Below are 121,896 nucleotides of genomic sequence, written 5' to 3'. Positions count from 1 at the left end.
CAGGTGGACATGAAGACGACAAGGACACTTTCTACAGTAGCGCTGCCAGGAATAAGGAAGATGTAGTGGTGCTGTTAATGGATGTAAACTGGAACTGAATTGAAATTGAGCCTGGTTTTAAATGGGAAGTTTCTTTCACAGCATGGGTGTGAGTTAAAAAAAAAAAAAACCTGATTCTAGATGGTAGCTTTTCGTCGCTAGATTTCGAATAAAATAATTTTTTTTCTTCTGAGAAACTGACCTACACTGAAAGTCGGTTTGCACCAACTAACACGTGGCAATGATGCCAAACAAAGGACCAGTGTGTATGTGTGACCAATGGTACCGCGACGTCAGAGTGTCGGCCGGCAGTCACGTCACCCTGTGACGGCGGCAGCAGCCGCAGCGCACGGCGTCCGAGCAGCAGCGAGCCGCTCTCTCTCCCCGAACAACAGCGGTGTGACAGCGTCTCGTAGAGGGGTCACCAACCGGCTCAGGTAAACCCACGCTTCGCTCTTTGCGTACGGTCTTTTTGATCACACTAGCAGCTTCTTAAAACAGTGTATATATACACGTATAATAATGGCAAGTATTGACGCTTTCTACTGTAGCTATAAACTGTGTTGCTATGGTAGTGCCAGGCAACATCCCACCTGCTGCTGCCTGCGTTTCTCCTGTCAGCAAAACACATCAATATGTGTTTAACAGAGTAATAAAACTGTGCCTTTTATTTAAAAAAGAAACCTACTTTTAAATATGTATCATTGTTTGTGAAGAAATATGTTTTACTTGAATAACAGTTTGAAAACGAGCCCTTGAATGACCAACTCTTGTTGCTCTCATTCCTTGTGCCTGTTGGCTGGGAATGGCTCTCGAGTGTTTTTCCACTCTGCTGCCCATTTTTTCCTGCCTCTTGGGGGAAAATATTGTACCAGTTTCCACCAAAATGTTGGATATCCCAGAATGCACTCTTTCAAGCAGCTTTCTGTCTTTTCTATTTTTAACAGAGTCTATGTAGGACCCAGGGAGCTCCAGGAAAAGCTGGTGATCACCAGCGTGGCATCCCTCAGAAGCTCCTCGTCTGCTGTGGGTGCAGAGAAGGTGCCCAGTCACTGCTGTGTTTTACTGCTTACTGTGGCTTTGTCAGTGGCTGCTGTGGTCAGGAGTCAGTGTATGCCGGCACTGGGCTCCGTAGTTCAACCAACTCCATCATCCATCCCTGGCTGCTGTTACAGAAAGGAGGGAATCACCCTGCTATGCTGTCACAAGGCACAAATAGGAGAAGCATCATTATGAGTCAGAAAACTGTCACTCAAATCTGCTTGTATGTGTAGGAAAGAGCCCAGTGTTTATTTTAGGAGCAGCACCAGATCTCCCTCTTGCTGTTCAGCTGGCATCTCAATCCTGAGAACTTTTGGCACCTTTGTCCCCCATAAATTATTTAAAAAACTAACCACAAAAAAAACCTTTATAGAGGGTTTTCACGGCGCGTCATCAACTGCATCATCAACCCGGCAGTCGCCATTTTGGAGATAAGCAGCAGGTTTACAAACAGCACACAAATGAGCAAATCCAGAATTTTGAGAGGAAATGGTGAACTATTGCTGTGTTTTTGGCTGTACTAAACGGTCAGACTGTGAAAAACGTGGAGTTTTATCGACTGACAAAAGTTATAACAAATCAGGGAGAACAATATCTGCATTTTGACGTCAGTAGTTCTACATCAGGAGAGTAGTGGCATGAGACGAGCTCACCGTTGTTGCACCAGTTGTTAATGATGTATATGCAAACACCGTCACCCTCATCTCCTGTCTTGCATTTAAATCCAGCTTCAGGTAGTCCAGTTTGTTCTCCAGGAAGTGGACATTAGAACGCAGGATGGAAGGAAGCGGCGTTCTCTGAGGATTAGCTTTTAGCTTGGTTGCTAGACCCTCTCCTGCTTCCAATCACACCGCTTATGTCTCCTCCGCTGGCGGACACCGCTGGTACAAGGCTCCGCTGCTCCACAGGTCGCTGGATGTAGCCGGCGTAGCAATCTGAGGCTCTAGGTCCAGAGTAGTTGCATCTAACGGACTGTAACTGTTTGACTTGCCTAAATCTAAGATTGCCTGGCGGTCGTATACTCTTTTAGAGTAACTACGCTGCAGGTTCACTGTGAAATTATTAGAACTGACTGAGTTATCTGCCGATATACTGTATAATATCCGTTGCTAACGCGAGCCTCTGCAGCCACAGCCAACCTCCAAACTTCTATAAGATTTAAGATCTGTATGGGCTTGGTGAACACATAATAGACGGAAGACTGTCGAGGTCGTCATTGATCCAAGCCAAGAGAGCGCATCTGCACCATCAATAAACTGTATTTTCTTCAAATATCGTACCTTTTCCTGCAGACCAAGTCCTTTCCTATATGCCTTTGCATCTATCATGTATTTTGAGGAGCTTTTCTGTGATTTATCCATCACAGAGTACACCTTTGTGAGACTCCAACATGTAGTGTCAACAACCGCTTACCTCCAGCATGGCCGCACATTTGGGTTCCTGCCCAGAAAGTGACGTCGGTGAAGAACCTTTATACCTTAACTGTGATGTCTACATGAATCTTAAGGATTAAAGTTAAGTCTCTGAGTGAGAGAAAAGCGCAGTCGGGTGCATCTACATAAGTCAAGCTCTGTTCATTGTATTGTAGTTGACGCACCTTTTTTTTTATCTCAGCATGACAAGAGAGAGGATTCTCCATAAACTCACCCATGCTGTAGAGATAGTGATGGGAAAGCAGGGGCGGGAGGAGTGAGGAGAACAGAGGATGACAGAAAGGGAGTAGAGTGCTTAACCCAGCCACTGTGTGACTCTTGTTTCCAAGGATGAAGGTAGCAACACAACCCAACGCCACTCTTCGCCCACGGACCGCTGTGAAGAAATGAGGTGGACACACAGGCACTCAGCAGCTCTCACATAAGCTCGACAACCAGCTCGCTCGTCTTCACAGGCCCCCTAAGGTTCAGCTCATTTCTCTGGAGAGCCAAGGCTGAAAACACGACCACAGCAAGAGGGAAATGCACACAAAGATGGACTGATTTTGCTTGAATGGGAATTTTCCTGACTTTTTTTTTTGGTCTTTTTTGGCTCTAGGGAAAAACAAAAAAGTGAGTTTTTGATTTTGCTCATGTCACTACAACTAAACTGGCCCATGTTTCTTGCATGTTTTCAGCAGAGGTGAAGACTCATGAGGGGATAGTACCTGGAGCTGTATTTTAGTGTGGACCAGAGCTGAAGATCATGGGCAAATCAAACAGCAAGCTCAAGCCAGATGTGGTGGAGGAGTTGACCAGAAAAACCTACTGTGAGTAACATCAGCTTTATGTAAAACCATTTATTTTTTTTTTGCTAACCTTTATTGGAATTTACAACAATAATACTACTCAATAGGTGGCTATGCTGCTGCCGTTTTTCATTTGGCTCCCACTGTGCACCACACATGTCTTACACTAAATAGTTCTGCCTCAGAGCGTGTATCAGGATTCAGCATTTTTCAGAGCATCAACCGAACACCACTCTCTAAAATGCCAGCTGAGAACAAGCCCTCTATTTCATTTTAATTTACATTTAAATGTTGCATTCCCAACTGTGATCGCTTCAGGTGAGTCAGAAAGTGGTAATCAGCTCTCTGACTGCATGCTGAGCATAAAACTGAGGTAGCTGAGTTTCTGAGGATGGGGGTTTTCCATTGTGGATTCAAATGTCTTTATCGAACAATAATTTTCCCATGAATGTGGGAATTCTACTTGAATTTGTTCAGTGTTTGAAAAAGAATAACACATACATATATCACTTAAAGGAGGCAGTGTAATAATCAATTATGAATAAAAAATGAAGCATGGTTAGGAAACGAGGAGAGATTGGTGTTATGTTCAGTTCTCCCTTTTTATGTAATTTGTGGTTGAATTGTTTTATGCTTGTACAGTTTCAATGCTTGTTTTTGAAAGGAGCTTATAAATAAAACGTGTTAGATATTATTATTAAAAGTTCCTCTTTCACCTTTTTTTGTGTGTTTTTATCCAGATTTCCTACTTGATAGAATGTGATCCTCCAATCCTGGATTACAATGTATTTTTACCACCTGTGGTGTTAACTCAGGACACATGATTCATTTGTATGTTATTTCTGGAGCTTCGTTTCATGATTAGCCTTTGAACAGGGCAGGTGTTGGTGGGGGTAGACACATCCACTGGCTGCTTAATGACAGCGTTGTGTATGTGTGTGTGTGTGTGTGTGTGTGTGTCTGCATGCGTGCATGTGTCATGCTCTCAAGTACATAACCGAGGAAGGCTATTGCAACAGGAAATTGCTGTGCAGGAGGATGAGGCATCACGCTGGGCTGGACTGCTTCCCACTGGCCTTTACTCATTCTCTTCCCCCCTCTCGTTGTGTGTTACCCTTTCACCCTGGATCTCAAGCTTTATCCCCCTAATTGCCCTCTTTGAGCACGGAGTGGAATAGTATAATTAGGATCTTATCTGGTTACCATCGCTGAGAGGTGCAAAAGGCCTTCTCCCCCTGTGTGATCCTCCTCTTTACTCGGTGTTGCTTTCATTCAGATTCTTTTCTTTGATTTGCTCTGTCACTCTCTTTCTCTCCATCTCAAGAGAGATGCTGCCATTTTAGTTGCCATTGAAAGCTTTCTTTTGGTTTTCACAGACGGCAAATTCAGTCAACATGTCTGGGTCTTTTTGCGTAACCGGTCGAAGAGAGAGGATGTGGTTTTCACTAAATAATGGCCTGTGTGTTGAAAGACGAGCAACACAGCTCGCGTAATTAGACAGTATTGGTTTAGTGAAAGGCGGGATTATGTGTCCTGTTGGATTCATCAGCGCAACATCATTTCAATCCAAACACAACAATAATCTTCATGTTGACTGGGAACTTTCAATTTGCATTTCTAGTTTTAGAAACTTTAACAAATGTAATTCAACACACAGATACTTATTTTTTTGTGATCAACTTTTTTTTATTCATGTTTGGTTAGTAATTACAGTCTAATTTGTAGTTACAAATAGTTATATTATGTACACTTTCCGCCCCCCCCCTCCCCTTTTATCCTGCAAGTCCATTCTCCTTGCGATTGGAATATTGATATATTTACACAAATTACTTAAATACACTTAGGGGCGGATTCATTAAAGGTTTAGGGGTATTAAAACATGTGTGCAAACGTCACTTCATGTGCTAATAAGTGGTACAAACCCCAGGGAATCAGGACTGTGCGTCTTCAGCGCAACACAATGTGCCCACAATCCATTTTAGCGCACTTCCCTCTGATGAATATATCAAGTAGGTGGATCTCATAAGGGGCGAAAAAAATGGGAGGAGGAAATGCAAATGAATGAATGCAGTGGGTGTAATGTCATTCATCAAACCTGGAGCTGTTTGCGGTGATTGTTTTAGCACCGAAAAATAGTACGACTGACAAGCAGGTGCAAACACACACACAGAGATCAACTGCAGTAAATGTTGAAACAAAACACAGCGGAAATAGAAAAAAAGACTCCAGTTGACCTTTCTAGTATAAGAAAATAATTTAAATAAAACAATAGTCAATATTAACATCCACTGAATAAGAAAATGCAGAGTAAAGTGTGTGTGTGTGAGAGAGAAAAAGCTGGACACCCCAGCGGCGCGTGTGGAGTCCAGTGGCTGCGGTACAGAGAGGATGCAGTGCTTGGAGATCCATGGATGTCACTCTGGATGCACAGCTCCAGGGAGCTCTTGTGTCTTTCTCTCCATGTCTTGACCGTACAACTCTTGTGTCGCATTGATGGCAGGAGCATCAGGCCAGAATCAGCTGATCAGCTCCATAATTTACGCAGTGATGGCACAATTTTGTTCACAAATGAGAGTGTGCGTGACAAGCGTTGCTGTGGAGCTCAGACCTGCTGGATGATGGTCAGTAGATCATCTTCAAATGGTGCTGATGGAATGACTGACAGACTCTGTTGCTGCATTAACTCAGATTAACTCATTCAGTTCCAGCCATTGTCAGAATTTCTGCCCCCCTCAGTGCCAGCCGTTTTTTGAGCATTTTGACTGATTTTTAAAGACCCACAGAATACTTTGTATTATCACAATCCAAATTCTGACACCAGATTCTGTTTGTGACAAAAAACTGAGAAAAACGGCTTTTTCTGAAAAAAAAATATTTTTTTGCTGTAGAGACACTTCAACATTGGTTTCCTTCTATAAAACTACAAAAACAACACTGAGACCGGGCTTTTGATGGCAAAATTATTTTTATTTTGCTATCTGGGTCAGAGTTGAATGGTTTTCTTACATTCTCCACACCACATCTTCCTCTTCCTCCCAGACATGCCTCACTGCTTGCCCCGTTTTTTGATTGTTTTATCTCACCATCGTCACACTGTCAATAGTCCACTTAGGTTCCACACATCCTCTGGTCGAGTGTGCGCTGCTGTGAGCTGGTGGGAACTTCAGCATCAACTCTCGTAGCGCCATTTTCTGTCTCGTAAACTCCTTTCCTCTTCCTCTGAGCTCTGCCCATCACGGGTGATCTCTCATCCAAAGGTGCTCTGAATGTCAAATGAATTTCTGTGAATGCGACCATGTCGGAAATGAACTGAATAAATAAATAAAATAAATACATGTCACCTAATATTTTGCTATCTGGCTCACAGTTAAATGTTTTGCTTACTGTATTTTGTATCTGCCGCCCCCTCCGTCATTCACACAGACGTAACTTCCTCTTCCTCCCGGCACGCAGAGGTGACCCGTTTGGCTCAGTCAGTTGATGGTTTTATCTCACGGTCGCAACATTATCGATAATCCACTCAGGTCCACACATGTTCTGTGTTAGTGTGTGGTGCTGTGAGCTGCTGGATACTTCACAATATCGCTTCATAGCGCCATAATCTCACTCTTTCCTGCTTCTCCCTCCTTAGCTAATGGTAGCATCAGTGGCTAATCTATCATCTAAAGGTGTGTTGCAGCCACCTTCAGGGCACCAGTTGGTCGCTACATCACACTACAGCTTAGATATTGATGAGGGACATCCGCCAAGGTGTCTTTTAGTAATCTTTGTGAAAAAACCAATTGACGTAATATTACGTCAATGGCACTGAGCGTATGGATTCCACAAAAAAACTTTGGTAAAAAAATTAATTATTCATAAACATCATTAATAACAGTTCTTTCATTTCACTGGGTTCTTCTGAACATGAACTGCCCTGAACATGAATGCAACATGAACATTTCTTCTGAACATGGCTTCTCTTGCTACTTCCTGCTGCCAGAGACCTGGCAGCGCTTCCTCTCACATAGCTGAGCTACGTTTGGCTTGAGGAAATAAATTGTCTGTGCTCATCGCCAACCGTTCTCTTCACTGTAGGCTTTGAACGTGACATGATGTCGGTTAATTACTGTCGCTCTTCCAATAAAGTTTTTTTTTTTACTATCCGTCGGGACAGTGGGACATTTGCCGATCATAGCCGATATAAACCATGGGACGCAGCCACAAAGGCGTTATTCCCTGGCTTTTATTTTCTATAATAACCCAATGGAATCAGCTGCACGTTCCAGCCAACACCAATGTTTTGTTGACTATAATCGAGGCGGGTAGGTCCCCTATGAGCCCCCAGCCTCGGAAGCAGGACGGCGGGTGCAAGCTGGCTGGGTGGGTGGCTCCATCGAAGGTGTGCTTCCCTTGGTGATATTGTCAACGCACAATGCTGTAAAGTGCTTTTCATATTACAACAGACTGGGTCCTATGTTACTGAGTTATGTTCCACATGTAGTTTATTCAATGTTTAACAGGTGTTGTGGTTTCCCATAGCATTTGAAGCATCGTTGTTACGTGCAGCTTTCTCTGCCAATGTTCGTCTTTGTTTTCATGTGTTCTGCGTGTTGATTGGTTGGAAAGCTGGGGAAGGGCGGGCGTAAGTGGAGAATGAGGTCTTTCTGCTGGCCTGGCAGCATCTGCGGGCCCAGGGCAGTTCCTGGGCTTGCAGTAGCGGGTTTTTTTTGCACATATACTGGTATACGATGCACTGGCACGCCTTGGGATGTGGGATAAAACTCATACTGGGCTTAACCTTAGACACGTTAATCCCAAATACCTGCTTTAGGTACTACCATTCACTCATTCCCCCTGTTCACAGCCACCACCATTATAGCTAAGCTTCACACTTGTCACCATACTGGCTTGATGACACAACATAATAAGCACAATATATTCTACAACCTCACATCTCACCCTCACTGCAAAACAGTCTATTCTTCCCCACCTTTTCTATTTCCTGCCTTGAGTCTCTCCTCCCTGCTCCCTTTCCCCTCCCCTTCCCCCTCCCCCTCCACTTAGGTGTAACACTGCTCTCCCTTTTTATATCCTCCCTATAATAAAAGATTTCTTACCCTTCCTTAGGGAGGGCTGGTGATGGTCACAATTAAGCAATAAAATAAATCAATGTATTTTATTGCAATAACAAAATATGCATTGCTGTCTCATAATGATTGCACTTCCTGTGGTGTTGACCTTTGACAGCATGTGCAGACAAAAAAAATAAAAATAAAAATAATGTTGTAACGACTTCCATTAAAGACTGATAAACCTTTGATAACGGCTCGAGTCACGTCATTTCAATACAGTATAAAACACATAAAACATAAAATTTTCACATTGTCCTGCGGTCCACAAATTATCGTCGCACGGGCCGCGAGAATGAAACCTCTGTCGTACAGTAATAAGTACAGTACAAAGCAGGTGCTGATTTCCTCCATCAATGACATCCACAGAAATAGCAATACATGCACATTAGCTATGTACAGTACAAAGGTATTAACAAGGTACATGGTATGTAATGAACTTTATACATTTTTCTTACAGTTTATGGGTAAATAATATCAGGTGTTACACTGTGATGTAAATCACAGTGTAATCACATACAATTTTAGTTAATAAATTAGACCAGCAAGAGATATTTTCAGTCTTTACTCCATTAATTCAGGTGGCAGAGAGCTCGAGCTGATACTTTTTTGAATCATTGCACAGGCCTTACATGGAGATATTGGTTATCCTATTAACAACTGCCTAGCAGGATACAGGCTAGCCCCGTGCATTATTAGCAGGATGATTTTGTAAGTTGTCAAAAAGACGATGACACTCATAGTGACAGAGTCACAAGCAGGATGTGTTATCTCAGACCCCTCAGGGGCCGACAGGCTGGTTAGGCTCTGTACTTTCCTACAGTTGGAGGATTGCATTATTGCCTTTTGCACTTGATCCACTCATGTCATTCGTTTTGATATGTATTAAATTGCCTCAGTTTTGGACAGTGTTGACTTTTGAGGGTGATTTAATGGTTGCACGGTTGACAGTCATGAGATTGAACCTGACAATTATGGCCTGAGAATGGGTCACATGATGAGATTCTCAGTGCAATCTATAAGAGAGTAAATTCACAAGCAGATTTCACAAGTGAATTTTATATTCTTTTTATTTGCCCATTTATGTAATAATTCTTCACAGTTAAAAACTACAATTAATGTAATTAGGTATAATAACCACCTGTTGTGTTTGTAAGCCTTTAGCTTTGTACCAGTCACAAGGGTACTGGTAGAAGACACCGTCTACTCTTGAATTTGAGCCATAAATGCAAAATTAATTTAGAATGTGTGTCTCAATGGACTACCTATTTAAAGTAATGTTATTGATTCCCAGACCCTGTTTTCATCAGGAACCCCAAGGACCAGAGAGGCTGAAAATTGCTTTGGTTACTTTAGAGAATGTAAAGAGTGAAGATAGAGGAGTCCTTATGGGATTTGTTGATTAGATACTGGTGGATGACAGTGCTAGTGTGTGCTGCTCTATGCATTGTTCTCCTTTCTTTAGATTTACTGCTGACCTGAATTCGTTGAGTCGTGTGTGTTTCTTTGTAGCTTCGTAGGCTTTCCTTCGTCATGTTTGCTACAAATCTGTCTAAAGAACTTTTCTTTTGCTCCTAGCTGATCAATCTCATCTAGATATTGTTGTTTATTTTTAGAGAACATTAATTCATAAACATAACCCGGGTGCCTCTGTTGTATCGTGTGCTTTGGACAACCGCTGTTTTCATCTAGATGCTAATACGTCTCTTTATTTCTCTTGCAGTTACAGAGAAGGAAGTACAGCAATGGTAAGTGTGTTCAATTATTTTTTAATGAGAATTGTTGCTCTTGTCTTTTAATGGAGCTGACAGATGCAATGCTACAAAGTGTTTACCCAGTGACGTATTTAGTGTTGCTGCCTCTCTGTATGGGTTCCAGCTCTGCTGCTCCGTATACAGGGTTTGAATGTCCATACGTGGATTTACTCTGGTTTCTGCCTTTGAATCGTCATTATGTCCTGGATTTATCACATCATGATTATCATTATTATGATAATTAATTATGATTATTTACTTATCAACAATTATAAACATTAATAGAGTTTAAAATAAACAAGATAAAATCCCAGTGTAGCTATGCCTCATACATCAAAGAATTGAGCATTATTTAAAAAGGTTGAAATTGTAGTTCGAAACACTCAGCTTGTTGACATTTTCATGCATTGCATTGTGGGATCTGGAGTCACGTAAACGAATGCATCAAAGTGTTTTCACTTCATTCTGACTGTGATTCATTTATAAATTTTTTCATCACCGTACAAGAACAACACCATGTTTGTTCTAGTATTACCTGTGATATCTGAATGAAGTAAAAACAGGCCTATGCTCCCGTTTCCACGACTCCACATCCCACAATGTAATGCGCAAACATTTCAACGAACGGAGCGTTTATGGTGGAGATTAAATGCAAACTTTCAATCGGGAATTTAAATCTTTTTCCATATTTTTTAGAGTAAATAATAATGAAGTCCTTGATCTATGAGGCATAGTAACACTTATTTGATCTGATAACAACATTATAGTACATAGTAGCTGGCGAGGACCCTGTTACATAATATAGGCTATATAAAATGATGTCTACCTTATGATGTAGGCTTTATGGGCTGTATAGTGAATGTATGGTGTCCCTTTGTTTCAGTAGAGCCATCAGAGCAAACTTTGCACTCTCATTCCCAAAAGTGAAAGTGTGTAGGGAAATGAAGGCATACTACTTGACTAGAAACATCATATTGTATAAACTCGTGATTTTGCACATTGACCGTCTGTATTTCTCTGCCTGCATTCCTTCCTTCCTGCTTTTGCTGCAGCAACAGTGTTGATTTAGGCCTGGATTGTGGATTTTAATTCTTGATATTTTCGAAAAATAATTGTCTGTTCCTTCCTGGGGCGTGGGCTACTCTGCTAGGTTTCTCCGTGTTTGTGATTGATCAGACGCTGCTAACTCCTCCCCTTTTATGTTAGCGTGCAGTCAGGCAGGATGGAATCACCTGGCTTAAAGCGGCTATCTGGAGTTTCTGAGAGAACGTCTCGATGCCTCTGCCAATTTACCAGAAGTTACGCCTCTATGTTTGTGCACGCGCATTGCAATACATAACTACAAAAACTACACGTTGTTAGAGTGCCATAACTTTTGATTAAAACATGTTTATTACCTGTCCATGAGAAATGTCACCAAACCCTGATCTGTTTGCGATCCTTTTAAAAGCAGCAAGTCCCTCTACCTTTGAAAAGCAGCTCCAAGATAAATTCTGTTGCGGTCACAAAGATGTTTATCCACAAGCTTTGTACCCGAACTTTTTTACTTTTTGGCAATGATGCAATGGGTAACTGGAGTTTCGGAGCGCTCCTCCTATGCTGCTCAGTGATACCTGTTTGCTGTTGATGGTGCACTCGCATGCACTTTATTGACAGTGGCCCGCTCCAGGAAGTCGAAGCCTATTGGCTGGGCGAAGTCGGCGCTTTCTTGCATTTGTATAGGGGTCTATAGGACAAAGGCGGGACTTTTATTCTTTAATGTATATGAATGACAACCGGCTGTAGACCATAGTAAAAGACGAGTTAGGTATTTTTTCGTTTTTTCAAAGGAATTATACATAACAATAAATTACTCAGAAATTTTGGATATCAGCTTTAATTTAACTTGTTGATAACCAGCTTCGTAGTACTGCTGCTCTGTAACTGTGAATGTTTGGTTAGGTGAAAACTGCTAACAGAGAGATATCCCGGATGTATTTATTGTGCTTTGTAGTTCAGGCCTCTTATGAAAACTTATATCGACAAAGACATTTGTGAAGTAGACTTAGATAGAAGTCTTTGTGCTGTGATAGACTAGCATCCTGTTTAAATGTTGTTGGTACGAAGGACACATGCATAAAGGAAATAAGTAATATACAAAGTTGGTTAAATATTATCACGGTGATCCATTTTGAAATGATAAATATGATCATGAATAATTGGAAATTATTAAGGTTTGTTAAGATACCTCCCACATGTCATCAGAAAATGTCATCAGAAAAGTGGTAGTACCTTGACCAAACTAAATAATGAAATCCTCTTTTCTATTGTCATGAAACTGAAGTTATGTAAAGTCAAGGTTCTCGTCTGCATGTTTTGAGGATGGAGTGAGAGTGAAGAGAAAGAGACAGCAAATATTCTCAAAGGTGATCATTACAGTCAACATTTTATATCCATACAGTTTAAGTGCGCAGTGGTAGAGGAGCTGATGTTGTTGACCTATGGAGCTTCATTAGAAGTCGTCTCCCTGACACTTTATAAAGACAACCAAGTTCTGAAAATAGAATCGTTTCTCAAGCTCTGCTGTGACCAACTGACTTTTAAGGCTGATAATACTGATACAAACATGACCATGATGCACTGCTCTCCAACCTATTTGGCACTGTTTTCAAAAAAGAATGTCCAATATCAGAAGAATGGCTGGAGCATGAGGATGTTTCCCTTCTAGGCGCAATGGCTTTATTACATAAAAGGTTACAGATTAATATCCTCATAATATAGTTAGATTAAGCATTTGTAGTCAGCCTTGGTTGCATCAATAATCGTTGTGCAATCAGCAATTATATTTTTAATATGTAGATGTAATATGAATGTAAAAAAAATTACTAACTTCAACCTGGAGAAATCTTGGACTGAGGTGGGAGTGATCAATATTCTAAACTGCAGTTTGTTGTTGTTCCTTAAAGGGGCAGTATTATGAAAATTTTACTTTACAATAGTTTTGGTACAGTCAGAGCTTAATTTGGGCCAGATGCTGCCGGAACAGGATTCGGCACCTCCCAGATTTTTGCTTTTAGGTGTTTAATTAAATTTTGAAGTACAGCTGTGTCTTTTTTTAGTTGAAACCACTGGAAATTTTATTGTAAACACAAAATTTAAAGTAGACAAAACAAATGAGTAAGAGAGTGGAAAGTCAAGCCACGCCTCCACGATACATTTAAAGCAGCGGTCCCCAGCCTTTTTTGTCCCACGGACCGGTTTAATGCCGGACAATATTTTCTCGGACTGGCCTTTAAGATGTGGCCCAAAAAAAAAAAAAAAAACTGTAATTTTCTAAATATAATAATAAACATGAATCCTCTGAGTAAACAACTTTATTAGCAGCGTCAAGGTTAAACATGCCTTCAACATAAGATATGCCACAAAAACAAATATAAAGTTTATGAAATATACAACTCACCATTGCTTCTTTCCGTCTTGTTCATACTTTTTTTTCGTTCAAAATACTTCAAAGGCTTGTATTTTAATGCAGAATGCTTGGTCTCCATGTGGCAAAACCTTTTTGAAGGCTTCACTGCCTCATTAGAAAGCCAGTCGCCGTGTATTATGCATAGCAGGCTTGGTGCGTGGGAACTACCTGTCGCAATAAATCCATATTTCATTTAGGACTCCTAGTATTGTCTGTTATGCAGCTTTCTTTTTCTTTGAAGTCATCTTCTTCTGTCTCCTGACTGGCTCTTTTCCTCTGCACAAAGACACTTGTTTTTTGTTAATTTTGCTATCTTGGAGGTTTCACTTTAGCGGTTATTTCCCAGATGGAGCATCCCCTTGAAGATGTGCTTAAAGGGGATGCTCCAGCCGGTGACCGAAGGCAGGCATAGACATTGTATACGTAGACACCGCATCGACTGTGGAGGCGGTGGAGGCAGTGGTGCATGGACATTATGACAGAAAGAAGAAAGAGGTATTTCTCAATCTCTAAGTAGAATTATTCGTTCAATTTTGAACTAATTTCCAAACTGTTTAATTTTTTAAAAAACGTCACACATGTAGCTATGATACAAGGTGCTTGGATACATTTAAAATGCTGGTTTTAGTACTTAATCTTCACACCCAGATCCTTGAATATTTCAGTTCTTTGACTACAATAATTAATGATGATGATATAGTAATAATAGTAATGGTTAAATTTATAATAATGCAATGAGAATACAAGTAAATATAATATAATATAATATAATATAATATAATATAACTGGCGCCCTGTCCAGGGTGTACCAATGCCCAATGAGAGCCAGAGATTGGCACCGGCATCTATCTATCTATCTGTCTGTCTGTCTGTCTGTCTGTACGTACAAATCTCGTGAAAATTGAGTGATTTATGACAACTTCAATAGTGTAAACACATCATTCCTCTATAAATGTAATGTACTGTAGGAGTGATTGCCACCGGTTCAAGATGGCCACCCTGTTGAAGCACCGCTCTAGTGGGCGGCAGCAGTCGATGCGACGTCTACGTATTATGATGTCTATGGAGGCAGGCAGAGTGAGGGATAGACAGATGCAGCAGAGAGAGACTCAGATCATAATTACAACGGAAATAATGTAAATGATGTATTCTTTCTGTGAGAGCCTGTACTAATTGACCGGTTACAGTCCGCCGCCCGGGGGTTGGGGACCTCTGTTCTAAAGGGTGATTTTGTGCAAAAACAGTTTTCTCTGGATTTAAAGCCATTAAGTGAAGCTAATCCTGAGGTAAATCAGTCAAAGCTTGTTTTTGTGGAAATTGCAGATCAGCAGCAGCTGTTAGCTTAGCAACTAGCAGCACCTGTAGCGATGATGCTAATGCAGGAGAACCTACCACCAACAGACAGGACACAGGAGGAGAACTGTCCAGGTAACATGAGGAGGACTTAGGGAGACTCAAGATGAGCTGCGACTCTTGGTTTATGAAAGACACGGCAGGCCTCGGCTGAAAAAAGTTGGGAAGATACAAAGTTCTCCATGGCTGTTTTTTTTTTTTATTTGTCAAATAAAAGATAAGAATGCATTTTTTTTCCCATTTACTGCTATGCTGCTGATTCATTAGAGGAGTTATGGCCTTATGTTGTGGGTGTAAAAGTTTTAGTGTTCTGAAAGTTATTGACCTTTGTGGCTACATTAGTGGTGATTTTTTGCTGTCCTTGTTGCTAAAACACAGCAGTTTGACAGCTCTCACTCACAGAGTGAGAGACGGATTCTCCGTAACGGGTGATTGTCCGTGCATCTTTAACACTGATTGGTTGTTTGTGTTCACGTGATATCAGTGGTCCATTTAGTTAGCAAAAGGCGCTGTAAAAAATCTATTCCATGACATTTCTGTCTCTCTTAGCGCCAGAACAATTCCCGGCGTTTGCTCCGGGACCTAATGATTTACAAATGAAGCACTGGATACAGTGATCATTCAGAGGGCCAAAGTTTCCTCCCTCCCTTGTTATTATTGTTACTATTGTAAAAACTGAGCTCCAAATGGGCGAGTTGGATTTTTCCACCAATATTACGTTGTAATGTGGAAACTCCTCCTCCTGACAATCCTGGCTCCTCCTACCTTATAAGAACGTGACCTCCTCCCTCTCAAACTACCTCATAGGTAAAACAAACACTGCGTTTTAATATAGAATATACATTATACTTTATTGTCATATATGTAAAGCTACATACACAAAATATGTTCAGCCACGGTGTAGCATCCAGGGAGCAGTTAGGGTTAATATTAGGGACTGATCAACACCCCACAGTGATTGACCATGGAGATTAGAAACAGTGAGCTTACGATTAAAAGCCTGCTGCTCCCTTAATCACTAGTCCCTTTATCCACAGATAATATATTTACATTCAGTATATAGTGTATATAGATATATCTTCTTGCGCTCAACGAAGGTGGATGCTTTTTCTCTCTTTCCCTCCTACCCTTATCTGCCGTGCTTGTTCCTCCTTAGTCTTGTACTGTCTTTTGTCAGAATCTAATAGGGGCCTCTCTCCAAAACCAAAATTATGGATTTGATCAGCTTGTCTCTCAATGCAATCGACAAAGTTTTTTCGAAAAAAAGAATTGGCCAGGGAGAACCCGCCTGTCCTGATGGAACATTTGCTGCCAGATACACGATGCACTCTTGGGGATGGAATAGAGGATTGTGTGCCTGTCTATCCTTTTCATTGAGGACTTAAAGAGGTCTACATAATTTGAATTATGATAACAGGTATGCTGATGATTGAAGCTGGTAGTTTTTTGATTTATTGCAGTCTGAATAAAGTTGGCAGCTGTTTGGGGAAGGCTGCCCGTCACGACTGATGGCGTGTGTGGAGTGTGCGATAGAGGAACACAAAAGCAAGCAGGATGTAATTTCTGAGCTTCTACGCAAGATGGAATCCAACTTGGAGAAGTTGACAGCCCGGCTTGGGAATTAATGGCCACCATATTTGATATACTGAGAGCCAGAGAACTCAAGGCTGACAGAAATTGTGTTTGGCCTGGCCGAAAACAAATTGTTATCTACATTGGCTCCCCCAGCTGCCTCAAGGCTGGCTAATCTCTCTATTCTCCAGGATGTTTGTGCAGAATGATGCTCCGTCCCCTCCTCGTCTCCCCATCACCGCTACCATCTGGGAACTTCATCAGATCTCTCCAAGATTGTTTCCACATCCTCAGATGTAGAACTGTGAGAACAGTGCAGAGATGAAGCGATCAGGCTCACTCATGCACACACACACACACACACACACACACAAACTCATCTACAATCACTTCCTTGACTCAACACCTTCCCACCCATATGTGTTTTGTCCTCAAACTTTGTTGTTTCAATTGTTGTTACTGTGGGGTTTTTTTTTAATTTTTTTTTTCCTAATTCTACACTGTTCCCCTCACTAATGAGGCATAGTTTGGGACCTGCCTTTTTCCCCCCATCTTCTCACCTCCTGTTCTCCACTTCTTATTTAAGAAATACGGGGTGCCACCCTTGTGGCGACCCACAGTTCTCCCGCCCCTGTCCTCACATGTTATATGTGATTGTCTTTTCATGTTTCTTGAACGGGATGAAACTGAAACTTAATATTTTTGCTGTTTTGCTTTGTAACATGTGCAATGATTGACTGATTGATAATTCGAAGTCCAGAGTGAACACTTACAATTAGTTTCATTTTTAGTAGCCGTTATATCACCTCATATAGCCTTTGACATGATCTGATGTGTTTGTGGCCAAATGTGACGTAGCGGTAGAACAAAACAAATGATTATCACCTAAAATTTACTATTCCTGTGGTTAGAAGAGGAGAGGATGACAAGAAAGTGACTTAGCAACTCTGGTTAGTGTTTGAAACAGCTGATTCAGATGACTGACTCCGCTGCTGCTGCCTGAAGCACCCTGAAGCAGCGTTGTCGGACTCAGAATCACAATAGCTGCTTAAATAGCCATGTGTTTTACTGTAATGTGCAGTTTTTTGGCTGAAAATAATAACAATAGTGTGTGGATAGCAAAATAAAATTGCCATGGTGATCAGCTGTGGTAGGGAGTCTGCATCTACAGACATGCCTACTCATGCATATGCATGAAGACCCCAAAACAGCCTGTTTTTAGAAGCGTCATGAAAGTGACTTTTCAGAGGGCTAAAACTCAGGCAAATAGGCAAGTTTAGGAAAATAAACCTCAAATACTCTGTTGTTGGGATTCTTAAGCAAATGGATACGTGTGAAAACTAGCATCATACTGGAATTTTAAGCTTGATTCATCAGCTGCTGGGACAGGAATAGGAAACAATGTATTCATTGTTGTAGAGATGATTAAAGTGTTTACTTTTATTTGCTTCATGTTGCTTTCAAGCGATTGCTTCCATGAAATCGTAAACACAAAAAAAAAAATATATATATATATATTTCAGAGGAGGAGAGGCGCTATAATTTCATGGTTACTCTTCTTTATGTTCACACATGGGTTTCCTTGCTTCGATTTTGCATTGCCCAACCTAATCTCCCATGCAGGAAATTAGCTCTGTTCTTGAGATCCAGCTAGTTGCATTTCAGGTGCGCTGTTAATGATTTTACTGAGGGAAGGAGCCAGGCCACATCAGCAGACATAGCACTACAGTCGACCCCAGCATTCAATGTCACTGGGCATCAGCAGGTCCTGAGCCTGCCTAAACACACCTCTACCCTCTAAAATCCGTTCTCCCTTCTGCTCAGCCTGCTTGCTCGCCATCATTCTCACTGTCTTTCACAGAAATCTTCGCATGAGTCCTCACTTTAATATCAGCAGTCGGTCATTAGCATGGATGAGTGTGAAGGATGAGAGGGAATTTCACCAGGGGAAATGCCAGATGGCATGTGAATAGAGTACAGGCGCAGACACAGAAGGGTTAGAAGGGTTTGATAAATGTCTTTTTTTTTGTGTCAGAAATTTCCCCCTTTTTTGTTCTCAACAGGAACATCATTAGTATGCTTAGGTCTAAATGAAATCAATAGCAAAATGCCATAGTTCAGTTCTGTTCTTGCTAGCCAGACAGAAATAAAAAGGGCTCCTAGGCGGCTCTTTAGCAAACCCGCCAGTCATTGCCAAGGCACAGTAGCCAGTGCCAGTAATGAGTACTTTATCTTTAATGCTGGCTCTCCAGTGGCGTCTAATAAACACTGTTACAAATATGCATACACACAGTGCACGACGCACCTTCACAATAACAATAACCAACAGTACAGACTGACTGTGTTAGCATTATCGTCACTACATAGGTCGTTTCATGGCAGTTGAAATTGATTCTGTTTGCCTGATAAATATCCAATGACGCATTCCTCATTACAGCAATAAGATGCTTACTGTATCTACTGTATCACTGCCTGAGTGTGCACTGCTTTAACAAATGCTTTTACAGTAATAATGTTTAGCCTATAACTACATGCTCAATTTATTTGATTGTTCATTTACAAGCTGTATTGTTACTTCATCTATCCAATCATCTTCTTGTGTGCTGGGGCCAGAGTACCGGTATATCTTTATATATAACAGGTTGCCAGCATCTAAATATAGACATTTTGAAACAGACACACAATTACTCTATTCACATTCATTCTAATTCACACCCACAATATTTCCTACCACTCACACCCTCATTAAAACCCATGCAAGCACAAGGAAAACATGCAAACTCACCACAGAAAACAATGGAAGGTACCCTGAGTTTATGTATTCCAATACAAATTTTGTCCTACTTTCATTATTGAGACATCACACACAACTGGACTGTAGATTTACTAATAAATAATGTGAAGTTCTAATAATTGCATTGTAAATCAATATGTCCATCAAATACTCTAAAACTACTCCCAAAAATTCTTTATTATTATTAATTATTGTCACGTTCTTTTAAATTCATATATTGTAGTAGTTAAAATATATATATTATTATAAAATAACACGATACAGTACTTTTGAATTCTTTGTTAGATTTTTACTGCAACAATGTCAACAACAATAATAAAACGTAACCAATTGATATAAAGTTAATATATTACTTGAAACCACTCCAGACTTGTAAGTGTATTTGACAGGCTTTGTGTGATGAGGTGCTTTAAGATTGTCTTTGCTTTGCTGCATTTCTGTCCTTACTTTCTCTGTTTAAAAGACAAATCTTTTTAATGAATGCAACAGCATCACTCGCATGCAATGCTGAGTCACCGGATCGCTGAATCACGCGTCATTTTGAACACAAAAGGCAGCCTTGAACAGGTAACAAAGCAGCACTCGAGGGATTCAGCTTTTCAAGTTGAGTGACTCAGTGGAAAAAGGCATCTATATAGTGAATTGAGCAGGTACATCAGATTTAAAGCAGACTGAAACAAAAAATTAAAAACAAAAATTAAACCCCTATTATTTAGACTAAATAGAATTTTTTTGTCATAATACTTCATCAACCAAATTTTAGCTGCTAAACCAACCATTCCTACTCTGTCTTTCTTTATATATATATTTTTCATTTCAATGACATTTTAATGAGTTGGCATTAAAGTTTAGTGTGTGTCCTTTATTTTGTTTGGCTCATTTACTTAAAATTACTATTACTCTGTTCATCATTAACATTACCTTTACTGTATCTAATAGACATGGAATGGAAATGTATTTGTAACATTTTACCACACAAGTCTTCTAACCAAGATTGAACATAACATGCTCCCCTGAGCACCAGACTATTTTCTAGTCTGGTGCTCAGGCGAGCTCCTCGGGTTGTTGCTTGGGGTTCACTTTTTTTGTAATCCATTTTTCCGTAACCACAGGACACAGGGATGCATTTACTTTAATTCACGTTCAACTGAAAATAAATACAAACAGCAATTCTCAATGTTTTTCACCCATCTCCAATTGTTCTAAGAACCCCAACAACATAGTATTTTAGTTTTTTTTTTCCCAAATAGGCTGTTTTGGGCCTTCATGCATATGCATGAGTAGGCGTAAACACACACGCTTCTTCAGCTTGTGTGTTAATCACAGCAGCCGCAGCAGTAAATCATTAACAGTCTTCCTTCTCCTCCTCACCTCCTCAGAAATAGTCAATTTAAAATGATAGTCCATTGTTTTGTCCAACCACTGCATTGCATTGGGTCACAAACACGTCAGATCATTTATCTTTAACTGGATTATCTATATACAGAACTTAGAGACATTAAAGATCCCATATCATGCTATTTTTCACCCATCTTCATTTGTTCAAAGAACCCCAGAAACATAGCATTTGAGGTTTATTTTCCCAAACTTGCCTTTTTTCCAGAGTTTTAGCCCTCTGAAAAGTCACTTTCTGTGCAACTCTACACAAACAGGCTGATGCATATTCATGAGTGGGCGTGTCTATAGACGGGGCACTGACTTCCCACCCACTCCGTAGCCAAGCTCATGCTGCTTTATAAACACGAGACAGAGCGTGGGGGCGGGGTGTTTGCCAGTACATACATACACTGCAGAAAATGCATAAATTGCACTGCACGAAGTACGCTGAAATGCTTACTTTCATGGGCGTGTCTGTTTACATGTCAATCATGGCTTCCTGGAGACGCAGCTTCTCCAGCTCAGTGCCGCATCAAATTCGTCATCAAACTGGAGCGAGGTGTTTGGGTTCGCCCTGCAGTAAGAAAGGAGCAAATCCCCCTCTAAATAACGATTGAGGGAATCAATGAAAAAACACTTTGGGTATGTGTGTGAAGCCCTAATAGCACTTTATGTTTAAAGCACAGAAAAGTTGATTTAGCTTAACATGGGCCCCTTTAACTGTGATATTAACTGTAATATCAACCTGCCTTCATTATGTTTGTTTTACTGTGAGGTAGTTTGAGAGGGAGGAGCTCACATTCTTATAGGGTAGGAGGAGCCAAGATTGTCAGGAGGAGGAGTTCCTGCGTCATGACTTCATAATGCAAGAAAATTCCAACTTGCCCATTTGGAGCTGACTTTTTACAAAATGTGGAATAACAAGGGAGGGAGGAATCATAACTTTTTCTACTTTGGCACTCTGAATGGAACTAAAGGAATGTATATTAGTGTAGCAAAACCATTATAAAGTGAGTTTTTCATAATACGGCCCTTTTAAAGCCTCACAGAATATGACCCTTTCTAATGAAATATCTTAAACCAAATAAAATGACTTGTGGCTTTGAATATCAAGGGAGGAAAAACCCTGTCCTTAACTGTAAGGATGGACAGAGGAATGCTTGGGATGTGTCAACTTCTCATTTTATATTTTGCTTTTTAGTTTTGTTTGCAGGATTTATTCATTACAGTTTGTCATGTGTGCTCTGCAGGTTGAATATCAATAATGGTATATTATACTCTACATTAACATTATTCAGCTCTGAAATTTAAAGCCTTCTTCTTGTGGGGAACTGTTTTCCTCTCTGCTGCTCCTCAAAGCATCTCCTCATTTCTTTGAATATACAGAGCAGAGTTTCATTATCTCCCAGCAGATTACAGATAACAAGTTTAGGAGGGATGGGGAGTCAGCGTGATGTGGAAAGGATTGATCTTAGTCTTTAATTCTGTCAGAGGGCTTTGTTTCTCTTCAGTTGATTTCAGGCAATGAATTTTTTTTAACATTGTAATCAAGCATTGAACACAACACACACTGTTCCTCCTGTGACCTTTATTCAGTTTGGCCTGTGACCATATTTCACTTCAGTAGAGATAATAGATTATGTCATTATTTTCCTCCCTTTGTTCATTGGACATGTATTTGTGTGTGTGGAAATGATCTTCCTCTTTGCTCTCTGATCTGACTGAGTCTAGTTGAAGCTGGTCTGTTCCTTTATAAAGACAAACAGGGGAAATATACTGCACATGGCATTGTTAATGAAATGCTTCTATTTTTAGACTAATAGAGATGTTAGGTTGGTCTCTGCATTTGCTATTTCCAGGAGCTGACGGAAACTCTACTATCTATCAACCGTACTTATTGTCAAGAGAGGAGCACAGAGTAATTTAATTAAAGTTAGCCACCCTGGACTATAGCTATCGGATTAGGCTGATAGTCTTCTCTGTGAATGAGATGGATGGCTTTGCACTTGTGATCAAGCTTTTAAAAGGAATCAGCGATGCTTACTATAGAAGTGAAGAATAAACTTTTATTAATCTTCATTGTTGTCCCATCTTGTCTTGATGATACATGACATGTAAAAAAAAAGTATTACTTTTAACATGTCTTCTGATTGATTTTTCAGGTATAAAGGCTTCATCAAAGATTGTCCGAGTGGGCAGCTGGATGCCTTGGGGTTTCAGAAGATATACAAGCAGTTTTTTCCTTTTGGGGATCCCACCAAGTTTGCCTCCTTTGTATTCAATGTGTTCGATGAAAATAAGGTTTGTGCGTTTCAAATGTCAATGTGTTAATTGTCGATACTTGAGGCTTACGCATGTTGTAATACTTAGATTGACACTTCATTTATCGTCAAATTACTTACAAAAATCAATGCATACAACAAATAGCTGTATTGTTAAAGTTCTGTATGAGAATGCATAACTTTCACTTCTTTGTATCTCAAGACAACTACAACTTAGATGTTAGAGCAACTCTGCCCCCACTGGTTACTGGCAGTACTGCTCAGTTTGGTCCCTGATGCTGCATTCACGCTGAATGCGCCTTTTGCGGCACCGGACGCATCTGCCGCACGAACGTTACGCATGTGTCGCAGGATCAAAAAATGTCCCCATTCGCTTCACATGTGCATCTGAAGCGAAGCCCCACCCATCAGGGACACATCCAACTCGGTGAGTTTTACTACCTGCTGCAGCGAGGAGCTGCGCTCCTTTTTCTCCTCTCATAAACATAAACCACCAGTGAAAAAAGACGTTGTGATTAGCGGCTAATGCTATCCTAGCTCAGTGTCGACTTTCAAAGATGAAAACTACAGAGAGAACTTTTACCTGATACTACCACCTCCTCGCTAATTCTCCTCCACGCCAAATCCTTCCTAGTCCGGTCCTGGTTATAAAGGCTGTGTCATACAGCTCCAGGTGGACACACACAGCTTCTACTCCATGGTTAAATGGGTGAACAGACCGGTGTCTGTGTTGACGGCCTGACGTCATCGTAAACAAAGACTCTGCTTAGCTTTCGTCATGCGAAACAGTCCAAAGAGTTCAATGTTTTCAGCTGTTGCGAATATGCGGATATGTGTAAAATCGGGAGCGCGCTTGCACGGCCAACGCTCTTGACGTGCGGATCGGGCCGCACCGCCGCAAAGGAAAGATTTTGCATCTGGGACGCATCTATCATCCATTGACTTTGTATGTAATCTGGACGTATGTAGTCGTGATGCATCCGGTGTGAATGCAGCATTATAGAGTAACTAAACCACTGATTCCCAGCATTCATTGGATCATGACCCCATTTTTATAACACACATTTCTGGCAAACCCTGGTAATTTTTAACTAGAATTTATTTTTGAGCATGTTTGTTATACTGTGTTACAAATACAGAGTAGCCAGGATTAGTGCACAAAGTGACAAGATGTGCAAGCTCAAATATTTTTATATTGCAATTTAATTTTAACTAGATTTATATTTAAGAAATTTAAAATAGAGAATACAGCTGTATATAATTGTGTGTAGTGTTTTCTATTGAAAAAGAATGATAATTCCAAAATAAATTGATCAATTACTAGATATTACAGGTGACCCATTTACATTTTTGGTGACCCCACATGGGATCATTAACCCAAGGTTAAAAACCACTGAATTGAACCCTGAGGTTTTGACTGAACATTTAAAAGAAAATTTTTTGATTATGGGCGTGGTCCTGGAGCAGTAAAGACACTAATCTCCAAAGAACAATCAATGCTATTCTAACTAGGTACTCAATACTCACTATAGCTCTCTATTCACAATTATCTCAGTCCAACCTACTCACCACAGATTGCAGAGTCGACAGGTGCTAGTTTTATAGAAGGGGCGGGGCTAACAGTGGTTGTTTGTGACATTAGAAGCCAACAAAAATGTGACAAACCAACACTCTCAGCCAATAATTGCAAAGTTAAAATGTAATAGCTTGGTTTCAACCTATAGAGGGCAGTCACTATTACAGTTTACAACAAAACATGTCAAGATGAAATACTTTGACTAAAATGTAGAGTTGGACAAAAATCAATCAACAACAAATACATTTGTTTTCAGCAGAAAAAGAGTGGTTTTGAATTTTAGTTTGTCTTTATCCAATCCAATCCAACTTTATTTATAAAGCACTTTAAAAACCCAGGAAAATGGGAACAAAGTGCTGTACAAAAGAGAAAAAAGTACATACACTATGAGACAAAACAATAAAACAATACAAAATATAAAATAGCAAAAAATGTACAAAAAAATCAATGCAATTAAAAACCATACACCAAAGTAAAAAGATGTGTTTTTAAAAGTGATTTAAAAACAGGCAAAGATGGAGCCTCTCTGATATAAAGTGGCAGTGCGTTCCATTGCTTCGGACCTGAGACTGCAAAAGCTTGGTCACCTCTGAGCTTTTTTCTGCTGTCTGGCACACTTAAGCAGTCAGGTGAAGAAGGTCTGCCAGGTATTTGGGTGCGAGGCCGTTCAGTGATTTAAAAACAAATAAAAGAAGTTTAAAATCAATCCTAAATTGAACTGGCAGCCAGTGTAAAGTGTTCAGGACGGGAAATCGGCTCAAATTTCCCTGTGCCAGTTAAAAGCCGTGCAGCAGCGTTCTGTACCATCTGGAGGTGAGAGATGGAGGATTTACTAATCCCCACATACAGTGAGTTACAGTAGTCCAGTCCAGAGTTAATAAAAGCATGGATCACTGTCTCAAAAAGTTCCTGAGTAAGCGTGGGTTTGATTTTGGCCAGTTGCTGTAAATGAAAAAAGCTTGATTTTACAACAGCTCTGATCTGGCTATCAAAAGTGAATGTGTCATCTAGCTTAAAGCTGCTCGTTTTTACATGAGGACTAAAGGAACTCAGGTCACAGTCAGCGGTACAATTGAAAGCAATGACTTTCGTTTTCTTTTGATTAAAATGTAGAAAGTTTAGTGACATGTGTGATTGTCTGAGGAAAGTACAGATTAAATTACATAATTTAGGCTAGTTATAGCGTAACTTCATCAAAATAGCTTCACAAGGGCAGCAAGAGGCTATCCTAAGGCTTTTATTGTTTGGTCTAGTTTGAAGAGCTCTCTGGTAGCTCTCTGATTAAAGACATATGTATTATTGTGGAGGCCTGATCTGTAGATATACATTGACATGCTAACAAAATCATGCTGTCATATGAACATTTGTTTACATTCAGGGAAAATCTCTTTCTGTACTTTGTAATGGATGCAATTTTTGGTCTTTTTAGGTTCTCTAAAGCATCATTCATTTGATATAGCTATCAACACAAAACCTTACACATTTTTCTTTAATTTATAATAAAAATTGCAAAAGTCAACCTGAAAAGTCAACCTGATCAACAGAAGATGAATTGCCAAAGGCATGAAATACATCATGCGATTTTATAGCAAACTACACTAAAGTTCTGCTGAATTTAATATACAAAAGAGACATTCTTGTTTTTTTGTCACTGTTGAAACTCATATTTTGACCCTGATTGTTGATACAAAAAACATCAGAGCAGTTTGCATATGGGCATCCATATGCAAACTGCTCTGATGTTTTTTGTAAATACAACAAAGCAATTTTAAAAACATCCTCTTGGTAAAACTAAATCTGTAACTCACTGCAGCGGTACACAATTATTCAAATTGTGTTTCGGAATACAAACTTTAGATAAGCAGTGCTTGGGAAGCCTTGGGCCACTAAACTTTTCTTTTTCTTTTTTTTTACATGAGTTATGAGGCTTTCTGTCAGGAGGATTAAAAACAAATCTTTATTTATGACTTTTATTGGAGAAAGGCTCCTTGCAGCTCGAGAATGCATTGATCTTAACAGTTTTTACGACTTGAGCAATCAGCTATGCATGACTACAGATTTTGCTGTCTGCATTGATGTCTGGCAGAGATAAAGTTATCTGACCCCAAAGGCCTTGGGGAACACCGAGAATTTTTCCTCGGGAACTAAACACTGGTTGAATTTATATTGTAATCCCTGGTAAAGAGCCTGTGTAGGCTTCATGTGTGAGGCCTTTCTCAGCACAGCATTATAGCTGATCCTAATAGTGTTTGGTGTTAAAGGATGCTTTGCTTTTACATAAACAGTGTGATTCAAGACATTGGGATGTAGAACAGTGGTTCTTAAGACACACAAAATACATTTCCATGACAAACGAGTTTATTAAAAGATACATTTAATGTAAAGTTTTGTTTTTAAATATGAATTGAATAAAAAATTCAAATGAAATTCGAATATTTTTGAAAAAATGAAAAAATAGAATCAGCCCAGGCTGACACGTGTGTTCGAATAAAATATTTGCCAATGTTTTGAATAAATCATGGTATATTTGTCCAATTATGAAGGTTTCTGTGAATGGACTAATGAAGCTTGCAGGGTTCAGTACCTTCAAAAAGAATTAAGAACCACTTATGTAGAAGTTCACACATTATTACATGGACTTAGCAGCATTTGAACTTTTAAATGTGATACTCATCCATGTGAGCCGTTGTTTTCTGCTGCACAAGCATGACCTGAATAAGAATGTGGAAGAGCAGATGATTGGAAAATGGAGCTTCTCTAAGAAGCTTTAATGGTCTAAGTTTTAACAGAGATGAAAGCAGGTGCAATACAGACTGTCTGTTTGGTGATAATTGATATTCACGGGAAGTCATATTAACTCATTCAGTTCCAGCCATTTTCAAAATTTCTACCCACTCAGTGCCAGCCGTTTTAGAGCATTTTCATTAATTTTTAAAGACCCACAGAATATTTTGCACTATGACAATCTGAATTCTGACCAGATTCTGAAAGAACAAAGTCTCTAATTTCATCAGAAAAAAAACATTTTGTTTCTAGCTTGTTTTGTTCTTCTGTAATCAGCAGTTGAATAGAGGCAAATTTCACACAAATCACTAGTTTGTGACAAAAAGCTGAGAAAAATGGCTTTTTCTGAAAAAACCTATTAGTGACTTTGAAGCAGTTTTTTTGCTTAAGTGACACCTCAACATTGGTTTCCTTCTATAAAAATATAAAAACAACACTGAGACCAGGCTTTTGATGACAACATTATTATTATTATGCTATCTATGTCAGAGTTGAATGGTTTTCTTATTGTATTTTGGCCGTCCTCCAAGTCTCTCCCCGTTAGTTCCCACACATGCAACTTCCTCCTCATCCTGGACATGCCGAGTGTCAGCGCTTGCCCCGTTTTTTTGATCGTTTTATCTCACCATTGCTACACTCTCAATAGTCCACTTAGGTTCCACACATACTCTGGTTGAGTGTGTGCTGCTGTGAGCTGCTGGGAACTTCAGTATCAACTCTCGTAGCGCCATTTTCTGTCTTGTAAACTCTTTTCCTCTCCCTCTGAGCTCTGCCCATAACGGGTGATCTCTCATCCAAAGGTGCGCTGCTGCCACCTACATGGCACCAGCTTTGTCACACTGTATCCTAGCAACCCCAGCCGAAAAACACAATTCATGTCTATAGACGTGAATGGCAATCAATGAGTTAAGCAAATATTTTAAAGATTTATGATTGAATAATTCTGTGCTGTAAATGTCAGGCTTTAAAACACTGACATCTGTTGTCGAACTGGCCAGGTGTGACATATTCCCTCCTCAGGAGAGACCCAGCTGCAGGTAAAAATAGCTGCTGGACTGGAGACAGCATCTGGCCCCATTTTTTGACTCAATATAGCAAAGGACATTGTGAAAGAAGAGCAAGAGGTTCTTGACTGTGTGAAGATGTCCTTCTGGTCTCGAGGGCACTTTCCCCTTACTATCCTCTCTTCTTTTGTTACTCTGTAGGATGGACGCATTGAGTTCTCAGAGTTCATCCAAGCCTTGTCAGTGACTTCCCGGGGGACTCTGGATGAGAAGCTGAGATGTAAGAAGATGTGCTTTGCTCCTCTGACTTTTTTTTATCTACTTTGAAACATCAGGATTATAGACTGCCTGCATCCATTGCTTAAAAAAGCAGGCTGTTTGATACTGAGACGAGACAACACTGAATAAAAACACTTGCTTGTACAAAGTGCGTCCACATCAAGAAAAAACTGTCACCTTCAATTGAAAATAAAATTACACACTACAGTTTACTACTGTATGATTGTAAACCTGAGCCTGTAATAATTATGTTTAAACCTCCTCCTTTTGAATAAACACATACATTTTGTTCCCTCTTTCCCTACTACACAGGGGCTTTTAAACTATACGACCTTGACAACGATGGTTACATAACTCGTGATGAGATGTTAAACATAGTAGATGCCATATATCAGATGGTGGTAAGTTTTATCATCACATCAGACACATGATCTTGGAATGTTTGCCTGGTGCTAAGTGTAAAATATTGATGTTTTAGGGAAACACTGTAGAGCTGCCAGAGGAGGAAAACACACCCGAGAAGCGCGTGGATCGTATTTTTGCAATGATGGACAAGGTTAGTGGTTTCTGATTACAGACGGAGACAGCCGATTGCATTTACATTTGGAGCTGTTGAGAATAAAAAGGAAGAGAATGAATAGCCTTTGTTATCACTTTAGGTTGAACCACACTCAAACTACCGTAAACTGATATCAAACAATTTACAAATAGTTTGGATAAAAGATGGGCGATATTATCGGCCGTTATTAGCCATCCACATTGCCGCACCTTCTCGCTCACTTAGATCATCCTCTTCCATCCACCTTAGTGTCCCCTCTGCGCGCCTCATCACCATGGGAAGCAGAGCTTTCAGTCGCTCTGGAATTCCCTCCCTCCTGACCTCCGAAGCGCAGATTCACTTACCAGTTTCAAATCCCAACTCAAAACCCATTTGTTTAAACTTGCCTTCTTCCTCTGATCAACAGCTCTTCCATTATTGTCCACCTTATTTTGTCTTTGTATTTTTGTTGTTCTTTACTGGTTTATTTTTTAAACCTGTTTTTTCTGCAGGCAGTGGCTATTCGTACGGTTGTCGTATCACTATACCGACATTTTATCCATACGGAGCGCCCCTCATTGGCCAGTTTAGGTCACGTGATAGGTCAGTCATTGGCCAGTTTAGGTCACGTGACTAAGACTAAACCTAACCCCTAAACCTAAAAATTGTTGCAATATAGGGTTATAACCTAACCCTAAACCTCACCCTAAGACGCTACGTACGTGTACTTCGGTAAACGTACCTATAGAACTGGGGGTTGTCCGTACGGCAATTGTACGAATAGACACTTTCTATTCTGTATAGTGACCTTGAGTACCTTGAAAGGCGCCTTTAAATAAAATTCATTATTATTATAAAATGTAACATTGGTCTACGTTGGAATGTAAAAAATCGATATGGGCTGTTGTTTGAGACAAGATAATAAAAACGAATATACAACTTTTTCTTTTCCTGATGATGGATCATCACAATAAAAGTAGGATTAACCTGTTATAAATAGATTCTTAGATTAATAATATATTTTTGGGGCAACCGTGGCTCAGTGGGTCGTCCAATAACCGAAGGATTGGAGGTACGAATCTTGCTCTCGCCAAGTCATTGTCGTTGTGACCTTGGGCAAGGCACATTGCCTCGTATAAATATGGTGTGTTGGTGGTGGTCGGAGGGGCAGATGGCACACTATGGCAGCCTCGCCACTGTCAGTCTGCTCCAGGACAGCTGTGGCTACAGTAGCAGCTTACCACCACTGTGTGTGGAGTGAAAGAATAATGCACATCAATGTAAAGTGCTTTGAGTATCTATGAAAAAGTACTATATAAATTCCAATGCATTATTATTAGGGCCATACTGGCCCTAGGAACCGATTGTTCTTCTTTTTTTTGGCAATGGAACTGCATGACTGGCAGGTTTGCCCGATTCATACAAAATTCGCCACATGTATTCTTGGTCCCAAGATGAACAAATGACCCACGCCCAAAACCTAACAGGAAGTCAGCTATCTTGAGTCAAAGGTAAAAAATGGTGAAACACATTTGCGCAAACTAGTCTGAGGGCCTTCATCCGATTCGCTTCAAACTCGACCAGAACACTGAAGATTAAAAATCATAGACAGAATTTGCGTATCTCTAACGGTTTGGTCGTGGCGCTGCCGCAAAGTTGCATTGCTAATTTCTGAAGCTCACTACAATTTCAAAAAACCTATAACTCTGATACGCAGAGTTCAATCAGCCCCATATTTGACACAAATGACATTTGCCCACGCCTATTTATGACTGCCTTGAAACATTTCCCATCACGCCTCATGTTCACTGTTAGCAACTATGCAACGCCATAATAGAAAAAATGCATATAACTAATATACAAAGTTCAAACTGCCTCATGTTTGATACACATGATGACTGTCCATCCCTAAACAAGACTCAATGTCAAAATTACCCATCATGCCTTGCGTTCTCAGATATTGCTCTAGCGGAAAGACGATATGTAATGTTGGATGAATCTTATAAGACGGGAGCAGGTCGCTGATGAAAAAAAAACAGGCTGTGATCTGTGGGAGGGGCCTATATTGCCACTGGAAAATCCTTTGCCATCACATTCTAAATGCTGTATCTTGGCTGTTTTTCAATGGCTTCACATCAAATTTACATGTATTCTTGGTACCAAGATGAGCAAAAAGTTGCATTATGACCCTGCCCAAAACCAAACAGGAAGTCGTCCATCTTGGGTTAACAGCGTTTCGATATAACTCTTAAATGCAAAGTTCAAACTGCTTCATATTTGATACACATGTTGACTGTCCATCCCTAAACAAGACTCAATGTCAAAATTACCCATCATGCCTTGCGTTCTCAGATATTGCTCTAGCGGAAAGACGATATGTAATGTTGGATGAATCTTATAAGACGGGAGCAGGTCGCTGATGAAAAAAAAACAGGCTGTGATCTGTGGGAGGGGCCTATATTGCCACTGGAAAATCCTTTGCCATCACATTCTAAATGCTGTATCTTGGCTGTTTTTCAATGGCTTCACATCAAATTTACATGTATTCTTGGTACCAAGATGAGCAAAAAGTTGCATTATGACCCTGCCCAAAACCAAACAGGAAGTCGTCCATCTTGGGTTAACAGCGTTTCGATATAACTCTTAAATGCAAAGTTCAAACTGCTTCATATTTGATACACATGTTGACTGTCCATCCCTAAACAAGACTCAATGTCAAAATTACCCATCATGCCTTGCCTTCTAAGAGCGGCGCCCAACGCTAACGGCTGTAGCGGAAAGACGATATGTCGTGTTGACTTCAAAATAGTATTGGATGAATCTTATAAGATGGGAGCAGGTGGCTGATGGAGTAAAATCATTCTGTGATCAGTGGGAGGGGCCTATAATGTCACTGGAAAATCCTTCGCCATCACATTCTACTGTAAATGCTGTATCTTAGCTGTTTTTCAATAAATTTGCATCAAATTCACTGAGTGAACAAGAATCAATGTGAAAATGACCCATCGTGCTTTGCGTTCTCAGATGGCGCACGTCATAATGGAAAACCGATATAACTCATATACAAAGTTCAAACAGTCTCATATTTGATACACATGGGTTGCCGACCCCGGCGACTCCTTCGGACACTACGACTCCGCTCGCGGCTTTAATTATTATTATTATATCTATCTTATACCTAGTTTAGATAGAGATATATATTATGTGACCTAAAATTAGGTATTGAGTAGGGGATATATGTACATATCATTATCGGTTAATATAAAAAATTTAGCAATATTTGTATATTGTTTATTGGCAAAAAAATATAAAAAATCCCTAACTACAATATATATGTGTTTGCAGCAGACCATTTGATTATAGCAAATACATATCTACCCTATAATAACATGTAATTAGAGCATAATCAAAACAAAAAGGGAGTTGCATTTAGTCTTTGTGGCGATTGAACTTTGCTGACATCAATAAATTAAACATTACAGCTAAATGTTATTAAAATTAGAAAAAATATATGTGAATGTGTGGTAATGGATTTTTTTATATAAATTTAGCTTGAAGCACTTTATAAGACACAGGCCCAGGGTCTCAGATGACCTAGAGCAAACCTCTTAGTGATGGTCAAATAAACATTATTGACCGTAACTCTTCATAGTTGAAGTTCAACTTCCATTCTTGACTCTAACTGACACAAATGCACTAATTGTTCACCACTTTGCTAAGTTGAATCAGCCCATGTTGCCAACCTCAGGGCTTTGATGTTATGTTTAGAGCTATAGCTGCAGCCATTGCAGCGTCACTAACACTGGCCCCAGTCTACAAACATTATATAGTCGAGTCATCCCTGCCTTCAGCCTTCTCTGCCAGCTCTAAGAAACTCCTCAGCATTGGTGAAAGATGAGCCCCAGTCTGCATGGATCAGCTCATATACAGCACTAGCTGTGCTGCAGAGGGGCACTTAGTGAACTCAATTGGCAGGAAATGGATCCTATCCAAGTGCTATGAACCAAAGACCAATCTCACAGTGTAGAACTTGAGTAACATGATTTTGTTTGATATTTACTTTTGCCCCCTGGTGGTGTTTGTCTGTCAGTGCGTTACATTTTTATTTCTTTCATGATGCAGAATGCTGATGGGAAGCTGACTCTGCAGGAGTTCCAGGAAGGCTCAAAGGCGGATCCCTCTATTGTTCAGGCTTTGTCACTCTATGATGGGCTTGTGTAGGTGTATGAGGTGAGTGGAGTGCTAACAAGCTATTACCATCATATTTTGTGACTCAGCTGTTTTTTAAATCCTAGGTCATGCTTTAGCTCGTGATAACATAGTTTAAGAATGAAAGCTCCATCCGTGGGCTGAATCCCAAGTGAAGAAGCTCTTTTCTCTGCTCTCAGTTTGTTCTTATGAATTATTCAGATGGTCCACTTGTGTACTGGCAATGCAATTGTTTTACAGTGCTGAATGATGCCAGACATCCCTCTTTTCCCACTGTCTAATGTTATGCTCTGGTTGCTGCCAATTGTTGCCGACATCCTGCTCAGCGTTTTGTCAACTGTGAAGTGAGCTTGTGAAACACATATTTTATTAATGCAGCAGCTCTGTTCAGTGACGATCACAGCCTCCTCTAACATCATGTCACTCCTCACTGCCATCTATTTCAATATGAATCCCTTTCACAACTTCTCAGAAGGATCCCACTCAGCAACCTCCAGCCTGTGTTACACATCAACAACTGCCACCTTCACACCAGAGACAGGAGGAGGCCACATTTAGCTTCTATCCAAGAGCGAACTACGCACAACAGCTGCTTGATTCCAATTCCAAAAAGGATTGTGTACACAAACATGGACAAGACAAACCTTGTGTCTCTGCATGAGCCATGACTATTACAGACGATGTGAACATTTCAGCCAATGGAATGTTGTGGTTTCCTCGTGGACTGTTTGAAGGACTGAAATGAAGACATTGGTGTGAGGGTTGTATACTGTACGTGGACTGCTCAGAGGAACCAATCACATGTCTGCAGCTGAACCGTCACTACATGGAGATAAAATGAACCCAGGAAAATGTGCAGAGTGTGTATCACTTGGCGAGAACATATACATTGTAAATATGAACGTTTCTCCTGCTTGGCTGAATTTATGAGACAAGTGTTCATAAATGAAAAATAAGTTTTATTTTTTATCGAAGCTGTTAAAATGTACTTTTCACTTTTATTGTCGAATCAGTGTTTCTCTGGCATCTCGAGGGTTAATTCTCTCCACAGAGTAAGGTTTTATTATTCAAATGAGTACTGCCAAAGTAACACAGTGCTTTTTATGGATTATTTTATTATGTTTGTCGTCTGTGCATCCTTTTGTTATTTCCCTGTTTGCACAAGCGTCTAAGTGTTGCACAGCCACATCCTGAACGACACCACCAAGAGGACAATGCTAATTCTCGCCACTAACATCTGACTGAAGGCCTAGAGTTTCTTTTGGGAGCATCTCTGACAGTCAACAACACAAAGCCCAGGCATTGAGAGGCACAAACAGACATCTATTCTGCTTGTAAAGCTTTTGTGAGCTCCTTGGTTGTTCCTATCTACTTGGCCTTTTCTCCCCGTGTGAAGTCAGAGCATGTGGAGATTCATCCTCTTTATTCTTGGATCAATTCAGTTTGAATGTTGAGATGTTTGATCAACTTGATTAAGTTTTACATTACTGAAATGATAATTAATGTAAATGTTAACTGTTAAGCAACATTATAAGAGCACAGAATAAATGCATTTAAATGGTCCAAATTGTATTTTCTTGTTGTTTTTTTTTTGGGATAATGATATAAAATTGGTGTTTATAATGCAGAAAGATGCTCTTTTGGCTAAATTGTTTACTTTAGTTAGATTGTTCTCCATTGGCTTTGCATCAGCCCTGTAGATGGACCCGTGTGACCATTGGAAAGGCTGTATTGTCCTTTAGAAGTGTGCCAATACATCCATTATCAGATTAATCACGATTCGATACGTGACAATTCGATGATTCATAAATGTTCAAAAATAGATTTTGTTTTTCATAATAACTTAATGACAGGAACATGAAGTTAAAGTCTTTATTTATTTTTACTGAATAAGCTTTTGTGTTACACTAAATTGAATTAGCCAAATAAGCTAATATTTTAATTATTTTTGTATATTTTTTTATTTCTTTTGTAATATGATTACCATTGGATTCGGTGATATAAATAACAAAGTATCTATTTGTACGGTTGCACGTAGCATTTTAGGGTTAGGATTACGGTTAGGGTTAAGTTATAACCTAACATTTTTAGGATTTAGGTTAGGGTAAGGTTTCGTCTTAGTCACGTGACCTAAACTGGCCAATGACTGACCGATCACGTGACCTAAACTGGCCAAGTAGGGGCGCTGCTTACGGATAGAATGTCGGTATATTGATACGGCAACCCTACGGATAGCCACTGCCCATATATGAAGATAACAGTGATATATTTGTTTGGTTACTTTAATGAAGGGATACCGACACATATACCTTGTTTTAAAGTATGAAATAGCTCGAAAGTAGGGAAAAGAAAAAAAATTGCATAAAAATTGTTAATATCGTAATAATCGTAGATTAATCGAATCGGAATCGAATCGTGAGGTCCCTTAGATGGCACACCCCTAATGACGTTTATTGGTTTTAATTGGTATTGTAACCGATGAAATTATTTCAATATTTCCCTCCGATCAACGCAGAGATTTACAGCCATGCTGCTTGTTTAGCTCCTCACATCAAAGGGAATTTTCTCAGGGTGGAATTTGCACAAAATTAGATTGGTGTGCTCGATATTATGCCACAGCTTCTTTTTTTTTTTTTTTTTTAAACCACTGCTATTTATATAGTCCACAATGTTGTGAGCGATATCCTGACCCTGATAGTGCGTATGTTGCATTTGAAAAGCAAGTTTCACATTGGGAGAGAAGTGGGAACACTTAGATATAGCGTTGGACATTGGAGTCACAGTGGGGTCGTGTTACACACACACACACACACACACACACACACACACACACACAGAGAGAGAAAAGAGGGAAACAGGTTGGGTCTCGGGAATCTTTTAATACCCAACCCCGCCCCCGTTGGAAGCGTCACAGCAGCGTTTCTCCAGCGCGGAGCCCCGACCAAACTTTACGCACGGATGTTCTCCCGTAGAGCCACTCACTCTCACTGCAGGATTTCCATGCCTTTCTGCTGAACCAGACACCTAGGAGCAGCACCGGAGTTCATTTGATTATCTTCTTTCAAACTTTCTTGAACTGTTCATTGACTCGTCCAATTGAAGCTGACTGATGCTGTACATGTGAAGAATGACCGGTGTCTTGTTCAAGTGCCTGCTTGTTGCGCTCTGCGCGCACCGGCTCCTGGCAGACCCCCGGGTGGAGGGAGGGGAGGAATCCGGTGATAGCGCCTCGACCCTGGCCTTTGTGTTCGACGTTACTGGCTCAATGTACGACGATCTGAAACAGGTGATCGATGGGGCCTCACGGATCCTGGAGAAGACCCTCAGCCGGAGAACCAGACCCATCAAGAACTTTGTCCTGGTCCCCTTCCATGACCCAGGTACTTTTTCTTTTAATATGTTTTTATTTCATTTTATTTTTTTTTATTGAAAATATGTATGAAACTATCCCGTTGCTACTAACACCCATTGAAAGTTGAACATCACATTATACATGCATGTTTTCAGCCCTACATTTGCCATCAGCTGTGCAAAAATGCCTCACTCAGTGACCCACAGAGTGTCAAGGATCATCACCATTGATTGAAGTACATTTTAGACACTTTAGTAAACTGATTTCCTAAATTTAGATACAGCTAAAAAGCCACAGTAAAGATCACATGCACATAAGGTTGCTTATTTTCAATAATAACAACAAATTCCTTGAAAAAGCAAAGTAGTCTATAGAGGTAAAATCATTTAGTTCATAAAACAGGATGGCAATGTGAGTTACATTATAGTATTATGTTGGATAGGTACAATTCATTGCTCCCTTAATCTGGCCTAGATTGGGAAACTAATGCTTAAAAATAGGTAGTAATAGAGTGCTCTACCGGGGGCGATGGTGTTTGTGCACTGATGAGAAGCATATGCTGTCTGCTTGTGTGCAATTACTCCAATCATCCCCCCCCCCCCCCCCCCCCCCCACACCCCCTCATCCACACAGGCACACACTCACTCCCAAATCCTCCGGAAAACCCTCACTGCCCCCCAGCGTAGGCAGTCAACAGGGTTGGGGGGTTGTTACAGACATGGGGCATGGAAGAAGGTGGGCCACACCACCAGCAGTGAGCATTTCGTCTGTGTTTACAAGGCCCGAGGGACCTTGTAAACTTCCAAGACTGCAAAAGTAGCGGCAATGTCTGACAGGGAGGCGTGACTGTACTGTCAGTGTTTTACAGGATCTCATGAGGAGCAGACAAAGACTTGAAAGCCTTTGCTGGTGAAAAACATGATTGAGGATGAGTACCCGGTGTCAGCAGTTGGGTGCTCATCATTACTTCCACGAGGTTACGTTGAAACTGGTTTCTGACAGTCAGCACGACAAGTCATTCACACACAGTAAAAGCATCATAATATCCAAACTAATGAAGGTCACCGCTGCACCGACTACCACGGAAAGCTTGTGGTTTTGACAGATTGTTATTAATACTTGGCAACCTCACACTTTTGTTTACTCTTCCCTTGATTGGCCACACATTGTGTACCAAGAAGTGTCAGGTCTAGGCGGCACCCAATCCATCATCCCACTGTCTGCAGCTGATTTAGATCACAGTTAAAGCAAGCTGACTGCAGCTACAAAGGATGATTAGGTTTTTCATCACCCAAATGTGACTAGAAAGATAATCGTACCATTGCAGCAGTATTCCTCTACTGCAGAGGTGGGCAACTGTTATCACAGTGGAGACCGCAAAGACATGTGATCATCTGATCCGAGAGCCACATTATCAACCTTCATGTCAGCATTTAGAATAATGACTGATGTTATCAGCATTCATACAGTAAAGAAAAAAGGGGTTTGTGTGTTTTTGGAGGGTTTTTTTCTCTTAAATTTTTGTGTATTTTTAATTTAGTTTTGTCTGTTTTTGGAGTACTTTTGTGTATTTTTCTGTAAAGTATGGTTTATAGAGAAATCTTGCGTTTATGTTAGAGGTTTCTCGATCCGATATTGATATTGGATATCGGTCTGATATCAGCCAGAAAACGTTTATTTGATCTATTGTAGAATACTGTAGATATATTGTTGAAGGTTAAAATGTACGTAACCAATTAGTTAATAATAAATGGGACACTTTTTCCTCATACCTACTGTTGCTGACTAGTGTTTGAGTAACATCACTTGATCAAGCCTTTTCTAACATTCCACACTACAAAATAAGGAATAAAAGTATGTATGATTCGTGCTGATATTGTATTGGATTGATATCGGTATCTTACCAATACTCAAGGATGCAATATCGGTATCGCATTGGAAGTGAAAAAGTTTTATCCCTAGGTTTGTTGTCATTTTGTGCATTTTTGGATGCGTTTTGTGCATTTTTCTTGTCCATTTCTGTATTTTACTGCAATTTTGTGTGTTTTGATTTATCTTGTGTATTTACTTTGGGGGGTGCACATAATTAGATCTGGGGTGGCTTGTGGCCCCCAGGCTGCCAGTTGCCCATATCTGCTCTACTGCTATATCCCAAATTCAGCAAGTTATCATCTTGTTTGTAATGATCTATGTTAGAATTCCAATGCCTTTGGTAGTTTTATTCTGAGCCCTTTCAGCTGAACCGACACAACACAAGCCATTGTGCGTGTGAATGAAGTTGTTTTGCTAAATTTGAAGCTAAATCTATTTATTTAGGATAAATGTTTGAAGCACTGTGTGGGCTTTTGTTTGGTCTGGAACTTATTATCCTGCGTGTTCGTGAACTTTTTTTTTTTTTTTTTTTAATGTACATGTAAAATCGCACAGATATTGGCCCTGTGTCCATCACCACTGACCCAAGAAAGTTCCAGCAGGATCTGCAAGAGCTGTTTGTTCAGGTGGGAAACATTATACTATTGTTATACACTGATTCAGCACACAGTATTTGTTCTGCCTATTTAACCCAGTACAACAACCACTTTAAGTCCATGAAGTCATAAAGTGAAAATGGTGCATTCTGTTTGTATAGTTTGTAATAATAGTGCAACAGTAGGAGCCATAACACACTTATGAAATACAAAAAATCCAGATACATTCAGCTGAGGAAATGCGTGTGTTTTCTTTTTAATATCTGAACTCGCTTTTTCAATTTTTGTAGCTTGAATTGCAGGTAATTTATTTACTTCAAGCACTTTGTGCTCCTTTGGTACCCAATTTGTCTTAAAAGCTTGACTACAGCTGCCTGAATGAGCTTCACAGTGATATATAGAGGCTTAATTTTTTTCTTTCAGCAGTATTTCATCAGGTCTGCTTTCTTCACACAGGGTGGGGGCGACTGTCCTGAGATGAGCATTGGAGCTATAAAGAAAGCGTTGGAGGTTTCCCTGCCAGGATCCTTCATCTATGTCTTTACTGATGCAAGGGCCAAGGATTTTCGATTGAAGAGGGATGTTCTGCAACTGGTGCAGCTCCGTCAGTCACAGGTACAGACTTGGAAAGAGACAATGTAGTGCTTTATTAAAGCATGGTGGATACATTCAGGTAATTTATGGAGAGAGACAATCCTTAGTAAGAAGTGCTTTATTACAGGCTTATTGTTAGTCATCTTTCTAAATCTGTGATATTTTTCTAAACTGACACACAGAGAGTGTGTGAACAATAAAATCGGTGACATTTATTGATATTACAACCATTGTTATTATAAACCATGCATGATGGGAGCCAAAGGCCCAAGTTATAGGATATAAAGTGATAATTGATGACGTCGGCACAGATCTCTACGATCATGATGCAACAGCCCTAAATCTTCCACTCTGGAGGAAGTGATTAAGAATCTTGAAAAATGAGCCTTGACTTGCAAAGTCGTAAGTGTCTTTCAATGTATTCAGAGCTGTAATAAAAGAAACTTGGTAACACGCTGTGAAAGATTTACATTTCAGGGAAGCTCCCGATGTTCAGTGGAGCAGGGGAGAGTTTCTCAGGCTTTTCCCCAGGCATGACAATGAGCATTAGGGACACTTAGGAGGCCAAGTGAAAGTGAATGAGTAGAAAGCGAAGCTCAAACATTGGTAATCCTCTTAACAGCGCTGCTCTTTTATTTTCAGGTTGTCTTTGTATTGACTGGGGACTGTGGGGATCGCTCACATTCTGGTTATAGGGTGTACGAAGAGATTGCTGCCACCTCCTCTGGACAAATCTTTCACCTGGACAAGCAGCAGGTCAATGAGGTGAGAAACATGTCTAAACTTCATACAGTTTATGTCAAATATATAATGTAATGAAAATCTCTATCATGCAGTGTTTTTAGTGCTTGCTCAGAGCGACACATCTATCTTCTTCCTTAGTTCCAGCGAGATTCATTTTGTCTTCTTTTTGAATACTATGTTAAGTTGAGGTTTCGTTTATTCAGATAAGGTTTTTCAGGAAATTTTCATCTCCTGCCTGACATAATTTGACTGTCAACTGCCAGTCTTCATCAGAGGAGTTGTGCTGATCGCCTAAATAAACAAAACCTCAACTGAACGTACAATTCAAAAAGAAGACAAAACGAATCTCACTGGAACTATTACATGGAAGTTAAGTGAAACTTCATAGGCGATCAGCAGAATCCTCTGATGAAGACTGGCAGTTGACAGTCGAAACATGTCAGAAGATAAAAAATTCCTGAATTACTTTGTCTTAATAAACAAAACCTCAACTGAACACATCTTCTTGCTTGGGACATTACTTCTTGATTATGGGTGCAAAATCGTCCTGGATATAGGTAATAACTAATAATGTTGACATATACAGATTTAAAAACTCCTCTTAATTGTTATCACAGTTAAGCAACAAAACATTGGTGTAAAAATAGTATATATTGCTAAATTAATTAAGATAGCTGAATAAAAATGAAGCTAGTGTGTTGCTAGTGTGACAAATGCTGGCTAATGTTTAAAGCTCCTGGAGACGACATTTCTTTTTATCAGATAAAGACAAAGTGTAGGCCTCATAGATCAATAAATCAAAGGTCATTTGTGAAAAAAAGATAGAAACGGTTGAAATTGCCACTCAGAAGTTCATTTTGATCTCCACTGTAAACACTCTTAACATTGTTGAGAAAGTGTCCCGCATTGCATCGTGGGATGTGGAGTCCTGTAGACGTATGAATAGAAGTGTTTTTACTTCATTCCTACTGTGAATTCTTGTGTTTGCACCCAAAAAGTCAGCCAAAGTGACTTTCCAACACATTTCTGGTGTTTTCAAAGATTGAAAGTTGTGGCAAAACAATGGCAAATGTTTATTTTGTGGCTTACATGGAACTGGGAACAAGCTCGAGCAAAAAAAAATGGTGTCAATCATTGTCAGGAATCACTGTCCTGGCCTGGCAAAGAAACATCGAACAACAAACAAAGATAGCTATAGGCAACACAAGGCTGTGATTTCAAATATTTTAAAACATTGTAAATTGGTATAGTTCTGAAGGATAGACATAACATCTGTACAGCCATTGACTCATTTAATAGTTACTGTTTGTTGTTTTTATTGTAACCTTTTACCTGTTCATGCTAAAGGTGTTTATGAACATAATGTATTATTGCTTTAGTTTAGCCTGTGTGTATATCGTATTGTGCTTTAAAAAGAATTTGCCTATACATTACAAGAATGCCATTAATGAATTAGGATTGTAAAAATACCCTTAATCTGATTCACTTACAGTTAATCATGAATATTGATAAAACAATCCTGTCAGAAGTTTTGACTGCCCAGCACTAAATATTAAACGGTGGTTCAAATTAGTTTTTAAAAACAAGCACTGTAAGTAATTCAATTATTTGAATTAGAATTGCCTCTCACACTTATTCCTCTCCATGAAACAAGAAGTTGTGTCCACAATCATATCTGCAGAAGGATTAAAGTGAATAACAGAAGCCCTGTCTGGGAAGCCAAGGCCAGCAGGATTCACATCACAGCATATGTAAAAGGATCCCCAGTTTCCTCTTTAAGAGACACTGGTATCCTGCATATCAACACAGGAGGTGGCTGGGCAGCGTTTAGCTTGGGCCACAAATGCAATGGTGGCCCACTGAACCTCTGAACTTGAATGTGTGTCTGCACATTTGTGAGTCTGTTTCCTGTCAAGTTATGCCTGTGTTTAGCTAAACATACAAAGGTTATGTGTGAGGGCAGCTGTTGTGCTTGCATGTAGTGTACTTGTTGCTGTATTGTGGGAATCAGAGACTCTGCTCACACTTACACCCCTTCCAGATGGCTAACTATTTTAACACACTCTCAGTGTATAGTTAGTTACATGATGACATTTGCATTACCAACATGATCTTCTTGGATTCACATTAGAACACTGTTACTTGTTCTTGAATCAGCACATCTACTTCCCAGCAACAAGGTCCTCAGTTCAAGTCCTGGAGAAGGACACTTGGGTCCTTCCTGTGTGAAGTTTGCATGTTCTCTCCATCCATGCATATGTTTCCTCTGCATACCTTGGCTTCCTCCCACAATCCAAAAACATGACTTGGTGTACTTATCAAAAGCTCAACGGCTGAGGTTTTTAGTACCTCTTTTTGTTCGTCAAAGAGTGACAGGATGCTATATTTTCATCTATTTATCCCATTGCAATTCTAAAATAGCTCTAAAAATAGCTCTTTATGCAGATGTCTTCTGCTTTTTTCTAATGTGTATTGGTTTTGAGTTACTGCTCTTCAATTACAGTGTGGTTTGGGCAGTTTCTGTCCTGCAACTTTTAGCGTTTGCATTTCATCATTCAACATTCTAATTTGCCTTTTCTTAAAAAATTAAAAAAATGCAGCCTTTTCTAGTTTGATTTATTGCCTCTCAGTACATAATTAATGCGATCATATCCTGCAGGTTGGCTTCCTAACTTGACTCCTTTTGTCAAGGCCTTATTAAGGAGGGTTACTCTGCATTTTGCCAAGAGTTAGCTGAAATAGTCTTTAGCTTACCCTCTGACAATATACAAGATGGGCAGATACAGTTGAGGCGGTTTGGACAGTTATCCACATCAGGCCTCACTTCATGCTAATGTAGTGCAACGTATTGTGATCTTGCATGCAACACCACTAAACCTGCATTCATTAACACACATTTATACAAGCAAGAATGGCAAGTGTCAGGCCAACGGAAACAATGGCGATGACTGAGAAGGATCAAGATTTAATCCGCCAAACCTTGTGAGATCATCTCTTCTATCAGCATCCTTTTTTCTATCTACCTGTTGATTAATTTGCTAATCTGTTGAGGATTAGAAGTATCTGGCCCGTTTTCTATGAGTTTCTGCTTTGTGAGTTACCCATACTTTAATTTAAGTGCCTTGAGGAGTAATTTCCTGCATTTTTCATCTGGTTAGCTCATTATGTGTGTACAGTATGGCCTGATGGGGGAAGGTAATGGTTGCCAGAAACAAAATGGAACTCAGGTAAAATTTATTTTTTGCTGTCTTGGTCAGCAGGCCAATCAAAGGGATGGTTCTTTGTGAGCCTGCTTCCCCCAAATACTTTTACAAAGAACGTCTTCATGCTGAAACTCCCACGAGAAAGGAGTGTTCTGTGTTTTTGGAGACTGGCTCTCAGTAATAACAGTGATTTATAATGGGACATTTTAATATCAATGTTAGCAGTTATAGTGTTTAACCATGGATAAAGTCAAAGCCCATCCTTGTCCACTGGGGGGTTTAGAATCGTGTGGATTTGCTTAACCACATTTTTTATCCAGGTAATGGTTTAAGGTTCAGCATCAGGACCTACGCTGGGGGCATGCCGTCAGAGGTTGGCCTTTTTACTTCTACGTGGAGGGAACGCCTCGCTATGCGAGTGGCCACCCTGCCGCTAGGAGGTAGTGGCTGTGTGTTGTTATAAATTAGCATTAAAAAGCCTTTGTTTATCTTCTGGTCACTGAAAAATATGTTTTATATTTTTTAAGCATCTTAAAATGTAATGTATTTCTGGATTATTACTTACCTACTGTACCAAACTATGTGTGTTTTGTTGGACACGAAGATTAAAACAACGGTTTCAAAATGTGCACTTTATTTTTCGCCGTAGAACGGAGAGAGAGCAGCGAGGTAACCGGTCCCGGGAAGCGGGGAGTTGGTGCAGAACAGCGCTGTAAAGAATGCTTTAAACATAACATCATATCTGCTCCTCCACAGCATGTTGGTCATTGTTTACTGTTAATGAAACACACACACAAACACACTGTAAGTACAGAGACGAGGCAGTAGTAGTGATAATAACAGTAAACACACACCTTTTGTCTGTGATTGACTTCATTTGGCGGTGCTTCGTGTTGCTGCAGCCATGAAAGGAAATAATAAAACTCTGGCACTTTTAGTCCGCCTCGGATCTCTCTGTGACTCAATTCACTGTAGAAACAACTCTCGTATCGGTACGCAAAAAGATGAAACATGGCGGTGTTGACTGGAAAAGGCAGAGACCGGGCCTGAGGTTTGGTGCTGACCAATCACAGCCCTAGCTGACTACCCGTCAAGCCGTCGACTTGACGGGTAGTCAGGATTTTTGGAAGGTGCGCGTAAGGTTACGGGGGATGGGGTCTACGCCTACGTGCGCCTACGTGCCTCTACGGCGGGGGATTTTACACAGAACCTTAAATCAGGCTTAAGATGGACAGCATCACAGCAGCTTTAGCTTTTCTTTGGTCCATCTGTATTGCTTTCATGAATCACAGAGAGGGGTCCATCCTGTAACTGCTCTGTACGTAATCTGACTCAAATGAGACATGCTGGATGAAGTTTTGAAGAACTAAGGACCCTCAATATTAATAGTGGTTGAAACAGGGAGTGGCAGAAGAATTTAGCATGCTTTCCACACCTTTGGGATCCTGCACCACAAGGTGTCTTATCCTTGCATTCCTCTTCTTTTCATCTACGGTTCAAGGGCAGAGGAATGTCTTCTTCTCTCCCCTCTCTTGCATAAGAAAAAGAAAGTGTCCTGGGGCAGATGTAGGTCACCTCTTCGTCGCTTCCTGCCCTGCTGATGTGGGCTGCACATGTGGCAGACATTACAGCTGTTTCCAGTTGTAAAACAGTGAAAGAAACCAGCTGCTGTCAGCACCCGGAGGACCTGATAGTCAAAAACAGGAGGCCCGATGATGAAATTATCAAAGGATTTCATTGTTTGGTTCTTTGAAAATCCTTCATGAGAGGGTGCCGCTGTCTACATCTCAATAGGACTGACCAACAAAAGGCTCCGTTTGTTTCACTGGAGACACAGCACACCTTTAATATCTCTTTCTACGAGGGTAAGACAAATGCTAGACAGTTGGTGGCTTGTCATGTTTAAAGAAAGATTGAAGACATTTGGTGTAATGTCGCCGCAAATACAGGACGATGAATGTCAACGTCTTTTTCTGCTTCTGTTCACTTTTGAGAAAACTGAAGAAAAAGCAAAGCAGAGCTGTGATAATGATTACTCTGTGGGTCAAGCACTTGTCAAAGCTGAAATAGATATGCCTTTGAAGAACCACCATTTACTTTAAATAACAATTTACTTTAAATAATGATTTTGAATACTTTAAATACATTTAAAAACAATCAATGTGTCTAATGTTTCTTCAGTCTTTGCATGATAACAATGTAGAATAAGTTAAATCCAACCTCTTAACTTCTTGAGACTATTAATCCTAACCTCTTTCAATAATAATCCTCGCTATTAGTCAGATGATAATGAACAATGTGACATATAGTTTATTACTAATGTTTTTTTCAAGAAATTAAGCCAACCACACAGCCCTAACCTCCACTATTGGCTTTTGTTTTGAACATTATGCATAATTGAAGCTGTGCTTTTGGAGGGAAGGATGATGTTTTAATGGCTGACAGATTTCCACTGTGAGAGAGACTCTTGTGGGAATACATGCTTGCAAGTGCAGAAACCTGCTATCAGTCTGACAGTTAAGTTAGTTCACTTTACCTTTGTCTAAGCAAAAGGCAAGCTGAGAACAACATTTGTGATGAAATATTGTAGCAATGATGAAGAGCAGGGTAGTGGTGGAGGGGATTCTGGAGAAAGGCCAATGTTGTGCACTTCCTGTCTCTGTTCTATCTTCCTATGTTTAGAATGAGTCCTTGACAGCTTGTCTTGTGTGGATGAATGTGTCTGCTCCTGTGTGATATGTTAAATGGTTGAATTCTCTTGCCAGGTTTTAAAGTGGGTAGAAGAGACAGTTCAAGCCATGAAGGTCCACCTGCTGTCGTCCAATCATGACAGTGCCCAGGAAAATAAATGGGATGTTCCCTTTGACCCCAGCCTCAGAGAGGTCACAGTGTCCCTCAGTGGACCAGCACCGCAAATTGAACTCAGTGATCCCTTTGGTAAAAATATTTGTACTTTACCATACATCTATTGTCTAACAGGAAATACATTTTGACCTCAGTCATGCTTTTCTTCATTCCAAGGCCGAGTTGTTGGTGTTGACCAGGGTCTTCAAGAGCTGTTAAATATTCCGAATTCTGCTCGTGTTGTCAACCTTAAGTTTCCCAGGCCTGGCTCCTGGAAGTTAAAGGTAATTAGCACATGTTGGCTGAATTTTCTGCAAAATTTAATACCTTATTTGTTTAAAAATGCTGAAGGAGCTGAATGGTGCCAAAATATGCACGGAAGAAAAAAAAAAATAATAATAATAATAAAGGTGGTGGATGGCAATAGTATATGCTTACTGTACCCTCACCAATGATTCAGTAAATATGCAACTATAAACTGTTTCTTTCTATGAGGGGAGGGCAATGAGTGAACTTTGTGTCTATCATCTTTCCAAAGGTGGGTTGCAGTGGGCGTCACACCCTAAGGGTTACAGGGGTCAGCAATCTTGACTTCCGAGCTGGCTTTTCACATGTACCTGTTTCTGAATTTAACCAAACCAGAGAGCGACCGATAAAAGGTAAGGCTTTTGATATGCATTTTTTTTACTACGCTGTTACTAAAAAGATCTGAAGAAAATACCTTAATGGCCACCTTTCTTTGTTTCCAAGGACTCCCATCCCATGTTTTATTAAAATGCACTGGCCTGAAGCCCCCAGGTCATCTAAGCCATGTGGAGCTAATGTCAGGGTCTGGACGTTCTTTACGCACAATCCCAATACCGATGCCAACTGATCTCGGTCAACATGGTTTGTGGAGTCTCCCAGAGTTCCGCACTCCTCCCCAGAGCTTTTTTATCAGGGTGACAGGCAAAGATGAGGAGGGCTACCGCTTCCAGAGGCTGTCCAGCGTCTCCTTCACCAACATCATTCCAGGCAAGACAACCTTCCTCCGAGGCTCATCAAAGCATCTCTGCAGTTTCTCTCACAGCTCATCAGTCTCTCAAAAGACCTTTGACCTTTATTCCCCATGTGTAGATGCCCCAGTTGTAAAGATGCCTGAAGCGGTAAATGGCTACTACATGCAGCCAGCTGCGATTGGCTGTTCGGTGGAGAGTGACATTCCCTACAGGCTAAGATTTACCCGAAGTGGGATTCCACTTGGCGATGAGAAATTCTTCCAGTAAGTCTTTCCCCACTTTCTGTGACAGTTTTTTTTACATACTCAATATGTTCCCTTTATCTACTTCAAGTAGACTTATCAAAGTGATACATTCAGAAAACATTTTTTCCTCATTTGTCAAGAAACAGATTGTTAACACTGAATGTTTGTTAGTGTCATGATAGAAAAATATTAAGTGCCTTGATCTTTCTGGATGTCGATGCCCTGCTTTGAATTACTGCCATGAAGTGAAGCCAACTGTTTTGTCAAAACAATTCTAAGTGTATTTGTTTCAGATGTGTGGGGATCGTCGCATTAAGTCGGATCATTAAGCTTGTATTTTATTCCCGCTAATGATCCAAATGTTTCTTTGTAACAGAAACTCTGCCATAACCTCCTGGAAGATAGTTGCTGCTTCTGCTGAGGATGAAGGCCTGTATGAATGTATCGCACAGAGCAGTGTAGGACAGGGACGAGCTTTGACACAGTTTAATGTCAGAGGTATGTCACACTTCGTACACAAGTTTGTACAGCTTTGTTGGCCTTTTTTTTAGCACAGTTTCACAACGGCCAAACTTCTTTAGTCCAGTTTGTTCATTGCCGAGTTGAAGTTTTGATGTTTAATGTTTCTATCAATGCAGAGCCTCCTCCAGTGTTGAAGCCTTCTGTGAATGTGACCTCCCGAGTGGGAGGAGTGGCTGTGCTGACCTGCAGAGTGGAAGGCTTAATGCGCCACAACCTCACCTGGCATCGAGCGGGTCGTACCATCCAGATGCGTACAGGGAGGGTGAAAGTGCTGCCTGACTCATCCCTGAAGATCAGCGGGGTGAAGACTCAGGACGCCGGGGAGTACCAGTGTATGGCCACAAATGCTCACGGGGACAGCAAGATCACTGTGTGGCTTCTTGTTCCAGGTACGGTACAGGGTTTATATTTAAACACTTAACACACCGGAGTCTTACAAGGCCCCTGTCATCTGTTTTCCATTATTAACTCACCTCCTTTCACCCACATTTAATCACTTCTTCCACAGAAATAAATTTAGATCAGACAAACTGTCATCAGTGAGGCCTTCATAATCCCTAAACTTTTACCATCTCAAGAACATTTCCAGGTTGACAGGTTTTATGTCTCAGAAAGAGAAGCTCGTCCTTGCGTTCATTTTGAGTAGACTGCACGGCTGTAATGCTCTTCTGTGGGGAATCACCCTGAAAAAGCAATAAACAGCTGCAGCTGGTCTAAAGCACTGCAGCTTGAGTCTTAACCCAAACAAAGACATCAGAGCACATTACACCAGTTTTAAGGTCATTACACTGGCTCTCAGTCAATTACGGAATAGACTTTAAAGTTCTGCTACTGGGGTAAAAAACGCTGAATGTGTTTGGTCCAGATTCTGACTATGGGATGTTAATCACAAATAAACCATGTTGATCCCTCAGATTTATGGAAACAAGTCAGATAGCGAAGCCTAGAGTTCAACTTTGAACCAAATCTGTTAAAGCGGCATCTTGCACTCTTTGATTTGACAATTTTTATTTAAATATTGCATATTAAATGTAGTGGTGAGTATTGGCAAGTATGTTGCAATACGATGCATATCACGATATATTGCAATATTCTACCCAGTTAATATCAAAATTAAACGTAGAGATGAAAAATCAAGTTGCTGTAATCGTTCATCAGAATATATTGATCACTCAGAGGACAAATTAAGTCAAACCGATTTGCTTCAAAACATCCTATTTATTATTATTATTATTATTATTATTATTATTATTATTATTATTATTATTATTATTATTATTATTATTATATCTATGGCGTCTACCAGAGTGGAGGTGCAGAAGTGGCACAATTTTCAAGGTTTTTATGTAGGAACAGGAGCTGGTCAACATGCCCAGTAGTTAGGCTGCTCCACTGAGAAGTGACAATGTCTCTAGCAATAGAAAACACACATCCACGAAAATGTGAAAAATACAATCAGAAAAAAATAAATAAATTGGCACGCAAAAAATCGTGACATATCGTGAAATCGATTTTTTTCACACCTCTAATTAAATGTGAAGCATGTGACGCACAGTGGATGGCTGTTTGTATAAAATGTGCTTGTCCATGAACTCTGCTTTGCCTTTCCTTGCCTATGGTGGAACATATATTTGGATGTTTACACTGACTTAGAATTAGCCCAGTAAATGTGAAACTTGTCCTCACTGCAATCATTCATTCATGATGTCAGGTGCTGAGGACCTATTGCATTGAAGCCTGCAGCACTGAGTTTGTAAACCAGTAATTGGGATGTTGTACATGACATGCAGCTGTGGCAAGGCGCTGAGTCATCACCAGCATTTCTTTCCGTGTCTTATTCCATTCGTAGAGGCTCCTTCTGTCGTCGTCTTCCCTCAGACACAGGCTTTCACCCAAGGGGATGAGATACGCCTGGTCTGCTCAGCGTCCGGCTCCCCCCCTCCGCAACTCATCTGGAGCCATGGAAACATGTTCCCAGCTCATCGGCCAAGGTAAGGGAACTCTCAGCTCCCTCAACACCTCCCGTGAGTCTGTACTTTCCACATTGAATGCATACCCGTTGGCCATATTTATATTGCTTTAGAAATTCAATTCTTCTGATGTAAAACAGTTTTTTAAACTACAAATATTTCACTTGTCATCACAAAATAAATACTCAAAAATAGATTTTTCTCATGAAACCCAACAAATACACACTGATAGTTGGGATGAAGATGTCTCTTCACATCTGCACTTCTACTTCAGAAGTTTCAATGAAGCTGGATGTGTTCTGCTGCTGATGTGATACAGGTTTAGTGTAACCCAACAAGGAGTTCTGACCATTAGAGGGGCTCTCCCAGAAGATGCTGGAAACTACACCTGTATGGCAACCAATGAGGCTGGCACTGCCTCTCAATCTGTGTCACTCACCTTTGCTGGTAAGTCATCACACAGCCTGCATGTTTTCTTCATTTCTGTTTCCATGGCATTGTAGAAGCTGTTAAAGCACATTTTATTCATCAAACAAGAGCACAAAGCTCCACCAAGTGCCAAATATCCTCGTTACCATATTTTGAAGTTATTTGGATCAGTGATCCTGATCATGGCACCATGATCATTCACACTTTAAATGCTTGGAAAAAATGTATTACCCCATTAATAATAATAATAATATACAATAAATATAATTTTTATTGAAAAATCGGGATGAAATGTGCAATCCAGATTCGATCCAGATGAAACTCAGTGAAGTAATTGAGGAACCAACCTGACGTAAATCTGGTAAGTTTCCTACGAACTGAGGTATTAATTTTTGAATTATTGCCAATGATGAGAGATGGGGATTTTCCTTTTTTTTTTAACACGATCCAGAATCAGTATTTTGGTTAAAATGTTGTCAAAATGCTTTTGACGTAACCCTGATAACAAACAAACAAAAAAATGCCTGTGAAAAAAAATACTTCTTTGGCCGAGGTAATTCAAAATGACAAAAGTGTAAACTATGCATTTAGATATTTTCATTTTAATTGATAAATTAATCAGCAATTAGTGTATATAGTTGGATTCAACATAAGAAAATTTCCATCCTATTCTTGCAGTCCCCATTTAGATTTTGGGTGTGATATTAATATCTGGCTTCAAATGGTATTATAGCATGACCTCTTTGTGTGGTAAATTTGTCATTAATAATCCAGTCAGCACCTCAGTAATGAGTTAAAAATATTTTTTTTGCATGCTCTTGTCCTTATGAATGAAGAGAAGGCTCGTTTGTTGCATAAATGGTGTTATATGAATGCATCCAAAGCAAAAAAGCTCAGATCACGGAGGGCGCTGAGGTTAGTGCCGGTAATTTCTATCTTTTAGCGGTAAAAGAAGAAATCAGGAAAAAACCTTGTATTTTTAGGAAACATTGTATGAGGTTAATATTGTGGACTAAACACAGGAACCAGCAGTCAGGCATTATTTCAGCAGTAGGAGGACAGATATTCGTGTGTAAGTGTGTCTTACTTTGCCGATTGTGGTGAGTAAAAATAAGCAGATGTTATGTTAGAAGTGTTGAAGATGATCTTCTCCCTTATTTTTACATTAACAGGTCACATAAAAAAAGACCCTTTGGGTTTACCTTGTTTAACACGGGTAACATTTCAGTGGTAAAATGGTAAGGAAATGCAAAAAAAGAAATTATTGGGGCAAGGAATAAGGTGGATCATTTATTTGTATGCATTGTTTATTTTATGTTTTTGATTTTAGCATTTCTATTTATTCTAATTTATTTTCATTTTTTTGTTATTTCACATCTCTCTCCCCCCCACCCTTAATGGTGGGCTTGAAGTTCTGACAGAAACACTAACACACTGTGGCAGTTTCCTCATGAGGTGTGTTGGTAATATACACACTTTAGTCTCTGGGTGTCATTTTTTAAACAGCAGTAATTTGTCAAAGCACAAGGAGATCACCTTATCCTTTCAGCTCAGCTGTCTGTATATGACATGTGAGTCGACACTAATTCAAGCTAATCTTACCTTATTGTTCTTTTTGTATTTAGCAGTGCTGCATGTGATAAGTTGCATATATGTACCTAATGTAAACCTAAAACTTCCTTTTTATACTTTAGAGGCACCAAAAATAAGAGTGGTGCAGCAGGTTGTGCTCGTGTCCGCTGGTGGTGATGCAACTCTGGAGTGCCAAGCAACAGGCATCCCTGCTCCCCTCGTGCACTGGTTCAAAGGTGAGCTCAGGTCAAACAGTGTGAACGTGCCATAGACAAACTGCCTTGTTTTTTTTGTGTCTCCAGGTGAGCTTGAGGTAGGCTCTGCTCCTTTTGTTGAGCAGGATGTTCACCGCGGAACGCTACACATCCAAGGCGTACAAGAGGTCGACGCTGGTCAGTACAGCTGCGTGGCCAGCAGCCACGCTGGTTCTTCCTCTGGCACTGTCAGCCTAGAGGTTGGAGGTGAGAAAACTGAACCTACGGTACTATGGTATTCACAGAGAGAAAAGCTCATCTTGTGCTCCTCCACCTTCCACAGCGAGCCCATTGTTCTCAGAGGCCCCAGTTGATGTGACTGCGAGCATTGGGGAGAATATCACCCTCCCCTGTTTTGCTCGAGGATTCCCACGTCCGACAGTGACATGGCGAAGGCAGGATGGCAAGCGGATACCGAGAAAAACAGAAAGCCACAGCAGAACAGTGCAGCTCGAGGATGGACATCTGCTAATCCAGGGTGAGCCTTCCAAAATATTGCACTAATGCAGCAAAGTGCTTAGTGGTGTCTGTGAATTGGCACAATCATCTCTTTAATCGAAAAATGCCAATTAGACAGTTTTAGTTTATTGACATCTTTCAAGCATCAACGTTGTTCAAAGCAATCGTTGTTAGAAAAACACTTCTAGGTATGAATTTTGGAGACTTATCAGCTAAGTACATGTCTAATCTGGGTTTCCTCAGTTTAACATTTCTTCTCATGTAATTGAATATTTATAGTGTGCAATGTAAAATTGTGAGCTGAATACGAAATTAAAGCCCCAGACATGACATGGTTTAAATGTGGCCATATAAATACTAATTTGTGTGCATAAAACATTTCTTGGTGGCCATGAAATATTAGTTGATAAGTTGAAAAAAATAAAATAAATAAATACGTGAGACTTAATATATATATATATATATGAAAGACTTATATATATATAATTTTTTTTTTTTCTTAAAAAGTGTTAAATTGTCTTAAATTTAGATCAGATAGGTCTTAAATGTGTTTTACTAACAGTGACTGTACAATGTTATTTTTGAAATATCAAAGAAAACACCAGGTACATTGTTATGTATTTTGAAATGGGCACCTTTTATGAGAGAGAAAACGGCAGCCAGCCTGAGCTTTTATTTAGGCAATTTTATTTATTATGTAGTCACTGAGAATTGAAACTTACTAAAAAAAGTTTCTATTTTGAAAAATCACACAAAACACCAGTTTGTGTTATTTATGTACAGGTTATTTTTGTAACTTCTGAGACAAAAAGGCAGCTAGCCTAAGCTTTTATTATGCATTTTTATTTATGAACAGAAGTTTTTTTTTTTGTATACCTTGAACTTATACTTGAACTTAAAATGTTTATTTTTCTTTTAATGAGACATATTGTACCCATGTTCATTGTTTTATCATTTCATCACATTATATAGATTGGAGTTTTTAAAACACAAAAGGAACACATAGGGTTGACAACATCCGAAAACACGTACTTTCCTGTTGACACAAAGTAGTGTGTGTAATAGCTTATTCATATCCACAATGTTTTTTTTCTTATTTTATTACTATGTCATGTTTGAGGCGTAATTATCTGTTGTAGGATGCATTTCACGCTGCTGTCGCTTCTTTGTTTTTCATTCTTCTAATATTGAAAATTGCAATAGTCAAAATTCCAAACACATGAATCCAATTACGTATTCACCTAGCAGCAAGTGATCTTTGCAGAATTTACAGAGTGTGACATGTGTGCCAGCAGCCTGACAGCTGAGCCTAAACCATTAATCCTGTTATTTTCTATTTTTACTGCCTAATAGCTGCGCACTCTAACCATTGATGCCACTTGGAATGGAAGGAAGGTCTTAGCTGCTGTCATCAAGATCATCTTTCAAAATAAACTGTTGTCTTTACAGACGGATCTGAAGACGCTGCTTATCTGTGCTTAGTGTGATGTTATTCTGAACATTTGTTTTTGGATTTAGGTGTCTGGCTCGATGATGAAAGCCTCTACATTTGTGAGGCTAAGAACCAGTTTGGAACTGTTCAGGCTGAAGCAAGAGTTAGTGTCACTGGACTTGGTAGGCTTTGCTTGTTTTGTTTTTTTTTCTTCTAGATTGCCAATAAAAAAAAGGCACATTTTTAAACTCCTTCTGTTGTTGTTGATCATGCGCTCTATGTTTTGTAACCATGTTTTCCTCCCAGAACCCCCTCTGTTGGCGCAGGCTGCCCCAGTTATCACCACTGGTATTGGCCAGTCCCTCAGTATTCCTTGCATGCTGCTTGATGGAATACCTTTACCAGAGAGACACTGGTCTAGAGATGGAAAACCTGTAAGTTTTACTAAGTTAGAGATACTTAACTAGGTTTATTTATTATAATCAGCAATTTGCTACAAAAGGGTTTTTCATAGTTTATCATGAATATAACTATTCTGAAGGTATATTTTTTTCTGCTTGTTTTTGTGGAGTGGAGTCATTTGAGAAGTGCCATTCTAATAACTTGTTTTTACACGACTGTAAAACTTTTTAATTTTAAAACTTTTTTCTAGGTTCAGCTGAATGGGAGGATGTTCCTGCGGAGTGATGGCAGTCTGTTTATTGAAAGAACCGTCCCTGAGGACACTGGGACATATGTTTGTACTGCAGTGAATGTTGCGGGCACCATGAATATTACAGTCAGCCTGGAAGTCCACGGTAAGAGACCAAAGGAAAAGTAATCCGATGATGTAAATTTAAGAACTTATATCCTTAAATAATTGTTTTTGACACGGTACTCTAAGGCCGTGATTAATTCTTCCGCGCTGGCTCACTGGCAGATGCAGAGACTGTGACTCAGACTGTCAGGCCAATAATGCATGGACTCTGCATGGAATACAGCCAGTCAATGTCTTAACCACCTGCTGTTGTCGTTTTGAGTGGTTTCATTTACTGCATGCTCTGATGGATGGTGTCATTTTGTAAATGGGTTTGTAAAGAAAGACATCCAGGTTACAGTTCATCATTGCTCTTTTAATGAAGAATGCCCTAAACACAGATGCTGTTGACTGAGTGGTGATACATCTTTGGCTCGTTTCTTCAAGGTTCCTCTAACAGCTGCCTTTCACACCTTACTTCTTCTTCAGTGCCCCCACAGATCAATGCAGGTCCGTACCACTATGTTGCCAACGAGGGTGTAGCCATCACGCTGTCATGTGAGACCAAAGGAGTTCCCAAGCCAGATGTTGGCTGGTCTAAGGTAGGATGACGATTTCACAGCCTGGATTTTTTTTTCCCCCTAATGATTGTTTTTCTTCAGTCCCAGAAATCCATGCATAAACAGGATGTATTTGAATTCCCACAGCTTGTCCTCACAGGGGTCATAGTTGGCCTCATTTGACCTTGGATGGAATACATATTCAGGATGCAGTAACATCATTTCCATTCAGATTATGAAAACACCTTACAAATAAAATGATTGACCAGTGGCCATGACAGGATGAATGTTAGTTAAAGTGTATCTTTGAAACACTTTATCAAATTTCACTTCCATTTTTTCATTCTATCAAGCAAATAAATACACGCAGTAAGAGCGAGGCTACATATACCATTCAATCAGATTACAAAAAGCTATCCATGCTCCAGTTGAAATACAAGCATAGGAATAACTGAAAGAATAGTCGTATGCAGGAGATTTTTAATGAGTTTAAACACATTGATCTAAGCATTGGTAGAGGTTATATTTTAAAAGTCCTCATAACTTCTGTTTGAGGCTCAGGCCCAAATTTAGCTTAAAATTCCTTTTCAGATCAACTTTGGCAATGAAACATTTTGTTACAGTTTGTGACTGGAACACCTTGACAAATACAACAGATGCAACTTGTTTCCGATGAATATTCATGACAACATTGTCTTTGAAAACAAAGATGACAAAACATCCATCCATCCATCCATCTTCCGACCCGCTTGCTCCTTTTTTCAGGGTGATGACAGAACACAACAAACAATAAACGTCCTCATCACAAATTCGTCATGTACAAATAAAATAAACTTTTTGAAAAGGAGAAACACAAACAGAAAGCCTATATAAGTGTATGTTAGCATGCAAACAATAGAAATATATTCATAAGAAGGATATTGTCAGGTGCAGTGCAACTTATGAGCCATATGGTAAACCTCAAAATCCCAAAGTGTATTACAACAGAGCAAAACACATACACCCTAGGTTCCCGAAGTAGGGTACAGTATGTTATCAAAAGCACATAAGCAAAAGCCAAAAACAGGTAAAGGCACATTAAAGTCAAAATGCCACCATTTTTGACATCTTGTATTTTTAACACCAACTTATTCAAGAAATTCATGCTAATATGCGGTAATAATAGTGTAAAACGAGTGCTCAGTTTGTTCGTAATTTTTAATTTATCCTCGTAAAAGGGTTGCTCTCAGCATAATACACAAAAAACGTGGCCGAAGCACATGGAAGTGGGTTTACTGGAGATGTACACTTCAAAAAATGTTTACCTTTCATGCATAAATAGGAGTGAATTTGAGCATTAGTTACAAATAGACGTTCTGCTTGAGGGAGCCATGCAACTGTATCAGTAAGAAGTAGTCATCCCGCTGTCAACGCAGCAAATTAAGCTGTCCGTGCCCAGGCTGCAGAAGGCAGACCGCACAATACTGAATGGTGAGGAGAGTATAGTTATGCTGTATATGCAGCAGCAGATAATAGAAACCTTAATTGCTTGATGGCTGATGTGTAACCGACAAGTTCCCAACATCTTTAGGAAAATTGGGATTCAGTAGACGGTTCTCTAAGCTGAGCTGCTTTAGTACCTGATAATATACACACATGTATACATGTTAAAACATTATTACATGTCAGTTGTGCTACTGTAGATATAATTCTGCATTATGTTGCACAACACTATCTGTTTTCAAGGGGTTCTTATCTAGGTTTGGATCGCAATATGTGATTGAAATGCACTATTTCTTCTTGCTGGAAAACAGAAAATACATTTATTCAAATTATTGTGATCATAATATACAGATGTGACGAGTCCTAAGCTGCTGTAAGTGCATTTGAGTTGGCAAAGTCTACAGTAAACCTGTTTACAGATCTATGATGTTATTTCATCATTTTCATTGTCAGTCTCCATTGTCCCCTGGCTAGTGTGGGTTGGCTTTCTACAGTCATGAGCTCCTTTATCAGCTGTAATTATTCACAATAAAAGCGTAGTGCAGACATGTCATCATAGAGGCTTTATTGCACCAGGCTTATCACACATTAGCATGTAGCAGTTACTTTATGTAGTTTTTAAAAGTTTTCACATGCATGTACACATCGATAGCAATAGTAACACATACTTGTTTGCGCTCAGACTCGGCAGGAGCTGACACGCGTGTTCTGGGGGGTAAAAAATTGGATTGCAGCACCCATTTCTGATTAAGTTTGGGGTCCCCATGAAACATATATAAGGAAACTCCATCCTGAGAAGTATTTTTACAGTTGGCAGTTATACACTATTGGGACCTTTTTAAGACAAACTAGCGTAGTTAATTCTAGCTAACTCCCTATGTGTTGACATTGTAAGCTTATAGCGGTGAACGTGTCAACCAGGGTTGGAGTCGATTGTAATTTACCATTATGGCATAATTATAATTGTAATTGTAATTTAAAATATATGTTGCTGTTGCAATTGTAAATACATTGTCATTACAATTTGTAATTGTAATTGCCATGAAAATTCAATAGAAATTGACAGTTAAAATGTAACGTTAAACTGTGGAACCATGTTGCAGTTCTATGTACAGTTCTACACATATGTAGTTTATTAATAAAATATGTTTCATATCAAGCTTATCCACATTTTACTATTTTAGAAAAATTGAAATCTAAGGGTATACTGACACAAAAAAGGCTCAGACGCCCACACTAAAAATATTAAAAGCTATGTTTTCATTGATCAGGAAGCCTAACAAGATAACATAGAGAATAGATGAGAAACAAATAGATGATAATCATATTTTTCAGTGTATTTTACAGCTGATTTCGGACCCATTATCATAAGAGATATGCTAACAGAAAGCTAGCACAAGAGGAAGGTTAACTGAAAGGTTGTTTCTTTCAGGCTCAGTAATTGTGATGAATTGTAATAGACTTTCTGAAGACAAAAAATAATTGTAATTTAATTGTAATTGAAAAAGAATGCTGGTCACTGTAATCGTAATTGAATTTTAATTGAACTTAGGTAATTGAAAATGTAATTTTAACTGAAAAATGTAATTGACCCCAACCCCGGGGTCAACTTTACCAGAACCCCGTCGTGCATCACAATTGTAAAATTGCAAAAAGCATTTTTTTTGGTTGTGTTGTTTCATTTAGCGCCAGCATGAAAAACGATGACATAGGGATTTTAATATGTAACAGTATCTTATGGCTGAACATTTTTGAGGCAGCTACAGTAGAGGTAAGGCTGGTAGCTTTGAATCTGCACAAAGCAACAAACGAGAGTGGCTTTCAAAAAGGCCAGATGCATGGGTTGTCTTTAAAATCAGTGATCCACAACCTTTTATTTCCCACAGACCACTTTCTAACGTCCATAGTTTTCTGTGGATGGGGGGAGAGGTCTGTTTGTCTGTGTGTGAATGTGTGTGTGTATGTATGTGTGTAGTCTAGAGGGTGCTTGGTGCTGCTTGCACCGCACTCATTGCTTTTATTCACCGGTTGTGTTCATGTGTGCATCAAGCCCATTTGAAATGCTGCGCTTCAGAACGATAAGTTAAAACATTTGTGTATGAAAATATGTTTTAATTTTTTTTCCTTCGTGACCCAGTACCAAATGTTCCATGGACCAATACCAGTTAATGGTAAATGCTTACATATCATCACAACTACTGAATCCACCATACATAAATATATATTTGGACTGTTGCAAAAACGAATGTACCAGGGGAGTACCCACATACACCATGGGGTAACCAAAGCTTAACAATACCCCAAATATATACACTTTTTTGCTACCGTCTCCATTCATCATTGAGACTCAGACATGAATAATTACCCCATAAATGCAAAGATATTTGAAGGGATGGTATTTTAAGTCTCTTTTCTTTGGCACTCTGCTGTATAATTAGCTCTTCCTTTAGTGTGGATAATACACATTCAAACAAAACCCACCCGATAATTAAAAATATAATGAAACAAAATGCCATTTTCAACTGCGTTGAGCCCCAAATGGATAAAAAGTGCCTTTCCCTTTTTAGATTGCATTTACATAAATGCTATTAATATTAACTCTACATATTTTCCTTTCAGCATACTCAAGTAGTCTCCCTCTGGCCTTTCCTTTGATTTTCAAAACACTCTAAAAATACCATCAACAATACCCATTTGCACTGCAATTAGGGCTTGATTAAACTTGACAAGAGTGGATGTAACCATAGCAACATGCTGCTCAACTGTAAGGCATCGCTCTATATTTTATGGTACCTCAGATGCTGGTTTAAAACCTTTTCTTCATTTCTTCCGGTGTAACATTTCAATGCTGTGAGAGGAAAGCCTTAAAGGTTATGTGCCTTCAGGCTGATCCAGACAAATGCAGACATACTAGATGCAATAAAAACAACTTGGACTTTAATCAACCAGTGAAAGGTTTTTTTTCTGTAAGCATTTGATACTCCTTGTGGTCATTAATTGACCATTTATGCAGCAAAGGATTTCTCTAAAGAAGGTTATTTGAGATTGACCACGAAAAAATAAAAGACAAAAGCATGTAAGATTTAATTTAACACTGACTTCTAGTCTCTTGAGAATTTTTCTCTTCTTCCTCGGGACACTAAATTAAGTGTTTTGGTTGGAGGAAAGGACATCTTAAAAGCTTTTTTTTTTTTCCAAAGCAAATACATAAGCATTAGGGGCTGATTTAGGATTGAAGAAAACCCGGGGATTCCCTCGATGAGAGATGGATTTTTTAGCATGTGCAAAGAATTGGTGCTTTTTAACATATGATACGGCATCTTCAACTTCAAATTCTGACAACCTTAAAGCATGCAGACATAAAGCTACATATGCTTTAATGAAGCAAAATAACACTATCAATGAACGATATTAACAATCTTAGCAACTATTTGTTAATAGTCATCACCTCAGATCCCTGGTCCAGGGAATACTGTACACCATGTACTATACTGTAACTTTACTGATAGTAAGCTAGCATTTAGCAAGAGTAATGTCGAACACTTTTCAAATGAGATTCACAAACTTCAAAACATCACACGTTTCATCACATCTGGTGTTTCTCTGCTGTACTGCACATTACTTCCAAGAAGTTTTTTACACCCCTCAATATTTAAATTCGGGGCTTTTCAAAAAACATCCAGGGTTGAGCCCAAGTAGCCACCCCCTAACCTCGCCCCTTATAACCATCATGTCTCCGTGCCAGTGGGCGTGCACTGTAGCTGTTCCCACTCAGCCAAAATACAGCGCTTAGGGGCGCTTCCATCTTGCAAATTTGACGTCACTTGGAGCCAGAGTCTGCGCGGTAGGGTCCGGCGGCAGGAGTCCTGCTAACACGCCCCGCCCATTTTTCTAGTTAAATGGCGTCTCGGCTTTCCTTCACTACTTACAGTAACTGCTATTCACAAAGAGAGGCATGCAAGATCCGCGGCTGTCCATCATCGTCATATGTGACGTAAAATCCCATATTTCAACCTAAAAAATGAGCACTTGAATACAATGTAGGGTGATAACCAATGATCACGGCAGAGTTTAGGTTTGGAAAAAAATTATGTAATGAGTATTTTAACTTTACAGTTTGACCCACATCCCATCTGTTATCATTGAGAAGGCAGGGTTTATGACCTATACTGCAACCAGTCAGCAGGGGGAGCTCTAAAAATAAAAGTTTCGCTCCACCGGGCAGCTTGTCCCATCTATTCTTTTTACAGTTTATGGTCCACACATTGCTGATAGAGATGCCATTAATAGGTAGTTTGTAATTGCATAAGAGACTTAAAGTTATTTTTAAAGCTGCAGTATGTAGAATCGTGAGAAGCAACAATGCTCCCCCCTCCCTTCCCTGTTTCGAAACTTTTCGTTCCTTACTGGTATCCTCGTGAGCGCACACAACTGTGCAGCCCTGAGCAATAGAGACTCGTGTGTTCTCAGCAGCCTGCCACTCAGGACTAACAACCATCACTCCGCATCCAGACAGTAAAATGAATTGCGTCTGTTCTCTCCACCTTGGATAAACTGCTCTAAGGTTTACACACTGTAGCCGGGGATCAGATCGCCAAGGCCCCCGCCCTGGACGACTACCCGATCCACATTGCACCGGCCTCATATGATCCCTCCTGCGGGTGGTGGGCCTACGGGAGGGCGGGCCCACGTCGTCCTTTCGGGCTCTGCCCGGCCGTGGCCCGTGGGCAAAGCCCCGGCCACCAGGCGCTCGCACTCGAGCCCCAACCCTGGGCCTGGCTCCAAGGTGGGGCCCCGGTAGCGCCAAACATGGCTATTGAACCGCTCTTAGTCGGACCCGTCACCTGGGACCTGTTTGCCTTGGGAGACCCTACCAGGGACATTAAGACCCCGACAACATAGCTCCCAGGATCATTCGGGTACTCAAACCCCTCCACCACGTTAAGGTGGGTTGGAGATGAGGCTCTGCCCCCAGGTGGAGGAGTTCAAGTACCTCGGGGTCTTGTTCACGAGTGAGGGAAGGATGGAGCGAGAGATCGACAGGCGGATTGGTGCGGCGTCTGCAGTAATGCGGAGTCTGCACCAGTCCGTCATTGTAAAAAGGGAGCTGAGCCAAAAAGCGAAGCTCTCGATTTACAGGTCGGTCTACCTTCCAACTCTCACCTATGGTCATGAGCTTTGGGTCATGACCGAAAGAACAAGATCGCGGGTACAAGCGGCCGAAATGAGTTTCCTCCTTAGGGTGGCTGGGCTCTCCCTTAGAGACAGGGTGAGAAGCTCAGTCATTTGGGAGGGGCTCAAAGTAGAGTCGCTGCTCCTCCGCATCGAGAAGAGCCAGATGAGGTGGCTCGGGCACCTAATTAGGATGCCCCCTGAACGCCTCCCTAGTGAGGCGTTCCTAGTGAGGCGTTCAGGGCACGTCCCTCCGGAAGGAGGCCCCGGGGAAGACCCAGGACACGCTGGAGAGACTATGTCTCTCGGCTGGCCTGGGAACGTCTCAGGGTCCCCTCGGAAGAGCTGGAGGAAGTGGCCGGGGAGAGGGAAGTCTGGGCCTCCCTACTGAGGATGCTGCCCCCGCGACCCAGAAACGGCTAAGCGGAAGAAGATGGATGGATGGATGGAGGTTTACACACAATGTTTCCTAACTATTCTCACTCTCCCACTGAAACCAGTACATGGGGCAGACCCTGCACAGTCATAGGGTTCCGCGATCCCTCAAAGCTGGCCGTCCCTCCCGGGTATTATTGAGTCTTTACTGTTGCTTCTCCACATCTGTCTTCCTTTTCCCACTTGCTGTGGCTAACGCTGCGATAAAGACTTCTGCTGGAATGTCTACTATTACACTTTTACTTTCAATGGTCCGCGAATGTGCTTGACTTCAGTCGTGCAGCCAATAGTAATGCCCAAAACAGCTCATAGAGCACTCTATTTGTAAAAAGATCTCTGATTGGCTGAAATCCAGCATCGCGCTCCTAGATTTCTAAACTTCATTTACAGGGCCAAGAGAAGGAGAAAAAAGATTTACTGTCCACTCAGAACACTTTGGATTACAATATGCTCAAAGATGATTATTCATTTTTTACCAAATGACAGTATATACAAAAATAACTTAGCTTTAAGTCTTCAGCTGAGGTTAGCAACCGTGTGCTTTTTAAAAACTGAACATTTTGCTTTGTTTTTTTATTCCTGCCGTTTATCCAGGGTAGGCAACCTTTGTCCAGGGAGCACTCCTCACTTCAGTCCGACCCTGATGGATACCTTCACATCCCCCACCCCACTGCGGAGGATGCGGGCATCTACATCTGCACTGCCACCAGTGCTGTTGGCTATGCTAGCCGAGAGATCCAGCTCAGTGTCAACAGTGAGTCACACATTTGACATCACCCACCCAAACATAGCAGTGTTTAAAGTAACACTGTCTGACCTCACACTGCAGATGATTCCAATACAGAGAAACAAACTAAGCTTAACAAAAGCCCACGTTGTGTTTATTTCTTATTCAAGCTGTACCAAAAATATTGGGAGTGAGTGAGCATGGCTACACAGTACAGATGTCTGCAGAGGTGGGCACAGAGGTTGTTCTCCCATGCGAGGCTCAGGGAAGTCCTTCGCCACTCGTCACATGGAGCAGAAATGGGCATCCCATCCCTCCGGTTACAGCTGGGTAAGAAAGTCACCAGTTAACATTGTCTAAAAAATATTTTATCTTTATGAACTTCTCAAAGCTGTAGTCATATTTTGGTCCACATTTGGGTTCGTCTTTTGAGCGTGTCTCGGCAGAAGCAGCAGCAGATGTGTGTGGGCTTCAGTCTGAGTTGAAATTGAAAAGGAACATCTGGTCCAGCATGGTTTCCTGACTCTCGCCTTTCATGTGTGGTTACTTTTGGTGTAGACAGGCCAGTTCAAGTCAGACACAGAATCCTGACATGTGGCTATCTGTCTATGCCAGAGACAAGATAGGATTGGTTACAGGCCACGTGAGTGGGTGAAAAACACTGCCATAACAATATTTTTCTCCCACTAAGCTTTGGCACACTGCCTTTCTTATTTTACTCTTTCAGTACAAAGTTATGTTACTGCAACTATTACTGAAATTATCTTGCGATAGGTTTGCTTGAGTTCCTTCATATTTATAGAGATGGTCATTTGATACTCTTCCATGTCATTAGCTGCCATTAGCATGTCATTAGGGTTCACACTGGAATGGCTAGGAGGTCAAAAACCTTTGGTGACCCAGAGTAAGGTTAGCCCAGGACCAAGAAGGAGGAAGCAATGGGGGTTGGTGATGACTGCCAGGAAGAAGGAAGGAAATTAAATTGACAGTGGAGAGATACAAACCCTGATTTTCAGGTTCCCTTGGGGGGACTTTAGCAGTAACAACTTGCTGACTCTTTACTGGTGCAGTCTGATGAGAATAACATATCACTGTGAACAACCCCCACGTTAGGCCATGCTTTGGAAATGGACAGAATGTGTGAGGAGTGATGCATTCTCTCATTTTACCCTCTGTGGGTCAAAGGAAACACCCAGGGATGCTGACTGGCCAAAAGTCTTTTTCCTTCATATCAATGTGCTCACTCTCATGTGAACACAAACATATAGTAAGACTGAGTATTTGGATTTCGTCAATGAAAACTCACTCCTGATTAGGTCAGTTTGTCACTGTTAGCTTTTGTGCCAGGCTGTGTGCACAGATGACTTGACACCAACGTGCCTGATCTTTGATGAAAGAACGAGAGTCGAGAGAGGTGGTGTGTGTAGCAGTGTGTCAGTCAAAGCAATGATTGATGACTACATTTGGTTCTAATGTTGAATGGTATTGTCTCTCCTAAGGATGATTTTAAGGGTGTGAGTATGGGTTTGTAATAGAATTAAAGATTGAAGCTCCTTTCCAGTCACATACACTGTGACTGTTTTTAATGAAGTTACTATGGGTGTTGAAAAAAATCGATTTGGCGGTATATTGCGATATTTCGTCGCAGGATTCTCCGATCGATTCCAAATGCATCCAAATTGATTTTTTTTACCTTTATTTAACCAGGAAAGTCTTTTCCACTGCAGGAGACATTGTAAAGCCAATGTTTTGAGTGTAAAATATGCCAATAAAATATATTTCATACATAATGTTCTCATGAAGGTACAATTTTTCAGATGAGTTGTTTCTTAAGTCATATATTAAAAAAATTGCAATAGTCGCCTTATACTTTAATACAGGGATATATCGCATCGTATCGTGACCTATGCATCGGGATACGAATTGTATCACCAGATGCCAGGCAATACACACCCCTAGTAGTTACTTAACAGACATTCAATGGTGTGCACCTGTACTCAACTGTTGCTTTGGTTTTTGCTTAAAACATTTTTTGTAAGAAAGACTGAATTTTATCAACTTCATTATGTATCTTTTGAGATAATCATCTATATAAGCAATGGCACAAGCCTTAGTTATTTAGTAATTTGTCATTTTCTGAATTTTAAATCATAATGATTTGAATGTCAGTATTTTCTGCTAAACCTTAAGTAGCTCCTCCACACATCATTGCCCACAGAAGAACTACTGGCATGCTCCTAAAATAGCACTGCATTCTGCATTCTGTGCTTAATCCACATCTTGGTTAGTGTAAAATGCAAACACGCTTTAGCGTTCTGCGCCTTGTCAAACTGCACCAAAAGAAGACACGTGTGCTTGGCAGGAACTGGCTGTATTTTGGAGGCACCTGATTTTGGAAATAAGGCAAAATTGTTTCTTTGGCATCAAGCTTCGAATTACAGTTTGTGATATAATTTTGAAATGTGATTTTAATTTATTTTATTAAATTATTTATTTATTTATCTTTTGAGATTTTTAGAAATGTAACTACATTTTAATCCTACTATTCCCTTTTTTCTTGCAAAGCTTGATTTTACTATCATCAGGACCATGTGAGATCCAATGCAGTGGAGACAGTGTTACAGAAAGTATTGGGACACTTGCTTTAAATTTCATATTGACTAAATAAGTTTAAGCCCATCATGTTCATATTATCAACTTCCACATTAAATTACAGGTATTGACCACCCCGATCCCTGATTATTCATCATGGACAGTGAAAATGAGTGAGGGAAGGGGGAGCCCAGCAATGCACATTTTGTTTATGGAAGTGGCTATCTGTACGGTTGCTGTATCAATATACTGACATTCTATCCGTATGCAGCGCCCCTATTTGGCCAGTATAGGTCACGTGATAGGTCAGTCATTGGCCAGTTTAGGTCACGTGACTAAGACCCTAATCCTAACCCACAACCTAAAAATTGTAGCGAAATTGGGTTATAACCTAACCCTAACCCTAAACGTAACACTAACCCTAACCCCCAAACCCCCCCCCCCCCCCCCCCCCCCCCCCCCCCACAACACCCCGACCCCGCTTTCCCTCCCTAACCCTAACCCATACCTTCCTAACCCCAAACCCTCCTTCCAAAACCTAACCCTAACCCCTTACCCTACCCTACCATTCCCATTTCATTAATTGTTAACTTTTATTAAATTATCTATGAATTTTGTAGCCAGTTTATGTTATCACTGTTGTATAAATCTTAAACCCTTTATTTATAAACAGTCAGGTTGCTGCGCTGGGACCACGCCCCTTGGTGCTCCTAACTCCCATGGGGACCTAGGCCTCCCTTTATGTCCTTTTTATGGGTGTCTGAATGTTTTATTAATTTACTTTTTTTTACTTAATTTTTAACTTCCTAGGATCAAAAAAAAGAAAAATAAACCCCCCCCCTTTTTTTAACTATATACAAAACGAAAAACGGGATGTTTTTAGTTGGGGGTTAGTTAGGATGTCCTGAGCCCGTGCTACCTTTTAACACCCCAACCTAACACTAACCCTAACCCTAACCCTAAACCTAACACTAAACCTAACCCTAACCCTATCCCTATGACGCTACGTACTTGTACTTCGGTGACCGTACCAATAGCACTGGGGGTTGTCCGTACGGCAACCGTACAAATATACACTTTATTTATTTATTGAATGATGACTTGGCCATCTGTTGAAATTGTTTTGATAGATTAGCCACAGGTCAGTATGATAGACTTGAGTAAAGTGGCTCTCAAGATCAGGGTTTTCCACCTCTGTACTATATACCATATATTAAATACTTATCTAGACAAAACTAATTTATAAATACAATGAGTAGAAGGCTCTCATTACATTTCCAGGGTCGATATAATGGCCCTTTTTATGGAGCTTTGCTAGAATTATGTCCAAGTGCTTTGTTAGAGAGTTGCTTTAAAGTATGATTAATTGATCATATAAAGTTCTGTTTTTTATTATGTTGCTCTTAACCCTACACTTGTCCACAGGTTCACCGTTTTGCCTTCAGGCTCACTGAAGATCACTGATGTGCGCCTGATTGATAGTAAAGTGTACAGCTGCACTGCAGAAAACCCAGCTGGCAATGTGTCCATCAGCTATGATGTACACATTCAAGGTAAATCAGGAAGCTGTTGCATTCCCTGTGAATGCATCACTGACTGTAGATTTAAATCATTGCATTCAGAAAGGTTTTTTCCCCTCTTAGCTAAGCCCAGGATTCAACCAGCAACCCCGCTCCTGAAAGCACTGATTGGCCAAACTGTCACGCTGCCATGTGTGGTTCAGGGAGAGCCAAGACCCGAGATCAGTTGGTTTCATAACGGACTGCCAGTCAGTGTCAAGAATGTTACACCACTGAGGATTCAGCAGGTCAGCCGCACTGACCAGGGAACCTATCGATGTGTGGCTGAGAACAGTGCAGGCCAGGAAGCTTTGGAGATCAAGCTGGAAATCCTTGGTAAATATCAGCCATTCTCCAATAAACACAACATTTGCAATATAGTCAGGTCAGGCTTACTTTGTATGATATATTTAAATATTTTCAATGGCTTCTGAAAATGTGTAAAGACCAATTGTGTTCCCCCACACTCACAATCACTCCCTGATATCAAAGCGGATAAAGGGTTTTGGTTGTTTTCCACCCACGTTAAGAGCAAAAGTGGTTGCAGTTGTCCATGGAGGCCCAGTTTGAAAGCTGTCATTTGTAAAGAGTGAAACATTCCATGTTATGGTAAAAAAGCATAATTATGTATTGTTAAAGGGATAGTTCGCCTATTTTAGACATGACGTTGTATGCAATCCTCACCATCACTATAGTGCATACACATTGTTTCACTCAGTGGTCACCTCCCTGGTCCGAGTTCTGGCCGTTTGAAGTTGGTCAAGAAAGTAGTCCCGGTTAGTTTCCGGGGCCACATGACTGTGCGTTTTTAATAGAAAAAGAGATATGCGTTTGAAAGCTTGATTCATTTACATCACAAAACCGCCCACAAAAAAAATTCATACCTCCTGTTTTAATCGGCACTATTTTCTCTTCCGTGTCCATCAATCCGCGCTGCCGTCTACGTCATCGGTGCGCCTCATCCCATCAGCTGTTGATAGCGCGACTCGCGGACAACATGTCTGACTCCGCCGATGGCAACTCTGGGGCTGGTTGCCATAAGACAGGGAGAATTCAGTAAATTCTGATGATTATTTTAAGTTCCCTCCATATAAGCTGCATAAAAGGCTGTGATAACTTTACATACTGTAACTTAACAGTTATAGATCATGTTTTCATTTTGCACATTAAACTAACACCTAACTTGTTTTCCTCTACTCTCAGAGGCCCCATCCTTTGCAGAACCTGCCGACACCATCATGGAGAAACTAGCAACCAGCAAAGTTGTCATCCTTTGTCCTGCTGAAGGTACATAACAAATCACAGAGGAGTAAGCTCAGGACAGAAAACAGGAGACGTGAAAAGGATGTGTTTTCATGAAGGTCTGTTTTGTTATTACTGTATTCTTGCAAAGTGTTCGTCTTTGACATACAGTACAAACAAACTTTGGTAGGCTCACCTCACCCCAGGAGATATCATATAGGGCTGGAGCAATGTGGATAGGGCAGCAGACTAAGATGGGAGCCTTGACCATCCGATTCTCAGCTACAGAAGCTAGCTATATGATGTGGAATGTCACGTCTCTGATGGGGAAGGAGTATGGGGCCACCTCGACACATAGCGAGGGCTCTGGAGCCAGTCTTTTTGAGAGGAACTGAAGTCTCTTCCACTCTGGAGTTGTCGCTGGTGAGAGAGGCCCGGCACAGGTGCCAATTCTTATTTCCCCCCTGGCTTTGTTGGCTTTGTTGGCTATGTTGGCGTTTACTCTGGTGGACGAGATGGTAGCCTCACTCTGCCTTTGTATGCGGTGGCTGAGCCACACTGTTGTTTGTGCCTATCGGCCAAACAGCTGTATCCACCCTTCTTGGACCCTTTGGAGGGAGTTCTGGATAGTTCTTCTTCTGAGGATTCCCTTGTTCTGCTGGGGTACTTCAACACTCACATTGGTAACAACAATGAGACTGTGAGGGTTGCAATTCTAAAGAATGGCCCGACCGACTTGAAGCAGAGTGGTGCTTGGTTACTGGACTTCTGTGCTTGTCACATATTGTCCATAATGAATTTGAGACAACCTGATATGTCTCTCAGTTGACCTAGGAACACCTCCTGCCTTATGATGCTTCCCCTTCAACCTGACCAAGACAAGCAGTAGAAAATTGATAATAGATTTACCTTTTTTGTGACGTTTGTTGTTAAAAATTAGAGTAATGTTTTCAATAATATCGTTATATATACAATAACAGTAGCACATTGTCCTAATATAGAAACCAAAATATAACTACATATTAGATGTAATCAACCTCTTAAATAACTGATTTATAGACATGTTACAACAAAACTAGTTTAACCTTTATGCAATACTGTAGATTTGAAGAGATGGTAATTATTTATTAAATCATTGGCTGCCAGCCATTTTCAGAACAGCTACCCCACTCACTGCCTGCCATTTTACAACATTTTATTTTTAAAGACCCACAGAATATTTTGTCCTATGACAATCTAAAATCTGTAACCAGATTCTGAGAGAATAGACTCTCTACTTTCATCAACATTGGTTTCCTTTTATAAAACAACAAAAACAACACTGAGACCTAGCTTTTGATGGTAAAATTATTATTATTTTGCCATGTGGGTCAGAGTTGTATGCTTTTCTTACAATGTTTTGGCCTTCCCCCCGCCTCATTCTCCACACACGCAACTTTCTCCTACTCCCGACATGCCGAGTCGACCCGTTTGTTGATCATTTTCTCTCATGATCGCGACACTCTCAATAGTCCACTTAGGTCAACACATGCTCTGCTCAAGTGTGCGCTGCTGGGAGCTTCACCGCCTTCTCTCGTAGTACCATTTTCTCCCTTGCCCCTGGTTTCTCCCTCCCCAGTGATGGTGACAATCATGGCTAATCTCTCATCCAAAGGTGGACTGCTGCCACCTACATGGCACCAGTTGGTCACTACATCTTAGTACAAGGCTGATATTCATGGGAGAGCTCCGTCACACTGTCTCCTAGCAACACCCGATGAAAAACACAATTGACGTACTAATACGTTATTGGCAGTGAGCGGTTGGATTTGAAATGACGTATATATGCATCAATGGCAGTGAATGCGTTAAGATTGGGGCTATGCTTATTTTGTTTCACAAATGTGGGATAATCTTTTATGTTTTAACTTTCAACAGTAGTTGAGGTTTACTGTTGATTATGTTTGTGTACTGTTTTACAGTTAGGCTCTTGATTTAAAAGGCGTGTACTGCATCAAATAAATACACCATGAGTTAGAAATCATGATTTGTAACTATTTAGGGGAATGTAATCAGGAAGTTGCAGTTTTGGGAATAAGGGGAATAGCAACAGGGGAACATTTACACTCACCGACCACTTTATTAGGTAAAGTAAAAGGTCAGACTCTATTTTGCCTTCGGAACTGCCTTAATTCTTAATGACATACTTTCCAAAAGGTGTTGGAAATATTCCTTGGAGAATGTAGTCCATAGTGACATGACGATGATGAGATTTGTTGGCTGCACATCTATGATGCAAATCTGCTGTTCCATCACATGGTGCTCTATTGGATTGAGATCTGGTTATTGTGGAGAACATTGGAGTATAGTAAACTCATTGTCATGCTCAAGAAACCAGTTGGAGATTATGTGAGCTTTGTGACATAGTTCATCATTATTCTGCTGAAGTAGCAATCAGAAGAAGGGTACATTTTGGTCATAAAGGGATGAACATGGTCAGCAACAATACTCAGGTAAGATGCAGCATTTAAATGATGCTCAATTAGGGCCCAAAGTGTGCCAAGAAAATCTCCCACACCATTACACCACCACCACCAGCCTGAACTGTTGATACAAGGCAGGATGGATCCATGCTTTCACGTTATTTACGCCAAATTCTGACATTATCATCTGAATGTTGCAGCTGAAATCAAGATTTGTCAGACCCGGCAATGTTTTTCTTGTCTTCCATTGTTCAATTTTGGTGAGACTTTGTGAACTGTAGTCTCAAACCAGCACGTCTGGCACCAACAACCATCCCACATTCAAAGTCACTTAAAACTCATTTCTGATGCTTGCATTGAACTTTAGCTAGTTGTCTTAACCATGTCTACATGCATAAATGCATTGAGTTACAACCTTGTGATTGGCTTATAAGATATTTGTGTTAACAGACAATTGAACAGGTGTACCTGTATTTATTAATCTTCTTCAAGTGTGTAATTAATATTTTAAGTTTTTCAAAGCAGTTGAAAGTTTTTCACCATTCTAAAAATGCAGAATTCTTTTTCAGTGCGTCACTCACAAGGATGCTGCTGTCCTAGAGGTCAGCATTTTGTGGATTGATGTGAAGGACTTGCTGTCCTTGTGAATGACAAGATAAAATCCCATTGGACTAAATCTAAACGTCAGAATCCCAGTGGACAAAAACAGTGTACAGAATTCCAGGGTTAGGATTGGCATTTGATTATCTGATTAATACGTTAATGATGTTGAGACCGCTTAAGATATCTGTCATATCAATGATGTGTTGTTATCAGATGTTGTCATATTATCCATAGAAACAAATGAAAGCTGGGATTTTGTCCATTTTCCGGATACGAGGTCTGATTTATGTCCACTGGTATTTCATCCAAAGGGATTCCGAGCTTTGGGATTTCGTCAGTGTGTAGAGAAATACCGAAAAATACTTTGTCAGTGACAACCCATACAAACATGTATAGTTTGTGTGGAGCTTATCCATGGTAACCAGCTTAGAGATAAGAGCTGAGAACCGCGTCAAATTTGCAGCAACAGCTGGAGCAGCGGTTGGTGTCTGCTGCCTCAGTGAGCCACATCTGCTTTCCTGTGCGTCGTGGCCTGCTGGGAGAGGAATCCTAATTACAGGCTGCTGCTGGCAGATAAAGAACAGAGTTATCTGAGGTGCACAGTGGAGTGCAGGAAGATGATTTTGAAGCGATTCTAGCTCTTTTTTAAACCAACTCACTCAAGCAGTCGGACAGGAAAGCGGTCGTTCCAAGCCTCTGAGAACTCATGCAGAAAGGCTTGATGCTCTTGACACCTCAGGACGGCAGCTGTTGGCTGCAAACAAAGACCCCCTCAATGTTCTTATGAGATCAATCTGCTTAGATAAATGTGAGTAACTGACAGAAGGGTATTATTAATTCATCAAGTTCATTGCGTTCGATTGAGGTAATTATTTTGGAAACACATTGAGGTGATCTTTGCATTCGCCAGCCCCATCAAATGAATTCAAAGTCAACTAATGAGATCTGTTAACATCTAAAAATTAAACAGCTGTGTGCATTTCCTCCCATGAGATAAGGAATTTCCCCCACAGCTCCTTAACTGTTAGCATGTGTTTGAAGAGAAAACTGACAATACCACCGTTTGTTGCTCCTTTGGTTGGTATATTTGAGTGCCAGACAGAGTCCTGTCTTTGATTTCCTACATACAGTACATGTGTAAGATTACTGTTTATCACACGTATAAAAATAGAAAAAGCTGCAGCATTCAGGTCATATCACTTGTGATTCACTGGCTGGCCTCACCTTAGAAGTGTATCCTAATGGGGATTTGGTCCTTCTGCTGTCCTCCATCCCATCTTTAAACTCTTTTCAACCCAGCAATCCTGTGAGCACATCTGTTTAGGACTGCTGAGTGAGCACACCACTTTGTACTGCTTGTTCAGACTTTATCTTTTCTTTTAAAACTAACCATAGAATCTAAAGCTTGCAATCTGCAACTGATTTGGCATAGTCGTCCCTGCTGTCACTGTTAAACAGATAAATTTAATCCAGGCATTTTCTAATTTTGGATGATTGCAACCCTGTGGAGGTGATCTGAGATGGAAGTAACATTTCTCTTTGCTAGACAAAATCAATAAAGCTGATTTTTTACTTTCTCTAAAATGTGGTCTTGTTCCTGCACCTCAAGGCTCTCCTCGTCCCCTGGTTCGATGGTTCCGTAATGGCCTGGAGATTTACCCTGAACATTCCGAGTTTTTTGTGGCGAGGGACGGAGCTCTTGTAATCAACGCAGCATCTGCCAGCCACAGCGGGGACTTCAAGTGTGTGGCAACCAATGAAGCAGGTTCTGTGGAGAGAAAGACGAGGTTAAAAGTTAACGGTGAGGATTTGGTTGTACTATATTTCAATTTTCTCTTTGGTTAACATAGCCTCAAAGGATGTAATTAAATCATATTTCTTGTGGTATGTTCTAGTTCCCCCTGAGATCCAGGATGATGGCCAGCTCGTGAACCTCACAGTCACCTTGAAGCAGCCTCTCACTCTGGGCTGTGATGCATTTGGCATCCCGTCTCCAACGATTACCTGGACTAAAGATGGTCACCACGTGAGTCACTGCATGCAAAATAAAGTGTATACTGCTCGTGTTACAGGTTCTATAAATGTCTTATTTGTCTTTATCCCTGGATACCACAAAGTGTTCAGTAGTCGTAATGCAACGTGAGACAATGTGTGTATTACCAGGTGGACAGCCCAGGAGTTTATCTCCAAAATGGCAACAGGCTGCTCAGGATCTACAGAGTCCAACAAGAACATGCCGGACAATTTGCCTGCATTGCTCAAAACTCAGCTGGTGAGGCCCGAAGAGAATACGCCATTGTGGTGCAAGGTACGCTTATTAATGCTACAAAGAGACAGAGGACAAGTTGGTTGTGAGAATTTATGATGGTTAAAAAAACTGTTAAAATGTCATAGGTGCAGCTGTATCTCTTTCTGCGTAATGTTTTTAATAGTCCTTATTAGAAGTTTAAAAAGGATCAAATGTGTTTATTTTGTTGCCAGCTCCACCAGTCATTTCGGGAACATCACGGCTGCAGGAGCTTACTGCAGTACTCGGCCAAGAGGTGGAGTTTCAGTGTCGAGTTAGTGGACGACCAGCTCCCCGAGTAGAATGGAGCCGTGACGGCGAGTAAGAAACAGTCTCAAACTTTATATAGCGGAGCCTGTACGAGCACCGATTTCCTCATTCAGCCTCTTTTTTCTCCAGGGTTTTGTCTCGGGAAGGAGACCCTCATGTGGAGTTCCTGGAAGATGGCCAGGTGTTAAAGGTGAAGTCTGTGAGACTGAGGGACCAGGGCCTATATCAATGCCTGGCCAGTAACAACGCAGGAACTCAGATGCGTCAGTTCAGACTCAAAGTTCAAGGTCTCAGCTTTTTTCAGATCTTTGGGGAAACCTGTAATAGGAGATAATCTAAATTACATGTTTATACTTGTGTGCTATAGTAACATATTGTACCTTTTTTATAAACTTGAATCAGTTACTAATAAATACTCACACAAAAAGCCTGATAATGAGTAACTCAATATGGAAATATCTCAAACATGCAGGACAGGTGTCTTCCAGGACTGGGGTTTGTGTGCTGCATAGGATAGGCAGGTATAGTGAAGGAATGATGAATCAATGTTAAATAAACATGGATCAATTTTGTTTATATTTTGTGCAACTTTGATTCAGAATCAGTCATTCTTGCTTATCAACATTATTCATTTTTCCATGCATAATCTTGTCTCGTGGACTGGGTGGTGCCGCACCTCTCACAGCTGACCAGCAGGCCTAATAAACATATAAGAATGTTACTTTTTTATGTTCTCTCAGCTCCTCCCACCTTCAAGGGACCCAATGACACCTCTGAGGTGTCGGTGGTGCTGGGTTTCCCCGCCACCCTCGCCTGTGATGTTGAAGGCTCACCCACTCCCAGCATCACTTGGCTGAAGGACAGTCAGCCCATCGTTTCCACCTCCCAGCTGACATACACTCGCCGTGGTCAATCTTTGCAGTTAGGCTCTGCACACGGAGACAGCAGCGGCCGCTACACCTGCAGGGCCACAAATCCAGCTGGCACGGCTTCCAAGCACTACATTCTCAGTGTGCTGGGTAAGAGACGTTTACACTTTCTATACATTGGAGAGAGGAAGTAAACACTCTAACGTAGAGGTTTGTTTTCTTTTATCAGTCCCACCACAGATTGAAGGGGAGTCCACATCCTCAGGGTTTGGCGGTTATGCAGAGAAAATACGACTCAACGGGAGCACAACTTTGTCCTGCCTGGCCAAGGGTTTCCCAGAGCCTAAAGTTCAGTGGTTTAAAGATGGGCAGGTTAGTGTGACATCTCAAAGAGCCACACAAAACTCAGCAGCAGTATTAACACCACATTTAGGAGTCAAACACTTCCCAAAGTTCAAGCTTTAGCAGCCTCTACTGGCAACAAGAAAGGGTTACTACTTCCTCACCCATCATACATAGCATATTTGTTTTCTTTTTTATTTTCATATTGTTTTCACTGTTGCAAAATTTATTAACCTTTTGATTTATCTACAGTAGTGGTTTCCAAACTTTTCATACTCTCCTTATAACACCTTATTAAGAATTATTACATTTATTTGAATTATTAGCCTACTGGCATTTTTAGTGAGAAACAATACGTGGTAGCAAGGGCATCAAGCACGTTTGGCACACTTTAAAAAAAATAATAAAACATTCTGTCACCACTAGAGGGTAGTCTTACAGCGGTCAGTGTGTCATTTGTGGCAATACATAAAGGCTCCTGACTGCTCGTTGATTGATATTCTAGTTTCCAATGTTGTCAAGCTGTTTTAATTCATGTACCCCTTGTGATGATTTGCATACCCCTGGGGTACCCTTACCACAATTTGGGAACCTAGGATCTACACTATATTGATTTATTTATTGCCCTTAATGGTACATTGAGTTGTCTATGTAGATCCCGTAATGCTATATTGAATTGTGTCCATAGAGAATGCTTTGGTTGTTTGCTTATTTTATCATATCTATTAACAAATCATGTGACAGCATCTTTTTGTCTTGCAGTCACTGACGGGTAACTCTCATGTAGGCATTCAGGAAAACGGCCACCTTATCCACATAAAAAATGCCATTCGGTCCCATGAGGGACAATACACATGTGTGGTAACTAACTCTGCTGGGGAGGACAAAAGGGACTTTCATGTCACCATTCAAGGTCTGCAGTGTTAGTTAGTTAGAAGTAAAACAAATTACGCATTTTTTTAACTGAAAGGACTTCCTCTTTCCCAGTTCCTCCGATCTTCCACCGTGTGACCAACAGAGAAGCAGCCTGGGTTCTGGGACATGATGGCGATGAAGACAAGGAGGACATGGTTGAAAAGCGAGAGATTGTCTTAGGCCACACCATTAGCCTATCCTGTGAGAGCAATGCCATCCCTCCACCCAAGGTCAGCTGGTACAAGGATGGTGAAAAGCTCACGTCTGCTGATGGAGTGGTTCTGCTGCCAGGTCTGATTTGATCTACAAAAAGAACATATGGGGAGTGACTAACCCACATGCTATTTTTACTAAGAAATGAAAATGTCTTTTCTGTGTGGGTTTGATTTTTTTATTTTAGGTGGACAAGTCTTACAAATCACACAAGTGCAGAAAAAGGATGGTGGGAAGTACTCATGTCAGGCTGTTAATGAGGCAGGAGAAGATCACATGCACTTTGAGTTGGAAATCCTCAGTAAGAGAGCACACCAGGGATTTATTCTCACAGAATCATTTTATGATCGGAAATAATATTTAAACCAGTCTGTTTATTTTCTTCCCATCAGTCCCTCCTGTGATCATGGGAGGATCTGAGGCGTTCATGGAGGAAATGGGTGCAGTGGTCAACAGCACTGTGGTTCTGCACTGTGATGCGAGCGGACACCCGGCTCCAGTCATCGCTTGGCTGAGGGATGGACAGCCGGTGCAGACAGACTCACAGCATCACATCAGTGAGGACGCCACTCAGCTCCAGGTTAGCATCACTCATTAGGGGACTTTTGTTTAGATTTAGGGATTAACAGGTGTGTTTTACCTTCCAGCTCCTCAGTGTCCAGGTTTCAGACATGGCTGGGTACTTATGTGTCGCTGAGAACAAGGTTGGAACAGTTGAGAAGCTTTTTAGTCTGTCAGTGCAAGGTAAGAAAAGGTGATAACCCAAAAATGTACTTTTCAGTATGTTTTTGGTTGTTATTCTTTGAGTTTTTCCCTGAAAGGAGGTTATTTTAAACTAATTTAAAGTGTATTGGTTCATGCATTTTTTGTTATCTCTCACCAGTGCCTCCTAAAATAATTGGACCCAAGGAGGAGGATGTGAGCGTGATCGAGGGCCACATGATCTCATTACTGTGCGATGTTCAAGCGTATCCTCCTCCAGAAATCACCTGGACCAAAGACGGGCAAGTCTTACACTTCAGCGTGGGTGTAAACGTCCTTCCAGGTCAGTGATCTACAATATCTAAATCTTACATTTTAACAGAATTATTTACTACATTCAGTCCAAGTCTGCTTTTGATTTTTTGATTCAAAATTTTTAGGCGGGCAGATGCTGCAGTTGCCCCGGGGCAGACTGGAAGATGCAGGGCAATATGTGTGTACAGCCACCAACCCTGCAGGGCAGGATCAGAAGAGTATCCTCCTGCATGTTCATGGTGAGCTAATTGGTGACGCATTTGCAACACATCTACATATACAGATGATCAAATCTCAAACCACCAATCAGGCTCAAAAATATTTACCTCAGGCCAGCTGTGCCTGTAAACACTTCAGGAGTGAATTAAATCCATTCTGAATTAATCAAAGTGAGATCACTTCTTCTCCTTTCCTGAATTCCCACAGTCCCGCCAACCCTGACGCCTCGGCACAAAGCTGAGTCTGACTCTGTGACCCCTCAGGTTGGCTCCTCTGTCACGTTGCAATGTGAAGCCCATGGTCATCCCAAGCCTGAGGTCACATGGTACAAGAACGGACTGCAGCTGGCTGCAGGGAATGGTGTGAGGATGGATGGTCATCAGCTGAAAATCACAGGAGTTCAGGTGCAAAATATGCTGTCATTATAACTTAGCCAGACATTCTATGCTTGTTTACCTTTCATGTCATATGTGACCAATTATTCCATCTGATTTTCAGCTGTCGGATGGTGGCATCTACACCTGCAAGGTCTCAAATGTAGCTGGTCAGCTGGACAGAACCTTCAGACTGACAGTTCATGGTAAAGCACTTGTGCAATGTTTTGTAATACTTTTATTCTGATGTTCTTTCTCTGTCCTGTTCTGTTCTCTTTAAACCCCAAATGGTTAATGCAGATGTTTGCCACCATTAATATGATTCTGCTAGAGGTTTCTCTCTAAGTTTTTCCATTGGTTCCAATGCTTGCTCATGCAAGAATGCTTTGAAAAAATCTTCAAAAATGAATGCAAAACAATGCCACAAGATGACTGTGTTGTATTTGCAGCCAAATGAATAATATTGGGTTAAAACTGTTTTTTAAGGGGTCTGCATTTTGAAATAATGTGTTACTACAGTGCCACCAGTCTTTGATGGACCCCTAGAAGAGAACCTAAACTACACCCTGGGCTCCCACGTGGCCCTGCTGTGTGAGGCGACAGGAGTACCTGTCCCGAGCATCACATGGCTCAAAGATGGAACTCCTATTGGTACGTTGGAAGCAGCCACAAAAACAATCTCAACACTCATGACTTTACATGAGTAGCAGCTGCAGTGTGAGGATGTGTTTGCTTTCTAGAAAGTAGTCTGCATTGGCAGTGGGCCATTCGGGGCAACAGGCTGGAGTTAGGACCACTCAGTCTGTCTCATGCTGGGACATACACGTGTGTGGCCAAGAACAGCGAGGGGCGGACACAGAAGAACTACACCCTCACTGTGCAGGGTAGGGAAGTCACTATTCAACTGTAAGACGTTATATGTGAGGAGTGGGTTTAGTACACTGATGTTTGTCCTACTCAGTATCCCCCACCATCCTGGACTCTGACCGCCCGACTGATGTCAGTGCACCCATGGGAGATGAGCTGACCTTGGAGTGCAGAGCTAATGGCATTCCGGCTCCGCACCTGAGCTGGCTGAAAGACGGGGTGACCGTGGAGCCTTCGGACTCCCGCTACATTGCGTGAGTCAGTTGCAATCTGCACCCAAACAAAGCTTTGTTTAGATTAAACATTTTTTAAATGAAATGATCAACGATGTTGTTTAAATGTTTGAAGGAATCCAAGATGATGATGTGCGTGAATATAATGTAATGCTTTATACTTTCTCAAATGTATCACAAATAAGAAACAGAACATCTGTGATACAGCTGTTCACCAGCTGAACGGGAGAGAAAGAAGATGTGTATTTGTGCGTGTAAATGACTGTTAGACACTAGCGCATTAATATGAATGAAGTGAGTAGGTGTGATGGAGAAATGACTGGTTTAAGTCAGATAAAAGAATGTGCAAATCATAAATAGTGTCTGTAACTTGGCAGGCTGACCCCTGATGGAAGCACGCTGACTTTGTTGAGGCTGAGTCCGGAGGATGCTGGGATGTATACCTGCCTGGCTGTGAGTTCAGCTGGCCAGGAGAGCAAGTTCTACTCCCTCTTTGTACTAGGTGGGCTTTGAAACCTGAATCATCCGCTTGTATTTGAGTGTAAATGAAACATACAAAACATTTGATTTGATTCGCACAGTCCCTCCGTCCATCTCTGGTGAGACCACCGTCCCCAGAGAGGTGCAGGTCACACAGGACAGTGCTGTGACTCTGGAGTGTCAGACGACAGGAACGCCCCCACCACAGATCAGCTGGCTGAAGAACGGACGTCCGTTGCTCCTCTCTCCACGTTCACGTCTCCTGTCTGGTGACTCAAAGCTGAGGTCAGCAAATTACAGCTTTTTTTTTTTTTTTCCAGATATTGCGTCCTTTGATCCTTTGAAACCAGTATTGTGTATTTTATCACATCGTGTGTTGTCAGTGTTTATACAACGGACTGACTGAATGCACTCTGTCCCTTCCTCTAAAGGATTTCTCCTGTGCAGCTGTCAGACTCTGGAGTTTACACATGTGTGGCACGTAGTCAAGCTGGTCTGGCTGAGCTCAGCTATGATGTTCAAGTCCAAGGTAAAAAATCTGATTGTTTTGATAGTAATAATAAATAATTAAAAAGTGGTTTATAATAATAGGCCTTTAGTGGAATACATGTTGACAGAACTTGAGCTAAATACATAATTAACCATGTTAGTACTAATATGTATTAATGCATTGGATTTTTTATTGCACTTTATCATAGACACTGAAAGTGCTATACAGAATTAAGGCATTACTCTTTCATTCCACACTTAGTGTTGATAAGCTACTATTGTAGCCACATCCATCCATCTCCCATCCAACTACTAACCAGTCCCAGACATGCTTAGCTTCAGAGATCTAACGAGATTGGGCAATGACAGGTTGGTATGGACACATATGTACTAACACAAATGTACATATAAATAACAAGACCTTTTCATTTAAATTAAAAGCAAAAAACAAAAAATGCACTAAAAATGAAATGTGGTCAAGCAAAATATTATAACTGCTCTCAAATTGTAAGTGTGTGGAATAAAGTATGAGATATAAAGTAACTACATTAGTCATTGAAAGTTAAGTTGCGTAGTTAAAACTTAAAGAAAATATGATAAAAGTGGATTTTGGGCAAATTTCAGCCAGGTAGATCTAACAAGTATATAAACAGATATTTACGTTCTGTAAAAAAGAACGTTGTCCTTTAAACAAACTGCAAGCCATTTACACCAATAATTGAATATTCTGGCAGTCAGTTAAACTGAATCAGAATCAGAAACAACTTTATTGACCAAGTAATGTATGTTATACACACGAGGAATTTGACTTGGTGAACTGTGCTCTCTCTAATAGTGTAAACAATAAATAATAACAATCAACTAGAAAAAAATAAATAAAAAAATATAAACATAAATATAAACAGTATTTAGACTAATATGTGCAGAACTAAATAATATAACAAGATAATAATAATAATAATAATAATAATAATAATAATAATAATAATAATAATAATAATAATAATAATAATAATAATAATTTAAAAAAAGAAAAAGAAAAATAATAGTACAATATAATAATAAGATAATAGTGCAGTAGTGCATTGATGAGTAGTGCAGGTGAGCATTTAAATTAAATAGTATGTACATGAACATTCTCAGTGACAGATTGATCCAGGGTTGTTATGTTTAGTTCCAGGTTTTAGTTCCAGACTGTTTTAGAATCAGAATAATTTATTAATGGCCACACAACAGAGGCCGGGAATCGAACCTGGACCTGCTGCAAGTGAGGAACTACAGCCACTGTACATGGGGCGGGCGCTCAGCCCACCGAGCTACACACCGCCCCGCTCCCCCTGTATTTAAGTCAGTCGCTGCGCACCTTCATCCCAGTTACGTATTGTGGGTGGAGCAGCCCTGAAATGTGGGCGTTCCCATTCAAATCTGGCTTTACGTGCATTCTCCGTTGTGCGTAAGTCCTTTTCCTCTTAAGCGCCTCTAACCCTGGAATTAGTGCAGCACCCCGATAAAGTGAAACATTATATTGCACTAGAAATATGGACTTAGTTACATTTGAAGCGACACGGAATCGTGCGTCGTGCAGCAGCACCTGTGATTAATTAAAGCTCTGACAGACGCAGACTTCTGTCCACGTTGGTCACAGTGATTCAACTATTTTCATACTATGTCCAACATAAAGTCACAGTTTGATCCACTACAGAGTGAAACACGCTGTCATATGCAGATGAGGATGGAACACAAACTGTTCCCACACATATTTTAATGAGGCTCAGCTCAGATCGCTTTAAAGTATTTATATTTAAAACTGTGCAAACATCCTTCTGTATTAAAGCAGGACGCTCTGCGGCCAGGTTATTTCCTCATATCTCCAGCGCATCTAACTCGGTCACGCTTTACAGCGATGATGATGATGATGATGATGATTATGATTAAGGTGATGATGGTGAGGACGATCAAGGAAAGAGATTTTACTGTGACGCAGTCACACTGCAATAATCTGATCAATGATCTGATCAAATCAACCTGTTACATTGTTTATCAATGAAGGTGTTTCAAATTAAAAGTGAACTTTATCATTTTCATGGATTCCAATGACATTTACAAGCGTTGGGAAAACTCCAGGTTCCATAAATTCTAGACAGCCCCAAAAAAATAACATCACCACCTCCTTTCCTTCAGCCCGCCTTCATTCACACATAGACACTTTTGGTCTACCTTAAGCGTGGTGGGTGTGTCAGCAGCCTGGACCGGAGAAAAGCGCTTAAGTCCAGACTGGAGAATAGACCCCTTAGTGTCCGTATGGCAGTGGGGAGAAAACTGTAGGTTTTGTATTGAATTCATTTTAGAGCTAAAAAAAAAAAAAGTAGTGTAATATTGTATGTGAAAAAAGGTAACTTGTGAGGTGTTATTTCAAATTTTAATTGTAATTTTAGTAATGTGTAAATTAAATAAATTAAATAAAAACATATCTTCCAGAGCTCTAGGAAAATGTACAGCCAAACTTTAATTAATATTTTCAAATCTTGTCCTATCGTAGATCATCCATGCTGTGTGTAAAGTTCTGTGTGTGTGTGTGTGTGCGTGGTCTGCAGTGCCCCCTGGTGTGGATCATGTTGAACCAGTGGAGCCTGTTACCGTGGTGCAGGGATCCTTGGTGACTTTAACCTGTGAAGCACGAGGCATTCCTCCGCCCACACTGAGTTGGATGAAGGACGGCCAGCCGCTGTCACTTCATCGTAACCTGCTGCTGGATGGAGAGGAGACGCGGCTGCAGCTGCCAGATGTGGCTCCTTCTGATGCTGGCTTGTACAGCTGTGTAGCAAGTAACCAGGCTGGAAGCAGCACTAAGAGCTTCAACCTGACCATACTCGGTAATGCCAGAATCATCAGTTCATTTCACTTCTTTCTAACTTTGAATTGGGGTTTTGAATAAACTGTACTCAATCACAGAGCCTCCGAAGATTTCCAGCTCCAGCTCTCCAGAGCAGCTGACCATAGCTTTGAACGGTGCACTGGAGCTGGAGTGCTCTGCTGTGGGAGTCCCACCTCCCACTCTCAGCTGGCTCAAGGATGGTCTACCTTTGGAAGGGAGCCAAATAGTTCAGGAAGATGGACGCTTTGTCAAAATTAGCAAAGTTCAGGTAAAATACACACTGATTGAACAAAGGCAACATTTAAGCAAATATTAATTAAAAATAACATTAAAATAGCTCAAGCCATTAATTTTAGATCCATATGTGTCTGCGCTTTTTTTATGTGTAGATTAGGATAGATATCGAAATATAGCATTTTTATATAACACAACATGGAAAGTTTATAACCTCACAATTTTTTTTAACCACAAAGTGTTCAACCATCATTAATCTTGGTCAGGTCTTTCTTTTTCTTTTCCTTTTTTTTATTTTTCTATTAAAGCCAGATTTTTAAAAACATTTCCATGTCCATTAATCCAAATTTCAAACCAAAGCAGATATGTAAAATACAGTGTTGTGCTAGTTACTGGAAAAAAGTAACTAGTTACCGTTACTAGTTACTTCATTCACAAAGTAACTCAGTTACTGTTTTGATTACTTACACCAAAAATTAATGCGTTACTGGAAAAAGTAACTTTTGAGTTACTTAGAATTAAAGAATGTATTATTTATTTTGGGTCATTTGTGTCCATACAGCTTCATATTAGTGATGTAATAATATAATAATCCAATGTTGATCAACTGCTATAAAACAACCATAAATGATGTGCATATAAAGCACAAAACACCCGCTCCAAAATTAAAACAGTAATTTTTCAGCCATAACACAGTAATGTAAAGTAAGCTGTGCATATTCCAGGTGCACATTCTGCTGTTGAAAATGCTAATAAAAATAAATGTGGAAAAACTAATTCACAGCATTTTTCTCAGCTACACAATGCTAAACATATCATGTTAATGAGCTGCTGTTAGCAGTGACTCAGCAGCAGCGACAGGCTGCTTATTTACAACAACATACCGTGCAATAGTTTGGCTGACCTGTCCCTGGATAACAGTCACAGTCCGTTAAAATCCAGTCTCAGCGTTAGCTTAGCTTCACTGATGCATCTTTTGGAGACAAAAATAATGCGCATATTTCCACTCTGAGAAGCTCGTCCTGCTCTCGCATTGACTCGCCATGATTGGCGCACGTGATGAAAACAGAAACATGCTTCTTCTTCTACTGTTTTACTGTGTTTGGCACGGCATCCTGCAAAAATATGTAGCACCACTGTAAACAGGAAGTACATTGTAGCTAGCAAAGTCACGGACAAACGCACCATATTGTAGTGGTAACGGCGTTATTTCTTTAGAAATATATTGCGTTACGGCACTAGTTACTGTCAAAAGTGACGTCGGGGCAGTAACGCGTTACCGCCCAACACTGGTAAAAGATAATTTGTACCAATTTCTATTGAGACTTATGTGAAATACACATTTTTTCTCTTTCTTTGAGGGAAACCTTTCAGGAAATAGAGAAAGTATAGTTTAATGTAACTAATGTTTCAAAATGCATTTAGAAAGTACAAGGCAGTCATGAAAACATGTTGGTTACGCTCGTTAAAGACATTATATTCTTTGTTTTGAAAAAGTTATTGGTCGATAGAAAGTTACGTTTAATGTGTTTGTCAATTTTTACAAAATTAGTGAAAGTTCCAAAAAATTTGATTGCATTTTTCTTTATTTAAATATGCTTTTACTTTTTTTAATATAGACCATTAGTTGGGCCTTTACGGGGTTAAAGATGGGCAGCATATGGCTTGCAGGTCACCAGTTGAAGAACCCTAAAAACAGTAAATACACCATTATCTTGCAAGAACCCTGAACCAGATGATTTGTGTCTTTTATAGATTGAGGATGCAGGCCTGTACACCTGCTTGGCCAGCAGCCTGGCTGGAGAGGATGGAAGAAATCACTGGGTTCAAGTCCAAGGTGACACGAGCAGAAGGAACTTACCATGTTATCTGGTTTCCTGCTTTTATTTGCACCTATAAGTCCAAGTATCGCATGCACTGTGCTGTAAAAATATGCTTCTATACACATAAACATGCACATTTGGTTTTAGTTTGCAATTGATTTAATTTTTGCCATCCAAGAGTAAGTGTTTGATTTAATGACACAGCTTAAATTTATGATACATCTTTATCCACTCGTGGTACATCAAGATCTATAATTATAACTCTAAAAACATTGTTAAAACCAGAAATTGAAAGTTCATTTATTGTCAGATTGCTGTGATGTGCTTCTTTAACTGTTTAACCCCTCGCTATGTCACAGTTCCTCCCACGCTCTTTGGCTCAGAGGAGATTAGGACACTAACCGTTCCTTTGAGTGGCCACCTGACCCTGGAGTGCCTGACTGACAGTGACCCTCCTCCTGAGATAGAGTGGTACAAGGATGAAGACAAACTGCAGGTTGTCCACTGAGCTTCAAATCAACTGTTGCATCATAGAGTTTTCATTTTTCACACTTTGTTCATCAATCTTGTCATTTCAGCTGGGGGGTCGCTTCCAGCGGCTTGCAGGGGGTCAGTACCTGGAGGTCCACGAGGTCAGGCCTGAGGACAGTGGTCGGTACAGCTGTGTGGTTACTAACATGGCTGGAAGCACCAGTCTCTTCTTTTCTGTGGAGATTCTTTGTAAGTCCACATCACACAACCATATGATCAATACATTACTTTTACCGTAGCTCTTTATTTTAAGGTTTTTTACACGATTGAATGCACAGATATACTGTAGGTCAATAAATGTCTAAAACTGCCCACATCAAGTCACTGAAAACTTTAAATCCAGCCCTAAGACCCCAATGACATCCAGTTTCTCACTTCTCTGGATAAACTTTAACTTCCCACAATATTGCATAAATAACGTATACCACATATAATTATGTATATTAAGTACTTGTACCAGTTGTATCTGCCTTTTTAACTAAAGATTGCATCTTCCTCCTTTATCTGCCTCTCTCTAACTATTGCCTTCTCTCAATGGCTCTGACATAGTGGACAGCTTTAATGAAACATGTCAGCAGTTGTACTATGGTGCCATTTCATTCACTTTATTGCATAAAATAAAGATAAACTAAGGTTTGTTAGAGTATCTACCATCAAACCGGGTTGATGTAATGGATAGTTGCAGATCCTTTTAGCTTTTATTTTGAAACCCCACACCTATACGTTCTTAGTGAATTAAATAATGCAACTTGATGGATTTGGTTCTGATTTATACGGTTTTGACTTCAGATTATGTTAAATCCTCTTTGTGTGAGAAACGTGTGGTATGCTGTTAAATTTGACATTTCCATACCCAATAATGATGGAATATAGACGCACTAACTGTAATTATGTCTGAAGTGAACAGCTGTTTTGGAAAAGTGAGTGGAAAGCTTTGGTACTCATTTTTTAAATAGTATTATAGCTAATGAGCATGTTTGGTCTGTTTCACATAGTTCAATGTGACGTGTGGTTTCTACTGAAAAAAACAGACCTGATCGTCTTGTGTCATGTTTTAAGAACTCAACAATTCTTCTTTCTGCTAACGTGGGTTCAAATCCCACTTTTGACACATACATTTTTTTCATTTTAACATATTTAACACGGCAAATTCCACCTTTAAAAATACATATATGACATATATGACATAAAGGTTTTAGGGTTAGGGATAGGGCTGAAATTAAAGGGTTAGCAGGTTAGCTAAAAATGAATATGAGCTAAAATACAACTGACGGAACTTTAAATCACGTGGTGCACCTATCACGTGATCTAAACTGGCCAATGAGTGGCGCTGTGTATGCATAGAGTGGCTGTCTATAGATACGTTTAACGTATCCATAGTGTAGGGGGAGGAGCTTGGACAAGGAGTGATACGAATTATAATATTAATTATTATTAATATTACAGTAATTTGCCAAGAGGTGCCATCTGAAATCGAGTTAAAGTGTTTCAGATCACTTAATTAGTTATTAATATCTTGTCATCCAGGGTTGTGAACTCTTGTCACGACTATCTACTCTCCATAGAACAAACCTTATGATTGTAATATTTTCATAAACCACAGACAACTTCTCAAAGTTTAAACATTTATTAATCAAAACAAGTTAAAAACCTACTAACACAATAAAGCTAAAAGCGCGCTACACTCACTAAACTAAGGATAAATGTATATACACTTTAAAGGTAAAAACTTAGTAGAGAAAGAAAGAAAAGTAGCATGAGGTGTGTGTGTGTGTGTGTGTGTGTGTGTGTGTGTGTGTGTGTGTGTGTGTGTGTGTGTGTGTGTGTGTGTGTGCGTGTGTGTGTGTGTGTGTGTGTGTGTGTGCGTTTGTGTGTGTGTGAGAGCTATAATAAGATCAGTGTGGATCCATGTGGCTGCGATTACTTTAGGCCCGATTAGAATTTGAGATCCAGAGTACCTCGGTTCTGATGGGTCCGTGGTCGGTGGTCCTTCTCTTGTGGCAGAGGGGTTGTTGAAGAAAAGTCTGAGGAGCAAAGCTTGGTTCTGGCTTGTGATAGGATGGATGGCCCTGTGGGTTGTTCAGCGCGTTTCACAGCTTGTTTCGTCAGCAGGTTTCTACTGGTACTGACTTGTGTTCTTCACCACGGGTCGAGAACTGACCTTGCGTGGACTTCTTCAGCGCAGCGTGCTTTGCTCTATTGGCCTTCAGACTCAGCTCAGATCATGCAGACCTTTGTTCTTGTGTTGGTTCAAGGTTTCAGCTCTTGCAGTTGGAACAGGAGGTTTTTCTTCTCTGGACGTGCAAGCTTATTTAAAAGGTCTAATGAAAGAAAACACTTTGAGTTTACAAAGAAAATAAAAGTTGACAAACGAGAATAACGTACACTGCAGTGGGGCCGGAGTGACGAGCACCACGGAAATCCAGTGATTTGAATTTTGCACTTTGGTTTTAGCGTTGTCTAAGCGATTCTATTGGTCGACATGTTTTCGGGAGCCAATTAAATTGCTTTGGATGTTTTGTGGGTTGTTGCTATCATGTATGTGTGATAAGGGATGAATGAATGAGAAACCTCTTCGAATAAGAAATTCGAATATAACTCAGAAACCAGTTAGATTATAACTTTAAAAAACGAGACGAAAGCAGAGATCATATTTTCCCGGTTATTCTGGCACCAAACATGATATACTTTATGCAAAGTTAATGAGAGATATTCTTTAGGAACACTTTTACTGTAAAAACAATTCTATGATCTTATAATAAGAATTGGTTTCCTGTGAATAAAGAGAGTTAGTGGCAGTATAGAAAAATATATTTCAAACTTATATCAAAAATGTGTGTCCACTTTTAGGATGTTTCATTGTTAATTCTTGGAGAAAAACAGAAGATCCTGCCGTGTGCTTCACGGCGGGGGAAAGACAAACAGTCATACATTCCTGTTCTCAGCTCCTTTGTCTCTGTTTGAAAGGGAAAAAGGAGGAAACTGTTTCTGACCAAAAGTGGTCAAAAAGTGTGCCTTGGTATCTGTCATAGACATGACCTCCTACAATAAACATGGCCTATTTTAAACTATGTAAAAGCACTTTGAGCTGCATGTCTTTGTATGAAAAGGGCTTTTTATAAATAAACATTGATTGATTGATGAGTTCAGACAGCAGGCCAGCATATCTACATTTAACAGTGTGAGTGAGTGTGAATCATTCATATTGAATATGAATGAATATGAATCTTATCATACAACTTATGGCTAAACAGAAACTCCTGTGTCTTTTTTTTATCTGAACACGCCAGTTGTTAACAGGAGGTTGTTAATTCATGAGCTGAAAAAGAAACATAAAACTACAGCAACTATTATTTTCCAAATCCATTTTTAGGAATACATTTTTTTGAAAAAGGTTGAACCGTGTTTATGTCTATGTGTAGCTTTGAATTGGGATGATATCCACACGTATGCAGGTCTTAAAGAACAGGGCTTTTACAAGTAGCTGTAGTTTTAAATCTAACTCAGCGATTTACCTTTTGTTTTAGTGCCACCAGTGATAAAGGAGAGCGGCTCAGTGGTGACTGTGCACATCAGCCAGGACGCACTTTTACCTTGTGAAGTCGAAGGTGGCTCCTCCCCGGCTATCATCTGGCGGAAAGATGGCTTCCCATTAGCAAAAGACAGCAATAAGTAGGTCCTAATGCTTCAATGGTTACTTTTTTGTAAAAAAAAAAAAAAAAACCTACAGTATTTGCCTTTATGTGTTGATTTTAGGTACACTTTGCTATCAGAGGGCTCCTTACGTGTACATGGGGCTCAGTTGAGTGACGCTGGCCGCTACTACTGCACTGTGTCCAATCAGGCTGGTTCAGATCAACGAGGAATGGACCTTCGTGTCTTTGGTAGATACATCCTGTCAAAGCTCTTTTTCCACAGTCCACATTATGGTAGTATTGGAATAAATAAAATGAGAGTGTGAGGCATGAATGCAGCTTGATTTGGTGTCAGCATGTGTTCAGCTAAAGCTGCTCTGTCTCCTCTTAGTGGGCCCTTCAATCAGTTCAGGCCCATTCAACGTGACGGTAACCACAGGGATCAGAGCTGTGCTGAGCTGTGAAACCACAGGTATACCTCCACCTCAAGTGTCCTGGAAGAGGAACGGCGCTCCACTTGAAATCGGCCTGCAGCCTGGAGCTTACAGGTGAGCCGTGACTGTGTTCCCCCCAAGTGTCTCACGTAGATGTTAGGCTACATTCAGACGGTAGCTTTTAATGCACAATTCACTTTTCTTTTTTTTTTGAGGGGAGAAATGTGTGTGCTTGTTCAAATTACACAATAAATGTGACTTCTATCAGTGTATCGCAGACATGGGCAACGAGCAGCCCAGAGGACACATGCAATCCTTGGTCTGATTTTGTGCGTCCGCCTAAAGTAAACAAAATGACACAAAAGTAACACAAAGGGGGTAAGCTACGAATCGAGATGACGTCTTATCGCGCTAACTTCTGGGATTTCATCAGTGTGTGCTGGACTACAAACCTCGCTGTAGCTTAGTCACTAAGGCAATTAATGCTGAACGGCTAACCTGGTCACGACCAGGTTTTTCTCTGGCTTGGATGTTAGCGAGTCCTAAAGCCCCGCCTCCTGACCAATCAGATCTCTTAGAAAATGACATGCCCATTGATGATCCTGGTTGGTTCAGATCTGACAGCTGCGTTTAGGAAAGGAGATTAATAATGATAAATTAATCCTTTCATTTACCGATGACATCCTTTAGGAATGATATATATATTTATGTTTAATGGACTGATTTACAGTCAGCTGATGAAGTATGTGTCGATCCGTGTGCACGGACGGCTGAAGTCATTAATTCATTAATTAATTCATACGCTGGGGCTGACATTATCAGCAGGAACATGCACAATGTGCTCTCATCCCAGTGTGTGTGATAGAGGTCTACTTGAATAGGAAAACGTGTGTGCTGTAATAAACTTTAACTGCAGAGCGCTGTCTGTTTATCACCCAATAGATTAATACAATAAATAATCTCTGGCTTTTACACATTAACAGTGTCAGCAGCTTCCTGCCTGAGTTCTCTTATTCTGGCCTTTTCTGTAACAACAGTGTTGTCTTTGGTCTGAATTATGGATTTTAATTATTCATAATTTTAAACTTCAGCAACCTGGTCAGTGCCAAGTAATGAAGTGGATCAGATCTGAGCGAGTATAAAAGCTCTGCCTCCTGCTGTGAGCTGCACTAATTCACTGTTGCTCCTTGCTGTCATCATGGATTTATATTCATTATAATTGTTTAAGACCAGGAATGTTCCTCCATTCATTGTAAAGATGCTCAGTCTGCCAGCTCTCTCCATTGATTGGTCAGATGCTGCAATCTCCACCCCTTTGACGTGCACGTGCACGTAGCGAGGCTGTAATCACTTGGCTTAAATTAGCGTGTTGTGAGCATATCGTAGTACAGCTCCTGTCTGACAGGGAATGTTTGGTTAGTTGAAGCCAGCTAACGGAGATTAATCCAATCTAGATTCGTAACATAGGCCCAAAGTGACTACAAAAATACACAAAACAATAACGAAAAACACACAATCAACAACAAAAAAACACAAAATGAGAGAAAAATATAGAAAATAACAAAACCGAAATTCATAAAACTACACCAAAGACATGCAAAATGAGAAAATCAACAAAATAACAGAAAGACACAAAATGTCAAGTGAAAACACAAAACAAAATAGAAAAATATGTAAAATGACAACAAAACACAAAATGAGAGAAAAACATACTAAAAGACACCAAAATTACAATAAAAAAACAACAAAACACACACACACACACAAGGTGCCAATGGTTCATAATATGAACTGAATGTGACCTTGAAGTGAATAACATGTGCAAAAGAGGTCCTAAGGTAATAAGTGACCACACAGGCTCACACTGTAATTACGGAAGTAAATAACGAGGCATTTTGTGTGCAACAAAAGTGAACACCATAGTCATAAAATAAATAAATAAATAACGTTAATCACATTTTGTTGGTTGCAAAATACCACGTACAGTATGTATCATATAAAATCCGTTCTTTGGTTATTTTGTTTCAAAATCAAATTAAAAAATAGAAATAAATTATAATTTTTTTTTTTTTTTTTGTTGTATTAGTTTGAAACCAGAAACAGGAAAACGGAAAAACCAAATACAAAAAAACCCATGTGTTTCTTATGAAAATAACAATAGCAACATACTATATTTTTTTGTTTGTTTGTCTTTTTTAAAAAGCGCAGGTGATTCTATATCCTAAGTTCCCAAAGTGGGGTACGGGTACCCCAGGGGTACGCAAATTGTCACAGGGGTACATAAATTAAAGAATATAAATTGACCAGCAGTCAGGAGCCTCCATGCATTGCCAGATTATTCTTTTTTATTATTCTTCAACAGGATAGGTCAAATTCAGAGACAAATTTCACCTTTTTGATGTCATGACTCCATTTTAATATTACAAAATGTGGCGTCTCCAGAGACTTTAAAAAAAAATCTTTTTAGAATTAGCTTTCGATAATGTTTGTTGTTGCCAGGATTAATGCATTAAAGTGACAAGATGCACCAGCTCAGACATTTTTATACTGTTTATACTATTTTTATACTTGTTTTATTTGAACTAGATTTATTTCAAAGAAAACGAGTGTGCGTGATGTTATAATTTCAAAAAGAATGATTAAAACACTTTAAAAATACATTTTTAATCAGCATTTTTCAATTGCTATAAATTAATAGACATTTCAGGGGACCCTATTTGAATTCCATGTGACCCCACATGGGGTCATGACCCCAAGGTTGAAAAAAACTACATTCCATGATGTTTTTTAAGTGTGCAGGAGGAGGGGGTACATGGCTTCAGGTTAAATATCTGAAGGGGTACGGGACTGGGTAAAGTTTGGGACCCAATGGTCTATTTCTATACCGGAAAAAATCTGTGACCGCAGGTGACGACAGTTGCAAACACTTGGCGAACTTTAGAATAATAGAGAATAAGAGCACTACGTCAACTGCGTAAACCTCTTCGTAGTGATTACGGAGCCTTTTACTCCTCTTAAACATGAGGCTCCAGTGGATGAAGGAAATGTTGACTGGAGAAGAATTACAAACGATGGAAAATCAGATCATTTCAGGTCAAAATAATGTGACCTGCTGATTTTCTGAGGGTGCACAGATCCTAGATCACTAAGATAGTTTGTAAATGTTATGGCTGGACTACAATAGAGATACAATCCAGAAGTTTGATATTTACAACCAATGTTTATTCGTCAAAGGTCACAGAATATTAATTCACTTAAGCTTTATCTATATAGGGAGAAGTACAACAATAGTCTTCGTGTAATAACAGGCAACAAATAGTGTGAACACTTGATAAGAAGGGTTGACGGAAGCTGAACAGTAAAAAAAAAACGAGTTTGAAGATTAAAAAGGTCTATTATAAGTGTTTGCGATATTTTACAAATTAATGAAATTTCTGGTAGAATGTCATGATGATGACATGATTTGGTTCAAAATGTCTGTTTTAGCATTCTATTTTCAGGGTGCACTTTAAAGAACTTTTTTTTTTTTTTTTTTTTTTAATATTTTCTTGAGTTGTTAACGTCATACCCAGAGTATATTTAAGGATGCCCAAAGTTAGTCAAAACATGGTTATTTATTTTGAGTCTTTTTTCCCCTTTCCAAAAATATCTTGTCCTATCAGATTTAGGAGCACATATGAAAGTGGCCTGGGTCAGATATGAAAAAAGAAAAAAACAAACTGTGTGCTGTTCAAACTGTCTTGAACAGATGGAATACAGGTCACACATGGGCAGAGCATTGCCTGCAGTCTGAACGTAGCCTTAGATAGTTTGACTCACACATCATTGGAAATCAAGGCAAACCACATCACTTTTCTGCCCAGGTTACTCTCTTCTGGGTCTCTTGTGCTTTTGTCCCCAACCAACGAGGACGAGGGTTATTTTGAGTGCACTGCAGTCAATGATGTTGGTGAGGAGCGCAGGATCATTGAAGTCATCCTCCAAGGTACTGCGCTTAGGGCTCGTTGAAAAAGTAGACTATAAAGTGTGATCTCAGACTAACAGAATCATTATTTTCACATTTAGCCCCACCATCAATCAAAGATGACGTCACAGCAGTGAAAGCAGTCAAAATGTCTTCTGTGGTGTTGCCATGTCATGCACAAGGGAGTCCTCAGCCTACGATCACTTGGACAAAAGGCGGAGCTAAACTCAGCCCCAGGGGAAGAAGTTATCATGTCCTTCCAACAGGTAGGAGAGATTTCCTCAGGGCCTGTGCTTGTATTACTCTACATCTCCACTCAGTGGTGAAACATGTACTGTCATTGTCTCACCAACTGTATTTGTGTTGCATTTTTTTACAGGAGAGTTGGAGATTACTACAGTTCTGCCAAGTCATGCTGGTCGTTACACATGCTCAGCACGCAACCCAGCAGGAGTGGTTCACAAACACGTCTCTCTCACAGTGCAAGGTGTTCTAGTAATGACATGACAAACATTAATAATCAATCAAATCAATAATTCAAACACACAGTTCATCAACCAATCAGCAATCAATCCTCTTTTATTCATACAGACCATTAGGTGAACGGGGTGGTTCACTGTAAAATAACAAGAGCACCATATACCCTCTTTGTCTGATATATGAATCAGTGATTTTGATCATGGTACCATGATTATTCACACTTTTAAGGATTGAAATCCCCATTAATAATGATACAGTAGGTCTAGATGTATGGGCCCCTAAAATGAGTGATTAAATACGCAATCCGGGTGTGATCTGGAAGATAATCAGTGGGACAATAGAGAAAACAACCCATCATAACGAAATTAATTTTTAAAATGTCAAGGAGAGATAGGGATTTTTCACTTCCAGGGCGACTGTGGCTCGGGTGGTAGAGGGTCGTCTTCTGATCGAGAGGTTGGGGGTTTGATCCCAGTACCTGACTATGTGTCGAAGTGTCCTTGGGCAAGACACTGAACCCTAAGTTGCTCTCAGTGGTTGACTAGCACCTTGCATGGCAGTCCTGTCCCATTGGTGTGTGAATGTGAGAGTGATTGGGTGAATGAGCTGATATGTAAAGCGCTTTGAGACTGCTTCAGTGTGGTGATAAAGCGCTATATAAATCAAGTTCATTTACCATTCCAAAATATAATGTAATTCTCCATGACAAAAGGTCTATGTTTGGTTAAAATTGTGTCAAAATCCTTTAAGTATTTTTTACATAATTATGCTAACAGACAAACAAACAAATCCTGGTAAAAAAAATAGAAAGTCTCTATTCGTACTGTTGCCGTACGGACAACCCCTGGTGCTATTGGTACGTTTACCAAAGTACACGTACATAGCATCTTAGGGTTAGGTTTAGGTTTAGGTTTAGGTTATAACCTTATACAGTTTCAAAACAAATTTTAGGGATAGGGGTTACGTTTGCTCTCAGTCATGTGACCCAAACTGGCCAATGAGAGGTGCTGCGTACGGATAGAATGTCGGTATATTGATACGTCTACCATAAAAATAGTCACTGCCTAAAAAATATTACCTCGACCAGGGAGGTCATTTTTTTTTTAAATCCATCTAAAACGTGCTAACCACCCAAAGTGAAAAAAGAATGATTGTCACAATCCCACAAGCCTTTATTGAAGAGATTAGAAACACATTGGCCCTAATTTATCAACCATTCTTACGTTCAGATCTCAGCGTACGACGTGCATTCAACCAAATTCACGCAAACGTCAGTATTAATCATTTCTGATGTCATCGTATGCTACGATTAGATCTCACGTCTGGTCTGACCTCGTGTACGCAAACCTGTGTGTGGATTTGTGCTGGAACACAACAAAATCTCTGTCTGAAAAGAAAGTATTAAACAAGCTTCAGCTGTCATTTAAGCATTAACATACACTTTCAGAATGGATCAAAACAGACTATTAAAACGTAGTAAAATATATTTTATAAAGCCCACGTTATTATTGACACCTGCACTTTTTTGTTTTCCTTCACTAAATCCCCTGATAATTAGCATACATCAGGAAGGGGGGGGGGGGTGCACAGGCTCACGCTTGCCAGCCTGACTACTCTAAATGTAAAGAATTGTCTCGATCAAATAGCAGCGATTTACGCTTTTAGGCTGTGGATGAGTAACATTTCATTTAAACCATAATTTGCAGTTATTGAGAATTTAATTCAGCCTGAGTCCGTTTTTGTACAGAAACACAGTTCACTGCCTCCGTTATTCTCTTCCAGCATTTAAACAAGCTCCTTAAATTCCAGTTTTCACACTACCGAAAAGCACATCTTTGTTTTTCTTCATCTCAGCTGTGAGGATGCTGATTTTCATTTGAAATGAAAACATTTATTTCCTTGCAAATGTTTATTTGAAGTCAGTGGGCGGGACCTCCGAACCTGGAATATTTGAGGGCGTAACATGTTAATGACATGTTAATCCAATTCAGCTGCCGCATTTATCAACACCTGATCATTGGTGCGCTGGGATTGGTCAGATACGAATGTTTCATAAGTCCCAGGTTGGTCAATGTGCAGTCAGATTTGCACCCGCTTTCAGGCAAGGTGAATAAATGAGGGCCATTGAATCATGAAATCAAATAGACGACACAGAAAACTGCACAGATATCCCACCATTTCTTTTGTTTCAGAGAAGGTCTTTCTGTTTTAAAAAGTGAGAGATCAGAAATGGTGAGGAGCTCAGACTAACTAGAATAAATCACGTTGTGGAATCAACCATACTTTTGTACCGGGACATCAGAAATTTAATGATAAGTAGGCATAAACTGCCCCCAAGCTTTAATGTCTGACTATACTGACCACAAATTGTTCTGATTCTGCAACATGTGCAGAGCCCCCAGAAATCCGACCAATGGCAGAAGAGGTGCAAGTAGTGTTGCATCATGGGACTGTTCTTCCCTGTGAGGTTCAAGGCCTTCCCAGACCATCAGTCAGCTGGCAAAGAGAGGGGGTTCCCATAGCGACAGGTGAATGGATATATATTTACTACAGCTGTGATGTTGACTTTCACCTACGTAGGTCTCAGTGCTTCACGGCTCTGTTTTACAGGTCACAGGATGGCTGTGCTGTCTAACGGGGCTCTCAAGTTTTCTCGGGTCACGCTTGGTGATGCAGGGACTTACCAGTGCCTGGCCAAGAACGATGCTGGTGTAGCTGTAGCCAGGACCAAGTTAGTCCTCCAAGGTATGTGTGATCCCCCACATGGAAATAAAGTCAGAGTGTGAAGTCGACCAGGTTACCCAGGTGTATGTTGTCAGTTTTTTCTTGAAAGTTGCCTTCACAGATAACAAAGATGCCTTTTTGGGGAAAGACTATTAAAGACAAACATCTACTACAGAAACACAGATTTAGACAGACAACACTTACAGTTTTCACACAGACAGTCTGGCTGGATTAGGGTTCTTGAAGTTTCATTCTGGAGTGTCACAATTATGCTTAATCTGAAGTATGGCTATTCAAATGATGTTTGCCTCATGTATTTAGGATCAATATTTTAGCATTTTGAAGCAATCAACTCCAGAAAGCCTTTTCACTGATCATTTAGAAATGTCCAAAAAAACTGTAACAAACGTTACATTTGACACTACCTGCAGTCGTTCAATGCTCCCTTTGGTGCTGATTTCTCAGTTCTGAAACATCAAGTTGGGAGGGGACTATCAGTTTAAACTAATTCATCTTAAAAAAAGTCAAAATTATGTTATGACTGTGAACTCAAACAGAGTCAATGTGTTAATAACAGTAGGTTGGAGATGTGCCTGCTTTGGTAATGACCAGAATTTAACGTAGGTTTTCTGACTGCATTATGTTTAAAAAAAAAAATGTCTTATTTTTCAATACACATACTTTTGTTTTTGTTGTTTTTATTTTGAGCATGATGGCATCAGGTTTTATAATATAGTCCAACAGTAAATGTAAAAAACAACAACTGCCAAATCCAGAGATTTAGACAACAATGGTGTTTCTGGACCATGAAAGAAACCATGAGCCCTAGAGGGGATTAAATGCGGATTTGCAATGGCAATTTCAATAATCACACCAGCATAAACTTTCCAGGTCTTTGCTTTAACTGGAAATTGTAATGTTTGGACAAGTATGACAGTTGGTTTTTCGTGGGATTTTTTTTCTATGGTTTTGTGTAGTATGCAAGACATCTTAGCTGTCACCCTTTATTCCTCCAGTTCCCCCTGTGCTGAGTGTCCCTCGTGTTGAGTACACAGCTGTGTTAGGCCAACCAGTCAGTTTGGAGTGTGTAGCTGATGGGCAGCCTCAGCCTGAAGTTACCTGGAATAAAGACAGGAGGCCTGTGGTTGACGGTGCTCACATTCACATCTTCGCCAATGGAACCCTGGCGATAAGCTCCACCCAACGCAGTGACGCCGGCCTGTACACGTGTACAGCCAAGAACCTTGCTGGCAGAACCAGCCACGACATGAGGCTGCTTATTCAAGGTGTGACACAGCTATTTTTAGAATGACAATTTATCAGGCTTTGAAAGACATGTGTATTAATCCTGCTGTGTTTTTTCAGTTCCACCCATGATTCCTCCCACGCAAACAGAACTGTCTGTTGTTCAGGGATTTCAGGCCCTGCTGCCCTGTGCTGCTCAGGGCTCACCCAAGCCCATTGTGTCATGGGAGAAGAACGGCGCCCTGATGCCTCACCTGCCGGGCAAATTCACGCTCCTGCGATCAGGCGAGCTGATTATTGAAAGAGCAGAGGTCAGTAGGACTGTATGTAACCAATACAATCTGTCTGTGATGGTGCTCTGACTCACTTCGTTTGTAGTCAGGTGATGCTGGTGTGTTCACATGTGTTGCCACCAACACAGCTGGCTCAGCAAGGCATGACATCCACCTGTCCATCAACACGCGGCCTGCTTTCAAAGAGCTGCCAGGTGATGTCACCCTAAACACAGGACAGACTCTCACCTCATCCTGCCATGCTCAGGGAACACCCACCCCCACCATCTCCTGGACAGTGAACAACAATCCCTACACAGGTAACAGATCCACCATCAGCTCTGGGTGCACTTATTAAAAAAATGAATAACCCCAATAACAATAGTGAGGATGCAGGAGACATCTTCACTATTGTTATTGGGTTTTTATTCCGTCTGCGTTAACTCCTCCTACACCTAAGCTATCAAAATGTTCAGAAAGTTCCCGAGATTGTATGCTTATGCTTTTATAATTTGTAACTTTTAAACTTTATGAGCTATACATTTTTTGTGAGACTGCATGTGACTTTTCAGCTCAGATCCCATTTTTAGAGTCTATCTTCTCCAGTTTTTACCTTTGAATCTTTGCAAACAAATTACATTCAACTATTCAACCTTTAACATGTTCAACCTTTTTCAACATTATTGCTAGTGTTAATGCCAGGTTAATTCTAATGCTTAATGCAATGCTAATGCTATTGCTAGGTTAATGCTGTAGCTAGGTGAATGCTAATGCAAATCCAATGCTAATGCAAATCCAATGCTTATGCTAATGATTATGCTAATACATATGTTAATGCTAATGTATGCCAATGCTAGTTAATGCTAATGCTAGATTATGCTAATGCTAAGGAGCTAATGCAGTGCGACGTGGGCCAGCACCTGCATCCTCACTTGAATTTTCTTCAGGAAATGCAAATATTCTAGTTGATTCCATATTTCCTCTGCATGCTATAAATGTATTTATATATCCCTGATTTATTTGTTCCAGGTGCTGTTTTAGACGAGTCAGGCAGGAGCTCCATCATCATTCAGAATGTAACTGTGAAGGATGCTGGGACTTACGTATGCATTGCAGAAAACAGTGTGGGCTCTATCCGAGCGCTTTCATTTGTTCGGATCAGGGGTCAGTTTTTGAAGCGTTTTTTTTGACCATATTCTAAGCATCCAGTGTAAAAATAATGGTGTGTTTTGTGGTTTTAGAGCCTCCAGTGTTGAAGGGTGAAGCCCACATGTCTCAGACAGTCATCCAGGGTTCCTCTGCTCGGCTTGACTGCTCTATCCACGGAGACCCCAGACCCGTCCTTCGCTGGCTCCGCCATGGAAAACCTTTACTTCGCTCACACCGAATGCAAACTTTCCACAACGGATCTTTGACCATTTATAGCATTAATGTAAATATACATTTATGTTTTATACATTCGGGAACCCATGTTTTCATCTTAAGAGATGTTTGTACAAGCCTCATCCTTCATGCTTAGGCCTCTTTAGGCTAACGACATTGAGACATGTTTCATGTTGGGCAGAGCAGTGGAGAGGCCTTTCTCCTTAGCATGCTTAATCTGCAATCCCCCTGAGGTTGAGGAAGAGTGTGTGAGTTTCCTGCAGTGTCCTGTTTCCTCCCAAATCTGATTCAGCCCAGTCAGGGAGGCTAACAGCATTAGCAAAGGAGGGAGGAGACGTGCAGATCGCTCAGTGTTTCCAAACGCAGCCTCCCTCTCCTCAGCCTTTAACCTGCTTACAGTCTCAGAGCGCCGCTATAATTGCATCGCCTGCAGCTGAGACTTTCTCACAGACAGATGACTGTGCTTCTCACTGATTGTTCTGATATGAAATTTCCTCTCTGAGGCCAAGTACTATCAATTATGATGAAAAATGTTATGGCTCAAAGTCAAATGCCCGATTGAAAATGTAAACTTTTCTGTCACTGAAGGAGCTGGAGGTAATTTGAAGATGCATGATTGTGATGGGATAAAATGGTTAAATGTTAAAAGCAGAACCATGTCCATGATGCGTTTGTTCTGCAGGCTGCAGATGAAGGGGAGTATCAGTGTGTGGCCGAGAGTGACGCGGGAACAGCTGAGAGGACCATTACGCTCAAAGTGCAGAGTGAGTCCCATCCAATTTAACTTCACACACTTTGAAACATTTGCATTGCATGTTTGACACATTCTTGCATTGTCTTCCTCCTCCTCAAAGTTAATGGAGGCTACTCTAACTGGGAGGAGTGGGGTCCCTGTGGAAGCACGTGTGGAACAGGCTTTCAAGAGCGATCTCGGCTGTGTAACAATCCAGAACCAGCTAATGGTGGCCGATCATGCACTGGCCCCAGTATTGACTCACGGAAGTGTCAGGTTGGCCTGTGCCCAGGTACAGTGGATTGTCCTTATTTGATTTCCAATTTGACTCTTTTTCTGCTCACAAAGTATCAAAATATCTAAATGTTACATTACAAATACCTATGGTTTATGCTTGGTGTTGAAAGGTGAAGTCCCTCGAAAGACCAGAGGCAGCCTCATAGGGATGGTGAATGAGAAAGAGTTTGGCGTGTCCCTCCTAGAGGCCAACATTACAGACAACATAGAAGAAGGCAGCAGCAGCTGGCAGGCTCGCTTAGACAACGTCCCTCACACTGTTGGTAAGTGATGGCACCAAACATACAGGGTTGATACCTGCTTTGCTTTAGCGCAGTGGTTCTTAACCTGGATTCAACAATGAGTCATGCTCAGGGGTTCGGCACGTGTCAAGACACACAGTAAAAATGTATATTTCCATGATAAACGAGTTTATTGAAAGATAAATTATGGTGAAATGTTTAATTTTCATGTTAAATATTAGCTTAAACTTAAAAGCAAAAACATCACCACAGGTTTACGAGTGTGTCCAAATAAATAAATACCTACGTTTTAAAGGAATCGTGTTTTTCCAATTACGAAGGGTTCAACAGAAAACATTCAACAGCTTAAAATCAATAAGAACATTTAAAATCATCAGTAAAATCAATTAAAATCATCAACAAACACATTACATCAACAACATGACCAAAAAGAGTGCACTTTGATTTAAAAATGTTCACATTGGATGCTGACTTCAGCTCTGCACAACAGAATTGCACAGGTGGCCGAAAATCGTCGACAGTCCCGGAATATGAACAGGATTTACATCAACAGATCCGCAGCCTCTCCAACATGTTTGCTGGCTGTTAGTTGTTTAATTTTCCTCTTTGATAAAACTGTAAAATGTTGCACTTTGTTTTGTTTGCTTTCCGCATATTATCTCACCCAAACGTTCTAAGTTCTTTTGTCTTTTAGTCTTTAATGTATGGTGTTAAATGTTTATTTCTAGAATATTTATTTATGCTGAGATCAAACTTTCTATGTAATATATTCAAGCAAGCATAGATAAGCAAATGCCAGTGTGTATTTATTTATTCATGTTTAGGGTAGTCTAATTTACAAATTTTCTGCTTGTTGCAGACTTTTGGCATGTTTATCTATTTTATTACCGCTGTAAGAATAGTAAAGTATCAGTTTTCTTTATCTATCTAATGTCAAACAGCAGCCTGGCAGTGTTTCCTGATGTTTTCTGTGATTCTGATATAATCATCGAATCTACAAAACACAGATTGGCTTTTTGTTTGCAGGTCCCTTGCTGCGTGTGCTGGTGCCGGTGTTTGCTCCTATTTATTGGACAACGGTGCTGCAGAACGGAGCAGCCAGGAACGGCTTTTCCTTCACTCAGGGCCAGTTCAGACAGGAGTCTCAGCTGGAGTTTGAAACCGGTGAGTTTTATCCAACACACAACGTCATCCATCAGGGTGGGAGTCAATTATTATAATGTAATCACGTAATTGATCATTCATTAGAATTATGACATAATTGTAATTGTAATTGAGTTCAGATGATTTACGTTGTAATTATAATTGGCATGGCAAAAGTTTTAAATTACAATTTAATTAGACGCAACATGTTACAGTTCTATGGCTTACACATACATAGTTAACCATCAATAAAATATGTTTCATGCCAAGTTTACCTGTCAGTGAAACTCAAGGATAATTTTACCATTTAAAAAAATATATAAATCGAGGGGTATCCTGACAGAAAAACTGCTGACACCCACACTAAAAATCTTAATACCACTATTTTCATGGATAAGGAAGCCTAACAATGTAACCAAGCAATGAAAAACTAATTAGCTGGTAGACAATATTTTTTAGTGTATTTTACAGCTGATTTAAGACATGGGTCAAAACTGACCCGTTATCATAAGAGATGCTAACAAAAAGCTAACACAATTTACGTTTTATGTATTTTTTTCAAGCTCAATAATTGTTATTAACTGTAATGGATTTTTGTAATTGAAAACATATTTGTAATTTACTTTCAGGGTAAAAATAATCATTGCCATTTTAGTTTGAAAAAACACATGTCACCATAATAGTAATTGAGTTGTAATTGAACATGGATAATTGAATACTTAATTGTAATAACTTTAATTGACTCCAACCCTGTCATCCATACACCCAGAATATAGTTAAAAAAAATCAGTGTACCGTTCATTCTTTGGTTATTCCGTTTTAAAACTCAATCAAAATAACAAGTAAACGGTGTGGTTATTTTGTTTTACTGACTTAAAACCAAAACAAAATACAGAAAAATCAAAAACCAGACAAGCAGCATTTTTCTGATTTAAAATTAAATCTTCTGTTTGTGAAATATTTGGATATTTATGGAGAAACGATGGATGATAGCTTGATGTGTTAAGCTCACCACACATAGAGGACCCACAGATGGGGGAGGACTTTCACTGCTGGACAAAAAAGGAGCAACACATAAGTCACATTATTGATGAACTGGTGAATTGAAACGTTATTAATACATAAATTAAAAAAAATGGATGTTACTGAAAACACGCACATGTTATGTGGTGGTGTAATGAATCTATTTGAGCTCCTCGTGTCTTGTGATAAACTTCCATCTGTTGAAAGCTGTAGTTTCAACAGATGGAATTCACCCAACATGATGAATTCATGTTGGGTGTGGGATACATATGTATGTGTATATACGTATATATGCATATGTGTGTATCCATAAAATGAAGAGTCCGTCCTTAAGACTGCTCTACTGTAAAGTGCCTTGAGATACCATTGGTTATGATTTGGCGCTATACAAATAAAGATTGATTGATTGATTGATTGATTTTTGCAAAAGTGTCAAAAAAAACATCTATTGTTCCTCACACCAGCCTCACAGTCGATAGTCAGTCATCAGTTTATTTGGATACGATTTGGAACATAACACGGTTCGGTAAAGTTGGTATGGTATTCACAGATTGGGACTTCCAGCATCAATAACTCATTAACAAAACATTATCGATACAAAAATGATGCCCCTTTGCCATCGGTGTGCCCCGTCTGTGGGTCCTCTTTGTGTGGTGAGATTAAAACACGAAGCTCTCGTCCTTAGTTCTCCCGTAAATATCCAAACATCACACAAACAGAAGATTTAATTTTAAAACAGAAAAACGCTTCTTATCTGGTTTTTATATTTTTCTCTATTTCTTTTTTGGTTTTAAGTCAGTAAAACAAAATAACCACACTGATTATTTGTTATTTTGATTTGGTTTAAAAGGGAGAATGAAGGGTACACGGATTGAAATATCACATTAACTTATATTCCTGTATATTAAAGATGCAGTCCGCAACTCTCAGATCCCTCTCTCCCTCTCCCTCCCCGCTGCTCTCTTGCCCTGCCTCCAAACTTTCCAAAGTCCTTTCCTCAGAGAAGCTAACAAGCTAACGTTAGCCCGACAGCAACATCACAGTAATATAACATGCTCTGTTAAAAACATATTACTGCAGCGCTTCTCTCTCTCAATGTACACGCACTTCAGTAGCAGCAGTGTCACTTACAGTAGCTCACACTGTGGCTGCTGGGCGCACATGAACAAACACATGCACCACAGAGTTCTAGTGTAACAATTACAAATCAAACATAATGTAAATCAAGCAGCAGTAATTACCTTTCAAGCCGAAAAGTCACCAATTCCACCTTCTACTCCTCCAAACCATACACTGTAAAAAAAGACGGCGCTCTAGCTCCGGGAAAGGGGCGGGAACTGTGAGCAACAGCTGTCAGACAGTCCATCAAACACAATCCTGGCTCTGATTGGTTCATTTTGCTTGGTCGCGGTGCATTCTGACAATCTGCCAAAGGCAGCAGGAGCAGCAGGGGGGACTCAATGAGTCTGTTTTTTTCACACAAACTACTAGTTTCATGTAAAGCTGTCCTTAAATAGTGACAGCTTTAATAAATATGACAAAAAGTCACTTTTATAAGAGTTGCAGACTGTACCTTTAACTGTCTTGGGCTTTTGCAAAATAGCCACCAGGAGGCGCCATATACAACTAGTGCTAAACAAGACCCATTTGTTTCTAATAGTTTCAGTCTGCTTTTTAATGGGTTTAAATCATATAACTTGTTTTTCTGATCCAGGAGAGATCCTGCGTTTGATCCATGTTGCCAGAGGCGTGGATTCCGAGGGAGTTCTACTAGTCGACATTGTGATTAATGGATTTGTTCCTCCCTCACTGTCATCAACTCATCTGAGCCTACAGGTGATCTCACTGCAGTCGCTGCTCAGGCTCTGTAAAGATCTTATAAATATCCTGCCTTCGGATACAATCACTCGGGAGAATTAGTTACAGCCATACACTGGATCGTGTTCAGATGTGTTTTTTGTTCCCCACAGGGCTTTGATGAGTCATATGTTCAAAGTGGAAAAGGGCAGCTGTACTCCTGGTCATCACAGAGTCATCAGAGAGGAGGAAAGCCACTGGTGCTGCGCTGTAATCACACTGTTATTTACGAGGGCCAGGAGGAACGGCAGGGCCCTCTGCTGCAGCTGCTCAAGGTCTCAGACGTCAACAGCGTCTATAACGTGTTCGCTCTCACTATGGACTTCCACATCACCGCCAGCCTCATCATTCCAGGTCAGGGAAAGAAAGCTTGGTATGATGTAAAACTTTCCAACCAGTGTGTCCCATAAATAGTGACAGTGCAGGGCTTTTTTGTTTGCAGATGGGTATGAGCACCAATGCCCCAAAGGTTTTGTACTCGACACAGCCTCCTACTGTGCTGGTATGTTGTTTTGCTTTTCCAGCAAAACTATAGCCAATAATCACATTAATTACTATTTTTTGTGCATTACATCATGTGCTTATTAGATGAAGATGAGTGTGACCTCCAGTCTCCCTGCTCTCATTCATGTAACAACATTATGGGAGGCTTCTCCTGCTCCTGCCCCTCTGGGTTCACCATCTCTACGGAGACCAACACATGCCAAGGTGTGACAGACAAACATCTGCCTGCAGCAAGTTTTCTGAATATCACAAAAATATTTCCTAAAGTAAATTCTGGTTTCCATAATCTTATCCAGATATCGATGAGTGTTCAGAAGGCTCACACATGTGCCACTACAACCAGCAGTGTATCAACACAGTGGGCACGTATCACTGCCAGGCCAAGTGTGGACCTGGGTTCAGGCCTAGCATAACAGGGAGCAACTGTGAAGGCAAGTCACCTATATATACTGTATATACTGTACATTCTTCTTCTTCTTCTTCTTCTTCTTCTTCTTCTTCTTCTTCTTCTTCTTCTTCTTCTTCTTCTTCTTCTTCTTCTTCTTCTTCTTCTTCTTCTTCTTCTTCTTCTTCTTCTTCTTCTTCTTCTTCTTCTTCTTCTTCTTCTTCTTCTTCTTCTTCTTCTTCTTCTTCCTCCAAGGAAATCCTACTTCACATTTTGGACAGAGTTCCAATGCCAGATAGCCTCAGCTGCAAAAAGAGACCATATTAATCCTTAAAGTGGTGCTACAGCAAGCCTTTAAACTAAGTAAAACATTCTGAATATAAAACACATTGCAAATTACGAGGTCAAAACTGTAACATTGATTAAACCTTTCTCCTCCCACAAACAATCCACACAGATTGATTTTTTTTTTTTAATTCAGCCTAATGTGCAGCAAAATGTTTGACTGTACACGGTAACGTAAATATAAACTTGCAAATTTTTATTTAGTAAGTAGTCTTTTTCAATGAAAAAGGACACAATTATGTGAATAATTAGAGTCAAGCTAAAAATTGCATTTTTAAACATCAGTTTTTCCCTTATGAAGCCAATTAATCATTGTTAAAAACAAATGACCAACATCTCCATGATGTCTTGATGCAATTTGTGTATTTTCAGAATTTTTTCTTATTAACTGAATTTAATTTAATTGAAATCTGCTTTTAAAGGTCCCATATCATGCTATTTTTCACCCATCTCCATTTGTTCTAAGAACTCTAAAAACATAGTATTTGAGGTTTATTTTCCCAAACTCGCCTGTTTTCCAGAGTTTTAGCCTCTGAAAAGTCACTTTCTGAGCAACTCTACACAAACAGGCTGATTTGCGTCCTACTTATGCATATTCATGAGTGGGTTTGTCTATAGACGAAACACTGACTTCCTCCTCCCCGCACGGTGACGTAGGGCCAGAGGACGGCCCGCCCCCCTCCTCCCACCCACTCCGTAGCTGAGCTCATGCTGCTTTATAAACACGAGACAGAGCGTGGGGGCGGGGCGTTTGCCGGTAAACACATAGACTGTAGAAAATACATACATTGCACTGTGCAAAGGACGCTGAAATGCTCACCTTCGTGGGCGTGTCTGTTTACATGTCAATCACGGCAGAGAGCTTCCTGGAGGCGCGGCTTCTACAGTTCAGTGCTGCGTCATCAAAGTGGGAACGCGTCATCAAATTGGAGCGAGTGTTTGTGCTCACCCTGTAGTAAGAAAGGAGCAAATCACCCTCTAACTAACAATTGAGGGAATCAATGAAAAAAACACTTTGGGCATGTGTGTGAAGCCCTAAAAGCACTTTATGATGTTTAAAGCACGGAAAAGTTGATTTAGCTTAACATGGGCTTTTTAAAGGCTAACAGCTACTGTCTTGCACACAGGTGATAGTCAATTATTGAAGCTACAGGGGACAGTGAAGATTTCTGGGTGTTGAAGATTTGTAATTCTGTAATTGCTGCACAGCAGCTATCTTTCTATGTAGTGTAGACTGAGACTCATTAAGCTCAGCTCCTGTTCTCGATCTTCAGAACTGCAGAAAAGACTGAAATCTTTATACCTTACTTATTTGTGTTTCAGATCTGGATGAGTGCCAGGAGTCTACAATCTCTCCATGCCAGCATCAGTGCCTCAACACTCTGGGTTCCTATCGCTGTATATGCCGCCCTGGTTACCAGCTATCAGGGCATCGCTGTATTGGTCAGTCCAATCATTATTTCATAAAAAATGATATGAGATGTTACACTCGAGCAGTGGCAGACCAGGACTTTTACACAATGGGTGGCCATGAGGTGACCAGTGCGTCAATTACTAAAGTAGTATAACTAAATATATTTTGAGTTCTAAAACCAAAGCCTTACAGATTCAGTTGATATTTATACACATACAGTAATTACTGTACTGTGCTGGCACTTTCTGCTCATTCAGGAAGAGCTTTTCTTAATCTAGTCTATATTTATTTCTGTGGTGATGAATGTTCATCATTCAAATAATGTGCAAGACAAATAATGTTGAGTCACTAGTGAAAGGTGTGTTGTTGTGATGGCTGCACTTCCACAGACATCAATGAGTGTGTGAGAAACGTATGCCCGGCTCAGCAGCAGTGCCGTAACACAGAGGGGGGATACCAGTGTTTGGACAGCTGCCCTGCAGGAATGACCAAAGCAGACAATGACGCCTGTGTGGGTGAGTGGCTGTCACTTCTTTATTTTGTCCTCTCATTAATGCACTGTTCATTGTTTCGTCAATTTTGTGACAATAACTATTTTTTTTAATAAAATTTATATATTAATTTACATTTTTGTCAAACAATAATTCCCTCACACAGGATGAAATCCAATCAGAATCTGTGTATTTACAAGCATTAATACCATCAAATATCAGGTTGAATAATGCGAAATGAATCTTCAGAAAATGCATAAACTCTTTATGCTCATATTTTGTTGACTATGTCTGTAACAGATTTAATACTGATGACTACATTTTGACGAAAACTGAGTTGGATTTTAGTCATTCATTACCACTAAAACAAACGTAAATATGTCATCTGTATGAGGAAAAAACAGGTTTTATTTGTCGGTTTCAGGTCGACCACGGATATAAATACCTTATGTCTGTCGGACCTGTAGGTTTCACTTTTGCTTTGTCGGGTTCTGGTCAAAGCTTGAATAAGGTTCATATAATAAATGGTCTGTGTTTAAAAGCAAATTGGCACCACAAAACGCCAAAACAAAATATTTGTCTGGTTTTTTTTCTCCTCGTCCTCTGCACCTGCTCATTCATTCTCCATTTTTTTTGGTGAACTAATCCCTACGTGTGCCATAGTCGTGGTCGACCAACCATTTCCTTGGTTGACTACAGCCCTACTAACCCTCAATGAAGAAGGAATTACACAAGATAACTTCCAGTCAAAACGCATTGAGTTTGAAAGTCGTGTCGCCCAGCACAAAAAAAATTCGGAAGTTGTGGTGGCATGCACGAAAAGTGAAACTATTTTCACTTTCTGCAGCCAATGATTTTTCTTCTCATATCTTTTAGACGTTGACGAGTGCCACGATGGAAGCCACATGTGTCGTTACACTCAGATCTGTCAGAACACCATCGGAGGTTATGGTTGTGTGTGTCCCAGAGGATATCGATCACAGGGAGTTGGTCTCCCATGTCTGGGTAGAGTGTCCTTTAATATCAGTCTCTAAAGTAACCTGTAAAACATTCTTCATGCTCTACTTCTACATTGTTTCCTCTCATTTTAGACATTGATGAGTGCCAGCAAACACCAAACCCATGTGCCTATCAGTGCCGCAATGTCCCGGGCAGCTTCAGGTGTATGTGCCCTCCTGGTACTGCACTACTAGGGGACAGGCGTTCCTGTGCCGGACTGGAGAGAGGACAGACTTTCACAAACGGCACCAGAGTAAGAGCCAGACTTCGGCCGCAGCTGGTATCATCCATCGGCCGGCCAATCCTCTCCCGTTCTCAAGGAGTGTCCCGGATTACTAGACAGAGCTGCCCAGCAGGGTACACCAACAAGGACGGCACCTGTGTTGGTAAGTACGAGTCCAATTATATACAGATTGACACCATACACTCTCTAGTGGAAAGAATTGCGCACATGCATCTGTGGTGTGTTACCGTACAGATGTGGACGAGTGTAAGCTCAGAAGGCCGTGCCAGCACGAGTGCAGAAACACCATCGGAAGTTTCCAGTGTTTGTGTCCCCCTGGATACCAGCTGCTTCCCAACGGCAGGAGCTGTAAAGGTAAATCACCCAACACCTCTCAGCTTGTCTCTCAATGCAGGACACATTTAATATGTGTTTTTTTTTTTTTTTATCAGATATCGATGAGTGTGCAGAACAAGCCATTCAGTGTGGACTCAACCAGATGTGTTTTAACACCCGAGGAGGATACCAGTGTGTGGACACACCATGTCCTGCATCCTACCAGTATGGAGGAAGTCTGGGGTAAAGTGCACAATATAATCAGTCATCAAATGTGCGAGGTTGCTTTTGTGTTGTGTTTCTCATGTGCTTCTCTTTGTTTGCAGGACTTGCTACAGGCCCTGCTCTCTGGACTGCACCCCAGGAAGTGCACCTCTGGTCCTGCAGTACAAGCTGCTCACTCTCCCTTCTGGTATTCCAGTCAATCACAACGTGGTCCGCCTGTCAGCATTCTCAGAGACAGGCGTCCTGCAAGAGCGCACCGCCTTCACCATTCTCGAGCAAGAGTCCATAACGGGCTCGCTGGGTCGAGTGTTTGGGATCAGAGACGAGGCTGGCAGGGGGATCATATTCACCCTGCGAGGGTTAGACGGACCAGGTCTGGTGCGCCTTAAAGTTCAGGCCACCACTATTTCACCGCAGGGCCGCATTACCTACCAGAGCATCTTCATCATCTTCATCTCCATCTCAACGTACCCTTACTGAGCCTCAGTCATGACTCTGTCCCACAGTGACCTGCAGATGCTTCTCACCACTTTGTGCCTTAGCAACAAAAGAAATCAAACACATACATGGTAGTAAAGGACTTTAATTGGTTAATTATTCTGTGGCTGACATCACAGTACCTCCTGGAGAGAAGAAACTCTGTTATGTGCCTTTGATGAAATTAACATTTGAGCTGTAGTCATGTGATCTAAGTGGTGAGCTAAGTATGAAGCCATTGGTTCAAAAACATGTTCCCAGAATGCCAAAAAGCAGTGTTTTGTGTGCCAGGACCTGGAAGATTTCTTCTTTGCGTGTGATGTAGGTTCCTTGGACAAAGTGTGTATAAAACTCACTAACACTAATCTCTTCCTCAGATAAGACATTGTACAATGCTTTCTCCTATTATTTTTATTTATTTAAGTAATTGGAATACATCACTGGTTCGAAACTCTTGGTGCATTGTAACGGCATCATTTCAAAGTGGATTATTTTTTATCTTTTATAACTGTTATTGTGTCAGAATCTGGAAAGGTGCTATTATGAATGTACTTGAGTGTTGATGCTATTGCAATGATTATGATTAGAAATAAATAATTACAATTGGAATTTTTCCATTACATACATGATTATATTTGAAAATTAGCAGCAACATGTCCTTCCTGTTTCAGTAGAGTGATGAATCGTCCTGTTCGCTACACAAACGTGTTCGTGTGGAGATCTGACAAAGCGCAACGTTTACAACTTCTTTCCCTACTGCAAATAAACCATTACGTCCCAGTTGATGCAAATGAATGTTAAGCAGCTTCAGAAATAAAAAGGATGATTATTTTGTAATGTCTCATTCTCACTTCATTTTTTTTTTCGAGTTTCCATTTAAGTAATAAAAAAGAAAAATGTATTTCTCTTGAGATGTCATTACAAATATTAAGAAAAAAGTAAAATAATTCATCCTAATCGTGAAACATTTTATTATTGTGAAGGAAGAAAAGAAAATTGTGCACAAAATGGGATATCATAGAGGCATCCAAATATTTTCTTTAGATTATTGACATACTGTATTAGAGTTATTATAATAATTTAGTATTTAATATTAATATTACAGAGCACCACTTGTTAAAACCAAGAATTTATCACAAAAAAATAAAGTATTAAAAACTTTGTTTTATAACATATTAGATTAAAGTGTCAATCCAAGCTCTAACCTGCATTAGACGGCTTTTTACACAGATTACTCAGACTACGACTATGTCATTAATGATTTATTAAAACACATAATCACACTCATACTACATGGACATTTCCACAAACTACTGTTACAACTGTGTGTACCCTTCTGACTTAACATCTGACAATGAGTCCAACGGGCCAGCAGCCCATGAACCCCCTCACCCCCCATAACAATTCGCCACTTGATTTTATTTCAACCCTTGGGATGTCCTGATCACGTTATTGAGTAGTAATTCCCAGTTATGGTTTTTATGATATTTTTATTATGACTCTAAAAACACTGTTTATTGCTATTGTGATCACTACAGACAAAACAGATTTTTCTTGAAGCTACTTCTGTATCAAATTAAAGCTTATTACCTCAACAATGTGCTGTTTCAAATGTTTGGCACAAACTTTGACTGATATCAAAATGAATCCACATCAACACAGTTACAGTATTCAAGGCACAAAATCTCTCCACACACACAAACATGATCAGTGCTATCTTATTTGACTTCCATGAACATACCAGAATGATGTTTATTTTCCAGAATTGAGGTTTAGAAGACCAATTTTTTAAATAAAATTACATGAAAATAATTCAATAATCAAAAATAACCATGTGTCCACACAAAAGTCACTCTCAGCCCCAGAGATGTCAAAATCTGAGTTTTTAATGTCGTGATCCTCTTGTTGGTCCTGCACGATGTTCTCCACATTTGATGGTTGGCGTTCACTTTGGATGACGACCTCTCTCTGTGGAGAACCACCCATGACCATGAAGTACTGATGAAAACAAAACTCAGCTGACCAAACTTCTCCTCAGTGTTTGAAGTGACAATGAACATGCTCCTAAGCGACATGGTCCTGGAGAGCTATGAAGGAAATCCACTTTGTCATTGTTGCAGGTTGTCTTGTTGTCATTCTTTCTTGTGAAATGTAACCAAGCTTTTGAGCGTTTGTGCTGCTTGAGCGCCGTGCTTCCTGCTGGCTGAATTCATTCATTGTCTTTATGTCATTTGATCTAGAAATTGGTCTTCTAAACCTCAATTCTGGAAAATAAACATTATTCTGGTATGTTGAATGTGCGTCAAATAAGATTGAATAACAGATTTTGTGCTTTGAATACTGTAACTGTGTTGATGTGAATTATATTGATATCAGTCAAAGTTTGTGCCAAACATTTGAAACCAGCACATTGTTGAGGTAATAAGCTTTAATTTGATACAGAAGTAGCTTCAAGAAAGATCTGTTTTGTCTGTAGGGATCACAATAGCAATAAACTGTGTTTTTAGGGTCATAATAGAAATATCATAACCATAACTGGGAATGAGTTATTTTTCTGTAAGTACTTTGCTATTGCTGTATAAACTGCTCTTTCTCCAACATGTCCTTCCCTCTTCATCTTATATAACACTGACACACCAGGATGAAGTCCAGAAAAAGCCAACCCTGTCCTTCCTAGATGTGCTTTTAACCTTCGACCTACAGAGACATGGAGACCAGCACGATCTCAATCTAAGGAGAAACTTTTCCATCATCATTCCTTTCCAGTTTCTTCCTTTCCCTGCTACTGAACTTTCATTTTGCAGCAGAGAAAGCTGCTTTTGCAACTTGCAATTCAGTCTTCTGATGAATGAACAAAGCAATATATATATATGACCAACACCAACAGCATCTGGTACTGTGCGCTAAGGCTCAACTCTTGGATCATTTAAACAGCTAATCAGCTCCCTGAGTTTGCATTTACGGGGTTTGACTGTAGCTTCTCATAGCGACTGTAGCTTCTCCTGCAGATCAGTGTCACATGTGTCCTGGGGAGCTCTTGTTTCTGACACAGTACCATGAGAGAACACGTGAGGCAGAAAACATGTAGAAATTACACCAAAAAAGCCTCTGCGTGTGTGAAATGTAAGACTCACCCAAGCAGTTAACGTAGAAGCAGTTTTAATCAACAAAAATCCTTTGAACCTCTGATTTAGTCAACTTAATTAATTTTGAATTTAGTTGACTGTAAAAAGACATAAACACAGATTGTTTTTTTTCTTCTAAAAGCCAAAATTAAATTAGAATTTGCACTTAAGCTCAAAGAACAAACATTGTCGACTAATACCATCAATAGAGTTTGTATTTTTTGATGACCATCTGCTTCAAATGATCAATCTCAGACTAATAATATCCAAAGGCAGGAAGTGCTGTGACTCACTGACCTTTGTTGTGTTTGGAAAGAGTGGCTGGTAGTACCTGTGCTGCTCAGTAGGTGGAGCACAACTTCAGCTCTTCCATCTGTTCCCTCTGAGCCTGCTGTCATCACTGCCACATGTGGTTGGAAAAGCAACTTTTAATAGAAAGTGTGTGTGTGTGAGTCAGAATACACTCTGTCTGATGATGGGAACAGGGATATGTGTGCTCTGCAGATACACGTCTATGTTCATATCTCTTAAATGAGTAACGGTGGAAGGTCAGGGACGTGTCCAGTCTTGGTTGGTTTTTTTTTTTTCTTCTGTTTTCTTTCCATGATGTGGCCTGTAGCTTTGCATGCTGGGTATTAGCAGTGACTGTAGAAGAAAAGCTGTGTCTGTGAAAGGTTACTGGTCAGTAACCTACTGCTGATGTAGTTTAGTAACACACTTGCAGATCTGTGAGCTGATGCCATCATATTTTCCATGCAGCCCCTCTGTTTCCAAACAAACAGCCATTAGCTGTAATTCTCTTAGTCTATGGTGCACATAAAGCTAATGAAAACAATCTGTGGTGTGCCTTTAATATCTCTGAAGCATGCCTTATAACGTCAGCTCCACTACAATTGGGGCTTTTACTGGTGCATATAAATAGAACCTGAAGTGTCAGCATATTATATACTTAAAGGAGGAGAAACATGTGAGGAACAGCAGGATTGCGCACAAACATGGACGCCGGTCAGTTATAAAGCCACACAAATTCCCTGGAACACATGTAACGCACCCAAAGGCAGACCAAAGGCACTTTACGTCTTTCTATAAAACACTAAGTATTGCTGAAATTGAATGGTTGTAGCAGTGATGGCTTTATGTTCCATCTCTCCCACTGCTTTACACAGTCAGGATGTAAGATACTGAGTCTGGGCTGTGCCTCATTTACTAATGAGACAAACCTGATGTTTTCTAAGTAAGTAAAAAAACACTGCAAAGTCAAAACATCCTACCATAGCTTAGGAATAAAATTAAAAACCCAAACAGATCCAACATAAATGATCAGTTTACAGTATACATATACATATACATAAACATATACATATGCATATATACAATGGCTGCATATTTATATCATTAAAGGTTCAGGTCATCGTGAGTAGACAAAGAATTCATATTCACAATCTCACATCTATACAACAGTTTAATATTTTATGTACACGTTAAACAGGATGATTCCCTCCTTCAGCCAATCAGGACGTACACAGGGGTCCCAGGTCTGCTGTAGTACCCCACTGAATAAAACATGGTGACATATAATGGGATATGTTAGATGTCTGTTCACAACATTTTTGTTAGCGTTATAATAACAACTTTACCATTTCTTATTTGTTTGTTTGTGTTATCTTTTAGCGAGATAATGTCAAAAATGATTAATGGATTCTGATAACATTTTTACCAAATATTTACATTCAATATTGGAGGGGATCAATATACTGATTCTAGATCTGTTTCAAAACTTAAAAAAAAAAAAAATCCCATCTCTCATCATTGGGGAAATTTAAAAAGAATTAATATCTCGGTTCATAACTAACCGATTGTTAGTTTTAAATTTTACTTGATGTTGAGTTTCATTCAGATCGGATCTGGATTGCACATTTCATTGCAATTTTTCAAAACAAATGGGGGTGCCCTAACATTTGGACCTACTGCATCATTTTGAATGGGAATATAAATGTCTCTCAAGCCTGGAAATGAGGATATTTGGTGCTTGGCGGAGGTTTGTGCTCTCTGTGGGCTCTTGTTGTATGTACAGTATGTACAGTATGTGTCTTCTTTGTTTTTTTGTATATGTATTGTAGGGATGTTCTGATACAGCTTTTTCACTTCCGATACGAAACCAATGTTGCAGCCTTGAGTGATGGCTGATACCGATATAGATTTATATTTATAGACTTTTATTACTTATTTTGTAGTGTGGGATGTTAGAAAATAGTGATGTTACTCAAACAGAGAACAATAGTCAGCAATTTGCTGTCAGTTTATGGTGGGAACAACTGAGGGGGGGACAAAAACAACAAAAACTTATCAAAGCGCTTATATCGGAGATTTAAATGCAGTCTGATAAAATTCGATAATCATTTTCTGGCTGATATTGGACCGATATCCGATATCAATATCGGATCAGGACAGCCCTAATGTATTGCATTTTTTTTTTTTAGAATTTGTGGCCAGTGTTGGTCACCATTCAACACCCATACAAACATCAGTGATGCTCTGCTGATTCTGATACATGTCCATATATGAACAGGCATTTACTTTATTAGCATTATTTCTCTGAAGCTCACATACCTTCCTCAGCATCAACGATTCACAGCTTTCATCTTCTTTTTATGAATACTGGCCACTGCATATCATTAACACCACACAATAGCTGCTCTATTAGAAACATGCAGACAGTTGCCACGTCATGACAGTTTGGACCTGGTTATAATAGTCAAATTGGCTCTACCATTTCTAATTTACTTCTGCCAGTTGATCTACTGTGCATGGAGCTCATATGCGCTTTTGTTATGACGGAGTGTATCTGTTATTTATTGAGAGAGTCAGCGTTGGATTTTGCCAACAATTTGCCAAAAGGTCATTAGTATGTTCAGTAACATGATTAATGTAGACATTGCACTGCAAACGTTGTTAATCCGAAACAGAAGTGTATAAACTCAGTCTAAAAAGTTTCATATTTGCAATGTTGAGCCTTGTGCAGAAGGGACTTGGTTAACCCGCTTCACTATAATAGCAAGTGTCACTGCAGAGCCCATGAGCTCAAACAGAACATTGGAGAGGAATGTGTTTTCAAGTTAGTTTAAAATAGATGTTTTATTTCAAAGCAGCATTAAGACGTCTCATTGAAAAAAGGCTGACACAAGATCTTTTTACATCTGGAAACCAAATGACTAATGAGCATTAGTCATGGTCAGTTTCAGAGGGTAACATTTGGTGTAGAAAACAAATGTGATGTACTCTATGTACTAATGTGTATTTGACTTTGTATCAGCCAATAAGCAACATCTACACTTTGATTTAGTCTTAGTTTGACTCAATTTTACAACTGTACTTCCCTTCAGCGGCCTCATTTTACGTTATTTGGCTTAGAGAACAGTACATTAATCTTATTTTACACAGGGTGACCTCATGCCTGAAACTGAAAATGTAATTATCCTGATCTCAGCCGTGTTTAAATCAGGGATAGGGAGCTCGCATGCATGACCATTTTTTACTAGCCCACTACGTAATAACATTGTAATTTATCTATGCACTTACAGTATGAATAAGTAGAACATTATAAACACTTTCTGACATAAAATAGACGTATATTTATGTCATCGTCAGGGTCAGTAAATACAGCATGTGATGTAGTGGGTCTGTGTGACGTTCTCAGTTAACATCACCCATTACATACCTGGCAACCTCAGTATCATTTCTCCAGTTAATGCACTCTTTACTGGTCAGTTCAGGTCAGACTGACCTAATCGGACCAGATACCACAGCACACTGATAACAATCATCAAGGTCTCTGCCCAAGGAAACTCTTTTGACTAACACTATCAGCAACGCACATAAACAGGGAGAGAACCGAACAACAGCAGAATCGCAGGGATTTAATTCATTTCTAACATTTCTATCAGTGTTTACTTCAGTAGGCTATGGTTCTTATACAAACTGGCTGCTTGGGCAAGTGACAGCTTATAAAGAAGTCCCGCCTTCCTCCTCCCCTTCCACCCAATTGGCCACCACCTCTGAGTCTGGTTCTGCTGGAGGTTTCTTCCTGATTAAAGGGGGTTAAAGGATACTCATGTGGATGTCCCCATCCCTCAGGCCACAGACCTCAGAACCTGGTCCAGTCCAGTATGACAATGGGTTGCAGGCTAAGTTGGAGGCCACAAGCTCATGCAGGTAAGTATACATCCATTGGCTTCTTATTTTAATAAAAATGTTTTTTTTTTTCTCACCTTCTGAGTTCTAATAAATAAGAGCTGTCTATAAGCTCCATAAACTGTAATGAACCTTTTTTTATAACTTAGGGAGATTTTATATTACAAGGTAAATGTAATATTAAAAAATGTGCATGTGCACAAACAAGAAAATAAAGTTATATGCAATCATTTACATGAAAATACAGACAATACCCAAGGTGGTTCTGTACAGTTACTGTATATATTCTACAACTACAGTATGACCTCCTGTGGACACATTAGGAAAAGTAGTAACTTGTACTCATTATTTACAATTGATTTGTACTGTGTCCAATCGTGTTACGGATCACTATAAGGAAAATACATTTTTCTTTAAAAACATTAAAAAAAAAAAATTCACGAGAAAACAACTTTTTATTATTAAAAAACAGCTTTATTTAATAATTTCTGAATAATATAAATTTTGATAAGCTTTAACTTTATTTTACATAGTGCGCACTTAATTTTATTAATTATTATATTAACTGTATATTGAACATTCATATTAATAATAATGGTACATTTGCCAAGCTTTAAGGACAGTTTGGTGAATTTTGTGAACCCACAGTAAAGATTTAAATGAAGCATTAAAGAGTTCTGCATATGTGTGGTATATAATGTGTGTACGGTCCATATGTTCTATTTAGATATTTCTTGTCCAACATCAACTGTCTACACTGGAGGATAAAAGGACCACAGTGTTAAAGGGTTGGAATAATCTGGGTGGGGTCATTTATTACTCTAGGCTAAAGCTATGAGTAGGAGTGAGATGTTTAATTGCAACTATAACCATATACAGTACATTAAAACCTATACAAGACGCATCTTGTATTAATGAAAATAAAGGAAAGATCCATGTTCATCAGAGGTCTTTGGAATATTGGCGTCTGGATGGAAGATATTCTCCGATGCTTTCTGACTCACTGTTCTACACTGCGGCAGCTGTGACGGGAAAAGGACCATAAAATAAGTCTCTATAGATAGAATGTCTTCAAAAATACATAAAATGACTCCAAAAAATACATAAAATGATACTTAAAATACACAAAACTACTCCAATAACACACCAAATGAAGGGAAAAATACACAAAATGACAGGAAAATGGCTCCAAAAATTACACAATGACTCCAAAAAAAACATTCAGTCATATTAAAAATGTAAAATGACTCCAAAACATTCACACCTCATAGAAAATACACTAAATAATTCCAAAAAAACCCACAAAATGACAGAAAAAAAACACAAGATGAAAAGAGAAACACAGTAAATGACCAAAGGGTAAAAGAACACACAACCCTTTTGTTCTCTCCTGTATTAATGCTCAGATTGGTCATTAATCTAAATGCTGACATGAATGTTGAAAATGTGGCCTTGTGATAAAAGTTGCCCAAGTCTGGTTTACTGTAAATCTTTACTTTTCTAATGCTATGTTTTTCTTACATACATTTTGTCAACAAAGCACACGAGAGAGCAGAAATTATATTTATGAACATGAGATATATTTTCCAGATGACAGATAAACTTTTTTTTACTTTGTGTGACTGGGCTCCTAAATGTGATAATCATTGCCATGGCTGCATTATAGTCTTATCCAGCGGCAAAGCCCTTGTGCACAGATGAAAAGGATGAGGCAGCAGTATTTACTTGTTGCTACGGCAACAAGGAAGTACACATCGTAAAAAATTGTAAAAAAAAGAAAAAGAAAATGAAAAAAAAAAGTAGGCCAATGGAAAACTAAGTAAGTGTGAAATAATACAGGCATGGCACAAACAGACCATTGGGTGTAATTTAAGTGTTCAGAGTGGTCACTTATAATGTATACGTAACACAGCCGTTGGCTTCCTCTGAAGGCTGTGTTGAATAATCGGTGTCATTACAATTTGTGTTAACTTAATTGACATTTTTTTTTGGGAGGCTGAGCTTGAACCGATGCTGATATCTGGGGCATGTGTGCCAGCGTGTCTGTGTGTGTGTGTGTGTGTGTGTTTGCTCAACATGAAATACTACTTAAATGAAGCAGTGGCCTCAAAGCTGTCTCTCTCCTCCCAGTTGGGCCGTAAACCCCAACATGCTGTGTGGCGTATTCATTCTTTACAGCCAGCTTGGCAATATTTCCGACACACACACACACACAAGACAACTGCGTGCCAAGAACATTAGTACGTTTTCTGAGCCCATGTCTTTTAAAGACTTCATGCGTGTGTGTCTGTGGAATATATGGCCACAGTGGTATCATCAGTGGACTCATGCAGATGTGCCAACCACCCACACAGCTTACTTAATTTGAATATTTTCCTTAATGAAAGGTAAAGAAGACCTCCGCTTGTATCCAGGATAACGACACCATGTGCTCCGAACATGTGGGCTGAAATGTAGCTGTGAGTGCATGTGTCTGCTGAAGTTTTAATGCTGACTTCATGACCACAGCGCCACAGCATTTCCATCCATCCATCCTGCCTTTATTCCACATGCCAAGCTCTGCTTCCTCCCATTACTCCCTGGGACTGATTCCTGGTCGGAGAGATGCTGCTTCTTGCAGATAAAGCACTTAGAGAAACCTTTAACAATCCTCACTGGTCCGGTCCTCTACTTTGCTTCAGCACTAAATCTTCGAGCTACTGTTCTGGGTTTGCTTGCTCCTATAAAACCATTCGTGTTAATCCAGGCACAAGGAAAAATGCCAGGGTTTCCTGTGCCTAACCATCATCTTTCTTCCAAGGAAAATCATTTTCCAGACTCGAGGGAATTAAAATTATTATATAAGCATTCTTAGAATGACCTGGAGGGAAAAAAGCAGCACAATGTCCTGGTAAATATTCAATTAGTTTTTTCTACTACATTTTAATGAGAACATTATAATTATCAAAAAAAAATAAATTACTGTTTTGGAGAACAAATGTTTGAATGTTTCTTTAAAATTAAGGCAAAAGCCATTTTTTATTGATATGTGATAAACTAATGGTGCTTCAGTCAAGGATTTTAGGGCAATAACCACTTACCTATATCATCATATTAAATTTCTTTATTAGCTGACATAACGTACACTCCTGGAACAAAAAAAATGTAAATACTGATGTTGACTATTGACAGTATGTGGCTAATTCAACCAATTAGCTGTTGGCTGTGTTATATAAAATAAATTTGATACATAAGCTACAACAAGTTTTTTCTACCAAAATCAAAGCAGATCAAATTCATAATAAACAACAAAAGGCATGTTTGAATTTAACTCAACGTGAAATACTTCAAAATGCAATAAAAGGCTACTGCCAAAAAACAGTTTCAAGTGCATGAACCCCTAACGTTCCTCGTGATTTTACTAAAATCATGGGTAATAAAGTGAGACAGTCTTCTATCTGTAACTGTAATGTTATCATGACTTTTGACAGATGTCTCTGAAAGGTTCCAGCTGTTGTAACATCAGTGATGCTGCACTGTACAGTGTGCGTGCATGCGTGTGTGCCACTGCTTATCTACTTGACAGAAAATCATCTGTACATAATGCACTTTAGCAACCTCAGTCGAGATGCTAACGCACATGTAGACAAATAGTTGAAATCAACACATAATTTGTGTTTTTTGTTTACACTTC

At 40.0% G+C, this 121,896-nt stretch overlaps 2 protein-coding genes across 10 annotated transcripts; both read left to right on the top strand.

Annotated features, from left to right (window-relative positions):
- The first annotated feature begins 292 nt into the window (after positions 1 to 292).
- ncs1b (neuronal calcium sensor 1b) lies at positions 293 to 34,938 on the top strand. Of its 9 annotated transcripts, none has more exons than XM_028456511.1 (11): positions 299 to 476; positions 987 to 1,080; positions 2,843 to 3,125; positions 3,194 to 3,322; positions 10,136 to 10,160; positions 22,873 to 23,011; positions 28,558 to 28,636; positions 28,948 to 29,036; positions 29,114 to 29,191; positions 33,296 to 33,403; positions 33,855 to 34,938. In XM_028456511.1, exons 4-10 carry the CDS (start codon positions 3,259 to 3,261, stop codon positions 33,392 to 33,394), a joined length of 573 nt encoding a protein of 190 aa, XP_028312312.1. In that variant the 5' UTR covers positions 299 to 476; positions 987 to 1,080; positions 2,843 to 3,125; positions 3,194 to 3,258; the 3' UTR covers positions 33,395 to 33,403; positions 33,855 to 34,938. The 9 variants fall into 9 exon arrangements, with proteins under 9 accessions (XP_028312317.1, XP_028312312.1, XP_028312311.1 ...); XM_028456510.1 differs by having other exon boundaries at positions 3,191 to 3,322; XM_028456516.1 differs by lacking the exon at positions 2,843 to 3,125 and having other exon boundaries at positions 293 to 476; positions 3,191 to 3,322; positions 33,858 to 34,938.
- A 1,413-nt stretch (positions 34,939 to 36,351) lies between these two features.
- On the top strand, positions 36,352 to 111,701 carry hmcn2 (hemicentin 2). The gene is made up of 81 exons (XM_028457087.1): positions 36,352 to 36,762; positions 39,162 to 39,232; positions 39,659 to 39,817; positions 40,439 to 40,561; positions 46,509 to 46,680; positions 46,765 to 46,871; positions 47,126 to 47,246; positions 47,338 to 47,601; positions 47,704 to 47,848; positions 48,207 to 48,328; positions 48,469 to 48,741; positions 50,202 to 50,343; positions 50,642 to 50,769; positions 52,446 to 52,559; positions 52,626 to 52,784; positions 52,861 to 53,055; positions 54,555 to 54,650; positions 54,775 to 54,902; positions 55,121 to 55,265; positions 55,694 to 55,806; positions 63,448 to 63,607; positions 63,751 to 63,910; positions 67,598 to 67,725; positions 67,816 to 68,067; positions 68,935 to 69,018; positions 73,648 to 73,839; positions 73,934 to 74,064; positions 74,202 to 74,346; positions 74,520 to 74,646; positions 74,725 to 74,882; positions 75,336 to 75,614; positions 75,694 to 75,836; positions 76,569 to 76,719; positions 76,794 to 77,012; positions 77,122 to 77,235; positions 77,327 to 77,514; positions 77,582 to 77,678; positions 77,818 to 77,979; positions 78,077 to 78,190; positions 78,378 to 78,574; positions 78,669 to 78,750; positions 79,064 to 79,195; positions 79,285 to 79,428; positions 79,506 to 79,665; positions 80,022 to 80,146; positions 80,226 to 80,409; positions 80,556 to 80,653; positions 83,208 to 83,486; positions 83,566 to 83,756; positions 85,478 to 85,559; positions 85,905 to 86,041; positions 86,124 to 86,265; positions 89,604 to 89,748; positions 89,833 to 89,960; positions 90,103 to 90,259; positions 94,009 to 94,130; positions 94,211 to 94,375; positions 94,489 to 94,596; positions 96,983 to 97,117; positions 97,200 to 97,334; positions 98,330 to 98,599; positions 98,679 to 98,869; positions 98,937 to 99,150; positions 99,860 to 99,994; positions 100,072 to 100,262; positions 100,896 to 100,977; positions 101,068 to 101,238; positions 101,354 to 101,506; positions 102,512 to 102,649; positions 105,366 to 105,487; positions 105,622 to 105,862; positions 105,951 to 106,010; positions 106,097 to 106,216; positions 106,309 to 106,443; positions 108,066 to 108,185; positions 108,546 to 108,671; positions 109,524 to 109,652; positions 109,739 to 110,032; positions 110,125 to 110,244; positions 110,322 to 110,448; positions 110,532 to 111,701. Exons 1-81 carry the CDS (start codon positions 36,510 to 36,512, stop codon positions 110,908 to 110,910), a joined length of 12,600 nt encoding a protein of 4,199 aa, XP_028312888.1. The 5' UTR covers positions 36,352 to 36,509; the 3' UTR covers positions 110,911 to 111,701.
- Positions 111,702 to 121,896: the final 10,195 nt, after the last annotated feature.

Source organism: Gouania willdenowi, chromosome 9 (assembly GCF_900634775.1).
Source record: "Gouania willdenowi chromosome 9, fGouWil2.1, whole genome shotgun sequence".
In the NCBI taxonomy this organism is placed as follows: Eukaryota; Metazoa; Chordata; class Actinopteri; order Blenniiformes; family Gobiesocidae; genus Gouania; species Gouania willdenowi.
The sequence above is the reverse complement of the archived record's forward strand: the minus strand, read 5'-3'. Positions and strand labels throughout refer to the sequence as shown.

Excerpts from the sequence above, each read along its gene's own strand:
- ncs1b (XM_028456516.1), top strand. The coding sequence starts at position 3,259 with ATGGGCAAATCAAACAGCAAGCTCAAGCCAGATGTGGTGGAGGAGTTG. Across the intron at positions 3,323-10,135 it reads GTTGACCAGAAAAACCTACT|TTACAGAGAAGGAAGTACAG; the intron begins GTGAGTAACATC and ends TTTCTCTTGCAG. Across the intron at positions 23,012-28,557 it reads ATGTGTTCGATGAAAATAAG|GATGGACGCATTGAGTTCTC; the intron begins GTTTGTGCGTTT and ends GTTACTCTGTAG.
- hmcn2 (XM_028457087.1), top strand. The coding sequence starts at position 36,510 with ATGACCGGTGTCTTGTTCAAGTGCCTGCTTGTTGCGCTCTGCGCGCAC. Across the intron at positions 86,042-86,123 it reads AGGATGAAGACAAACTGCAG|CTGGGGGGTCGCTTCCAGCG; the intron begins GTTGTCCACTGA and ends TTGTCATTTCAG. Across the intron at positions 94,131-94,210 it reads CATTGAAGTCATCCTCCAAG|CCCCACCATCAATCAAAGAT; the intron begins GTACTGCGCTTA and ends TTTCACATTTAG.